General features: G+C 50.1%; 1 protein-coding gene across 1 annotated transcript; it reads left to right on the top strand.

The window, feature by feature from the left end:
- Window positions 1–54,657: 54,657 nt before the first annotated feature.
- On the top strand, window positions 54,658–111,560 carry LOC122552436 (pancreatic secretory granule membrane major glycoprotein GP2-like). Its single transcript, XM_087983493.1, has 8 exons — window positions 54,658–54,730; window positions 55,274–55,311; window positions 67,807–67,951; window positions 84,789–84,865; window positions 84,960–85,124; window positions 94,774–94,845; window positions 108,306–108,388; window positions 109,986–111,560. The coding sequence occupies exons 2-8, from the start codon at window positions 55,278–55,280 to the stop codon at window positions 110,055–110,057; spliced, it is 648 nt and encodes a 215-aa protein (XP_087839619.1). The 5' UTR covers window positions 54,658–54,730; window positions 55,274–55,277; the 3' UTR covers window positions 110,058–111,560.
- Window positions 111,561–140,000: the final 28,440 nt, after the last annotated feature.

The following is a 140,000-nucleotide window of genomic DNA, read 5'->3' as shown; positions in this document are numbered from 1 at the left end:
ACATCCCTGGACACTATGGGACAATTTCCAATTGCCAATCCACCCTAACCTGCACATCCCTGAACACCATGGGGCAATTTCCCATGGCCAATCCACCCTAACCTGCACATCCCTCGACACTATGGGACAATTTCCAATTGCCAATCCACCCTAACCTGCACATCCCTGAACACCATGGGGCAATTTCCCATGGCCAATCCACCCTAACCTGCATATCCCTGAACGCTATGGGACAATTTCCCATGGCTAATCCATCCTAACCTGCACACCCCTGGACACTATGGGTCAATTTCCAATGGCCAATCCACCCTAACCTGCACATCCCTGAACACGATGGGACAATTTCCCACGGCCAATCCACCCTGACCTGCACATCCCTGGACACTATGGGACAATTTCCAATTGCCAATCAACCCTAACCTGCACACCCCTGGGCGCTATGGGGCAATTTCCCATGGCCTATCCACCCTAACCTGCATGTCTCTCAACACTATGGGACAATTTCCAATTGCCAATCCACCCTGACCTGCACATCCCTGGACACTATGGGACAATTTCCAATTGCCAATCCACCCTAACCTGCACATCCCTGAACGCTATGGGACAATCTCCCATGGCTAATCCACCCTAACCTGCACACCCCTGGACACTAAGGGTCAATTTCCCATAGCCAATCCACCCTAACCTGCACATCTCTGAACACTATGGGGCAATATCCAATGGCCAATCCACCCTAACCCGCACATCCCTGAACCCTATGGGTCAATTTCCCATGGCCAATCCACCCTAACCTGCACATCCCTGAACACTATGGGGCAATATCCAATGGCCAATCCACCCTAACCTGCACATCCCTGAACACTATGGGACAATTTCCCATGGCCCATCCACCCTAACCTGCACATCCGTGGGCACTATGGGACAATTTCCCATGGCCAATCCACCCTAACCTGCACATCCCTGAACACTATGGGGCAATATCCAATGGCCAATCCACCCTAACCTGCACATCCGTGGGCACTATGGGACAATTTCCCATGGCCAATCCACCCTAACCTGCACATCCCTGAACACTATGTGGCAATTTCCAATTGCCAATCAACCCTAACCTGCACATCCCTGAACACTATGGGACAATTTCCCATGGCTAATCCACCCTAACCTGCACATCCCTGGGCACTATGGGGCAATTTCCCATGGCTAATCCACCCTAACCTGCACATCCCTGAACACTATGGTGCAATTTCCCATGGCCAATCCACCCTAAACTGCACATCACTAAACATTATGCGGCAATTTCCCATGGCCAATCCACCCGAACCTGCACATCCCTGAACACTATGGGACAATTCCCCATGGCCAATCCACCCTAACCTGCACATCCGTGGGCACTATGGGACAATTTCCCATGGCCAATCCACCCTAACCTGCAAATCCCTGAACGCTATGTGGCAATTTCCAATTGCCAATCAACCCTAACCTGCACATCCCTGAACACTATGGGACAATTTTCCATGGCCAATCCACCCTAACCTGCACATCCGTGGGCACTATGGGACAATTTCCCATGGCCAATCCACCCTAACCTGCACATCCCTGAACACTATGGGGCAATATCCAATGGCCAATCCACCCGAACCTGCACATCCCTGAACACTATGTGGCAATTTCCAATTGCCAATCCACCCTAACCTGCACATTCCTGAACACTATGGGACAATTTCCCATGGCCAATCCACCCTAACCTGCACATCCCTGGACACTATGGGACAATTTTCCATGGCCAATCCACCCTAACCTGCACATCCGTGGGCACTATGGGACAATTTCCCATGGCCAATCCACCCTAACCTGCACATCCCTGAACACTATGGGGCAATATCCAATGGCCAATCCACCCGAACCTGCACATCCCTGAACACTATGGGACAATTTCCCATGGCCAATCGACCCTAACCTGCACTTCCGTGGGCACTATGGGACAATTTCCCATGGCCAATCCACCCTAACCTGCACATCCCTGAACACTATGTGGCAATTTCCAATTGCCAATCCACCCTAACCTGCACATTCCTGAACACTATGGGACAATTTCCCATGGCCAATCCACCCTAACCTGCACATCCCTGGACACGATGGGACAATTTCCCATGGCTAATCCACCCTAATCTGCACATCCCTGAACACTATGGGCAATTTCCCATAGCCAATCCACACTAACCTGCACATCCCTGAACACTATGGGACAATTTCCCACGGCCAATCCACCCTAACCTGCACACCCCTGGGCACTATGGGGCAATTTCCCATGGCCAATCCACCCTAACCTGCATGTCTCTCAACACTATGGGGCAATATCCAATGGCCAATCAACCCTAACCCGCACATCCCTGAACCCTATGGGTCAATTTACCATGGCCAATCCACCCTAACCTGCACATCCCTGAACACTATGAAGCAATATCCAATTGCCAATCCACCCTAACCTGCACATCCCTGAACACTATGGGACAATTTCCCATGGCCAATCCACCCTAACCTGCACATCCGTGGGCACTATGGGACAATTTCCCATGGCCAATCCACCCGAACCTGCACATCCGTGGGCACTATGGGACAATTTCCCATGGCCAATCCACCCGAACCTGCACATCCGTGGGCACTATGGGACAATTTCCCATGGCCAATCCACCCTAACCTGCACATCCCTGAACACTATGTGGCAATTTCCAATTGCCAATCCACCCTAACCTGCACATCCCTGAACACTATGGGACAATTTCCCATGGCCAATCCACCCTAACCTTCACATCCCTGGACACGATGGGACAATTTCCCATGGCTAATCCACCCTAATCTGCACATCCCTGAACACTATGGCCAATTTCCCATGGCCAACCCACGCTAACCTGCACATCCCTGAACACTATGGGACAATTTCCCACAGCCAATCCACCCTAACCTGCACATCCCTGAACACTATGGGACAATTTCCCACGGCCTATCCACCCTAACCTGCACATCCCTGAAGACTATGGGACAATTTCCCACGGCCAATCCACCCTAACCTGCACATCCCTGAACACTATGGGATAATTTCCCATGGCCAATCCACCCTAACCTGCACACCCCTGGGCACTATGGGGCAATTTCCCATGGCCAATCCACCCTAACCTGCACATCCCTGAACACTATGGGGCAATTTCCAATTGCCAATCCACCCTAACCTGCACATCCCTGGACACTATGGGACAATTTCCTATTGCCAATCCACCCTAACCTGCACATCCCTGAACACTATGGGGCAATTTCCCATGGCCAACCCACCCTAACATGCACATCCCTGGACACTATGGGGCAATTCCCCATGGCCAATCCACCCTAACCTGCACATCCCTGGACACTATGGTACAATTTCCCATTGCCCATCCACACAAACCTGCACATCACTAAACATTATACGGCAATTTCCCATAGCCAATCCATCCTAACCTGCACATCGCTGGACACTCTATGACAATTTCCCATTGCCGATCCACCAGAAACTGCACATCCCTGAACACTATGGGACAATTTCCCATGGCCAATCCACCCTAACCTGCACATCCCTGAACACTATGGGACAATTTCCCATGACCAATCCACCCTAACCTGCACATCCCTGGGCACTATTGGGCAATTTCCCATGGCCAATCCAACCTAACCTGCACATCCCTGAACACTATGGGGCAATTCCCCATGGCCAATCTACCCTAACCTGCACATCCCTGGACACTATGGGGCAATTTCCCATGGCCAATCCACCCTAACCTGCACATCCCTGGCCACTATTGGTCAATTTCCCATGGCCAATCCACCCTAACCTGCATATCCCTGAACACTATGGGGCAATTCCCCATGGCCAATCTACCCTAACCTGCACATCCCTGGACTCTATGGGGCAATTTCCCATGGCCAATCCACCCTAACCTGCACATCCCTGAACACTGTGGGGTAAGTTCCCATGGTCAATCCACCCTAACCTGCACATCCCTGAACACCATAGGGCAATTTCCAATTGACAATCCACCCTATCCTGCACATCCCTGGACACTATGGGGCAATATCCAATGGCCAATCCACCCTAACCCGCACATCCCTGAACCCTATGGGTCAATTTACCATGGCCAATCCACCCTAACCTGCACATCCCTGAACACTATGGGGCAATATCCAATGGCCAATCCACCCTAACCTGCACATCCCTGAACACTATGGGACAATTTCCCATGGCCAATCCACCCTAACCTGCACACCCCTGGACACTATGGGTCAATTTCCCATAGCCAATCCACCCTAACCTGCACATCCCTGAACATTATGGGGCAATATCCAATGGGCAATCCACCCTAACCCGCACATCCCTGAACCCTATGGGTCAATTTACCATGGCCAATCCACCCTAACCTGCACATCCCTGAACACTATGGGGCAATATCCAATGTCCAATCCACCCTAACCTGCACATCCCTGAACACTATGGGACAATTTCCCATGGCCAATCCACCCTAACCTGCACATCCCTGAACACTATGGGGCAATATCCAATGGCCAATCCACCCGAACCTGCACATCCCTGAACACTATGGGACAATTTCCCATGGCCAATCGACCCTAACCTGCACATCCGTGGGCACTATGGGACAATTTCCCATGGCCAATCCACCCGAACCTGCACATCCCTGAACACTGTGTGGCAATTTCCAATTGCCAATCCACCCTAACCTGCACATTCCTGAACACTATGGGACAATTTCCCATGGCCAATCCACCCTAACCTGCACATCCCTGGACACGATGGGACAATTTCCCATGGCTAATCCACCCTAATCTGCACATTCCTGAACACTATGGGCAATTTCCCATGGCCAATCCACACTAACCTGCACATCCCTGAACACTATGGGACAATTTCCCACGGCCAATCCACCCTAACCTGCACACCCCTGGGCACTATGGGGCAATTTCCCATGGCCAATCCACCCTAACCTGCATGTCTCTCAACACTATGGGACAATTTCCAATTGCCAATCCACCCTGACCTGCACATCCCTGGACACTATGGGACAATTTCCCATGGCTAATCCACCCTAACCTGCACACCCCTGGACACTATGGGTCAACTTCCCATAGCCAATCCACCCTATCCTGCACATCCCTGAACACTATGGGGCAATATCCAATGGCCAATCCACCCTAACCTGCACATCCCTGAACACTATGGGACAATTCCCCATGGCCAATCCACCCTAACCTGCACATCCGTGGGCACTATGGGACAATTTCCCATGGCCAATCCACCCGAACCTGCACATCCGTGGGCACTATGGGACAATTTCCCATGGCCAATCCACCCTAACCTGCACATCCCTGAACACTGTGTGGCAATTTCCAATTGCCAATCCACCCTAACCTGCACATCCCTGAACACTATGGGACAATTTCCCATGGCCAATCCACCCTAACCTGCACATCCCTGGACACGATGGGACAATTTCCCATGGCTAATCCACCCTAATCTGCACATCCCTGAACACTATGGGCAATTTCCCATGGCCAACCCACACTAACCTGCACATCCCTGAACACTATGGGACAATTTCCCACAGCCAATCCACCCTAACCTGCACATCCCTGAACACTATGGGACAATTTCCCACGGCCAATCCACCCTAACCTGCACGTCCCTGAACACTATGGGACAATTTCCCACGGCCAATCCACCCTAACCTGCACATCCCAGAACACTATGGGATAATTTCCCATGGCCAATTCCACCCTAACCTGCACACCCCTGGGCACTATGGGGCAATTTCCCATGGCCAATCCACCCTAACCTGCATGTCTCTCAACACTATTGGACAATTTCCAATTGCCAATCCACCCTAACCTGCACATCCCTGAACATTATGGGGCAATTTCCCATGGCCAATCCACCCTAACCTGCACATCCCTGGACACTATGTGGCAATTTCCAATTGCCAATCCACCCTAACCTGCACATTCCTGAACACTATGGGACAATTTCCCATGGCCAATCCACCCTAACCTGCACATCCCTGGACACGATGGGACAATTTCCCATGGCTAATCCACCCTAATCTGCACATCCCTGAACACTATGGGCAATTTCCCATGGCCAATCCACACTAACCTGCACATCCCTGAACACTATGGGACAATTTCCCACGGCCAATCCACCCTAACCTGCACACCCCTGGGCACTATGGGGCAATTTCCCATGGCCAATCCACCCTAACCTGCATGTCTCTCAACACTATGGGGCAATATCCAATGGCCAATCCACCCTAACCCGCACATCCCTGAACCCTATGGGGCAATATCCAATGGCCAATCCACCCTAACCTGCAGATCCCTGAACACTATGGGACAATTTCCCATGGCCAATCCACCCTAACCTGCACATCCGTGGGCACTATGGGACAATTACCCATGGCCAATCCACCCGAACCTGCACATCCGTGGGCACTATGGGACAATTTCCCATGGCCAATCCACCCAAACCTGCACATCCCTGAACACTATGTGGCAATTTCCAATTGCCAATCCACCCTAACCTGCACATCACTGAACACTATGGGACAATTTCCCACGGCCAATCCACCCTAACCTGCACATCCCTGAACACTATGGGACAATTTCCCACGGCCTATCCACCCTAACCTGCACGTCCCTGAAGACTATGGGTCAATTTCCCACGGCCAATCCACCCTAACCTGCACATCCCTGAACACTATGGGATAATTTCCCATGGCCAATCCACCCTAACCTGCATGTCTCTCAACACTATGGGACAATTTCCAATTGCCAATCCACCCTAACCTGCACATCCCTGAACATTATGGGGAGATTTCCCATGGCCAATCCACCCTAACCTGCACATCCCTGAACACTATGGGGCAATTTCCAATTGCCAATCCACCCTAACCTGCACATCCCTGGACACTATGGGACAATTTCCAATTGCCAATCCACCCTAACCTGTACATCCCTGAACACTATGGGGCAATTTCCCATGGCCAACCCACCCTAACATGCACCTCCCTGGACACTATGGGGCAATTCCCCATGGCCAATCCACCCTAACCTGCACATCCCTGGACACTATGGGACAATTTCCCATGGCCAATCCACCCTAACCTGCACATCCCTGAACACTATGGGACAATTTCCCATGACCAATCCACCCTAACCTGCACATCCCTGGGCACTATTGGGCAATTTCCCATGGCCAATCCACCCTAACCTGCACATCCCTGAACACTATGGGGCAATTTCCCATGGCCAATCCCCCATAACCTGCACATCCCTGAACACTGTGGGGTAAGTTCCCATGGTCAATCCACCCTAACCTGCACATCCCTGAACACCATAGGGCAATTTCCAATTGCCAATCCACCCTATCCTGCACATCCCTGGACACTATGGGGCAATATCCAATGGCCAATCCACCCTAACCCGCACATCCCTGCACCCTATGGGTCAATTTACCATGGCCAATCCACCCTAACCTGCACATCCCTGAACACTATGGGGCAATATCCAATGGCCAATCCACCCTAACCTGCACATCCCTGAACACTATGGGACAATTTCCCATGGCCAATCCACCCTAACCTGCACACCCCTGGACACTATGGGTCAATTTCCCATAGCCAATCCACCCTAACCTGCACATCCCTGAACATTATGGGGCAATATCCAATGGGCAATCCACCCTAACCCGCACATCCCTGAACCCTCTGGGTCAATTTACCATGGCCAATCCACCCTAACCTGCACATCCCTGAACACTATGGGGCAATATCCAATGGCCAATCCACCCTAACCTGCACATCCCTGAACACTATGGGACAATTTCCCATGGCCAATCCACCCTAACCTGCACATCCCTGAACACTATGGGGCAATATCCAATGGCCAATCCACCCGAACCTGCACATCCCTGAACACTATGGGACAATTTCCCATGGCCAATCGACCCTAACCTGCACATCCGTGGGCACTATGGGACAATTTCCCATGGCCAATCCACCCGAACCTGCACATCCCTGAACACTGTGTGGCAATTTCCAATTGCCAATCCACCCTAACCTGCACATTCCTGAACACTATGGGACAATTTCCCATGGCCAATCCACCCTAACCTGCACATCCCTGGACACGATGGGACAATTTCCCATGGCTAATCCACCCTAATCTGCACATTCCTGAACACTATGGGCAATTTCCCATGGCCAATCCACACTAACCTGCACATCCCTGAACACTATGGGACAATTTCCCACGGCCAATCCACCCTAACCTGCACACCCCTGGGCACTATGGGGCAATTTCCCATGGCCAATCCACCCTAACCTGCATGTCTCTCAACACTATGGGACAATTTCCAATTGCCAATCCACCCTGACCTGCACATCCCTGGACACTATGGGACAATTTCCCATGGCTAATCCACCCTAACCTGCACACCCCTGGACACTATGGGTCAATTTCCCATAGCCAATCCACCCTAACCTGCACATCCCTGAACACTATGGGGCAATTCCCCATGGCCAATCTACCCTAACCTGCACATCCCTGGACTCTATGGGGCAATTTTCCATGGCCAATCCACCCTAACCTGCACATCCCTGAACACTGTGGGGTAAGTTCCCATGGTCAATCCACCCTAACCTGCACATCCCTGAACACCATAGGGCAATTTCCAATTGCCAATCCACCCTATCCTGCACATCCCTGGACACTATGGGGCAATATCCAATGGCCAATCCACCCTAACCCGCACATCCCTGAACCCTATGGGTCAATTTACCATGGCCAATCCACCCTAACCTGCACATCCCTGAACACTATGGGGCAATATCCAATGGCCAATCCACCCTAACCTGCACATCCCTGAACACTATGGGACAATTTCCCATGGCCAATCCACCCTAACCTGCACACCCCTGGACACTATGGGTCAATTTCCCATAGCCAATCCACCCTAACCTGCACATCCCTGAACATTATGGGGCAATATCCAATGGGCAATCCACCCTAACCTGCACATCCCTGAACCCTATGGGTCAATTTACCATGGCCAATCCACCCTAACCTGCACATCCCTGAACACTATGGGGCAATATCCAATGGCCAATCCACCCTAACCTGCACATCCCTGAACACTATGGGACAATTTCCCATGGCCAATCCACCCTAACCTGCACATCCCTGAACACTATGGGGCAATATCCAATGGCCAATCCACCCGAACCTGCACATCCCTGAACACTATGGGACAATTTCCCATGGCCAATCGACCCTAACCTGCACATCCGTGGGCACTATGGGACAATTTCCCATGGCCAATCCACCCGAACCTGCACATCCCTGAACACTGTGTGGCAATTTCCAATTGCCAATCCACCCTAACCTGCACATTCCTGAACACTATGGGACAATTTCCCATGGCCAATCCACCCTAACCTGCACATCCCTGGACACGATGGGACAATTTCCCATGGCTAATCCACCCTAATCTGCACATTCCTGAACACTATGGGCAATTTCCCATGGCCAATCCACACTAACCTGCACATCCCTGAACACTATGGGACAATTTCCCACGGCCAATCCACCCTAACCTGCACACCCCTGGGCACTATGGGGCAATTTCCCATGGCCAATCCACCCTAACCTGCATGTCTCTCAACACTATGGGACAATTTCCAATTGCCAATCCACCCTGACCTGCACATCCCTGGACACTATGGGACAATTTCCCATGGCTAATCCACCCTAACCTGCACACCCCTGGACACTATGGGTCAATTTCCCATAGCCAATCCACCCTATCCTGCACATCCCTGAACACTATGGGGCAATATCCAATGGCCAATCCACCCTAACCTGCACATCCCTGAACACTATGGGACAATTCCCCATGGCCAATCCACCCTAACCTGCACATCCGTGGGCACTATGGGACAATTTCCCATGGCCAATCCACCCGAACCTGCACATCCGTGGGCACTATGGGACAATTTCCCATGGCCAATCCACCCTAACCTGCACATCCCTGAACACTGTGTGGCAATTTCCAATTGCCAATCCACCCTAACCTGCACATCCCTGAACACTATGGGACAATTTCCCATGGCCAATCCACCCTAACCTGCACATCCCTGGACACGATGGGACAATTTCCCATGGCTAATCCACCCTAATCTGCACATCCCTGAACACTATGGGCAATTTCCCATGGCCAACCCACACTAACCTGCACATCCCTGAACACTATGGGACAATTTCCCACAGCCAATCCACCCTAACCTGCACATCCCTGAACACTATGGGACAATTTCCCACGGCCAATCCACCCTAACCTGCACGTCCCTGAACACTATGGGACAATTTCCCACGGCCAATCCACCCTAACCTGCACATCCCAGAACACTATGGGATAATTTCCCATGGCCAATCCACCCTAACCTGCACACCCCTGGGCACTATGGGGCAATTTCCCATGGCCAATCCACCCTAACCTGCATGTCTCTCAACACTATTGGACAATTTCCAATTGCCAATCCACCCTAACCTGCACATTCCTGAACATTATGGGGCAATTTCCCATGGCCAATCCACCCTAACCTGCACATCCCTGGACACTATGTGGCAATTTCCAATTGCCAATCCACCCTAACCTGCACATTCCTGAACACTATGGGACAATTTCCCATGGCCAATCCACCCTAACCTGCACATCCCTGGACACGATGGGACAATTTCCCATGGCTAATCCACCCTAATCTGCACATCCCTGAACACTATGGGCAATTTCCCATGGCCAATCCACACTAACCTGCACATCCCTGAACACTATGGGACAATTTCCCACGGCCAATCCACCCTAACCTGCACACCCCTGGGCACTATGGGGCAATTTCCCATGGCCAATCCACCCTAACCTGCATGTCTCTCAACACTATGGGGCAATATCCAATGGCCAATCCACCCTAACCCGCACATCCCTGAACCCTATGAGGCAATATCCAATGGCCAATCCACCCTAACCTGCACATCCCTGAACACTATGGGACAATTTCCCATGGCCAATCCACCCTAACCTGCACATCCCTGAACACTATGGGACAATTTTCCATGGCCAATCCACCCGAACCTGCACATCCGTGGGCACTATGGGACAATTTCCCATGGCCAATCCACCCAAACCTGCACATCCCTGAACACTATGTGGCAATTTCCAATTGCCAATCCACCCTAACCTGCACATCACTGAACACTATGGGACAATTTCCCACGGCCAATCCACCCTAACCTGCACATCCCTGAACACTATGGGACAATTTCCCACGGCCTATCCACCCTAACCTGCACGTCCCTGAAGACTATGGGACAATTTCCCACGGCCAATCCACCCTAACCTGCACATCCCTGAACACTATGGGATAATTTCCCATGGCCAATCCACCCTAACCTGCATGTCTCTCAACACTATGGGACAATTTCCAATTGCCAATCCACCCTAACCTGCACATCCCTGAACATTATGGGGAGATTTCCCATGGCCAATCCACCCTAACCTGCACATCCCTGAACACTATGGGGCAATTTCCAATTGCCAATCCACCCTAACCTGCACATCCCTGGACACTATGGGACAATTTCCAATTGCCAATCCACCCTAACCTGTACATCCCTGAACACTATGGGGCAATTTCCCATGGCCAACCCACCCTAACATGCACCTCCCTGGACACTATGGGGCAATTCCCCATGGCCAATCCACCCTAACCTGCACATCCCTGGACACTATGGTACAATTTCCCATTGCCCATCCACACAAACCTGCACATCACTAAACATTATACGGCAATTTCCCATAGCCAATCCATCCTAACCTGCACATTGCTGGACACGATATGACAATTTCCCATTGCCGATCCACCAGAAACTGCACATCCCTGAACACTATGGGACAATTTCCCATGGCCAATCCACCCTAACCTGCACATCCCTGAACACTATGGGACAATTTCCCATGACCAATCCACCCTAACCTGCACATCCCTGAACACTATGGGGCAATTTCCCATGGCCAATCCCCCATAACCTGCACATCCCTGAACACTGTGGGGTAAGTTCCCATGGTCAATCCACCCTAACCTGCACATCCCTGAACACCATAGGGCAATTTCCAATTGCCAATCCACCCTATCCTGCACATCCCTGGACACTATGGGGCAATATCCAATGGCCAATCCACCCTAACCCGCACATCCCTGCACCCTATGGGTCAATTTACCATGGCCAATCCACCCTAACCTGCACATCCCTGAACACTATGGGGCAATATCCAATGGCCAATCCACCCTAACCTGCACATCCCTGAACACTATGGGACAATTTCCCATGGCCAATCCACCCTAACCTGCACACCCCTGGACACTATGGGTCAATTTCCCATAGCCAATCCACCCTAACCTGCACATCCCTGAACATTATGGGGCAATATCCAATGGGCAATCTACCCTAACCCGCACATCCCTGAACCCTCTGGGTCAATTTACCATGGCCAATCCACCCTAACCTGCACATCCCTGAACACTATGGGGCAATATCCAATGGCCAATCCACCCTAACCTGCACATCCCTGAACACTATGGGACAATTTCCCATGGCCAATCCACCCTAACCTGCACATCCCTGAACACTATGGGGCAATATCCAATGGCCAATCCACCCGAACCTGCACATCCCTGAACACTATGGGACAATTTCCCATGGCCAATCGACCCTAACCTGCACATCCGTGGGCACTATGGGACAATTTCCCATGGCCAATCCACCCGAACCTGCACATCCCTGAACACTGTGTGGCAATTTCCAATTGCCAATCCACCCTAACCTGCACATTCCTGAACACTATGGGACAATTTCCCATGGCCAATCCACCCTAACCTGCACATCCCTGGACACGATGGGACAATTTCCCATGGCTAATCCACCCTAATCTGCACATTCCTGAACACTATGGGCAATTTCCCATGGCCAATCCACACTAACCTGCACATCCCTGAACACTATGGGACAATTTCCCACGGCCAATCCACCCTAACCTGCACACCCCTGGGCACTATGGGGCAATTTCCCATGGCCAATCCACCCTAACCTGCATGTCTCTCAACACTATGGGACAATTTCCAATTGCCAATCCACCCTGACCTGCACATCCCTGGACACTATGGGACAATTTCCCATGGCTAATCCACCCTAACCTGCACACCCCTGGACACTATGGGTCAATTTCCCATAGCCATTCCACCCTATCCTGCACATCCCTGAACACTATGGGGCAATATCCAATGGCCAATCCACCCTAACCTGCACATCCCTGAACACTATGGGACAATTCCCCATGGCCAATCCACCCTAACCTGCACATCCGTGGGCACTATGGGACAATTTCCCATGGCCAATCCACCCGAACCTGCACATCCGTGGGCACTGTGGGACAATTTCCCATGGCCAATCCACCCTAACCTGCACATCCCTGAACACTGTGTGGCAATTTCCAATTGCCAATCCACCCTAACCTGCACATCCCTGAACACTATGGGACAATTTCCCATGGCCAATCCACCCTAACCTGCATATCCCTGGACACGATGGGACAATTTCCCATGGCTAATCCACCCTAATCTGCACATCCCTGAACACTATAGGCAATTTCCCATGGCCAACCCACACTAACCTGCACATCCCTGAACACTATGGGACAATTTCCCACAGCCAATCCACCCTAACCTGCACATCCCTGAACACTATGGGACAATTTCCCACGGCCAATCCATTCTAACCTGCACGTTCCTGAACACTATGGGACAATTTCCCACGGCCAATCCACCCTAACCTGCACATCCCAGAACACTATGGGATAATTTCCCATGGCCAATCCACCCTAACCTGCACACCTCTGGGCACTATGGGGCAATTTCCCATGGCCAATTCACCCTAACCTGCATGTCTCTCAACACTATTGGACAATTTCCAATTGCCAATCCACCCTAACCTGCACATCCCTGAACATTATGGGGCAATTTCCCATGGCCAATCCACCCTAACCTGCACATCCCTGAACACTATGGGGCAATTTCCAATTGCCAATCCACCCTAACCTGCACATCCCTGGACATTATGGGACAATTTCCAATTGCCAATCCACCCTAACCTGCACATCCCTGTACACTATGGGGCAATTTCCCATGGCCAACCCACCCTAACCTGCACATCCCTGGACACTATGGGGCAATTCCCCATGGCCAATCCACACTAACCTGCACATCCCTGAACACTATGGGACAATTACCCACGGCCAATCCACCCTAACCTGCACACCCCTGGGAACTATGGGGCAATTTCCCATGGCCAATCCACCCTAACCTGCATGTCTCTCAACACTATGGGACAATTTCCAATTGCCAATCCACCCTGACCTGCACATCCCTGGACACTATGGGACAATTTCCCATGGCTAATCCACCCTAACCTGCACATCCCTGAACACTATGGGTCAATTTCCAATTGCCAATCCACCCTAACCTGCACATCCCTGTACACTATGGGGCAATTTCCTATGGCCACTCCACCCTAACCTGCATGTCTCTCAACACTATGGGACAATTTCCAATTGCCAATCCACCCTGACCTGCATATCCCTGGACACTATGGGGCAATTTCCCATGGCCAATCCACCCTAACCTGCACGTCCCTGAACACTATGGGGCAATTTCCAATTGCCAATCCACCCTAACCTGCACATCCCTGGACACTATGGCTCAATTTCCAATTGCCAATCCACCCTAACCTGCTCATCCCAGAACACTATGGGACAATTTCCCATGGCCAATACACCCGAACCAGCACATCCCTGGACAGTATGTGGCAATTTCCCATGGCCAATCCACCGTAACCTGCACATCCCTTAACACTATGGGGCAGTTTCCCATGGCCAATCCTCCCTAACCTGCACATCCCTGAACAATGTGAGACAATTTCCCATGGCCAATCCACCCTAACCTGCACATTCCTGGACACTATGGGGCAATTTCCAATGGCCAATCCACCCTAACCTGCACATCCCTGAACACTGTGGGACAATTTCCCATGGCCAATCCACCCTAACCTGCACATTCCTGGACACTATGTGGTAATTTCCCATGAACAATCCACCCGAACCTGCACGTCCCTGAACACTATGGGGCAATTTCCCATGGTAAATCCACTCTAACCTGCACATCCCTGGGCACTATGGGGCAATTTCTCATGGCCAATCCACCCTAACCTGCACATCGCTGGACGCTATGGGGCAGTTTCCCATGGCCAATCCACCCTAACCTACGCAGCCCTGAACACTATGGTGCAAAGTCCTGTTGCCAATCTACCCTAACCTGCACTTCCCTGGACACTATGGGGCAATTTCTCATGGTCAATCCACCCTAACCTGAACATCCCTGAACACTATGGGACAATTTCCCATGGTCAATCCACCCTAACCTGCACACCCCTGAACACGATGTGGCAATTTCCCATGGTCAATCCACCCTAACCTGAACATCCCTGAACACTATGGGACAATTTCCCATGGTCAATCCACCCTAACCTGCACACCCCTGAACACTATGGGGCAATTTCCCATGGCCAATCCACCCTAACCTGCACATCTCTGAACACTCTGGGGCAATTTCCTATGGCCAATCCACCCTAACCTGCACATCCCTGGACACTATATGGCAATTTCCTGTCGCCGATCCATCCTGACCTGCACATCCCTGAACACTATGGGGCAATTTCCCACTGCCAATCCACCCTAACCTGCACATCCCTGAACACTATGGGGCAATTTCCCATGGCCAATCCACCCTAACGTGCACACCCCTGAACACTATGGGGCAATTTCCCACGGCCAATCCACCCTAACCTGCACATCCCTGAACACTATGGGGCAGTTTCCCATGGCCAATCCACCCTAACCTGCACATCCCCTGAACACTATGGGACAATTTCCCATGGCCAACCCACCCTAACCTGCACATCCCTGGACATTATGGGCCAATTTCCCATGGCTAATCCACCCTAACCTGCACATCCCTGAACACTATGGGCAATTTCCGATGGCCAATCCACACTGACCTGCACATTCCTGAACACTATGGGGCTATTTCCTGTTGCCAATCCACCCTAACCTACACATCCCTGAACACTCTGGGACAATTTCCCTTGGCCAATCCACCCTAACCTACACATCCTTGAATGCTATGGGACAAATTGCCACGGCCAATCCACCCTAACCTGCACATCCCTGGCCACTATGGGGCAATTTCCCATGGCTAATCCACCCTAACCTGCACATCCCTGGCCACTATGGGGCAATTTCCCATGGCTAATCCACCCTAACCTTCACATCCCTGGACACTATGGGGCAATTTCCCATGGCCAATCCACCCTAACCTGCACATCACTAAACATTATGCGGCAATTTCCCATGGCCAATCCACCCTGACCTGCACATCCCTGAACACTATGGTACAATTTCCCATGGCCAATCCACACTAACCTGCACATCACTAAACATTATGGGGCAGTTTCCCATGCCCAATCCATCCTAACCTGCACATCCCTGGACACTATATGACAATTTCCCATTGCCGATACACCAGAAACTGCACATCCCTGAACACTATGGGACAATTCCCCATGGCCAATCCACCCTAACCTGCACATCCCTGAACACTATGGGACAATTTCCCATGGCTAATCCACCCTAACCTGCATATCCCTGAACACTATGGGCAATTTCCCATGGCCAATCCACCCTAACCTGCACATCCCTGAACACTATGGGGTTATTTCCTGTTGCCAATCCACCCCAACCTACACATCCCTGAACACTATGGGGCAATTTCCCATGGCCAATCCACCCGAACCTGCACATTCCTGAACCCTATGGGACAATTTCCCATGTCCAATCCACCCTAACCTGCACATCCCTCGGCACTATGGGACAATTTCCCATGGCTAATCCACCCTAACCTGCACATCACGAACATTATGGGGCAATTTCCCATGGCCAATCCACCCTAACCTGCACATCACTAAACATTATGGGACAATTTCCCATGGGCAATCCACCCTAACCTGCACATCCCTGGGCACTATGGGGCAATTTCCCATGGCTAATCCACCAGAAACTGCCCATCCCTGAACACTATGGGACAATTTCCCATGGCCAATCCACCCTAACCGACACATCGCTGGACACTATGTGGCAATTTCGCATGGCCAATACACCTGAACCTGCACGTCTCTGCACACAATGGGGCAATTTCCCATGGCTAATCCACCCTTACCTGCTCATCCCTGGGCACTATGGGGCAATTTCCCATGGCTAATCCACCCTAACCTTCACATTCCTGGACACTATATAACAATTTCCCATTGCCACTTCACCCTAAACTGCACATCCCTGAACAGTATGGGGCAATTTCCCATGGCTAATCCACCCTAACCTGCACATCACTAAACATTATTGGGCAATTTCCCATGGCCCATCCATACTAACCTGCACATCACTAAACATTATGGGGCAATTTCCCATGGATAATCCACCCTAACCTGCTCATCCTGTGGCATTATGGGCAATTTCCCATGCCCAATCCATCCTAACCTGCACATCCCTGGACACTATATGACAATTTCCCATTGCAGATCCACCAGAAACTGCACATCCCTGAACACTCTGGGGCAATTTCCCATGGCCAACCCACCCTAACCTGCACATCCCTGGACACTATGGGACAATTTCCCATGGCTAATCCACCCTAACCTGCACATCCCTGAACACTATGGGCAATTTCCGATGGCCAATCCACACTGACCTGCACATTCCTGAACACTATGGGGCTATTTCCTGTTGCCAATCCACCCTAACCTACACATCCCTGAACACTGTGGGACAATTTCCCTTGGCCAATCCACCCTAACCTACACATCCTTGAATGCTATGGGACAAATTCCCACGGCCAATCCACCCTAACCTGCACATCCCTGGCCACTCTGGGGCAATTTCCCATGGCTAATCCACCCTAACCTTCACATCCCTGGACACTATGGGGCAATTTCCCATGGCCAATCCACCCTAACCTGCACATCACTAAACATTATGCGGCAATTTCCCATGGCCAATCCACCCTGACCTGCACATCCCTGAACACTATGGTACAATTTCCCATGGCCAATCCACACTAACCTGCACATCACTAAACATTATGGGGCAGTTTCCCATGCCCAATCCATCCTAACCTGCACATCCCTGGACACTATATGACAATTTCCCATTGCCGATACACCAGAAACTGCACATCCCTGAACACTATGGGACAATTTCCCATGGCCAATCCACCCTAACCTGCACATCCCTGAACACTATGGGACAATTTCCCATGGCTAATCCACCCTAACCTGCATATCCCTGAACACTATGGGCAATTTCCCATGGCCAATCCACCCTAACCTGCACATCCCTGAACACTATGGGGCTATTACCTGTTGCCAATCCACCCTAACCTGCACATTCCTGAACACTATGGGACAATTTCCCATGGCCAATCCACCCTAACCTGCACATCCCTCGGCACTATGGGACAATTTCCCATGGCTAATCCACCCTAACCTGCACATCACGAACATTATGGGGCAATTTCCCATGGCCAATCCACCCTAACCTGCACATCCCTGGGCACTATGGGGCAATTTCCCATGGCTAATCCACCAGAAACTGCACATCCCTGGGCACTATGGGGCAATTTCCCATGGCTAATCCACCAGAAACTGCACATCCCTGAACACTATGGGACAATTTCCAATTGCCAATCCACCCTAACCTGCACATCCCTGAACCCTATGGGACAATTTCCCATGGCCAATCCATCCAAACCTGCACATCCCTGGACACTATGGGGCAATTTCCTATGGCCAATCTACCCTCACCTGCACATCCCTGAACACTTGGCCATTTCCTGTTGCCAATCCAGTCTAACCTGCACATGCCAGAACTTTATGGGCAATTTGCCATTGACAATCCACCCTAACCTACACATCCCTGAATGCAATGAGACAATTTCCCTTGGCCAATCCGCCCTAACCTGCACATCCCTGAACAATATGGGCAATTTCCCATTGCCAATCCACCCTAACCTAGACATCCCTGAACACAATGAGACAATTTCCCATGGCCAATACACCCGAACCTTTGTGCCTCTGGACACAACGGGGCAATTTCCCATGGCCAAAACACCCGAACCTGCACATCCCTGGACAGTATGTGGCAATTTCCCATGGCCAATCCACCCTAACCTGCACATCCCTTAACACTATGGGGCAGTTTCCCATGGCCAATCCACCCTAACCTGCACATCCCTGAACATTATGGGACAATTTCCCATGGCCAATCCACCCTAACCTGCACATCCCTGGGCACTATGGGGCAATTTCCCATGGCCAATCCACCCTAACCTGCACATCCCTGGGCACTATGGGACAATTTCCCATGGCCAATACACCCGAACCTGTACATCCCTGGTCAGTATGTGGCAATTTCCCATGGCCAATCCACTCTAACCTGCACATCCCTGGACAGTATGTGGCAATTTCCCATGGCCAATCCACCCTAACCTGCACATCCCAGAACACTATGGGGCAATTTCCCATGGCCAATCCACCCGAACCTGCACATCCCTGGACAGTATGTGGCAATTTCCCATGGCCAATCCACCCTAACCTGCACATCCCTTAACACTATGGGGCAATTTCCCATGGTCAATACACACGAACCTGCACATCCCTGGACAGTATGTGGCAATTTCCCATGGCCAATCCACCCAAACCTACACATCCCTGAACACAATGAGACAATTTCCCATGGCCAATACACCCGAACCTTTGTGCCTCTGGACACAACGGGGCAATTTCCCATGGCCAAAACACCCGAACCTGCACATCCCTGGACAGTATGTGGCAATTTCCCATGGCCAATCCACCCTAACCTGCACATCCCTTAACACTATGGGGCAGTTTCCCATGGCCAATCCACCCTAACCTGCACATCCCTGAACATTATGGGGCAATTTCCCATAGCCAATCCACCCTAACCTGCACATCCCTGAACATTATGGGGCAATTTCCCATGGCCAATCCACCCTAACCTGCACATCCCTGGGCACTATGGGGCAATTTCCCATGGCCAATCCACCCTAAACTGCACATCCCTGGGCACTATGGGACAATTTCCCATGGCCAATACACCCAAACCTGTACATCCCTGGACAGTATGTGGCAATTTCCCATGGCCAATCCACTCTAACCTGCACATCCCTGGACAGTATGTGGCAATTTCCCATGGCCAATCCACCCTAACCTGCACATCCCTGAACACTATGGGGCAGTTTCCCATGGCCAATCCTCCCTAACCTGCACATCCCTGAACAATGTGAGACAATTTCCCATGGCCAATCCACCCTAACCTGCACATTCCTGGACACTATGGGGCAATTTCCAATGGCCAATCCACCCTAACCTGCACATCCCTGAACACTGTGGGACAATTTCCCATGGCCAATCCACCCTAACCTGCACATTCCTGGACACTATGTGGTAATTTCCCATGAACAATCCACCCGAACCTGCACGTCCCTGAACACTATGGGACAATATCCCGTGGCCAATCCACCCTAACCTGCACATCCCTGGACACTATGGGGCAATTTCCCATGGTAAATCCACTCTAACCTGCACATCCCTGGGCACTATGGGGCAATTTCTCATGGCCAATCCACCCTAACCTGCACATCGCTGGACGCTATGGGGCAGTTTCCCATAGCCAACACACCCTGATCTGCACATCCCTGAACAATTTGAGACAATTTCCCATGACCAATCCACCCTAACCTACGCAGCCCTGAACACTATGGTGCAAAGTCCTGTTGCCAATCTACCCTAACCTGCACTTCCCTGGACACTATGGGGCAATTTCTCATGGTCAATCCACCCTAACCTGAACATCCCTGAACACTATGGGACAATTTCCCATGGTCAATCCACCCTAACCTGCACACCCTTGAACACTATGGGGCAATTACCCATGGTCAATCCACCCTAACCTGCACATCCCTGAACACTATGGGACAATTTCCCATGGCCAATCCACCCTAACCTGAACATCCCTGAACACTATGGGACAATTTCCCATGGCCAATCCACCCTAACCTGCACATCCCTGAACACTATGGGGCAATTTCCCATGACCAATCCACCCTAACCTGCACATCTCTGAACACTCTGGGGCAATTTCCCATGGCCAATCCACCCTAACCTGCACATCCCTGGACACTATATGGCAATTTCCTGTCGCCGATCCATCCTGACCTGCACATCCCTGAACACTATGGGGCAATTTCCCACTGCCAATCCACCCTAACCTGCACATCCCTGAACGCTATGGGGCAATTTCCCATGACCAATCCACCCTAACCTGAACATCCCTGAACACTCTGGGTCAATTTCCCATGGCCAATACACCCTAAACCTGCACATCACTGAACACTATGGGGCAATTTCCCATGGCCAATCCACCCTAACCTGCACATCCCTGAACACTATGGGGCAATTTCCAATTGCCAATCCACACTAACCTGCACATCACTGGACACTATATGGCAATTTCCTGTCGCCGATCCATCCTGACCTGCACATCCCTGAACACTATGGGGCAATTTCCCACTGCCAATCCACCCTAACCTGCACATCCCTGAACACTATGGGGCAATTTCCAATTGCCAATCCACACTAACCTGCACATCACTGGACACTATATGGCAATTTCCTGTCGCCGATCCATCCTGACCTGCACATCCCTGAACACTATGGGGCAATTTCCCACTGCCAATCCAGCCTAACCTGCACACCCCTGAACACTATGGGGCAATTTCTCATGGCCAACCCACCCTAACCTGCACATCCCTGGACACTATGGGCCAATTTCCCATGGCTAATCCACCCTAACCTGCACATCCCTGAACACTATGGGGCAGTTTCCCATGGCCAATCCACCCTAACCTGCACATCCCCTGAACACTATGGGACAATTTCCCATGGCCAACCCACCCTAACCTGCACATCCCTGGACACTATGGGCCAATTTCCCATGGCTAATCCACCCTAACCTGCACATCCCTGAACACTATGGGCAATTTCCGATGGCCAATCCACACTGACCTGCACATCCCTGAACACTATGGGGCTATTTCCTGTTGCCAATCCACCCTAACCTACACATCCCTGAACACTGTGGGACAATTTCCCTTGGCCAATCCACCCTAACCTACACATCATTGAATTCTATGAGACAAATTCCCACGGCCAATTCACCCTAACCTGCACATCCCTGGCCACTATGGGGCAATTTCCCATGGCTAATCCACACTAACCTGCACATCCCTGGGCACTATGGGGCAATTTCCCATGGCTAATCCACCCTAACCTTCACATCCCTGGACACTATGGGGCAATTTCCCATGGCCAATCCACCCTAACCTGCACATCACTAAACATTATGCGGCAATTTCCCATGGCCAATCCACCCTGACCTGCACATCCCTGAACACTATGGTACAATTTCCCATGGCCAATCCACACTAACCTGCACATCACTAAACATTATGGGGCAGTTTCCCATGCCCAATCCATCCTAACCTGCACATCCCTGGACACTATATGACAATTTCCCATTGCCGATACACCAGAAACGGCACATCCCTGAACACTATGGGAAAATTTCCCATGGCCAATCCACCCTAACCTGCACATCCCTGAACACTATGGGACAATTTCCCATGGCTAATCCACACTAACCTGCACATCCCTGGGCACTATGGGGCAATTTCCCATGGCTAATCCACCCTAACCTTCACATCCCTGGACACTATGGGGCAATTTCCCATGGCCAATCCACCCTAACCTGCACATCACTAAATATTATGCGGCAATTTCCCATGGCCAATCCACCCTGACCTGCACATCCCTGAACACGATGGTACAATTTCCCATGGCCAATCCACCCTAACCTGCACATCACTAAACATTATGGGGGAATTTCCCATGGCTAATCCACACTAACCTGCACATCCCTGGGCACTATGGGGCAATTTCCCATGGCTAATCCACCCTAACCTTCACATCCCTGGACACTATGGGGCAATTTCCCATGGCCAATCCACCCTAACCTGCACATCACTAAACATTATGGGGCAATTTCCCATGCCCAATCCATCCTAACCTGCAAATCCTTGGACACTATATGACAATTTCCCATTGCCGATACACCAGAAACGGCACATCCCTGAACACTATGGGACAATTTCCCATGGCCAATCCACCCTAACCTGCACATCCCTGAACACTATGGGACAATTTCCCATGGCTAATCCACCCTAACCTGCATATCCCTGAACACTATGGGCAATTTCCCATGGCCAATCCACCCTAACCTGCACATCCCTGAACACTATGGGGCTATTTCCTGTTGCCAATCCACCCCAACCTACACATCCCTGAACACTATGGGGCAATTTCCCATGGCCAATCCACCCTAACCTGCACATCCCTGAACACTGTGGGACAATTTCCCATGGCCAATCCACCCTAACCTGCACATTCCTGAACCCTATGGGACAATTTCCCATGGCCAATCCACCCTAACCTGCACATCCCTCGGCACTATGGGACAATTTCCCATGGCTAATCCACCCTAACCTGCACATCACGAACATTATGGGGCAATTTCCCATGGCCAATCCACCCTAACCTGCACATCACTAAACATTATGGGACAATTTCCCATGGGCAATCCACCCTAAATGCACATCCCTGGGCACTATGGGGCAATTTCCCATGGCTAATCCACCAGAAACTGCACATCCCTGAACACTATGGGACAATTTCCCATGGCCAATCCACCCTAACCTGCACATCCCTGAACACTATGGGGCAATTTAGCATGGCCAATCCACCCTAACCTGCACATCCCTGGACACTATGGGGCAATTTAGCATGGCCAATCCACCCTAACCTGCACATCACTGAACATTATGGGGCAATTTCCGATGGCCAATCCACCCTGATCTGCACAACCCTGAACAATGTGAGACAATTTCCCATGGCCAATTCACCCTAATCTGCACATCCCTGAACCCTATGGGACAATTTCCCATGGCCAATCCACCCAAACCTGCACATCCCTGAACACTATGGGGCAATTTCCTATGGCCAATCTACCCTAACCTGCACATCCCTGAACACTTGGCCATTTCCTGTTGCCAATCCAGTCTAACCTGCACATGCCAGAACTTTATGGGCAATTTGCCATTGACAATCCACCCTAACCTACACATCCCTGAATGCAATGAGACAATTTCCCTTGGCCAATCCACCCTAACCTGCACATCCCTGAACAATATGGGCAATTTCCCATTGCCAATCCACCCTAACCTAGACATCCCTGAACACAATGAGACAATTTCCCATGGCCAATACACCCGAACCTTTGTGCCTCTGGACACAACGGGGCAATTTCCCATGGCCAAAACACCCGAACCTGCACATCCCTGGACAGTATGTGGCAATTTCCCATGGCCAATCCACCCTAACCTGCACATCCCTGGGCACTATGGGACAATTTCCCATGGCCAATACACCCGAACCTGTACATCCCTGGACAGTATGTGGCAATTTCCCATGACCAATCCACCCTAACCTGCACATCCCTGAACACTATGGGGCAATATCCCATGGCCAATCCACCCTAACCTGCACATCCCTTAACACTATGGGGCAGTTTCCCATGGCCAATCCTCCCTAACCTGCACATCCCTGAACAATGTGAGACAATTTCCCATGGCCAATCCACCCTAACCTGCACATCCCTGGACACTATGGGGCAATTTCCAATGGCCAATCCACCCTAACCTGCACGTCCCTGAACACTGTGGGACAATTTCCCATGGCCAATCCACCCTAACCTGCACATTCCTGGACACTATGTGGTAATTTCCCATGAACAATCCACCCGAACATGCACGTCCCTGAACACTATGGGACAATATCCCGTGGCCAATCCACCCTAACCTGCACATTCCTGAACACTATGGGACAATTTCCCATGGCTAATCCACCCTAACCTGCACATCACGAACATTATGGGGCAATTTCCCATGGCCAATCCACCCGAACCTGCACATCACTAAACATTATGGGACAATTTCCCATGGGCAATCCACCCTAACCTGCACATCCCTGGGCACTATGGGGCAATTTCCCATGGCTAATCCACCAGAAACTGCACATCCCTGAACACTATGGGACAATTTCCAATTGCCAATCCACCCTAACCTGCACATCCCTGAACCCTATGGGACAATTTCCCATGGCCAATCCACCCAAACCTGCACATCCCTGGACACTATGGGGCAATTTCCTATGGCCAATCTACCCTCACCTGCACATCCCTGAACACCTGGCCATTTCCTGTTGCCAATCCAGTCTAACCTGCACATGCCAGAACTTTATGGGCAATTTGCCATTGACAATCCACCCTAACCTACACATCCCTGAATGCAATGAGATAATTTCCCTTGGCCAATCCACCCTAACCTGCACATCCCTGAACAATATGGGCAATTTCCCATTGCCAATCCACCCTAACCTAGACATCCCTGAACACAATGAGACAATTTCCCATGGCCAATACACCCGAACCTTTGTGCCTCTGGACACAACGGGGCAATTTCCCATGGCCAAAACACCCGAACCTGCACATCCCTGGACAGTATGTGGCAATTTCCCATGGCCAATCCACCCTAACCTGTACATCCCTGGACAGTATGTGGCAATTTCCCATGGCCAATCCACTCTAACCTGCACATCCCTGGACAGTATGTGGCAATTTCCCATGGCCAATCCACCCTAACCTGCACATCCCAGAACACTATGGGGCAATTTCCCATGGCCAATACACCCGAACCTGCACATCCCTGGACAGTATGTGGCAATTTCCCATGGCCAATCCACCCTAACCTACACATCCCTGAACACAATGAGACAATTTCCCATGGCCAATACACCCGAACCTTTGTGCCTCTGGACACAACGGGGCAATTTCCCATGGCCAAAACACCCGAACCTGCACATCCCTGGACAGTATGTGGCAATTTCCCATGGCCAATCCACCCTAACCTGCACATCCCTTAACACTATGGGGCAGTTTCCCATGGCCAATCCACCCTAACCTGCACATCCCTGAACATTATGGGGCAATTTCCCATGGCCAATTCACCCTAACCTGCACATCCCTGGGCACTATGGGGCAATTTCCCATGGCCAATCCACCCTAAACTGCACATCCCTGGGCACTATGGGACAATTTCCCATGGCCAATACACCCAAACCTGTACATCCCTGGACAGTATGTGGCAATTTCCCATGGCCAATCCACTCTAACCTGCACATCCCTGGACAGTATGTGGCAATTTCCCATGGCCAATCCACCCTAACCTGCACATCCCTGAACACTATGGGGCAGTTTCCCATGGCCAATCCTCCCTAACCTGCACATCCCTGAACAATGTGAGACAATTTCCCATGGCCAATCCACCCTAACCTGCACATTCCTGGACACTATGGGGCAATTTCCAATGGCCAATCCACCCTAACCTGCACATCCCTGAACACTGTGGGACAATTTCCCATGGCCAATCCACCCTAACCTGCACATTCCTGGACACTATGTGGTAATTTCCCATGAACAATCCACCCGAACCTGCACGTCCCTGAACACTATGGGACAATATCCCGTGGCCAATCCACCCTAACCTGCACATCCCTGGACACTATGGGGCAATTTCCCATGGTAAATCCACTCTAACCTGCACATCCCTGGGCACTATGGGGCAATTTCTCATGGCCAATCCACCCTAACCTGCACATCGCTGGACGCTATGGGGCAGTTTCCCATAGCCAACACACCCTGATCTGCACATCCCTGAACAATTTGAGACAATTTCCCATGGCCAATCCACCCTAACCTACGCAGCCCTGAACACTATGGTGCAAAGTCCTGTTGCCAATCTACCCTAACCTGCACTTCCCTGGACACTATGGGGCAATTTCTCATGGTCAATCCACCCTAACCTGAACATCCCTGAACACTATGGGACAATTTCCCATGGTCAATCCACCCTAACCTGCACACCCCTGAACACTATGGGGCAATTTCCCATGGCCAATCCACCCTAACCTGCACATCCCTGAACACTATGGGGCAATTTCCCATGACCAATCCACCCTAACCTGCACATCTCTGAACACTCTGGGGCAATTTCCCATGGCCAATCCACCCTAACCTGCACATCCCTGGACACTATATGGCAATTTCCTGTCGCCGATCCATCCTGACCTGCACATCCCTGAACACTATGGGGCAATTTCCCACTGCCAATCCACCCTAACCTGCACATCCCTGAACGCTATGGGACAATTTCCCATGACCAATCCACCCTAACCTGCACATCTCTGAACACTCTGGGTCAATTTCCCATGGCCAATACACCCTAAACCTGCACATCCCTGAACACTATGGGGCAATTTCCCATGGCCAATCCACCCTAACCTGCACATCCCTGAACACTATGGGGCAATTTCCAATTGCCAATCCACACTAACCTGCACATCCCTGAACACTATAGGGCAATTTCCCATGGCCAATCCACCCTAACCTGCACATCCCTGAACACTATGGGGCAATTTCCCATGGCCAATCCACCCTAAACCTGCACATCCCTGAACACTATGGGGCAATTTCCCATGGCCAATCCACCCTAACCTGCACATCTCTGAACACTATGGGGCAATTTCCAATTGCCAATCCACACTAACCTGCACATCACTGGACACTATATGGCAATTTCCTGTCGCCGATCCATCCTGACCTGCACATCCCTGAACACTATGGGGCAATTTCCCATGGCCAACCCACCCTAACCTGCACATCCCTGGACACTATGGACCAATTTCCCATGGCTAATCCACCCTAACCTGCACATCCCTGAACACTATGGGGCAGTTTCCCATGGCCAATCCACCCTAACCTGCACATCCCCTGAACACTATGGGACAATTTCCCATGGCCAACCCACCCTAACCTGCACATCCCTGGACACTATGGGCCAATTTCCCATGGCTAATCCACCCTAACCTGCACATCCCTGAACACTATGGGCAATTTCCGATGGCCAATCCACACTGACCTGCACATCCCTGAACACTATGGGGCTATTTCCTGTTGCCAATCCACCCTAACCTACACATCCCTGAACACTGTGGGACAATTTCCCTTGGCCAATCCACCCTAACCTACACATCATTGAATTCTATGGGACAAATTCCCACGGCCAATCCACCCTAACCTGCACATCCCTGGCCACTATGGGGCAATTTCCCATGGCTAATCCACACTAACCTGCACATCCCTGGGCACTATGGGGCAATTTCCCATGGCTAATCCACCCTAACCTTCACATCCCTGGACACTATGGGGCAATTTCCCATGGCCAATCCACCCTAACCTGCACATCACTAAACATTATGCGGCAATTTCCCATTGCCAATCCACCCTGACCTGCACATCCCTTAACACTATGGGACAATTTCCCATGGCCAATCCACCCTGACCTGCACATCCCTGAACACTATGGTACAATTTCCCATGGCCAATCCACACTAACCTGCACATCACTAAACATTATGGGGCAGTTTCCCATGCCCAATCCATCCTAACCTGCACATCCCTGGACACTATATGACAATTTCCCATTGCCGATACACCAGAAACGGCACATCCCTGAACACTATGGGAAAATTTCCCATGGCCAATCCACCCTAACCTGCACATCCCTGAACACTATGGGACAATTTCCCATGGCTAATCCACCCTAACCTGCATATCCCTGAACACTATGGGCAATTTCCCATGGCCAATCCACCCTAACCTGCACATCCCTGAACACTATGGGGCGATTTCCTGTTGCCAATCCACCCCAACCTACACATCCCTGAACACTATGGGGCAATTTCCCATGGCCAATCCACCCTAACCTGCACATCCCTGAACACCGTGGGACAATTTCCCATGGCCAATCCACCCTAACCTGCACATTCCTGAACCCTATGGGACAATTTCCCATGGCCAATCCACCCTAACCTGCACATCCCTGAACACTATGGGACAATTTCCCATGGCGAATCCACACTAACCTGCACATCCCTGGGCACTATGGGGCAATTTCCCATGGCTAATCCACCCTAACCTTCACATCCCTGGACACTATGGGGCAATTTCCCATGGCCAATCCACCCTAACCTGCACATCACTAAATATTATGCGGCAATTTCCCATGGCCAATCCACCCTGACCTGCACATCCCTGAACACGATGGTACAATTTCCCATGGCTAATCCACCCTAACCTGCACAACCCTGGCCACTATGGGGGAATTTCCCATGGCTAATCCACACTAACCTGCACATCCCTGGGCACTATGGGGCAATTTCCCATGGCTAATCCACCCTAACCTTCACATCCCTGGACACTATGGGGCAATTTCCCATGGCCAATCCACCCTAACCTGCACATCACTAAACATTATGGGGCAATTTCCCATGCCCAATCCATCCTAACCTGCACATCCCTGGACACTATATGACAATTTCCCATTGCCGATACACCAGAAACGGCACATCCCTGAACACTATGGGACAATTTCCCATGGCCAATCCACCCTAACCTGCACATCCCTGAACACTATGGGACAATTTCCCATGGCTAATCCACCCTAACCTGCATATCCCTGAACACTATGGGCAATTTCCCATGGCCAATCCACCCTAACCTGCACATCCCTGAACACTATGGGGCTATTTCCTGTTGCCAATCCACCCCAACCTACACATCCCTGAACATTATGGGGCAATTTCCCATGGCCAATCCACCCTAACCTGCACATCCCTGAACACTGTGGGACAATTTCCCATGGCCAATCCACCCTAACCTGCACATTCCTGAACCCTATGGGACAATTTCCCATGGCCAATCCACCCTAACCTGCACATCCCTCGGCACTATGGGACAATTTCCCATGGCTAATCCACCCTAACCTGCACATCACGAACATTATGGGGCAAATTCCCATGGCCAATCCACCCTAACCTGCACATCACTAAACATTATGGGACAATTTCCCATGGGCAATCCACCCTAACCTGCACATCCCTGGGCACTATGGGGCAATTTCCCATGGCTAATGCACCAGAAATTGCACATCCCTGAACACTATGGGACAATTTCCCATGGCCAATCCACCCTAACCTGCACATCCCTGAACACTATGGGGCAATTTAGCATGGCCAATCCACCCTAACCTGCACATCCCTGGACACTATGGGGCAATTTAGCATGGCCAATCCACCCTAACCTGCACATCACTGAACATTATGGGGCAATTTCCGATGGCCAATCCACCCTGATCTGCACAACCCTGAACAATGTGAGACAATTTCCCATGGCCAATTCACCCTAATCTGCACATCCCTGAACCCTATGGGACAATTTCCCATGGCCAATCCACCCAAACCTGCACATCCCTGAACACTATGGGGCAATTTCCTATGGCCAATCTACCCTAACCTGCACATCCCTGAACACTTGGCCATTTCCTGTTGCCAATCCAGTCTAACCTGCACATGCCAGAACTTTATGGGCAATTTGCCATTGACAATCCACCCTAACCTACACATCCCTGAATGCAATGAGACAATTTCCCTTGGCCAATCCACCCTAACCTGCACATCCCTGAACAATATGGGCAATTTCCCATTGCCAATCCACCCTAACCTACACATCCCTGAACACAATGAGACAAGTTCCCATGGCCAATACACCCGAACCTTTGTGCCTCTGGACACAACGGGGCAATTTCCCATGGCCAAAACACCCGAACCTGCACATCCCTGGACAGTATGTGGCAATTTCCCATGGCCAATCCACCCTAACCTGCACATCCCTGGGCACTATGGGACAATTTCCCATGGCCAATACACCCTAACCTGTACATCCCTGGACAGTATGTGGCAATTTCCCATGGCCAATCCACCCTAACCTGCACATCCCTGGGCACTATGGGACAATTTCCCATGGCCAATACACCCGAACCTGTACATCCCTGGACAGTATGTGGCAATTTCCCATGGCCAATCCACTCTAACCTGCACATCCCTGGACAGTATGTGGCAATTTCCCATAGCCAATCCACCCTAACCTGCACATCCCTGAACACTATGGGGCAATATCCCATGGCCAATCCACCCTAACCTGCACATCCCTTAACACTATGGGGCAGTTTCCCATGGCCAATCCTCCCTAACCTGCACATCCCTGAACAATGTGAGACAATTTCCCATGGCCAATCCACCCTAACCTGCACATCCCTGGACACTATGGGGCAATTTCCAATGGCCAAACCACCCTAACCTGCACGTCCCTGAACACTGTGGGACAATTTCCCATGGCCAATCCACCCTAACCTGCACATTCCTGGACACTATGTGGTAATTTCCCATGAACAATCCACCCGAACATGCACGTCCCTGAACACTATGGGACAATATCCCGTGGCCAATCCACCCTAACCTGCACATCCCTGGACACTATGGGGCAATTTCCCATGGCAAATCCACCCTAACCTGCACATCCCTGGGCACTATGGGGCAATTTCTCATGGCCAATCCACCCTATCCTGCACATCGCTGGACGCTATGGGTCAGTTTCCCATACCCAACCCACCCTGATCTGCACATCCCTGAACAATATGAGACAATTTCCCATGGCCAATCCACCCTAACCTACGCAGCCCTGAACACTATGGTGCAAAGTCCTGTTGCCAATCCACCCTAACCTGCACTTCCCTGGACACTATGGGGCAATTTCTCATGGTCAATCCACCCTAACCTGAACATCCCTGAACACTATGGGACAATTTCCCATGGTCAATCCACCCTAACCTGCACACCCCTGAACACTATGGGGCAATTTCCCATGGCCAATCCACCCTAACCTGCACATCCCTGAACACTATGGGGCAATTTCCCATGACCAATCCACCCTTACCTGCACATCTCTGAACACTCTGGGGCAATTTCCCATGGCCAATCCACCCTAACCTGCACATCACTGGACACTATATGGCAATTTCCTGTCGCCGATCCATCCTGACCTGCACATCTCTGAACACTATGGGGCAATATCCCATGGCCAATCCACCCTAACCTGCACACCCCTGAACACTATGGGGCAATTTCCCACGGCCAATCCACCCTAACCTGCACATCCCTGAACTCTATGGGGCAGTTTCCCATGGCCAATCCACCCTGATCTGCACATCACTGAACATTATGGGGCAATTTCCGATGGCCAATCCACCCTAACCTGCACATCCCTGGGCACTATGGGGCAGTTTCCCATGGCCAATCCACCCTAACCTGCACATCCCTGGGCACTATGGGGCAGTTTCCCATGGCCAATCCACCCTGATCTGCACAACCCTGAACAATGTGACACAATTTCCCTTGGCCAATCCACCCTAACCTGCACGTCCCTGAACACTATGGGGCAATATCCAATGGCCAATCCACCCTAACCTGCACATCCCTGAACACTTGGCCATTTCCTGTTGCCAATCCAGCCTCACCTGCACATGCCAGAAAAATTATTGGCAATTTGCCATTGACAATCCACCCTAACCTACACATCCCTGAACACAATGAGACAATTTCCCTTGGCCAATCCACCCAAACCTGCACATCCCTGGGCACTATGTGGCAATTTCCTATGGCCAATCTACCATAACCTGCACATCCCTGAACACTTTGCCATTTCCTGTTGCCAATCCAGCCTAACCTGCACATCCCAGAACATTATGGGCAATTTGCCATTGACAATCCACCCTAACCTACACATCCCTGAACACTATGGGCAATTTTCCATGGGCAATCCACCCTAACCTGCACACCCCTGGGCACTATGGGGCAATTTCTCATGGCCAATCCACCCTAACCTGCACATCCCTGGACGCTATGGGGCAGTTTCCCATAGCCAACCCACCCTGATCTGCACATCCCTGAACAATATGAGACAATTTCCCATGACCAATCCACCCTAACCTACGCAGCCCTGAACACTATGGTGCAAAGTCCTGTTGCCAATCTACCCTAACCTGCACTTCCCTGGACACTATGGGGCAATTTCTCATGGTCAATCCACCCTAACCTGAACATCCCTGAACACTATGGGACAATTTCCCATGGTCAATCCACCCTAACCTGCACACCCCTGAACACTATGGGGCAATTTCCCATGGCCAATCCACCCTAACCTGCACATCCCTGAACACTATGGGGCAATTTCCCATGACCAATCCACCCTAACCTGCACATCTCTGAACACTCTGGGGCAATTTCCCATGGCCAATCCACCCTAACGTACACACCTTTGGAGAGTGTGAGGAGACCCACACTCTGTGAGACCCAGAGCCAGATGGGGAAGTGACAGTGTTCAAATAAATTCCTTCCTATCTTTTGCTCAGTAATATTGACCTGTTTGAGGTGAATGTATAGAGTGTATTCTATTGTTAACCCTGAGGAATGTACACAAACAGGTTGTAACAAGGAAATGTGTTTCCAAATGAGTTTTTTGCTTCTGACTTTACGAAATAAACAAACTTTGTAGTGTATGAAACCTTTGAAGAGCAGGTGTGCATGCTGGAATGGATAGAGATAGAGGAAGCTGACATGCTGAAAATTTTGTCAAACATTAAGATTGACAAGTCACCAGGCCCGGACCAGATTTGCCCTCGGCTGCTATGGGAAACAAGAAATGCAATTGCTTCACCACTAGCGAAGATCTTTGCATCCTCGCTCTCCACTTGAGTCGTACCTGAGGACTGGAGAGAGGCAAATGTAATTCCTCTCTTCAAGAAAGGAAATAGGGAAATCCCCTGCAATTACAGACCAGTAAGTCTCACGTCTGTCGTCTGCACGGTGTTAGAAAGGATTCTGAGGGATAGGATTTATGACCATCTGGAAGAGCATGGCTTGATTAAATGCAGTCAACACGGCTTTGTGAGGGGCAGGTCATGCCTCACAAACCTTATCGAGTTCTTTGAGCATGTGACTAGAAAAGTTGATGAGGGTCGAGTTGTGGATGTGGTGTATATGGACTTCAGCAAGGCATTTGATAAGGGTCCCCATGGTAGGCTCATTCAGAAGGTCAGGAGGAATGGGATACAGGGGAACTTAGCTTTCTGGATACAGAATTGGCTGGCCAACAGAAGACAGCAAGTGGTAGTAGAAGGAAAATATTCTGCCTGGAAGTCAGTGGTGAGTGGTGTTCCACAGGGCTCTGTCCTTGGGCCTCTATTGTTTGTAATTTTTATTAATGACATGGATGAGGGGATTGAACGATGGGTCAGCACAAAGGTTGGAGGTGTCTTTGACAGTATAGAGGGCTGCTGTAGGCTGCAGTGGGACATTGACAGGATGCAGAGATGGGCTGAGAGGTGGCAGATGGAGTTCAACCTGAATAAATGCGAGGTGATGCATTTTGGAAGGTCGAATTTGAAAGCTGAGTACAGGATTAAGGATAGGATTCTTAGCAGTGTGGAGGAACAGAGGGATCTTGGTGTGCAGGTACATAGATCCCTTAAAATGGCCACCCAAGTGGACAGGGTTGTTAAGAAAGCATATGGTGTTTTGGCTTTCATTAACAGGGGGATTGAGTTTAAGAGTCGTGAGATCTTGTTGCAGCTCTATAAAACTTTGGTTAGATCGCACTTGGAATATTGCATCCAGTTCTGGTCGCCCTATTATAGGAAAGATGTGGATGCTTTGGAGAGGGTTCAGAGGAGGTTTACCAGGATGCTGCCTGGACTGGAGGGCTTAATTTATGAAGAGAGGTTGACTGAGTTCAGACTTTTTTCATTGGAGAAAAGGAGGAGAAGAGGGGACCTAATTGAGGTATACAAGGTAATGAGAGGCATAGATAGAGTCGATAGCCAGACACTATATCCCAGGGCAGAAATGACTAACACGAGAGGTCATAGTTTTAAGCTGGTTGGAGGAAAGTATAGAGGGGATGTCAGAGGCGGGTTCTTTACACAGAGAGTTGTGAGAGCATGGGATGCGTTGCCAGCAGCAGTTGTGGAGGCAGGGTCATTGGGGACATTTAAGAGACTGCTGGACATGAATATGGTCCCAGAAATTTGAGGGTGCATACATGAGGATCAATGGTCGGCACAACATTGTGGGCTGAAGGGCCTGTTCTGTGCTGTACTGTTCTATGTTCTATGTCTCCAAGCCCTCCGTTTCTTCCTCTCCCGACGTCCCCAACAGTACCCTTCCACCGACACTCTCAGTCGTTTGGCCGAACTGGTCCTCCCCCTGAACAATTTCTCCTTCGAATCCTCCCACTTCCTCCAGACCAAAGGGGTAGCCATGGGCACAGTATGGGTCCCAGCTATGCCTGTCTCTTTGTTGGCTCCGTAGAGCAGTTGATCTTCCGTAATTACACTGACACCACTCCCCACGTCTTCCTCCGCTACATTGATGACTGCATTGGCGCCATCTCGTGCTCCTGCGAGGAGGTTGAGCAATTCATCAACTTCACCAACACATTCCACCCTGACCTTAAATTTACCTGGACCATCTCTGACACCTCCCTCCCCTTCCTGGACCTCTCCATCTCCATTAATGACGACCGACTTGACACTGACAGTTTTTACAAACCCACCGACTCCCACAGCTACCTGGATTACACCTCTTCCCACCCTACCTCCTGCAAAAATGCCATCCCGTATTCCCAATTCCTCCGCCTCCGCCATATCGGCTCCCAGGAGGACCAGTTCCACCACAGAACACACCAGATGGCCTCCTTCTTTAGAGACCGCAATTTCCCTTCCCACGTGGTTGAAGATGCCCTCCAACGCATCTCATCCACATCCCACACCTCCACCCTCAAACCCCACCCCTCCAACCGTAACAAGGACAGAACGCCCCTGGTGCTCACCTTCCACCCTACCAACCTTCGCATAAACCAAATCATCCACCGACATTTCCGCCACCTCCAAACGGACCCCACCACCAGGGATATATTTCCCTCCCCACCCCTCTCCGCCTTCCGCAAAGACCGTTCCCTCCGTGACTACCTGGTCAGGTCCACGCCCCCCTACGACCCACCCTCCCATCCTGGCACCTTCCACTGCCACCGCAGGAACTGTAAAACCTGCGCCCACACCTCCTCCCTCACCTCCATCCAAGGCCCTAAAGGAGCCTTCCACATCCATCAAAGTTTTACCTGCACATCCACTAATATCATTTATTGTATCCGTTGCTCCCGATGCGGTCTCCTCTACATTGGGGAGACTGGGCGCCTCCTAGCAAAGCGCTTTAGGGAACATCTCCGGGACACCCGCACCAATCAACCACACCGCCCTGTGGCCCAACATTTCAACTCCCCCTCCCACTCTGCCGAGGACATGGAGGTCCTGGGCCTCCTTCACCGCCACTCCCTCACCACCAGACGCCTGGAGGAAGAACGCCTCATCTTCCCCCTCGGAACACTTCAACCCCAGGGCATCAATGTGGACTTCAACAGCTTCCTCATTTCCCCTTCCCCCACCTCATCCTAGTTTCAAACTTCCAGCTCAACACTGTCCCCATGACTTGTCCGGACTTGTCCGACCTGCCTAGCTCCTTTTCCACCTATCCACTCCACCCTCTCCTCCCTGACCTATCACCTTCATCCCCTCCCCCACTCACCTATTGTACTCTATGCTACTTCCTCCCCACCCCCACCCTCCTCTAGCTTATCTCTCCACCCTTCAGGCTCTCTGCCTTTATTCCTGGTGAAGGGCTTTTGCCCGAAACATCGATTTTACTGCTCCTCGGATGTTGCCTGAACTGCTGTGCTCTTCCAGCACTGCACTCTTTGGCCCTTAATACCACACTCGGTTAAATGCAGCCTTGATGATAAGGGCTTGTCCCTCTTCCCTCCCCCTCAGGAATTCAGCTCTTTTGTCCATGTTTGACCCCAAGGCTGTGATGAGGTCAGGAGCTGAGTGACCCTGGGGGAGCCCAAAACTGTGTGTCACTGAGCAGGTTATTGCTGAGCAAGTGCTGCTTGATAGTGCTGTTGATGTCCCCTTCTGTCACTTTCCTGATGATGGAGAGTAGACTGATGGGGCGGTAATTAGCCAGTTTGGATTTGTCCTCCTTTTTCTGTCCAGGACATTTCTGGACAATTCTCCACATTGTCGGGTAGATGCCAGTCTTGTAACTGTACTGGAACAGCTTGGCCAGGGGAGCGGCAAGTTCTGGAGCACACATCTTCAGTCCTATTGCCGGAATGTTGTCAGAGCCTGGAGCCTTTGCAGTATTCCGTGTCTCCAACCCTGTTTCTTGGTATCACATGGAGTGAATCGAATTGGCTGGAGACTGTTGGGGACCACTGGAGGATCATCCACTCAGTACTCCTGGCTGAAGATTGCTGTGAAAGCTTCAGCCTTATCTTTGACCTTGATGTGCTGGGATCTTCCATCATTGAGGATGGGGATATGTGTGGAGCTGCCTCCTCCCAGTGAATTGTTTAATCATCCACCACCATTCCCGACTGGATATGAGAGGATTGCAAAGCTTCGATCTGATCTGTTGGTTGTGGGATCGCTTAGCTCTGTCTATCACATGCTGCTTATTTTGTTTGATGTACAAGTAGCTGAAAATATGTTGCTGGAAAAGCGCAGCAGGTCAGGCAGCATCCAGGGAACAGGAGAATCGACGTTTCGGGCATAAGCCCTTCTTCAGGAATTGATGTAGAAGTTAGTCCTGTTCAGTAGCTTCACTGGGTCGACACCTCATCTTCAGGGTGCTGCTCCTGGCATACCCTCCTGCACTCCCCATTCAACCAGGGTTGATCCCCTGGTGTGATGGGAATGGTTGAGTGGGGGATATGCCGGGCCACGAGGTTACAGATTGTGCTGGAGTACAGCTCTGCTGCTGTTGGTGGCCCACAGTGCCTCATGGCCGCCCAGTGCTCGATCTGTGTGAAGTCTGTCCCATTTAACGTGGTGATAGTGTCACACAACATGATGGAGGTTATTCTCAATGTGAAGGCAGGACTTTGTCTCCACACGGATAGTGTTCTGGTCACTTTTACTGAGACTGTCATGGACAGATGTATCTGCAGCTGGCAGATTGGTAAGGGTGAGGTCAGGGATGTTTTTCCCTCTTGTTGGTTCCCTCCCCACCTGCTGCAGACCCAGTCTAGCGGCGATGCCCTTTAGGACCTGACCAGCTCGGTCAGTAGTCCTGCTGCTGACCCACTCTTTGGTGGTGAACATTGAAATCCCCCACCCAGGGTACATAATGTGCCCTTACCATCCGCACTGCTTCCTCCAAATGTTGTTCAACATGGAGCAGTACTGATTCATGAAACTAATCCCAACATTCCTTGCATATTCATGTGCTTATCTAAAAGCCCCTTCAATGACCCTTCTGTATCTGCTCCCATCACCTTGGCAGTGTGTTCCACACTCATACCACTCTCTGGGTTTAAAAACCTTGCCCCTCACACTTCCTTTGAACTTTCCCCCTCTGACCTTGACTGCACACCTCCTAATATTAGACATTCCATAGAACGTAGAACGTCAAACAGTCCAGCGCAGTACAGATGTTGTGCTGAGGGTTTATCAGAATCGAAGACCAACCTAATCTACACAGCCCACAATTTACTGCTGTTCATGTGCGTGTCCAGCAGTCGCTTAAATCTCCCTAAAGTCTCTGACTCCACCACTGCTGGCAGTGCGTTCCACACACCCACCACTCTCTGTGTAAGGAACCTACCTCTGACATCTCCCCTAAACCTTCCTCCCATCACCTTGAAATTATAATTCCTCATGACAGCCATTTCTGCCTTGGGGAAAAGTCACTGGCGATCTCCTCTATCTCTGCTTCTCATTACCTTGTACACCTCTCTTTCTCCTTCTCTCCAGTGTGCAAAGCCCCCTGTTAATGAAAGCCAACACACCATACGCCTTCTTAATAACCCTATCAACTTGGTTAGCAACATTGTGGGATCTGTATACGTGGACCCCAAGATCCCACTGTTCCTCCACACTGCCAAGAATCCTGCCTTTAGTCCTGTATTCAGTATTAGACCTTCCAAAATGAATCACTTCACTTTTATCCAGGTTGAACTCCATCTCAGCCCAGCTCTACATCCTGTCAATGCCTTGTTGTAGCTTGCAGCAGCCCTCGACACTGTCTACAACCCCACCGAGCTTTGTGTCATCGGTTAACCTACTAACCCACCCTTCCACTTCTTCATCCAAGTCGTTTATAAAAACTACAAAGAGCAGAGACCCAAGAACAGATTCCTGTGGGGCACCACTGGTCACCGACCTCCAGGCAGAATACTTTCCATCCACTACCACTCGCTGTCGTCTTTTGGCCAGCCAATTCTGTATCCAGACAGACACGTTTCCCTGGATCCCATGCCTTCTAACTTTCTGACTCAGCCTACCATGGAGAACATTATCAAAAGCCTTACTGAAATCCAGATACTCCACATCCACTGCTCGACTTTCGTCACATCCTCAAAGAACTCAGTAAGGCTTGTGAGGCATGACCTGCCCCTCACAAAGCCATGCTAACGATCTTTAATCTAATATGTTTTTCCAAATAGTCATAAATTCATTCTCATGGAATCTTTTCCAGTACCATGCTTACCACAGACGTAAGACTGACTGGTCTGTAATTCCCAGGGATTTCCCTATTCCCTTTCTTGAATAGAGGAACTACATTCACCTCCCTCCATCCATCTGGTACTACTCCTGTGCAGAGTGAGGATGTAACGATCATCACCAGAGGCGCAGCGATCTCCTTCCTCACTTCCCGTAGTAACCTTCGATATACCTGGTCCAGCCCTGGGCACTTACCTATCTTAATACCTTCCAAAATTTTCATCACATCCAATTCCTTAATCTCAGTCTGTTCAAGCCTATTAACCTGGTCCACGGTGTTCTCGCTATCAACATCTCTAGTTAAAAATCACACAACACCAGGTTACAGTCGAACAGACCCTTACCCTCATGTCGACCCTCTGTCAAACGCTCACATGTACACTCCCACACTCGCACACTCACAGACTTATACCCCTTTACACTCACACACACACACACACAGAAGTTTGTGGGTGAATTTGTACCTGCAGAATTATATTTTACTTTGCTCAAAAATCGCATGAATCTATGTAAGTTTCTGTAATCTGTTTTATTTTAGCTTAGAATCAGTCTGAACCTTGTGGGACAGACAGCCTCACACAGAGCAGCTCACACCTTCAATGCATTCTCTGGGCCGACATGGCACCAATTGTTAAAGTTCACTTGAGAATGTAACTTTTAAAAAAAGTTTTGTGATTTACATTTGAAAGAACTGAAACCAACGTGGTTATTTTAAGAGGTGGGAGACTTAACAAGCAATCAGTGACATCACACTGTAAACGTTTGCTAGAAATTCTGTGAATTATGATCTTATTCTCCACTACCACCTGATGAAGGAGCGGCGCTCCGAAAGCTAGTGTACTTCCAATTAAACCTGTTGGACTATAACCTGGTGTTGTGTGATTTTTAACTTTGTCCAGCCCAGTCCAACACCGGCATCTCCGAATCTTGGTGACCTCTCTCTAGTGAATACTGAGGCAAGCAAACTCGTGGAGGGCCTCCCCAATCTCTTCAGAATCTAGACACAAGTTCCCTCCACTATCCCTGATCGGCCCTACCCCCTCCCTGATCATTCTCTTATTCCTCACATGTGTAGAACACCTTTGGGTTTTCCCTGATCCTTCCCACCAAGGCTTTTTCGTGCCCCCTCCTAGCTCTGCTCAGTCCATTTTTTGAGTTCTTTCCTAGCTACCCTGTAATCCTCTAAAGCTGTGCCAGATCCTTGCTTCCTCAGCCTTAAGTAAGTTGCCTTCTTCCTTTTGATGAGAAGCTTCTCTTCTCTTGTCATCCAAGGCTCCTTCACCTGACCATTCCTTGCCTGTCTCAGTTGGACAACGTTATCCAACACCCACAGCAAACAGTTTCTGTTGTGCGTTTTCTGTAGAACAACTGTTCCCATTTTACATTCCCCAGCTCCTGTCTAATAGCAGTATAATTTCCCCTCTCCCAATTAAATACCTTCCCATACTGTCTGTTACTATCCCCCTCCATGCCAATGGTAAAGGTGAGGCAGTTGTGATCACTAGCGCACCCAGAGATCCGACACCTGACCTAGTTTGTTGCCAAGCACCAAATCCAATATGGCCTCCCCCCTCCCAGTCGGCCTATCTACATATTGAGTCAGGAATCCCTCCTGGACACACCTGACAAAATCAGCTCCATCCAGACCATCTGTACTAAGGAGGTTCCTATCAATGTTGGGGAAGTTGAAATCACCCATAACAACGACTCATTTCAACTGTGAGAAGAACATTCTGATTGTCAGCCTGACTGACATATCTCATAATTTTATAGGCTTCTATCAAGTCTTCCCTCAGCCTCCACTGCTCCAGAGAAAACACCCGGAGTTTTTCTAGTCCCTCCTTGTAGCTCATTGCCCTCTGATCCAGGCAGCATCCTGGGAAACCCCTTGTGCGCCCTCTCCAAATCCTCCACATCCTTCCTGTCATGTGGCGAGCAGCACTGAACTCAATACTCTGAGCATGGCCTAGCCAAAGTCTTCTAACATTCCAAGAGGTCATCCTGACTCTTGTACTCAGTTCCCCACCCAATAGAAGGCGAGCATGTCAAAGGCCTTCTTTCCCACCTTATCTACTTGTTGGCTGCTTTCAGGGAGCTATGGGCTTGGACCCCAAGATCCCCCTGTACGTCAGCGCTGTTCAGGGTCCTGCCATAAACTGGATACTTTTCCTTAACATGTGATCTCCCAAAGTGCAACATCTCACACTTGCCTGGATTAAATTCCACCTGCTCTTTCTCTGCCCATATCTGCAACAGATCCACATCCCACTGTATCCTTTGACAACCTCCTACACTCTCCACAACTCCACCAATCTTTGTGTTGTCTGCAAATGTACTGAGGCATCCATCTACATTTTCATTCACGCTATGTTTATATATACATATGTCTCACAAATACAGATCCCTGCGGAACACCACTAGCCTGAAAAACACCGTTTCACCACAACCCTTGGCCTTCTATGGGCAAGTCAATTCTGAATCCATGCAGGCGAAAGTGAGGGCTGCAGATGCTGGAAACCAGAGTCTAGATCAGAGTGGCGCTGGAAAAGCACAGCAGGTCCGGCAGCATCCGAGGAGCAGGAAAATCGACGTATTTTCCTGATGAAGGGCTTTTTGCCCGGAACATCGATTTTCCTGCTCCTCGGATTCTGCCGGAATTGCTGTGCTTTTCCAGCACCACTCTAATCTAAACTCTGAATCCAAGTCACCGTGGATCCCATGTACCTTAGTCTTCTGGATGAGCCAGCATGAGGGACTTTGTTGAAAGCCTGACTAAAATCTATGTAAATAAAACCCACTGCTCCACCCTCATGAATCACCATCATCAACTCCTTGAAAAATTCAATCAAGTTAGTAAGACATGAGCTGCCCTGCACAAAGCCATACTGACTGTCCCTGATTAGACCATACTTTTCCAAATGCACACAAATCCGATCCCTAAGAATTATCTCCAACAGCTTCTATAAATGTGAGACTCACTGGTTTATGGTTTCCTGGATTATCCCTACTTCCCTTCTTGAATACAGGAACAACATTGTCAGTTCCCTGGGACCTCTCCATTGGCTAATGAGGATACAAAGATCTTAGTCAAAGCCCCAGAACATTTCCTCTCTCGCCTCTCTCGATAACCTGGGGTAGATACCATCGGGCCCTGGGGACTTATCCACCTTAATGCTCTTAAAGAGACCCAACATCAATTGCTTCTTGATCTCAATATGCTGTAGCATATTAGCCTGCTCCACACAAATCTCACTATCCTCCATAGCCCTTTTCTGGATGAATACCAATACTCATTTAGGATCTCACCCACATCTTCTGCCTCCAAACACAATTTCTCTACCTAATCCTTGAGTAGTCCTATCCTCTCCCTAGTTATCCTCTTGTTTGTAACATATGTACACTTTAACCCTAATTGCTGGTCATTTCCTAGCCTTTCTCTTGCTCCCTTAATTCCCTGTTTGAGTACTTTCCTGCTTTCCTTTCTATCCCTCATGGACGCTTCATTTCAGACTTTTTCGTAATTAATTCAAATTCTACCGTCTGCCCCGGCAGGATTTGAACTTGGGTCCCCAGAATATTAGCTGAGTTAGACTAGCAAGAATACCAGAATCCACCCCCTGCCTTACTCCTATTCATAATACTCTCTCCTGATTACAGTGTGTTCCTGCATATCTGTGTTTGAATTCACAGTGTGTTCAATACACCGTCACTCCCCACTCTGCCTGGGGCATTCACGGGTGTGTTAGATTCTCTGTGCTTTCTCTCTCTAGGTCTGGATATCTCAGTGATGTAGACACGCTGTCATTTCCTGCCGAGTTGTTGGTTATCACGGTGTGAGATGAACTGTAACTTCCCTGGCAGGGTCTCTGTGTCACAATATGTTACATTCATTCTCATCTCTCCACACCAAATAGCAGTAGGAGGTCACTCAGCCCCTCGAGGCTGCCTAGCACTTGGCAGTTGATGGCTCTAATTTTGAGTTCTACTTTCCCATCTAGCCCCAATAATTCTCGATTCTTCTGCCTCTGTTCCACTACACCTCCAATTTCGGTGTCATCTGCAAACTTACTAACAGTACCTCTTATGCTCGCATCCAAATCATTTATGTAAATGATGAAAAGTAGAGGACCCAGCACCGATCCTTGTGGCACTCCATTGGTCACAGGCCTCCAGTCTGAAAACCAACCCTCCACCACCACCCTCGGTCTTCTACCTTTGAGCCAGTTCTGTATCCAAATGGCTAGTTCTCCCTGTATTCCATGAGATCTAACCTTGCTAACCAGTCTCCCATGGGGAACCTTGTCGAACGCCTTACTGAAGTCCATATCGATTACATCCACTGCTCTGCCCTTATCAATCTTCTTTGTTACTTCTTCAAAAAACTCAATCAAGTTTGTGAGACATGATTTCCCACGCACAAAGCCAAGTTGACTATCCCGAATCAGTCCTTGCCTTTCCAAATACATGTACATCCTGTCCCTCAGGATTCCCTCCAACAACTTGCCCACCACCAAGGTCAGGCTCACCGGTCTATAGTTCCCTGGTTTGTCTTTACCCACCCTTCTTAAACAGTGGCACCACGTTTGCCAACCTCCAATCTTCTGGCACCTCACCTGTGACCATCTATGGTACAAATATCTCAGCAAGAGGCCCAGCAATCACTTCTCTAGCTTCCCACAAAGTTCTTGGGTATACCTGATCAGGTCCTGGGGATTTATCCACCTTTAACCGTTTCAAGACATCCAGCACTTCCTCCTCTGTAATCTGGACATTTTGCAAGATGTCACCATCTATTTCCCTACAGTCTATATCTTCCATCTTCTTTTCCACAGTAAATACTGATGCAAATATTCATTTAGTATCTTCCCCATTTTCTGCAGCTCCACACAAAGGCCGCCTTGCTGATCTTTGAGGGGCCCTATTCTCTCCCTAGTTATCCTTTTGTCCTTAATATATTTGTAAAAACCCTCTGGATTCCCCTTAATTCTATTTGCCAAAGCTATCTCATGTCCCCGTTTTGCCCTCCTGATTTCCCTCTTAAGTATACTCCTACTGCCTTTATATTCTTTTAAGGATTCACTCGATCTATCCTGTCTATACTTGACATATACTTCCTTCTTTTTCTTAACTAAACCCTCAATTTCTTCCTCTGGAGAGTCGGAAACTGAGGGGTGACCTTGCAGAGGTTTATAAAATCATGAGGGGCATGGATAGGGTCTTTTCCCTGGGGTCGGGGAGTCCAGAACTAGAGGACATAGGTTTAGGGTGAGAGGGGAAAGATATAAAAGAGACCTAAGGGGCGACTTTTTCACGCAGAGGGTGGTACGTGTATGGAATGAGCTGCCAGAGGAAGAGGTGGAGGCTGGTACAATTGCAACATTTAAGAGGCATTTGGATGGGTATATGAATAGGAAGGGTTTGGAGGGATATGGGCCAGGTGCTGGCAGGTGGGACTAGATTGGGTTGGGATATCTGGTCGGGTTGGACTGAAGGGTCCGTTTCCATGCTGTACATCTCTATGACTCTATGACCAACCCTCTGTGATTCATGTACAAGGACTCCCAGGTCTCTCTGCACAGCAGCAAACTGCAACTTTTTACCCTTCAAGTAATAATCCTTTTTCCTGTTACTCCTACCAAGATGGATGATGAGTTCACGTTTATTCACATTGTATTCCATCTGCCAGACCTTCGCCCCCTCACTCAATGTATCTGTGTGTTCCTCTGTAAAGTTTCACAGTCCTCTGCACACTTTGCTCTGCCTCTCATCTTCGTGTCATCTGGAAACTTTGACACTGTGTACACATGGTCCCCAACTCCAACCCATCGACACTGCCGTTACTGAAATTACTGTACAGGAGCCAGGATCGTGTCACCAAGTACCCCTTTATTAATAGGTGCCAGGCCCTTGATACTGATGCAGCTGCCTCAGAGCCTGCTCTCAGAGTGAACAGGATATTTGTTCACATCTGTCAGCCCCAGCTCCCCCATTGCGCCTGGTTCACAGGGAGCCCATAACCTATGAGGGCCACCTGCCTGACCTCATTACAATCACTACAGGTCTGTCTGTGGGTTTCAGTAACATCCCAGTTAGCTTCCTGGCTACGTGCTGTCCCCGAATACTCACATTTGGAGTGTCGGTGTGTTTGACAGACTGTCATTTCCCTCTCTGAGTTCGTGTATCTGTCTGTATACAACGTGCACACAAACCTGGACCCTGCAGATCTCGTTTAGGCACATTTTGTACCTGTCAGTTGTTACTGGCATTAATTTTGAACCATGTTTCCTTGTTACAACCTGTTTGTGTGCATTCCCCGGGATTTTCGGAACATACTCCATGAATTCTGCTCCATAACTGGGACAATCGTTGATGAGAACAACACAGTCAGTTATTATTTACTGAAGGAGCTGATTATCGTTGGTTCATTAAACTCATTATCTATCTTTAATTGTATCAGTTGACAGGTCACAACTTCCTACTCAAATTTCCTTAAACATGGAAAGAATGGAGTAGAATATTCTTTTGGTTTAAATTTGAATGGATTAGAAATTTACTGTCATGTACTTTTACATGAGAATTACAGGGAAATGTTTAAGAAGTCACCTCACCTACGACAATGACAGAAGTAAGACATAAAAAAAAGGTTAAATTATGACAAAGTTCATCACAATTTGGTTAATGGCTCCTGGGCTTGGGGAAAGCTGATTAAAGAACGATGGAATACCCTGACGGTGCAGTCGTGGTGAGACTCCACTTCAGGTCTCCACCAAAGAGACCAGCCACGCCAAGCTGAGACTTCCACTCCTGGATGAGGCCACCTGCCAGGCTGCAGGAACACCAAGGAAACCTTCGCACTGTGCTGAGACCACCACTTCTCCTCAGGCCTAGCTGTGGAGCCAGAGCCTCTGTCTAGCCAGGCCAAAGCCTGCTCCTTGCTTGCCGTGAGGCCCCGGGCCTAGCTGTGGAGCCAGAGCCTCTGTCTAGCCAGGCCAAAGCCTGCTCCTTGCTTGCCGTGATGCCCCGGGCCTAGCTGTGGAGCCGGAGCCTCTGTCTAGCCAGGCCAAAGCCTGCTCCTTACTTGCCGTGAGGCTCCGGGCCTAGGGTAGAGCCAAATCCAGCTCCTCTTTCACCCGCCACTCTCCAGACTTAAAAGAAAACAAAGTCTAAATGAAAAAAAAAGAGAAAGAGCTAAAGGAAGACAGAAAGAGAAAAGAGAAGGAAAGCTGACAGTAGCAGACAAGTCCCCGGTTCAGGGCCTCCCTCCTCCCCCCTCCTCTGCTGTCATCTTCTACATTATCTCCATCGGACACAGAGTAAAACTCCCTTCACAATCTTTCCCTTAAACACTCTCAGACACTTTCTGGATCATGCACAGGTTTAGGTACTGAGTAAACGGTGGCACAGTGGTTAGCACTGCTGCCTCACAGCGCCAGAGACCCGGGTTCAACTCCTGCCTCAGGCGACTGATTGTGTAGAGTTTGCACATTCTCCCCGTGTCTGCATGGGTTTCCTCCGGGTGCTCCGGTTTCCTCCCACAGTCCAAAAGATGTGCAGATCAGGTGAATTGGCCATGGGAAATTGCCCGTAGTGTTAGGTAAGGGGTAAATGTAGGGGTATGGGTGGGTTACGCTTCGGCGGGGCGGTGTGGACTTGTTGGGCCGAAGGGCCTGTTTCCACACTGTAAGTAATCTAATCTAAACGTTCCCCCTGCACTGTTCCAATATACAGAGCCAATCCAGGTACTGCCAGCGTTATTTATTGAGTAAAAATCATCATCATTTCCAGGCCATGGAGACAGATACAGGGCAATCTCCCTTAAACTAGCTGCAAACAAACAACATGGCCAGCTCCACCTGGCCTACCCTGGGACAGTGTTCCAAGCTTCAAACAGAAACCGAAATTTCCAGCAACGCCCGGCAGGTTTGGTAGAATCTAACAAGAAAGCAAAGGTTTCATTATGCTTGAAATGCTTGCTTTCTCTCCGCAGATGCTGCCAGACCTGCTGAGTTTCTCCAGCAGTGATTTGTTTTTGTTTGGGATCTTCAGCATCTGTGGTTCCTCGTTTCAATCCTCAGTTTGATACAGCAGGAGATTACTGACAGAGTCAACTCTTTCTGGACTAACTCCATTAAACACGGTGGGCACAGTGGTTAGCACTGCTGCCTCGCAGCGCCAGAGACCCCGGTTCAATTCCCGCCTCAGGCGACTGACTGTGTGGAGTTTGCACGTTCTCCCCGTGTCCGCGTGGGTTTCCTCCGGGTGCTCCGGTTTCCTCCCACAGTCCAAAAAAATGTGCAGGTTAGGTGAATTGGCCAAGATAAAGTGTTCAGGGATGTGTAGGTTAGGTGCATTAGTCAGGGGGAAATGTAGACTAGTATGGGAATGGGCCTGGGTGGGTTACTCTTTGGAGAGTCAGTGTTGACTTGTTGGGCCGAATGGTCTGTTTCCCTATAGTGGGGATTCTATGAATATCTGCCCCTACACCAGCACTGGCATCCAGACGCTGCCGTCCCTGGTTAAGGACAGAGTTTGAACGTGTCAGAGAAACAGACGATGGCATTGGCATTGTCCAGCAGGTTGAAAGGACAGGCTTCCTTTTTCTGGAATACCATCAGGGGAGATCACTCCAGCGGATCCTGCCAACTCTAAGGTTGGCACCAGACTGTTATGCCATCTCCAGGGTGAGGAGAATACAGAGTAAAAACCTCCTCAACAAACCCTCCCAGGATAACTATTGCAAGAGATTACACACAGAGGAAAGTTCCTTTGATGCAGGACCCATAACATCGTCCCAGGGAAGATAAGACACGAGCTGAGAGTCAGAGGAAACCTCCCTGGTCACTGGACCCATGACACAGTCGCAGAGTACACAGACACAGCCTCCATCAAACCCTCACTGGCAGGTAAAACATGGGGTTAGATACAGAAGGAAACATTCCTCAACCGTCTCCCCATCAAATCGACCCAATCCAGCTTCCAGAGCAAAGCTAGGTCTACACTCTCCCCGTCAACACAGACACGATGGTGGGAAAACTGAAAGGGTTCAGATAAGATTTACAAGGATGTTGCCAGGGTTGGAGGATCTGAGCTACAGGGAGAGGCTGGACAGGCTGGGGCTGTTTTCCCTGGAGCGTCGGAGGCTGAGGGGTGACCTTGTAGAGGTTTACAAAATTATGAGGGGCGTGGATAGGATAAATAGGCAAAGTCTTTTCCCTGGGGTCGGGGAGTCCAGAACTAGAGGACATAGGTTTAGGGTGAATGGGGAAAGATATAAAAGAGACCTAAGGGGCAACTTTTTCACGCAGAGGGTGGTACGTGTATGGAATGAGCTGCCAGAGGAAGTGGTGGAGGCTGGTACAATTGCAACATTTAAGAGGCATCTGGATGGGTATATGAATAGGAAGGGTTTGGAGGGATATGGGCTGGGTGCTGGCAGGTGGGACTAGATTGGGTTGGGATATCTGGTGAAAGTGGAGAGGAACAATTGATGGGTCGGGTTAGCATCCTCGATAACAGAATGACTTTCTGAAGAGAATCGCAGCCCAAAACATAGCCCTCTACTCTGTTTCCACATTGACCATGGCTGATGGACCGAATAAGGATCAGGAATCGAACCGGGCTGTCTGGGTGCATGAGACAGGACCAGGAATCGAACCCGTTTCTTTTTTTCTAAGGCCTTCCCACAGGCCCTGTCCTTCCCCACGCCCTGTCCTTCCCCACGCCCTGTCCTTCCCCCGGATCCTGTCTATCCCCAGGCCCTGTCTATCCCCAGGCCCTGTCCTTCCACAGGCCCTGTCTGTCCCCAGGCCCTGTCCTTCCCCCGGACCGTGTCTATCCCCAGGCCCTGTAGTCCCCACACCCTGTCCTCCCCAGGCCCTGTAGTCCCCACACCCTGTCCTTCCCAGGCCACATCCTTCCCCCGGCACTGTCCTTCCCCGGGCCCTTTCCATCCCAGACCCTCATCCTTCCCCGGGGCCTGTCTGACTCCAGGCCCTGTCCTTCCCTCGGCCCTGTCCTTCCCCCGGCTCTGACCGTCCCCAGGCCCAGACTGTCCCCTGGCCCTGTCCATCCCCAGGCCCTGTCCTTCCCCCGGCCCTGTCCATCCCCAGGCCCTGTCTGTCCCCTGGCCCTGTGCTTCCCCTATCCGTCCCCGGGCCCTGTCCTTCCCCAGGCCCTGTCCTTCCCCAGGACATTTCCGTCCCCTGGCTCTGTCCACCACCGGGCCCTGTCCGTCCCCATGCCCTGTCTGTCCCAAGGCCGTGTCCGTCCCCAGGCCTTTCCGTTCCCCGGCCCTGTCCGTCCCCAGGCCCTGTCTTTCCCCAGGACCTGTCCGTCCCCTGGCCCTGTCCGTCCCCTAACCCTGTCCATCCCCAGGTCCTGTTCTTCCCCAGGCCCTGTCCGTCCCCTGGCCCTGTCCATCCCCAGGCCCTGTCCTTCCCCTGGCCCTGTCCTTCCCTGGGCCCTGTCTGTCCCCAGGCCCTGTCCTTCCCCAGGCCCTGCCGTCCCATTGCCATGTCCGTCCACCGGCCCTGTCCATCCCCAGGCACTGTGCTTCCCCAGGCCCTGTCCTTCCCCACGCCCTGTCCGTCCACCGGCCCTGTCCTTCCCCACGCCCTGTCCGTCCCCAGGCCTTGTCCGTCCCCCGTCCCTGTCCGTCCCCAGGCCCTGTCCATCCCCAGGCCCTGTCCGTGCTCAGGCCCTGTCCGTCCCTCGGCCCTGTCCGTCCCCACGCCCTGTCCGTGCCCAGGCTCTGTCCGTCCCCCGGCCCTGTCCTTCCTCATGCCCTGACCTTCCCCAGGCCCTGTCCTTCTCCAGGCCTTGTCCGTCCCCAGACCCTGTGTATGTGTGTGTGTGTCTGTGTGAGTGCGCATGTCTGTGTGTGTCTGTGTGCGTGCCTGTGTGTATGCGTGTCTTTGTGTGTGTGTGTGTGTGTCTCTGTGTGTGTGTGTGCCTGTGTGTGTGTGTGTCTGTGTTTGCCTGTGCCTGTATGTCTGTGTGTGTGTGTCTGTGTGTGTGTGCCTGTGTTTGTGTGTGTGTGTGTGCATGTCTCTGTGTGTCTGTGTTTGTGTGTGTGTGTATGTATGTGTCTGTGCCTGTGTCTGTATGTGTGTGCCTGTGCCTGTGTATGTGTGTGTGTCTGTGTCTGTGTGTGTGTCTGTGTGTGTGCCTGTGCCTGTGTGCGTGTGTCTGTGTGTGTGTGTGTGTCTGTGTGTGTGCCTGTGTCTGTGTGTGTCTGTGTCTGTGTGCCTAGTCTGTGCCTGTGTGTGTGCCTGTGTGTGTGCCTGTGCCTGTGTGTGTGTGTGCCTGTGTCTGTGTGTGTGTATGTGTGTGTGTGTCTGTGTGAGTGCGCGTGTCTGTGTGTCTGTGTGCGTGCCTGTGTGTATGCGTGTCTGTGTGTGTGAGTGTGTGTGCCTGTGTGTGTATCTGTGTGTGTGTATGCCAGTGTGTGTGTGTCTGTGTGTGTGCCTGTGTCAATGTCTGTGTGTATGTATGTGTGCGTCTGTGTGTGTGTGTGTACGTCTTTGTATGTGTGTCTGTGTGTATGTCTGTGTGTGTGTCTGCGCCTGTGTGTGTCTCTGTATGTGTGTGTTTGTGTCTGTGTGTCTGTGTGTGTGTGTGTGTGTCTGTGTGTGTCTCTGTCTGTGTGCCTGTGTCTGTGTGTGCCTGTGTCTGTGTGTGTGTCTGTGTGTGTGTGTGTCTGTGTGTGTGTGTGTGTCTGTGTCTGTGTGTCTGTGTCTGTGTGTACGTGTGTGTGTCTGTACGTGTGTGTGTCTGTGTGTGTGTATGTGTCTGTGTGTGTGTGCCTGTGTATGTGTGCGTGTGTGTTTGCCTGTGTCTGTGTGTATGTGTGTGTCTGTGTGTGTGTATGTGTGTGTGTGTATGTCTGTGTATGTGTGTCTGCGTCTGTGTATGTGTGGGTCTGTGTCTATGTGTGTCTGTGTGTTTATGTGTGTGTGTGTCTGTGTATGTGTGTCTGTGTGTGTCTGTGTGTGTGTGTGAGTGTGTGTGTGTTCTGTCTGTGTGTCTGTGTGTGTGTCTGTGTTTGCCTGTGACTGTATGTCTGTGTGTGTGCCTGTGTCTGTGCGTGTGTCTGTGTGTGTGTGCCTGTGTTTGTGTGTGTGTGCGCATGTCTCTGTGTGTCTGTGTGTGTCTGTGTCTGTGCTTGTGTCTGTATGTGTGTGTCTGTGCCTGTGTGTGTGTGTATATGTGTGTGTGCCTGTGTCTGTGTGTGTCTGTGTCTGTGTGTGCCTGGTCTGTGTCTGTGTGTGTGCCTGTGTGTGCCTGTGCCTGTGTGTGTGTGCCTGTGTCTGTGTGTGTCTGTGTCTGTGTGTGCCTGGTCTGTGTCTGTGTGTGTGCCTGAGTGTGTCTGTGTGTGTCTGTGTTTGTCTCTGTCTATGTGCCTGTGTCTGTGTGTGTCTGTGTGCCTGTGTGTATGTGTGTGTGTGTGTCTGTGTGTGTGATTCTGTGTGTGTCTGTGTCTGTGTGTGTGTGTGTCTGTGTGTACGTGTGTGTGTCTGTGTGTGTGTATGTGTGTGTGTGCCTGTGTCTGTGTGTGTTTGTATGTCTGTGTGTGTGTGCCTGTGTCCGTGTGTGTATGTGTGTGTCTGTGTCTATGTGTGTGTGTGTCTGTGCGTATGTCTGTGTGTGTGTCTGTGCGTATGTCTGTGTGTGTCTGTGTATGTGTGTGTGTATCTGTGTGTGTGTGTGTTCTGTGTGTATGTCTGTGCGTGTGTGTATGTGTGTGTGTGTGTGTCTGTGTATGTGTGTGTGTGCCTGTGTGTGTGTGTCTGTGTTTGCCTGTGCCTGTATGTCTGTGTGTGTGTGTGCCTGTGTGTGTGTGTGTGCCTGTGTCTGTGTGTGTCTGTGTCTGTGTGTGCCTGGTCTGTGTCTGTGTGTGTGCCTGTGTGTGTCTGTGTGTGTCTGTGTTTGTCTCTGTCTATGTGCCTGTGTCTGTGTGTGCCTGTGTCTGTGTGCCTGTGTGTATGTGTGTGTGTGTGTCTGTGTCTGTGTGTGTGTGTGTCTGTGTGTACGTGTGTGTGTACGTGTGTGTGTCTGTGTGTGTGTATGTGTGTGTGTGCCTGTGTCTGTGTGTGTTTGTATGTCTGTGTGTGTGTGCCTGTGTGTGTCTGTGTCTATGTGTGTGTATGTGTGTCTGTGCGTATGTCTGTGTGTGTGTCTGTGCGTATGTCTGTGTGTGTCTGTGTATGTGTGTGTGTATCTGTGTGTGTGTGTTCTGTGTGTATGTCTGTGCGTGTGTGTATGTGTGTGTGTCTGTGTATGTGTGTGTGTGCCTGTGTGTGTCTGTGTTTGCCTGTGCCTGTATGTCTGTGTGTGTGTGTGTCTGTGTGTGTGTGCCTGTGTCTGTGTGTGTGTGCCTGTGTTTGTGTGTGTGTGTGTGCATGTCTCTGTGTGTCTGTGTTTGTGTGTGTGTGTCTGTGTGTGTGTGCCTGTGCCTGTGTCTGCATGTGTGTGTCTATGCCTGCGTGTGTGTGTGTGTCTGGTCTGTGCCTGTGTGTGTGCCTGTGTGTGTATCTGTGTGTGTGCCTGTGCCTGTGTGTGTGCGTGTGTCTGTGTGTGTCTGTGTGTGTCTGTGTGTGTGTGTCTGTGTGCCTGTGTACGTGTGTGTGTCTGTGTGTGTGTATGTGTGTGTGTGCCTGTGTGTGTGTGTATGCCTGTGTGTGTGCCTGTGTCCGTGTGTGTATGTGCGTATCTGTGTCTGTGTGTCTGTGTGTCTGTGCATATGTCTGTGTGTGTCTGTGTATGTGTGTGTGTATCTGTGTGAGTGTGTGTATGTCTGTGCGTGTGTGTATGTGTGTGTGTGTGTGTCTGTGTGTGTCTGTGTATGTGTGTGTGTGCCTGTGTGTGTGTGTGTCTGTGTGTGTGTGCCTGTGTCTGTGTGTGTGTGTGCATGTCTCTGTGTCTGTGTGTGTGTGTCTGTGCCTGTGTGTGTGTGTGTGTGTGTATATGTGTGTGTCTGTGTCTGTGTGTGCCTGGTCTGTGTCTGTGTGTGTGTGTGCCTGTGTGTGTGCCTGTGTGTGTATGTGTCTGTCTCTGTGTCTGTGTGCGTGTGTGTGTGTGTATGTGTGTGTGCCTGTGTCTGTGTGTGTGTGTGTGCCTGTGTCTGTGAGTGCGTGCGTGTGTGTCTGTGTCTATGTGTGTGTGTCTGTGTCTATGTGTGTGTGTGTGTCTGTGTGTTTATGTGTGTGTGTGTGTCTGTGCCTATGTCTGTGAGTGTGTGTACGTCTGTGTGTGTGTGTCTGTGTGTGTGCCTGTGTCTATGTGCCTGTGTGTGTCAGGATGTTCACCTGAAGGTCCAAGGCTGAATGTCGTGCCCCGGTGAAGTGTTCTCTGACTGGGAGGGAGCACTGCTGCCTGGTGATTGTTGTGTGGTGTCCATCCATCCGTTACTCTGCTCACTCTCTCCAAACTATTATGACATTGTCAGTTTAGTAAAACCAGGATGTGGAAGGTTGTCTGCCATTGCAATGATTGGATCAAATTACTGAAGAGAGTTCTAATCTTGCAGGGAAAGGATCATGCTGCACCAATCAGGGTTCTGCCTTCAGCCTGTGGGTTATAAAAAGCAGAGTTGCCCAGCGCAGGTTAGAGTGAACACTGACGGTGAAGCAGTTTTCCTGGAAATACTGTGGCTCCAGGTAAGTAACCAGATACTGGTTAGAATTTGGAGCAAGTTCAGAGATTTGTCACTTGATTATTATGAGCTCGGGGATAAACCTGGTCCTGACTGACCAGTGAAGGGAGATCACACAGAGATCTGGAGGAGATAGACAGTGGTGGACACACTAGTGTTTTGACAATACATTTGCCAAAGGGTCACGGGATTTGAAGTTTAACTTGGCTCCCTCTCCACAGTTGTTGCCCAACCTGCAGAGTTTCTCCAGCATTTTCTGTCCCTGTTTGTTCCAGATGTCCAGCATCTGCAGTTCTTGGTTTTATTATGCCGAGGCGCGGTGGGTCAGGATCACATACGCGTTAATAATTTGGGAAGTTGGAGATTGGACCAAGAAACATGAGCAGATTGGAATGAAGGAATAATGTTTATCAAAGGCAGATGGTTGAGTGTGGTCTCATGGAAATAGAGCTCACTCGCTGCAGATGGGTTTGCAATTCCACTCACAAGTTAAACTTTTCTCTAACTCTCCCAGCCTCTCATTCCAACTGTCTATTCTCCCTCACAGGAAGATGCGGACTCTGTTGCTGATACTGGGCTACCTGAGTAAGTAATTTCATTTATCAGTGATGCCACCTATTAGTGCAAGAATAATTGTGTGAATTTGATGCTGTCACAATCTAACTCCATATCCTGGTAAAAGTGGGAACACAGCTGGGCAAGCTGGTGAACAGGGGATTACATTAGATTAGATTCCCCACAGTGTGGAGACAGTGTGGGATGAGGTGTGTGAGGGGTGTGTTGAGTTGTGTGTTGTGGTGGGTGATGGGGTGTGTGTGATGGGGTGTGTGTGATGGGGTGTGTGTGAGGGGGTGGGTGAGGGGGTGGGTGAGGCTGTTTTGGGGAGGGTGTGTGTGTGAGCAGTTGTGTGAGGGGTTGTGTTGAGGGGCTGGGTGAGGGTGTTTGTGAGGGGGTGGGTGAGGGTGTGTGTGTGTGAGGGTGTGTGTGTGTGGGTGTGTATGAGGGTGTGTGTGTGTGTGAGTGTGTGTGTGAGGGGCTGTTTGAGGGTGTGGGTGAGGGGATGTGTGAGGGTGTGTGTGTGAGGGGCTGTTGGAGGTGGTGTGTTGAGGGGACGTGTTGAGGGTGTGTGCGTGAGAGGGGGTGGGTGAGGGTGTGTGTGTGAGGGGGTGGATGAGGGTGTGTGTGAGGGGGTGGGTGAGGGTGTGTGTGTGTGAGGGGGTGTGTGTGTGAGGGGGTGTGTGAGGGTGTGTGTGTGAGGGTGTGTGTGTGTGTGAGGGGGTGTGTGAGGGTGTGTGTGTGTGAGGGGGTGTGTGTGTGTGAGGGGGTGTGTGAGGGTGTGTGTGTGTGAGGGGGTGTGTGAGGGTGGGTGTGTGAGGGTGTGGGTGAGGATGTGTGTGTGAGGGTGTGGGTGAGGATGTGTGTGTGAGGGTGTGTGTGCGAGGGGGTGGGTGAGGGTGTTTGTGAGGAGGTGTGGGTGAGGGTGTGTGTATGTGTGGGTGAGGGTGTGTGTGTGTGACGGGCTGTTTGAGGGTGTGTGTGAGGGGGTGTGTGAGGGGGTGAATGGGGGTGTGTGGGTAAGGGGGTCTGTTGAGGGTGTGTGGGTGAGGGGGTCTGTTGAGGGTGTGTGTGAGGGTGTGTGTGAGGGTGTGTGTGAGGGCTGTTGGAGGGTGTGCGCGTGAGGGTGTGTGTGAGGGGGTGGTGAGAGGGTATGTGTGTGAGGGGCTGTTTTTGAGTGTGGGTGAGGGGGTGTGGGGGTGTGTGTGCATGGGTGTGTGTGTGTGAGGGGATGGGGGTGTGGGTGTGAGGGGGTGGGTGGGGGGTGTGTGTGAGGGTGTGAGGGTGTGTGTGTGATGGGGTGTGGGTGTGAGTGTGAGGGTGTGGGTGTGAGGGGGTGTGGGTATGAGGGGGTGGGTGGGGGGTGTGTGTGAGGGTGTGAGGGTGTGTGTGTGATGGGGTGTGGGTGTGAGTGTGAGGGGGTGGGTGTGAGGGGGTATGTGTGAGTGTGAGGGTGTGGGTGTGAGGGGGTGTGGGTGTGAGGGGGTGGGTGTGAGGGGGTGTGTGTGGGGGTGTGGATGTGAGGGTATGAGTATGAGGGGGTATATTTGAGTGTGAGGGGGTGAGTGTGAGGGGGTGTGGGTGTGAGGGTGTGTGTGTGAGGGGGTGTGGGTGAGGGTGTGAGGGGGTGTGGGTGTGAGGGGGTGTGGGTGTGGGTGTGTGTGTGTGAGGGGGTGTGTGAGGGTGTGTGTGCGAGGCGATGGGTGAGGGTGTTTGTGAGGAGGTGTGGGTGAGGGTGTGTGTATGTGTGGGTGAGGGTGTGTGTGTGTGACGGGCTGTTTGAGGGTGTGTGTGAGGGGGTGTGTGAGGGGGTGAGTGGGGGTGCGTGGGTGAGGGGGTCTGTTGAGGGTGTGTGGGTGAGGGGGTCTGTTGAGGGTGTGTGTGAGGGTGTGTGTGAGGGTGTGTGTGAGAGCTGTTGGAGGGTGTGCGCGTGAGGGTGTGTGTGTGAGGGGGTGGTGTGAGGGTGTGTGTGTGAGGGGCTGTTTTTGAGTGTGGGTGAGGGGGTGTGGGGGTGTGTGTGCATGGGTGTGTGTGTGAGGGGGTGGGGGTGTGGGTGTGAGGGGGTGTGGGTGTGAGGGGGTGGGTGGGGGTTGTGTGTGAGGGTGTGTGTGTGATGGGGTGTGGGTGTGAGTGTGAGGGGGTGGGTGTGAGGGGGTATGTGTGAGTGTGAGGGTGTGGGTGTGAGGGGGTGTGGGTGTGAGGGGGTGGGTGTGAGGGGGTGTGTGTGGGGGTGTGGATGTGAGGGTATGAGTGTGAGGGGGTATATTTGAGTGTGAGGGGGTGAGTGTGAGGGGGTGTGTGTGGGGGTGTGGGTGTGAGGGGGTGTGGGTGTAAGGGGGTGTGTGTGAGGGGGTGTGGGTGTGGGTGTGAGGGGGTGTGTGTGAGGGGGTGTGGGTGTGGGTGTGAGGGGGTGTGGGTGTGTGGGGGTGGGTGCGAGGGTGTGTGTGGGGGGGTGTGGATGTGAGGGTATGAGTGTGAGGGGGTATATTTGAGTGTGAGGGGGTGGGTGTGAGGGGGTGTGGGTGTGAGGGTGTGTGTGTGAGGGGGTGTGGGTGAGGGTGTGAGGGGGTGTGGGTGTGAGGGGGTGGGTGTGAGGGGGTGTGGGTGTGAGGGGGTGTGGGTGTTGGTGTGAGGGGGTGTAGGTATAAGGGTGTGTGTGTGAGGGGGTGTGGGTGTGAGGGGGTGTGTGTGAGGGGGTGTGGGTGAGGTGGTGAGGGTGAGGGGGTGAGGGTGTGTGTGTGTGAGGGGGTGTGGGTGTGAGGGGGTGGGTGTGAGGGGGTGTGGTGTGAGGGGGTGTGGATGTGAGGGTGTGAGGGTGTGTGGGTGTGAGGGGGTGTGTGTGAGGGGGTGTGGGTGTGGGTGTGAGGGGGTGTGGGTGTAAGGGTGTGTGTGTGAGGGGGTGTGGGTGAGGGGGTGTGGGTGAGGGGGTGACTGTCCCTCTCAGTCTCCAGATTCCCATTGGATGGTGGGGTATGTATTGCTCAGGGTCAGACTGGGATGACCAATGTGTGACGGTGTTTGGTGTTTAATTGGGGGAGCAGTGATGTCCCATTGACCACGTTATGGGGCTCAGAGCTGCCAGATAGACACAGGAATGGTGTGCTGCCTGTCTGGTACCACGTTCACCACTGTCTCTGAGTGGACAGCAAACCTTGCGAAGGGGAGGGCTGAGCTCCCAGAGGTTGTCTCTGTATTGGTACAAACAGCAAGAGAGAGGGGGCCTTCCCAGAGTGTGGGAGGAAGTGGAAAAGCAGGGCGTTTATGTTTTAAGCCCCTGTGCCAGATGCCAGTGAGGTGCGGAATGGGACACTAATCCAGTTAAATCCATGTTAACGTGCTGGGAGCGGAGCGAGGGCACGCGGGGATGTGGACCAGGACAAGTCAGAACTGCACATGAAGGATTGGGGCAGCAATATCCTGGCAGAGGGGTTTACTGGTGTCATTCCGAAGGGTTTAAACAAGTAGGGGCTGGGGTCATGATCTGGACAAGGGGGCGTCAGAAAGTAAAATCACCCGGGGGTGGGGGGGAGTCCGAGAGTAGGACCCGTCAAACGCAGGGGAACAACAGACAGGGGGAGCTCACTGAACATGGTGGGCCTGTTGGTCTGAAGTGTTTTAATGACAGGTAAGGCAGCTGAACATCGTGCTGATGTCCCTATTTATAATTACAATGATGTCGCTGTTCCAGAGAGAAGGAAACAACAGGCAGCTTAATGTCCCAGGGAGGATAGGGATGGATGGAGAAAGGGTGGAGAAAGGGTGGAAGAGCTCCATTCCTGATCAAGGAGAATATCACAGCCATAAGACCATAAGACATAGGAGCGGGAGTCAGGCCATTCGGCCCATCGAGTCCACTCCGCCATTCAATCGTGGCTGATGGGCATTTCAACTCCACTTACCCGCATTCTCCCCATAGCCCTTAATTCCTTGTGACATCAAGAATTTATCAATCTCTGTCTTGAAGACATTTAGCGTCCCAGCCTCCACTGCACTCTGCGGCAATGAATTCCACAGGCCCACCACTCTCTGGCTGAAGAAATGTCTCCGCATTTCTGTTCTGAATTGACCCCCTCTAATTCTAAGGCTGTGTCCACGGGTCCTAGTCTCCTCGCCTAATGGAAACAATTTCCTAGCGTCCACCCTGACCAAGCCATGTATTATCTTGTAAGTTTCTATTAGATCTCCCCTTAATCTTCTAAACTCCAATGAATACAATCCCAGGATCCTCAGCCATTCCTAGTGTGTTAGACCTACCATTCCAGGGATCATCCGTGTGAATCTCCGCTGGACACGCTCCAGTGCCAGTATGTCCTTCCTGAGGTGTGGGGCCCAAAACTGGACACAGTACTCCAAATGGGGCCTAACCAGAGCTTTATAAAGTCTCAGTAGCACAACAGTGCTTTTATATTCCAACCCTCTTGAGACTGTGGAGGGGCAGCTCAGAGTGTTCACCTCACAAGGGAATACAGGGAGAGCTCGCGGAGAGCTCGGGGAGAGCTCGGGGAGATTCAGGGAGAGCTCGGGGAGAGCTCGGGGAGAGCTCGGGGAGATTCAGGGAGAGCTCGGGGAGAGCTCGGGGAGAGCTCGGGGAGATTCAGGGAGAGCTCGGGGAGAGCTCGGGGAGAGCTCGGGGAGAGCTCGGGGAGAGCTCGGGGAGAGCTCGGGGAGATTCAGGGAGAGCTCGGGGAGATTCAGGGAGAGCTCGGGGAGAGCTCGGGGAGAGCTCGGGGAGATTCAGGGAGAGCTCGGGGAGAGCTCGGGGAGAGCTCGGGGAGATTCAGGGAGAGCTCGGGGAGAGCTCGGGGAGAGCTCGGGGAGATTCAGGGAGAGCTCGGGGAGAGCTCGGGGAGATTCAGGGAGAGCTCGGGGAGAGCTCGGGGAGATTCAGGGAGAGCTCGGGGAGAGCTCGGGGAGAGCTCGGGGAGAGCTCAGGGAGATTCAGGGAGAGCTCGGGGAGAGCTCGGGGAGAGCTCGGGGAGAGCTCGGGGAGAGCTCGGGGAGATTCAGGGAGAGCTCGGGGAGAGCTCGGGGAGATTCAGGGAGAGCTCAGGGACAGAAAGGCTGACATCATTTTGATGGGGGTATACTCCAAGTCTGAACAGCCAATGAGTCACAGAGGAACAGCGACGTGGACAGGTTCGGGAAAAATCTGAAAACAGCTGGGTTGTTCTGATGGTGATTTTAACCTGCTCCATATCGACAGGGGATTCACTTTATGTCAGGAGCTTGGAAGGGGGAGTATTGATTCCTGTGTCCGGGATGGCGTTTTCAAAACACAGTGTTAACTGTCGCACTAAAAAAGGGGCCATACTAGATCCTGGTACTGGGGACCAAGCCTGGCCAGGTGATCAATGTTTCAGGAAGCGAGTGTCAATCTGCAAGATTTAATTTAGTTATGGTTAAAGATGAGAATAGTCCATGGGTGAAAGTTGTCAGCTGGCAAGTGACTATAATGTTAGGTTGGAATTGAGGAATATAGACCGGGGAAAGCTGTTTAAATCCAATCTGGCACGTGAGGAAACTTTGACAGACCCCAGTTGGGTAGAGTGCAGGACCAGCACATTCCAGTGAAAGGGATGGCAAGAGAAATTGAAAGTTTAGACATAAAGAAAAAGGAGACATACATAAGGATTGTGAAACTCAGGACAGACAGACCCTCAAAGATACCAGGCAAGGACCCAAACAAGGCATTAGGAAAAATAAAAGGAGAAACAACTTGTCTTTGGCAAATATGATCAGGGAAAATCCCAAGGTGTTTTATTCTATCTGAAAAATACACAAGGGTAATTAGGGAAAGGGTGGGCCCACTCCAGGCCAAAGGAGGGAAGTTATACACGAGGCCAGAGACAGTGGGAAATGTTACGCTGGATGGTGAGTCAAGAGACAGGTATATCAATATAAAAAAGAAGGTGGTGTTTTCAAAAGCTTTGAGGTCGACATATCCCCAGAATCTGATGGGATCGACTCGAGATTGCTGAGGGAGGCAGGTGAGGAAGTTACTGAGGCCTTATCAGAGCTCTTAGTAACAGGAGGGCTCCATCAACATATAGCTGGGGTCTCGGTGTCCAGGTCCACTGTTCCCTGAAGGGGTGGCAGGGGTGGGGGAAGGTCACAAGCAAGACATATGGCAGGCTTGTCTTCATCAGTCAGAGAGTAGATTTGTAAACATTGGCAAGTCATGTTACAGCTGTATGGAACTCTAGTTTGGCCAATATTACGTACAGTTATAGAGTCAAAGTCATAGAGATGTACAGCATGGAAACAGACCCTTCGGTCCAACCTGTCCATGCCGATCAGATATCCCAACCCAATCCAGTCCCACCTGCCAGCACCCGACCCATATCCCTCCAAACCCTTCCTACTCATATACCCATCCAAATGCCCCTTAAATGTTGCAATTGTACCAGCCTCCACCACATCCTCTGGCAGCTCATTCTATACACGTACCACCCTCTGGGTGTGCCACTCGGATGTCCAGAGATACTTGAACTCAAACAGTAGCTGTGCAGAGCCCTCATTCCTGGTGAAGGGCTCCAGCCCGAAACGTTGATTTTCCTGCTCCTCAGATGCCGCCTTTTCCAGCACCACACTCTAACCTTGACCCAGATTCCCTGCTGTGTCAGACAGCAGGGTCAGCTTCCTTCTCAGACTGGGTACTCACTGCCTTGGTCTGTCTGCCTCCTTTCTGCAGGGCTGTTGTTTTGATCTTTTCTTCCCCCAACCGCTTATAAAACAGGAATTGCTGCTCCTGGAATTCAACACCGAAACCACCTCAACGAGGGATCAGCGTCGACATTACGGGCATAGCCCTTCATCAGGATTGAGGCTTATCCCGAAATGTTGATTCTCCTGCTCCTCGGATGCTGCCTGACCTGCTGTGCTTTTCCAGCTCCACACTCTCGACTCTAATCTCCAGCATCTGCAGTCCTCACTTTCTGCCAAGATAGAAATATCAATTACTGGGGCATAAGTTTAAGGTCAAGGGTTGGGGGTCAGGGGGGGCGGGGGGGGGGGGGGGGTAAGTTTAAAGGAGATATCAGAGGCAAGTCTTTTACACAGAGAGGTGTATCCCTGGAATACACTGCCAGTGAAAGTAGTATAGCCAGATACAACAGCAACTTTAAAGAGGTATGTTGACAGATATATGAATAGGCAGGGAATAGGGAGATAGGGAATGTGTAGCAATGAAAGGTCGTTTTGAAAAATTATTCCTGGAATCAAATAGACCCTTTGGAAGATAACTAGGCTGAAGTCTCTGTTTCGAGTGTACAGGTTTGCCATACTGGCCCAATGAGGTATCTCTGTGCTCTGTATTTCTTGTGTGGGGTTTCACATTTTCAGGCAGTTTAACCCTGGACCTTGAACAACACAGTTACAGACAGAAAGCTACAAACAGTTTGTGAGTCCTATTGCAAAGGGTTGATCAGTATTAAAAGGGAGATTTCTTTTGATTTTGGAGCTACTGAACATGAACAAAAAGAGAGGGACACAAAAAGTGGGTAACTCGAGGCCATTTAGCTTAAAAATTCTTCTTGAAGAGAATGTTGAAATTACTTCTGAAGGAAATAATCACGGAACACTTGAGAAACCATAATATAATCAAACAGAGACAGCATGGCTTCATGAAAGGGAATTTTTTCTGACTAATTTATTAGAGTTTTTCAAAGAAGTCTCAATAAGTTGGGATAGAGGGGAACTGGTAGATGTGTTATATTTGGATTTTAGATTACTTACAGTGTGGAAACAGGCCCTTCGGCCCAACAAGTCCACACCGCCCCGCCGAAGCGCAACCCACCCATACCCCTACATTTACCCCTTACCTAACACTAGGGGCAATTTAGTATGGCCAATTCACCTGACCTGCACATCTTTGGACTGTGGGAGGAAACCGGAGCACCCGGAGGAAACCCACGCAGACACGGGGAGAACGTGCAAACTCCACACAGTCAGTCGCCTGAGTCGGGAATTGAACCCGGGTCTCTGGCGCTGTGAGGCAGCAGTGCTAACCACTGTGCCACCGTGCCGCTCCCATTTCTAGAAGGTGCTTGCTTGACAGGGTACCTACAAACTGTTCAGTCCTGAGATCAGAGCCCCAAGTATTGGAGGTAATTTGTTGGCGTGGATACAGACTTGGTGAGTGGGTCGGAAACAGCGGGTGGTGAACGGGTTCTTTTTCAGGTGAGCAAACTATGACCAGTCAGCTCCAGGACAGATCAGTACTGGGACTGCCATCGTTCACAATATATATATATTAATGACTTATAACAAGCAAGTGAATGAACTGTTGCCAAATTTGCAGATGACACTAAAATAAAGTTAAAAATCACACAACACCAGGTTATAGTCCAACAGGTTTAACTGGAAGCACACTCGCTTTCGGAGCGACGCTCCTTCATCAGGTGGTAGTCACCCTGTCAGGTAAAGGAGCGTCGCTCCGAAAGCTAGTGTGCTTCCAATTAAACCTGTTGGACTATAACCTGGTGTTGTGTGATTTGTACACTCCAATCCAACACCAGCAGCTCCGAATCATGACACTAAAATAGGTGGCAAGGCAGGTTGTGAGAGGGATGCAGACAGTTTACAGAGCAGGTTAGTAAAAAGGTGGCAAACAGACTATAATGTGGTAAAATGTGAATTTGTTCATTTTGGATTGGAGAACAGAATATGATTTAAATGGAGGGATACTACAGGAAGCTGCAAACTAAAGGGACTTGTGCATGAAACACAAAGCACAGGAGCAGCAGGTAATCAGGAAAACTAATGGAGTGTGACCCTTTATTTCAAGGGGGTTGGAGTGTAAGATTAGGGACGTCTTCCTGTAACTGTCCTGGGGCCTGGGGAGACTCCATCCGGAATACTGTGAGCAGGGGTGGGGTGGCCATGTTAGTAAGGGATGATATTCAGTCCCTTGTGCAGGGGGACCTAGAATCAGGGGATGTAGAGTCAGTGTAAATAGAGCTGAGAAATTCTAAGGGTAGAAAGACCCTCTTGGGAGTCATCTACAGGCCCCCAAACAGTAGTCTGGATGTCGGATGTAAGTTGAATCAGGAGCTGAAATTGGCCTGTCGCAAAGATGTCACTACAGTTGTTATGGGGGATTTCAACATGCAGGTAGACTGGGAGAATCAGGATGGTATTGGACCTCAAGAAAGAGACTTTGTGGAGTGCCTCAGAGATGGATTCTTAGAGCAGCTGGAGCCGATGAGGGAGAAGGCAATTCTGGATCTGGTATTGTGTAACGAACCAGAATTGGTCAGGGACCTCGAAGTGAAGGAGCCATTGGGACACCCGGACCAACCAACCCAACCGCCCCGTGGCTCAACACTTCAACTCCCCCTCCCACTCCACCAAGGACATACAGGTCCTTGGACTCCTCCATCGCCAGACCATAGCAACACGACGGTTGGAGGAAGAGCGGCTCATCTTCCGCGTAGGAACCCTCCAACCACAAGGGATGAACTCAGATTTCTCCAGTTTCCTCATTTCCCCTCCCCCCACCTTGTCTCAGTCAAATCCCTCGAACTCAGCACCACCTTCCTAACCTGCAATCTTCTTCCCGACCTCTCCACCCCCACCCCCACTCCGGCCTATCACCCTCACCTTAACCTCCTTCCACCTATCGCATTTCCAACGCCCCTCCCCCAAGTCCCTCCTCCCTACCTTTTATCTTAGCCTGCTGGACACACTTTCCTCATTCCTGAAGAAAGGCTTATGCCCGAAACGTCGATTCTCCTGTTCCCTGGATGCTGCCTGACCTGCTGCGCTTTTCCAGCAACACATTTTCAGCTCTGATCTCCAGCATCTGCAGTCCTCACTTTCTCCACATATAAGATTATTAAAGGATTGGACACTCTGGAGGCAGGAAACATGTTTCCGCTGATGGGTGAGTGCCGAACCAGAGGACACAGCTTAAAAATACGGGGTAGACCATTTAGGACAGAGCTCAGGAGAAACTTCTTCACCCAGAGAGTGGTGGCTGTGTGGAATGCTCTGCCCCAGAGGGCAGTGGAGGCCCAGTCTCTGGATTCATTTAAGAAAGAGTTGGATAGAGCTCTCAAGGATAGTGGAGTCAAGGGTTATGGAGATAAGGCAGGAACAGGATACTGATTAAGGATGATCAGCCATGATCATATTGAATGGTGGTGTAGGCTCGAAGGGCAGAATGGCCTACTCCTGCTGCACCTATTGTCTATTGTCTATTGACTCATCATCGGTCCCATTATTTGAGGAAAGATATTTCATTGGAAGCAGTTCAGAAAATATTCACGAGGTTAACCCTTGGAATGGAGAGGTTGTTTAATGAGAATAGATTAAATAAATTGGGAGTCTACTCACTGGAGTTGAGAACAGTGATCAAATACAGGTGATCTTATTGAAATATATATGATTCTGAAGGGGCTGGACAGGGTCAATGCTGAGAGGATCCAGGACTAGACAGCATGGTCCCATTACAAAAGGGTGTCAATTTAAGACCGAAATGGGGAGGTCTTTCCTCTCTAGGAACCATAGACTGATACAGTCCTCCAGCGCAGAGACAGACCCTTCAGCCTAAACTGGCCTGTGCTGACCAACATGTCCATCCACACTAACCCCATTTCCCTGCACCTGGCCCATATCCATCTAAACCTTTCATATCCAGGTATTTGGCCAAATGCCTTTTAAATGTTGCTAATGTACAAGTTGCCCCTCAGGTTCCCTTTCATTCTTTCCCCTCTCACCTGAAAGGGCTGTAAGTCTTTGGCATTCCTTGGTGGAGAGAGGGCTGTGGGAGTGGAGTCCCTGTGCAGAGTTAAGGCTGAGATAGACAGAACTTTAGCCAGTTGGAAAGTTAAGGGTTCCAGGGAGATGGCCAAAACAAGAGCAGCCATGATCCTCCTGATAGGCAGGACAGGATGAAGGGGCTGAGCAGCCGACTTCAGTCCCTATTTCTTATGGTTAATGCAATGTGGCCCAGATTTGAGGGTTGGGAGGGTGAGAGGGGGAGTCCACAATTGTAAGGCTCTGAAAGACATTTGGAGGAACACCAAGTCAGATGGTTGTCTATGGGCCCTAAGAAATCTCACATCTTATTGAATCATCTGAATGCTGAGAGGAATTAAAGTCAATTCCTGGGAGCTGTGCCATGCTTGAGTTTGGTTCGAGCAGAATAAGGAGCATGCTGTGCAAATGTTGCCTCCAGTGAATATTCCATTAAGTTAGTTTTACTTGCTCAATGTTTTGTTTAAAATGTGAAACCTTGTGGTATAATTGTTTCAGTTTGTAATTGGGAATGAAATTTCTTGTTAAAAGCTAATGATAACATGTTAATGATAAACTCTGTAACTTGTGATGCAATTAGGTTGTATAATTGGGCTCCACTCGAGGTTCTCAGGTCATAGAGTCATAGAGATGTACCACATGAAAACAGACCCTTCAGTCCAACCTGTCCATGCCGACCAGATATCCCAACCCAATCTAGTCCCCCCTGTCAGCACCCGGCCCATATCCCTCCAAACCCTTCCTATTCATATACCCATCCAAATGCCTCTTAAATGTTGCAATTGTACCAGCCTCCACCACATCCTCTGGCAGCTCATTCCATACACGTACCACCCTCTGTGAGAAAACGTTGCCCCTTAGGTCTCTTTTATATCTTTCCCCTCTCACCCTAAACCTATGCCCTCTAGTTCTGCACTCCCCGACTCCAGGGAAAAGACTTTGTCTATTTATCCTATCCATGCCCCTCATAATTTTGTAAACCTCTATAAGGTCACCCCTCAGCCTCCGACTCTCCAGGGAAAACAGCCCCAGCCTGTTCAGCCTCTCCCTGTAGCTCAGATCCTCCAACCCTGGCAACATCCTTGTAAATCTTTTCTGAATCCTTTCAAGTTTCACAACATCTTTCCGATAGGAAGGAGACCAGAATTGCACGCAATATTCCAACAGTGGCCTAACCAATGTACTGTACAGCTGCAACATGACCTCCCAACTCCTGTACTCAAAACTCTGACCAATAAAGGAAAGCATACCAAACGCCTCCTTCACTATCCTATCTACCTGCGACTCCACTTTCACGGAGCTATGAACCTGCACTCCAAGGTCTCTTTGTTCAGCAACATTCCCTAGGATCTTACCATTAAGTGTTTAAGTCCTGCTAAGATTTGCTTTCCCAAAATACTGCACCTCGCATTTATCTGAATTAAACTCCATCTGCCACTTCTCAGCCCATTGGCCCATCTGGTCCAGATCTTGTTGTAATCTGAGGTAACCCTCTTCGCTGTCCACTACACCTCCAATTTTGGTGTCATCTGCAAACTTACTAACTGTATCTCACATGCTCACATCCAAATCATTTATGTGGTTGACTGAACTGGGAATTAGAGAGAAAATGGAGAGAAACAGGGTAAAGATTTGAGGTTGTACTTTAAGGATTTTATCACAAAATAGAGGCTGAAATAGCCATATTCAATCGTTCACTAGAGAATGAGTGACTGTGTAACATTAATTGATACTTACTGTAATAATATTTATCTTCCTGTCACTCAGTTGCGATCACCATATCTGCTGACCCTTGTGACCATCACACAGTGTTGAATGATCCATGGAGGAACTTGACGTGTGTGAGACCTATGTGCTCTAAAGTGATTAAATGTGACAGGCAACTTGTCACCAGATGGTACAGATTCAGCAGGTAAAAATAAAGTATTAGAATTCCTACACTTTGGAAACAGGCCCTTCAACCCCACCAAACTTTTTCCAACCAACACACGTTGCCCTACATTTCTCCTGATTAATGGACATAACCTACACAACCTAACACTATGAGACAATTTCCCATGGCCAATCCACCCTAACCTGCACATCCCTGAACACTATGAGACAATTTCCCATGGCCAATCCACCCTAACCTGCACATCCCTGAACACTATGCGACAATTTCCCATGGCTAATCCACCCTAACCTGCACATCCCTGAACACTATGCGACAATTTCCCACGGCCAATCCACCCTAACCTGCACATCCCTGAACACTATGGGACAATTTTCCAAGGCCAATCCACCCTAACCCATACATTCCTGAACACTATGAGACAATTTCCCATGGCTAATCCACCAGAAACTGCACATCCCTGAACCCTATGGGACAATTTCCCATGGCCAATCCACCCTAACCTGCACATCCCTGAACACTATGGGACAATTTTCCAAGGCCAATCCGCCCTAACCCGTACATTCCTGACCACTATGGAGTACTCTGTACACCGTAGGGAGTACCTTGTAAACCATAGGAAGTACTCGGTAAAACATAGGAAGTAAACATAGGGAGTACCGTGTAAACCATAGGGAGTATCTTGTAAACCATAGGGTGTACCATGCAAACCATAGGGAATACTCGGTAAACCATAGGGAACACTGTAAACCATAGGGAACACTGTAAACCATAGGGAGTACTCGGTAATCCATAGGGAGTACCCTGTAAACCATAGGCAATACTCTGAAAACCATAGGGAGTACCCTGTAAACCGTAGGGAGTATCTTGTAAACCATAGGGAGTACTCTGTAAACCATAGGGAGTACCTTGTAAACCATAGGGAGTACCTTGAAACCATAGGGAGTACTCTGTAAACCAGAGGGAGTACCTTGTGAACCATAGGGAGTACACTTCAAACCATAGGGAGTACCTTGAAACCATAGGGAGTACCCTGTAAACCATAGGGAGTACCCTGTAAACCATAGGGAGTACCCTGTAAACCAGAGGGAGTACCTTGTGAACCATAGGGAGTACACTTCAAACCATAGGGAGTACCTTGAAACCATAGGGAGTACCCTGTAAACTGTAGGGAGCACCGTGTAAACCATAGGGAGTACCCTGTAAACTGTAGGGAGCACCTTGTAAACCGTAGGGAGTAACTCGTAAACCATCGGGAGTACCCTGTAAACCATAGGGAGTACCTTGTGAATCATAGGGAGCACCCTGTAAACCATAGGGAATACCTTGTGAACCATATGGAGTACCCTGTAAACAGTAGGGAGCACCCTGTAAACCATATGGGAGCACCCTGTAATCCATAGGGAATATCTTGTAAATCATAGGGAGTACTCTGTAAACCATAGGGAGTACTCTGTAAACCGTAGGGAGTACCCGGTTAACCACAGGGGGTACACTGAAAACCATCGGGAGTACTCTGTAAACCATAGGGAGTGCCATGTAAACCATAGGGAGTACCCTGTAAAGCAGAGGGAGTACTCTGTAAACCATAGGGAGTACACTGTAAACCATAGGGAGTACTCTGTAAAGCAGAGGGAGTACTCTGTAAAGCATAGGGAGTACACTGTAAACCATAGGGAGTGCACTGTAAACCATAGGGAGTACACTGTAAACCATAGGGAGTACTCTGTAAACCATAGGGAGTACCTTGTAAACCATAGGGAGTACCTCGTAAACCATAGGGAGTACCCTGTAAACCATAGGGAGTACCTTGTAAACCATAGGGAGTACCTCGTAAACCATAGGGAGTACCTCGTAAACCATAGGGAGTACCTCGTAAACCATAGGGAGTACCCTGTAAACCATAGGGAGTACCTTGTAAACCATAGGGAGTACCTCGTAAACCATAGGGAGTACCTCGTAAACCATAGGGAGTACCTCGTAAACCATAGGGAGTACCCTGTAAACCATAGGGAGTACCCTGTAAACCATAGGGAGTACTCTGTACACCGTAGGGAGCACCCTGTAATCCATAGGGAGTTCCTCGTAAACCATAGGGAGTACACTGTAAACCATAGGGAGTGCACTGTAAACCATAGGGAGTACCCTGAAAACCATAGGGAGTGCACTGTAAACCATAGGGAGTGCACTGTAAACCATAGGGAGTACCCTGTAAACCATAGGGAGTGCCCTGTAAACCATAGGGAGTACCTTGTAAACCATAGGGAGTACCTCGTAAACCATAGGGAGTACCCTGTAAACCATAGGGAGTACCTCGTAAACCATAGGGAGTACCCTGTAAACCATAGGGAGTACCTCGTAAACCATAGGGAGTACCTCGTAAACCATAGGGAGTACCTCGTAAACCATAGGGAGTACCCTGTAAACCATAGGGAGTACCTTGTAAACCATAGGGAGTACCTCGTAAACCATAGGGAGTACCCTGTAAACCATAGGGAGTACCTTGTAAACCATAGGGAGTACCTCGTAAACCATAGGGAGTACCTCGTAAACCATAGGGAGTACCTCGTAAACCATAGGGAGTACCCTGTAAACCATAGGGAGTACCCTGTAAACCATAGGGAGTACCCTGTAAACCGTAGGGAGTACTCTGTAAACCGTAGGGAGTACCTTGTAAACCATAGGGAGTACCTCGTAAACCATAGGGAGTACCTTGTAAACCATAGGGAGTACCCTGTAAACCATAGGGAGTACCCTGTAAACCATAGGGAGTACCTTGTAAACCATAGGGAGTACCTCGTAAACCATAGGGAGTACTCTGTAAACCATAGGGAGTACCTCGTAAACCATAGGGAGTACCTTGTAAACCATAGGGAGTACTCTGTAAACCATAGGGAGTACCTCGTAAACCATAGGGAGTACCTTGTAAACCGTAGGGAGTACCTTGTAAACCATAGGGAGTACCTCGTAAACCATAGGGAGTACCTCGTAAACCATAGGGAGTACTCTGTAAACCATAGGGAGTACCTCGTAAACCATAGGGAGTACCTTGTAAACCGTAGGGAGTACACTGTAAACCGTAGGGAGTACCTTGTAAACCATAGGGAGTACCTTGTAAACCATAGGGAGTACCCTGTAAACCATAGGGAGTACCCTGTAAACCATAGGGAGTACTCTGTAAACCATAGGGAGTACCTTGTAAACCATAGGGAGTACCTCGTAAACCATAGGGAGTACCTTGTAAACCATAGGGAGTACCTCGTAAACCATAGGGAGTACCTCGTAAACCATAGGGAGTACCCTGTAAACCATAGGGAGTACCCTGTAAACCATAGGGAGTACCTTGTAAACCATAGGGAGTACCTTGTAAACCATAGGGAGTACCTCGTAAACCATAGGGAGTACCTTGTAAACCATAGGGAGTACCCTGTAAACCATAGGGAGTACCTTGTAAACCATAGGGAGTACCCTGTAAACCATAGGGAGTACCCTGTAAACCATAGGGAGTACCTTGTAAACCATAGGGAGTACCCTGTAAACCATAGGGAGTACCTTGTAAACCGTAGGGAGTACCTTGTAAACCGTAGGGAGTACCTTGTAAACCATAGGGAGTACCCTGTAAACCATAGGGAGTACCCTGTAAACCATAGGGAGTACTCTGTAAACCATAGGGAGTACCTTGTAAACCATAGGGAGTACCCTGTAAACCATAGGGAGTACCCTGTAAACCATAGGGAGTACTCTGTAAACCATAGGGAGTACCTTGTAAACCATAGGGAGTACTCTGTAAACCATAGGGAGTACCTTGTAAACCATAGGGAGTACCCTGTAAACCATAGGGAGTACCCTGTAAACCATAGGGAGTACACTTCAAACCATAGGGAGTACCTTGAAACCATAGGGAGTACCCTGTAAACTGTAGGGAGCACCGTGTAAACCATAGGGAGTACCTTGTAAACCATAGGGAGTGCACTGTAAACTGTAGGGAGCACCGTGTAAACCATAGGGAGTACCTTGTAAACCAGAGGGAGTACCTTGTGAACCATAGGGAGTACACTTCAAACCATAGGGAGTACCTTGAAACCATAGGGAGTACCCTGTAAACTGTAGGGAGCACCGTGTAAACCATAGGGAGTACCTTGTAAACCATAGGGAGTGCACTGTAAACCATAGGGAGTACCCTGTAAACCATAGGGAGTACACTGTAAACCATAGGGAGTACCCTGTAAACTAGGGAGTACCCTGTAAACCATAGGGAGTACACTGTAAACCATAGGGAGTGCACTGTAAACCATAGGGAGTACCCTGTAAACCATAGGGAGTGCACTGTAAACCATAGGGAGTACACTGTAAACCATAGGGAGTGCACTGTAAACCATAGGGAGTACCCTGTAAACTAGGGAGTACCTTGTAAACCATAGGGAGTACACTGTAAACCGTATGGAGTGCACTGTAAACCATAGGGAGTGCACTGTAAACCATAGGGAGTACCCTGTAAACCATAGGGAGTGCACTGTAAACCATAGGGAGTACACTGTAAACCGTATGGAGTACACTGTAAACTAGGGAGTACCCTGTAAACCATAGGGAGTACTCTGTAAGCCATCGTGAGTACCTTGTAATCCATTGGGAGTACCTCGTAAACCATAGGGAGTACCCTGTAAACCATAGGGATTACCTTGTAAACCATAGGGAGTACCCTGTAAACCATAGGGATACTCTGTAAACCATAAGGAATACCTTGTAAACCGTAGGGAGTACCTTGTAAACCATAGGGAGTACCCTGTAAACCGTAGGGAGTACCCTGTAAACCATAGGGAGTACCTCATAAACCGTAGGGAGTACCTTGTAAGCCATAGGAAGTACTCTGTAAACCATAAGGAATACCGTGTAAACCATAGGGAGTACTTTATAAACCGTACGGAGTACCGTGTAAACCGTAGGGAGTACTTTCTAAACCATAGGGAGTACCTTGTAATCCATAGGGAGTACCCTGTAAACCATAGGGAGTACTCTGTAAACCATAGAGAGTACCTTATAAACCATAGGGAGTACCTTGCAAACCGTAGGGAGTACTCTGTAAACCGTAGGGAGTACCTCGTAAACCATAGGGAGTACCTCGTAAACCGTAGGGAGTACACTGTAAACCATAGGGAGTACTCTGTAAACCGTAGGGAGTACCGTGTAAACCATAGGGAGTACCTCGTAAACCATAGGGAGTACACTGTAAACCATAGGGAGTACTCTGTAAACCATAGGGAGTACCTTGTAAACCATAGGGAGTACCCTGTAAACCGTAGGGAGTACCTTGTAAACCATAGGGAGTACCCTGTAAACCGTAGGGAGTACCTTGTAAACCGTAGGGAGTACTCTGTAAACCGTAGGGAGTACTCTGTAAACCATAGGGAGTACCTTGTAAACCGTAGGGAGTACCTTGTAAACCATAGGGAGTACCCTGTAAACCATAGGGAGTACTCTGTAAACCATAGGGAGTACCTTGTAAACCGTAGGGAGTACCTTGTAAACCATAGGGAGTACCCTGTAAACCATAGGGAGTACCCTGTAAACCATAGGGAGTACCCTGTAAACCATAGGGAGTACCCTGTAAACCGTAGGGAGTACCTTGTAAACCATAGGGAGTACCCTGTAAACCATAGGGAGTACTCTGTAAACCATAGGGAGTACCTTGTAAACCGTAGGGAGTACCTTGTAAACCATAGGGAGTACCTTGTAAACCATAGGGAGTACTCTATAAACCATAGGGAGTACCTTGTAAACCATAGGGAGTACCCTGTAAACCATAGGGAGTACCTTGTAAACCATAGGGAGTACCCTGTAAACCATAGGGAGTACCTTGTAAACCATAGGGAGTACTCTATAAACCATAGGGAGTACCTTGTAAACCATAGGGAGTACTCTATAAACCATAGGGAGTACCTTGTAAACCATAGGGAGTACTCTATAAACCATAGGGAGTACCTTGTAAACCATAGGGAGTACTCTATAAACCATAGGGAGTACCCTGTAAACCATAGGGAGTACCTTGTAAACCATAGGGAGTACTCTATAAACCATAGGGAGTACCTTGTAAACCATAGGGAGCACCCTGTAAACCATAGGGAGTACTCTGTAAACCATAGGGAGTACTCTGTAAACCATAGGGAGTACTCTGTAAACCATAGGGAGTACCTTGTAAACCGTAGGGAGTACCTTGTAAACCATAGGGAGTACTCTGTAAACCATAGGGAGTACCTTGTAAACCATAGGGAGTACTCTGTAAACCATAGGGAGTACTCTGTAAACCATAGGGAGCACCCTGTAAACCATAGGGAGTACTCTGTAAACCATAGGGAGTACTCTGTAAACCATAGGGAGTACTCTGTAAACCATAGGGAGTACTCTGTAAACCATAGGGAGTACTCTGTAAACCATAGGGAGTACCTTGTAAACCATAGGGAGTACCTTGTAAACCGTAGGGAGCACCCTGTAAACCATAGGGAGCACCCTGTAAACCATAGGGAGTACTCTGTAAACCATAGGGAGTACTCTGTAAACCATAGGGAGTACCTTGTAAACCGTAGGGAGTACCCTGTAAACCATAGGGAGTACCTTGTAAACCATAGGGAGTACTCTATAAACCATAGGGAGTACCTTGTAAACCATAGGGAGTACTCTATAAACCATAGGGAGTACCTTGTAAACCATAGGGAGTACCCTGTAAACCATAGGGAGTACCCTGTAAACCATAGGGAGTACCTTGTAAACCATAGGGAGCACTCTGTAAACCATAGGGAGTACCCTGTAAACCATAGGGAGTACCTTGTAAACCATAGGGAGTACCTTGTAAACCATAGGGAGTACCCTGTAAACCATAGGGAGTACCTTGTAAACCGTAGGGAGTACCCTGTAAACCATAGGGAGTACCCTGTAAACCATAGGGAGTACCCTGTAAACCGTAGGGAGTACCTTGTAAACCGTAGGGAGTACCCTGTAAACCATAGGGAGTACACTGTAAACCATAGGGAGTACCCTGTAAACCATAGGGAGTACCCTGTAAACCATAGGGAGTACCTTGTAAACCATAGGGAGTACCCTGTAAACCATAGGGAGTACCCTGTAAACCATAGGGAGTACCTCGTAAACCATAGGGAGTACCCTGTAAACCGTAGGGAGTACCCTGTAAACCATAGGGAGTACACTGTAAACCGTAGGGAGTACCCTGTAAACCGTAGGGAGTACCTTGTAAACCATAGGGAGTACCTTGTAAACCATAGGGAGTACCCTGTAAACCATAGGGAGTACCTTGTAAACCATAGGGAGTACTCTGTAAACCATAGGGAGTACTCTGTAAACCATAGGGAGCACCCTGTAAACCATAGGGAGTACTCTGTAAACCATAGGGAGTACTCTGTAAACCATAGGGAGTACTCTGTAAACCATAGGGAGTACTCTGTAAACCATAGGGAGTACCTTGTAAACCATAGGGAGTACCTTGTAAACCGTAGGGAGTACCTTGTAAACCATAGGGAGCACCCTGTAAACCATAGGGAGTACTCTGTAAACCATAGGGAGTACTCTGTAAACCATAGGGAGTACTCTGTAAACCATAGGGAGTACCTTGTAAACCGTAGGGAGTACCCTGTAAACCATAGGGAGTACCTTGTAAACCATAGGGAGTACTCTATAAACCATAGGGAGTACTCTGTAAACCATAGGGAGTACTCTATAAACCATAGGGAGTACTCTGTAAACCATAGGGAGTACCTTGTAAACCGTAGGGAGTACCCTGTAAACCATAGGGAGTACCTTGTAAACCATAGGGAGTACCCTGTAAACCATAGGGAGTACTCTGTAAACCATAGGGAGTACCTTGTAAACCGTAGGGAGTACCCTGTAAACCATAGGGAGTACCTTGTAAACCATAGGGAGTACTCTATAAACCATAGGGAGTACCTTGTAAACCATAGGGAGTACCCTGTAAACCATAGGGAGTACCCTGTAAACCATAGGGAGTACCCTGTAAACCGTAGGGAGTACTCTGTAAACCGTAGGGAGTACCTTGTAAACCATAGGGAGCACTCTGTAAACCATAGGGAGTACCCTGTAAACCATAGGGAGTACCTTGTAAACCATAGGGAGTACCTTGTAAACCATAGGGAGTACCCTGTAAACCATAGGGAGTACCTTGTAAACCGTAGGGAGTACCCTGTAAACCATAGGGAGTACCCTGTAAACCGTAGGGAGTACCTTGTAAACCATAGGGAGTACCTTGTAAACCATAGGGAGTACCTTGTAAACCGTAGGGAGTACCCTGTAAACCATAGGGAGTACCCTGTAAACCGTAGGGAGTACCTTGTAAACCATAGGGAGTACCTTGTAAACCATAGGGAGTACCCTGTAAACCATAGGGAGTACCCTGTAAACCGTAGGGAGTACTCTGTAAACCGTAGGGAGTACTCTGTAAACCATAGGGAGTACCCTGTAAACCATAGGGAGTACCTTGTAAACCATAGGGAGTACCTTGTAAACTGTAGGGAGTACCTTGTAAACCATAGGGAGTACCTTGTAAACCATAGGGAGTACCCTGTAAACCATAGGGAGTACCCTGTAAACCATAGGGAGTACCTTGTAAACCATAGGGAGTACCCTGTAAACCATAGGGAGTACTCTGTAAACCGTAGGGAGTACCTTGTAAACCATAGGGAGTACCCTGTAAACCATAGGGAGTACCTTGTAAACCGTAGGGAGTACCTTGTAAACCATAGGGAGTACTCTGTAAACCGTAGGGAGTACATTGTAAACCATAGGGAGTACCTTGTAAACCATAGGGAGTACCCTGTAAACCATAGGGAGTACCTTGTAAACCATAGGGAGTACCTTGTAAACCATAGGGAGTACCTTGTAAACCATAGGGAGTACTCTGTAAACCGTAGGGAGTACCTTGTAAACCATAGGGAGTACCTTGTAAACCATAGGGAGTACTCTGTAAACCGTAGGGAGTACCTTGTAAACCATAGGGAGTACTCTGTAAACCATAGGGAGTACCTTGTAAACCATAGGGAGTACCTTGTAAACCGTAGGGAGTACCCTGTAAACCATAGGGAGTACCTTGTAAACCATAGGGAGTACCCTGTAAACCATAGGGAGTACCCTGTAAACCATAGGGAGTACCCTGTAAACCGTAGGGAGTACCTTGTAAACCATAGGGAGTACCCTGTAAACCATAGGGAGTACCCTGTAAACCATAGGGAGTACCTTGTAAACCGTAGGGAGTACCTTGTAAACCATAGGGAGTACCCTGTAAACCGTAGGGAGTACCCTGTAAACCATAGGGAGTACCCTGTAAACCGTAGGGAGTACCTTGTAAACCGTAGGGAGTACCTTGTAAACCATAGGGAGTACCTTGTAAACCATAGGGAGTACCCTGTAAACCATAGGGAGTACCCTGTAAACCATAGGGAGTACCCTGTAAACCGTAGGGAGTACCCTGTAAACCATAGGGAGTACACTGTAAACCATAGGGAGTACCCTGTAAACCATAGGGAGTACACTGTAAACCATAGGGAGTACTCTGTAAACCATAGGGAGTACACTGTAAACCATAGGGAGTACCCTGTAAACCATAGGGAGTACCCTGTAAACCGTAGGGAGTACCCTGTAAACCATAGGGAGTACTCTGTAAACCATAGGGAGTACCTTGTAAACCATAGGGAGTACCCTGTAAACCATAGGGAGTACATTGTAAACCATAGGGAGTACCCTGTAAACCATAGGGAGTACACTGTAAACCATAGGGAGTACCCTGTAAACCATAGGGAGTACATTGTAAACCGTAGGGAATACCCTGTAAACCATAGGGAGTACCTTGTAAACCATAGGGAGTACACTGTAAACCAGAGGGAGTACTCTATAAACCATAGGGAATACCCTGTAAACCATAGGGAGTACCCTGTAAACCATAGGGAGTAACTTGTAAACCATAGGGAGTACTCTATAAACCATCGGGAATACCCTGTAAACCATAGGGAGTACCCTGTAAACCATAGGGAATACCCTGTAAACCATAGGGAGTACACTGTAAACCATAGGGAGTACTCTGTAAACCATAGGGAGTACCTTGTAAACCATAGGGAGTACCCTGTAAACCATAGGGAGTACATTGTAAACCATAGGGAGTACCCTGTAAACCATAGGGAGTACACTGTAAACCATAGGGAGTACCCTGTAAACCATAGGGAGTACACTGTAAACCATAGGGAGTACTCTGTAAACCATAGGGAGTACACTGTAAACCATAGGGAGTACCCTGTAAACCATAGGGAGTACACTGTAAACCATAGGGAGTACTCTGTAAACCATAGGGAGTACCTTGTAAACCATAGGGAGTACCCTGTAAACCATAGGGAGTACATTGTAAACCATAGGGAGTACCCTGTAAACCATAGGGAGTACACTGTAAACCATAGGGAGTACCCTGTAAACCATAGGGAGTACATTGTAAACCGTAGGGAATACCCTGTAAACCATAGGGAGTACCTTGTAAACCATAGGGAGTACACTGTAAACCAGAGGGAGTACTCTATAAACCATAGGGAATACCCTGTAAACCATAGGGAGTACCCTGTAAACCATAGGGAGTAACTTGTAACCATAGGGAGCACCCTGTAAACCATAGGGAGTAACTTGTAAACCATAGGGAGTACTCTATAAACCATCGGGAATACCCTGTAAACCATAGGGAGTAACTTGTAACCATAGGGAGCACCCTGTAAACCATAGGGAATACTCTGTAAACCATAGGGAGTAACTTGTAACCATAGGGAGTACTCTATAAACCATAGGGAATACCCTGTAAACCATAGGGAGTAACTTGTAAACCATAGGGAGTACTCTATAAACCATAGGGAATACTCTGTAAACCATAGGGAGTAACTTGTAACCATAGGGAGTACTCTATAAACCATAGGGAATACTCTGTAAACCATAGGGAGTAACTTACAACCATAGGGAGCACCCTGTAAACCATAGCGAGTAACTTGTAAACCATAGGGAGTACTCTATAAACCATAGGGAATACTCTGTAAACCATAGGGAGTAAATTGTAACCATAGGGAGCACCCTGTAAACCATAGGGAGTAACTTGTAAACCATAGGGAGTACTCTATAAACCATAGGGAATACCCTGTAAACCATAGGGAGTACTCTATAAACCATAGGGAATACCCTGTAAACCGTAGGGAATACCCTGTAAACCATAGGGAATACCCTGTAAACCATAGGGTGTACCCTGTAAACCATAGGGAATACCCTGTAAACCATAGGGAATACCCTGTAAACCATAGGGAGTACCCTGTAAACCCGGCACCATCAGGATAACCCTTTCCTGTGGCCTGTCTAAAGCCTTCACAACCTTCTGGTAATGTGGTGACCAGAACCGTGAACAATATCCCAAAGGTCGTCTATCCAGCCGGAACAGTCACATGCAATGTATATCATCTCTGCCTTAAGGTATTGGAAGCAACCACATCACCCCCCACCCCACCGTCACCCCACCCCACCGTCACCACACCCCACCCCACCCCACCACACCCCTCCCCATCCCACCCCATCGTCACCACACCACACCCCACCCCACCCCACCGCACCCCACCCCATCGTCAGCACCCCCCACCCCATCCCATCCCACCCCACCCCATTGTCACCACACCCCACCTCACCCCACCCCATCCCATCATCACCCCACCCCTCCCCACCACACCCCACCCAATCGTCACCACGCCCCACCCCACCCCACCCCACCCCATCCCATCATCACCCCACCCCTCCCCACCACACCCCACCCAATCGTCACCACGCCCCACCCCACCCCACCCCACCCCATCCCATCATCACCCCACCCCACCCCACCACACCACACCCCATCGTCACCACCTTATCCACTCTCGCTGCCATGTCAAGGAACTGTGGATCGACTTACTAGTTCCCTCTGATATTGATGTTTCTAAGCGTTCTGCCATTTGCTGTATACTCCCCTCCAGCAATAGCCCTTCCAAAATGATTCAGCTCACATTTGTGTTCCTTAAAGTCCATCTGCTATTTCTCTGCCCATCTGTAAGCTGCTCTTTCCTCTGATAATCCTCTGTGCTTCCTGCAGCTCTCTCAATCTTTGCTTCATCCACAAACGTACTAATCAGACCATCCATATTTCACTCCAAATCATTTATATACACATTTATATACACATATATTACAATTATTTATATACATACATATATATATATATTTCTATCCATCAATCATTTATCTTCATACACACATATTACAAACATTTATATCTATACACATATACATATACATAAAACAATCGTTTATATACACATACATATGGGGCAGCATGGTGGCCTCACAGCACAAGGGATTCCCGCCTCAGGCGACTGACTGTGTGGAGTTTGCACGTTCTCCCCGTGTCTGCGTGGGTTTCCTCTGGGTGCTCCGGTTTCCTCCCACAGTTCAAAGATGTGCAGATCAGATGAATCGGCCATGCTAAATTGCCCATAGTGTTAGGTGCATTAGCCAGAGGGGAATGGGTCTGGTTGGGTTACTCTTCGGAGGGTCGGTGTGGACTGGTTGGGCCTAAGGGCCTGTTTCCACACTGTAGGGAATCTAAAAAAATATATATTACAAACATTTATACACACTTCTATTACAATCATGTATATACATACATACATATATATTACAAACATTTAGATTAGATTAGATTAGATTACTTACAGTGTGGAAACAGGCCCTTCGGCCCAACAAGTCCACACCGACCCGCCGAAGCGTACCCACCCAGACCCATTCCCCTACATTTACCCCTGCACCTAACACTACAGGCAATTTAGCATGGCCAATTCACCTAACCTGCACATTTTTGGAGTGTGGGAGGAAACCGGAGCACCCGGAGGAAACCCACGCAGACACGGGGAGAATGTGCAAACTCCACACAGTCGGTCGCCTGAGGCGGGAATTGAACCCGGGTCTCTGGCGCTGTGAGGCAGCAGTGCTAACCACTGTGCCACCGTGCCGCCCACTATATTTATATTCATACATATACATTGCAAAATACAACAAGACATAATGCCACATGTGCTCCAGCTACTGGGGGAACTGGTTACCTGGAAACAACAAAACAGGTTCGAGTTAGACCAATCAGTTTAAATTATACCCCGAAAAATACCAAACTCCAATCCAGTTTAAATTGAGTGTATTGACAATCTTAAAAGCCAATGACACAATCCGATGCTTTGGGGTTATAAGGCCAGCAGAAAATTGAACATTTGGGAGGAGAACTGCCTCAAGACCAACAGCTATACACTGCTAGTCAGACCTCTCTGAGAGGTATCTGTCTGGAGAAGGGGTTTGCACAGAGAAAAACCTCAACAATGACCTGGAAAGCCAATCTTCCGACAAAGATAATGAGAAGATTCGACCACTGGCTGGTTTTAACATTTCAATTTTTCTGTAAATCTTAATTGGGGGTTTTATCGGACTGGTATTACAGAAGCTAAAGTAAATGATAGGTAAGAGAAAGGCATTGTAAATAGTTGTTAGTTAATTATTCTCTGTTATACTTTAAGAAATAAAGTGGTTAACTTTACTTTAAATAGGAAACCTCCATATACATCGTAACAGAACCCCACTGGTCCTCACCTACCACCCCACCAACCTCCATATACATCGTATCACCCTGTACACCTCCATCCCCCATCACGAAGGACTCAAAGCCCTCTGCTACTTCCTTTCCCGCCGTACCAACCAGTACCCTTCCACTGACACACTCCTTCGACTGACTGAACTGGTCCTCACCCTGAACAACTTATCTTTCCAATCCTCCCACTTCCTCCAAACCAAAGGAGTTGCCATGGACACCCACATGGGCCCCAGCTATGCCTGCCTCTTCGTAGGATATGTGGAACAGTCCATCTTCCGCAGCTACACTGGCACCACCCCCCACCTTTTCCTCCGCTACATCGATGACTGTATCGGCGCTGCCTCGTGCTCCCACGAGGAGGTTGAACAGTTCATCCACTTTACCAACACCTTCCACCCCGACCTCAAATTCACCTGGACCGTCTCAGATTCCTCCCTCCCCTTCCTAGACCTTTCCATTTCTATCTCGGGCGACCGAATCAACATGGACATTTACTATAAACCAACCGACTCCCACAGCTACCTAGACTACACCTCCTCCCACCCTGCCCCCTGTAAAAACGCTATCCCATTCTCCCAATTCCTTCATCTCCGCCGCATCTGCTCCCAGGAGGACCAGTTCCAATACCGTACAACCCAGATGGCCTCCTTCTTCAAGGACCGCAATTTCCCACCAGACGTGATCGACGATGCCCTCCACCACATCTCCTCCACTTCCCGCTCCTCCGCCCTTGAGCCCCGCCCCTCCAATCACCACCAGGACAGAACCCCACTGGTCGTCACCTACCACCCCACCAATCTCCATGTACAGCGCATCATCCGCCGTCATTTCCGCCACCTCCAAGCAGACCCCACCACCAGGGATATATTTCCCTCCCCTCCCCTATCAGCATTCCGAAAAGACCACTCCCTCCGTGACTCCCTTGTTAGGTCCACACCCCCCCACCAACCCAACCTCCACTCCCAGCACCTTCCCCTGCAACCGCAGGAGGTGCAAGACTTGCGACCACACCTCCCCCCTTACTTCCCTCCAAGGCCCCAAGGGATTCTTCCATATCCGCCACAAATTCACCTGCACCTCCACACACATCATCTATTGCATCCGCTGCACCCGATGTGGCCTCCTCTATATTGGGGAGACACATCTGGGACATCCGGACCAACCAACCCAACCACCCCATGGCTCAACACTTCAACTCCCCCTCCCACTCCACCAAGGACATGCAGGTCCTTGGACTCCTCCATCGCCAGACCATGGCAACACGACGGTTGGAGGAAGAGTGCCTCATCTTCCGCCTAGGAACCCTCCAACCACAAGGGATGAACTCAGATTTCTCCAGTTTCCTCATTTCCCCTCCCCCACCTTGTCTCAGTCCCAACCCTCGAACTCAGCACCTCCTTCCTAACCTGCAATCTTCTTCCTGACCTCTCCGCCCCCACCCCCCCCTCCGCCTATCATCCTCACCTTGACCTCCTTCCACCTATCGCATTTCCAACGCCCCTCCCCCAAGTCCCTCCTCCCTACCTTTTATCTTAGCCTGCTGGACACACTTTCCTCATTCCTGAAGAAGGGCTCATGCCCGAAACGTTGATTCTCCTGTTCCTTGGATGCTGCCTGACCTGCTGCGCTTTTCCAGCAACACAATTTCAGCTCTACTTTAAATAGGCCTTGGCCACTTGAATTTTCACAGATTACTGCACGGGATAAATCTTTTCTGTGTTGTTGGTTTAAATTAAGCAGGAGGGTTTACCCCGTGTTGTAACACTATCACTCTGAGATAAACTTTATTATACCCTTTCTCTGCTCTAGCAAAATTGTGTGGACAAGCATTGCTGCTGTCCAGTGTACAGACATTTGATCAGTTTGACTATTGGCTAATATCATAAGCCTATGATCCAGCATTCCTTATTTGATCAATTACTTATGAGGGTTCCTTGTTTCTCCTTGGGAAAAGGCACACCTTTTGAGTTTTACTGAATGTTGACCTCAGTTTTAGCTTGTTCATGTTGCCACCTTTATGTCAATCAACCACACAGTTCTATGATCAAGCACTGCTTTAGCTGATAAATACTCCATGTTACATCAAATTCACTGTGTCTGTTTTAAACCAAGACTCCAGCTTTTCAGAGCTGTAATCACCTCATCTTCTTCCTCTCATTCCATACACGCACCACCCTCTGTGTGAAAACGTTGTCCCTCAAATGCCTTTCAAATGTGACAGTTTAGTTCCTTTTTATTTGAGATACAGCACTTAATCCAAACAGATGCAGAAACACATTAAGACCAATGACTTTTCTAATCATCTAACCATTGACTTCATGAGTTTCAAGTGAACTCCACATGTTCTCATTCTTTATTTCATTTTGGTTAGTGTCAATGAATCCTTGGTTAATATCAGCACAACCTTTCCTGAATAAACTTGTTTGCCACTCTCCAAGCCTTTGGGAGTGAAGTGAACATAGAATGCAGACAGAGAGGGAGAAGTCTTCTCGGATATCTCAACATCAGTGGAATGAGCCTGGGGTTCGTTATTCTTTCTATCAGTTAGCAAATGCAGGCGCTGAAAACCTGCAATAAAAACGGAAAGCATGCTGAAATTACTCAGCAGGTCAAGCACCTCCCTGTGGAGACAAGGGAAGAGAATCAATATTTGGTTTTGTGATAAATCTTCAACCCTGCTGAAGGGCCATCACGACATGAAGCAAACACTCTGTCTGTCTGCCTGCCTGTCTCTCTATCTGTCTCTGTCTCTCTCTCTCTCTGTCTCTGTCTCTGTCTCTGTCTCTGTCTCTGTCTCTGTCTCTGTCTCTCTCTGTCTCTGTCTGTCTGTCTCTCTCTCTGTCTCTTTCTCTCTGTCTCTCTCTCTGTCTCTCTCTGTCTCTCTCTGTCTCTCTCTCTCTCTCTCTGTCTCTCTCTCTCTCTCTCTCTCTCTCTGTCTGTCTCTCTTTCTGTCTCTTTCTCTCTGTCTCTCTCTCTGTCTCTCTCTCTCTGTCTCTCTCTCTGTCTCTCTCTCTGTCTCTCTCTCTCTCTCTCTGTCTCTCTGTCTCTCTCTCTCTCTCTCTCTCCTAGAAATGCTGCCCGATCTGTTGAGTGTTGCCCGCGTGGATTGTTCTTGTCCTTTTTGTCTCCGTAAAGTTACCAATTCTGTGATTGTTCTTTCAGCAATGAAAAGTTGAGGATACCTGAGACCATTGTCCCAAAGAATCATTGCTCCACACATGCCTCAGGCTGGTTAAATGGTACTTTCAGATTGTATTAAATCATATTTTACATTTGATGTTCAACAATACTCATGATGGTTACAGTCTGCTCTGCTTCTCAACCTCATCTCAGGTTCTCATCCCACAGTGGAGCAGGGAGCAGTAGTGAGGACAGTGTGTTTCAACTGGAATAGCAATCCTTGCCAATGGACCCAGACAATAAGGGTGAAGAGATGCATCAATTACTTTGTTTATGAGTTGAAGCCACCTCCTGCCTGTTCTCTGGCATATTGCACAGGTACGTTGCTGTTTTTAATAGAACCCTTCGGCCCAACACCTCCATGCTGACCAGGTGTCCTCAACTGAAGTAGTCCCGTTTGCCTGTGCTTGGTCATATCCCTTGAGACCTTTCCCATTCATGGACCTGTCCAACTGTCTTTCAAATGTTAGAGCTGTAACCACCTCATCTTCTTCCTCTCATTCCACACCCGCACCACCCTCTGTGTGAAAACATTGTCCCTCAAATCCCTTTCAGATGTTTTCCCCTCTCACCTTCAGTCAATAGTGTCTGGCTTTGGCCTTTCATCTTAGTCATGGTGTGGATGGGCCGGTGTGGGACTGGGGTGGACAAAGTCAGCAGCTACACCACTCCAGGTTCCAGTCCAACAGGTTGATTGGAAATCCCAAGCTTTCGGAGCGCTGTCCCTTCCTCAGGTAACCACCTGACACCTCACTTGAGGAAGGGGTAGCGCTCTGAAAGCTTGTGATTTCCAATGAACCCTGTTGGACTATAACCTGGCGTTGTGTGGCGACTGGCTTCACCTTATCTATGACCCTCAGGACTCCCCTCAGCCTGCTACCCTCCAGGGAAAAGATTCCCGGACCTGTCCTTTAAACTCAAACCCTCCAGTCTCCGTAACAACCTTGCAAATCTCTTCTGCACCCTTTCCAGTTTAATCACATCTGTTCTGGAGCAGAGTGACGAGAATTGTTCGGAGAACTCCAACTCTGGCCTTACCAATGTCTTGTACTGCTCTAACGTGAAACCCCAAAGCAATTCTCTGACTGATGAAGGTAAGTGTACCAAACGCTTTCTTCAGCCCCTTGTCTACTTGTAACACCACTCCCAAAGATCTGTCCATGCACCCTTAGGACTCTCTCTGTCTGAAAACATTTCTCACGGTCATACCATGAAGTCCTGTCCTGGTTTGTCTGACCAAAATAACAGCACAATGTCAGCCACCCTCCAGACTTCTAGCACCTCACCTGTGGCTGTTAATCTCTGCTAGGGTCCCCTCAATATCTTCCCTAACTTCCCAAAATGTCATGAAATAAACATACACCTATACCCCATCCCATAGACCTATACCCCATCCCATACACCTTTACCCCATCCCATACACCTTTACCCCATCCCATACACCTTTACCCCATCCCATACACCTATACCCCATCCCATACACCTATACCCCATCCCATACACCTATACCCCATCCCATACACCTATACCCCATCCCATACACCTATACCCCATCCCATACACCTATACCCCATCCCATACACCTATACCCCATCCCATACACCTTTACCCCATCCCATACACCTATACCCCATCCCATACACCTTTACCCCATCCCATACACCTATACCCCATCCCATACACCTATACCCCATCCCATACACCTATACCCCATCCCATACACCTATACCCCATCCCATACACCTATACCCCATCCCATACACCTATACCCCATCCCATACACCTTTACCCCATCCCATACACCTATACCCCATCCCAAACACCTATACCCCATCCCATACACCTTTACCCCATCCCATACACCTATACCCCATCCCATACACCTATACCCCATCCCATACACCTTTACCCCATCCCATACACCTTTACCCCATCCCATACACCTTTACCCCATCCCATACACCTATACCCCATCCCATACACCTATACCCCATCCCATGCACCTATACCCCATCCCATACACCTTTACCCCATCCCATACACCTATACCCCATCCCATACACCTATACCCCATCCCATACACCTTTACCCCATCCCATACACCTATACCCCATCCCATACACCTTTACCCCATCCCATACACCTATACCCCATCCCATACACCTATACCCCATCCCATACACCTATACCCCATCCCATACACCTATACCCCATCCCATACACCTATACCCCATCCCAAACACCTATACCCCATCCCATACACCTATACCCATCCCATACACCTATACCCCATCCCATACACCTATACCCCATCCCATACACCTATACCCCATCCCAAACACCTATACCCCATCCCATACACCTATACTCCATCCCATACACCTATACCCCATCCCAAACACCTATACCCCATCCCATACACCTATACCCCATCCCATACACCTATACCCCATCCCATACACCTTTACCCCATCCCATACACCTATACCCCATCCCATACACCTATACCCCATCCCATACACCTATACCCCATCCCATACACCTTTACCCCATCCCATACACCTATACCCCATCCCATACACCTATACCCCATCCCATACACCTTTACCCCATCCCATACACCTATACCCCATCCCATACACCTATACCCCATCCCATAAAACTATACCCCATCCCATACACCTATACCCCATCCCATACACCTATACCCCATCCCATACACCTTTACCCCATCCCATACACCTATACCCCATCCCATACACCTATACCCCATCCCATACACCTATACCCCATCCCATACACCTATACCCCATCCCATACACCTATACCCCATCCCATACACCTATACCCCATCCCATACACCTATACCCCATCCCATACACCTTTACCCCATCCCATACACCTTTACCCCATCCCATACACCTTTACCCCATCCCATACACCTATACCGCATCCCAAACACCTATACCCCATCCCATACACCTATACCCCATCCCATACACCTATACCCCATCCCATACACCTATACCCCATCCCATACACCTATACCGCATCCCAAACACCTATACCCCATCCCATACACCTATACCCCATCCCATACACCTATACCCCATCCCAAACACCTATACCCCATCCCATACACCTATACCCCATCCCATACACCTATACCCCATCCCAAACACCTATACCCCATCCCATACACCTATACCCCATCCCATACACCTATACCCCATCCCATACACCTATACCCCATCCCATACACCTATACCCCATCCCATACACCTATACCCCATCCCATACACCTATACCCCATCCCATACACCTTTACCCCATCCCATACACCTTTACCCCATCCCATACACCTATACCCCATCCCATACACCTATACCCCATCCCATAAAACTATACCCCATCCCATACACCTATACCCCATCCCATACACCTATACCCCATCCCATACACCTATACCCCATCCCATACACCTTTACCCCATCCCATACACCTATACTCCATCCCATACACCTATACCCCATCCCATACACCTATACCCCATCCCATACACCTATACCCCATCCCATACACCTATACCCCATCCCAAACACCTATACCCCATCCCATACACCTATACCCCATCCCATACACCTATACCCCATCCCAAACACCTATACCCCATCCCAAACACCTATACTCCATCCCATACACCTATATTCCATCCCATACACCTTTACCCCATCCCAAACACCTATACCCCATCCCATACACCTATACCCCATCCCATACACCTATACTCCATCCCATACACCAATACTCCATCCCATACACCTTGACCCCATCCCATACACCTTGACCCCATCCCATACACCTAGGGTATAGGTGTATGGGATGGGGTATAGGTGTTTGGGATGGGGTATAGGTGTATGGGATGGGGTATTGGCGTACAGGGTGGGGTATAACTGTATGGGAGAAAGTGAGGACTGCAGATGCTGGAGATCAGAGCTGAAAATGTGTTGCTGGAAAAGCGCAGCAGGTCAGGCAGCATCCAAGGAGCAGGAGAATCGACGTTTCGGGCATGAGCCCTTCTTCAGGAATGAGGAAAGTGTGTCCAGCAGGCTAAGATAAAAGGTAGGGAGGAGGGACTTGGGGGAGCGGCATTGGAAATGCGATAGGTGGAGGGAGGTCAAGGTGAGGGTGATAGGTCAGACTGGGGTGGGGGCAGAGAGGTCAGGAAGAAGATTGCAGGTTAGGAAGGTGGTGCTGAGTTTGAGGGATTTGACTGAGACAAGGTGGGGGGAGGGGAAATGAGGAAACTGGAGAAATCTGAGTTCATCCCTTGTGGTTGGAGGGTTCCTAGGCGGAAGATGAGGCGCTCTTCCTCCAACCGTCGTGTTGCCATGGTCTGGTGATGGAGGAGTCCAAGGACCTGCATGTCCTTGGTGGAGTGGGAGGGGGAGTTGAAGTGTTGAGCCACGGGGTGGTTGGGTTGGTTGGTCCGGGTGTCCCAGAGGTGCTCTCTGAAACGTTCCGCAAGTAGGCGGCCTGTCTCCCCAATATAGAGGAGGCCACATTGGGTGCAGCGGATGCAATAAATGATGTGTGTGGAGGTGCAGATGAATTTGTGGCGGATATGGAAGGATCCCTTGGGGCCTTGGAGGGAAGTGAGGGGGGAGGTGTGGGCGCAAGTTTTGCATTTCTTGTGGTTGCAGGGGAAGGTGCCGGGAGTGGAGGTTGGGTTGGTGGGGTGTGGACCTGACGAGGGAGTCACGGAGGGAGTGGTCTTTTTGGAATGCTGATAGGGGAGGGGAATATATCACTGGTGGTGGGGTCCGTTTGGAGATGGTGGAAATGGCGGCGGATGATACGTTGTACATGGAGGTTGGTGGGGTGGTAGGTGAGGACCAGTGGAGTCCTTGGACTCCTCCATCGCCAGACCATGGCAACACGACAGTTGGAGGAAGAGTGCCTCATCTTCTGCCTGGGAACCCTCCAACCACAAGGGATGAACTCAGATTTCTCCAGTTTCCTCATTTCCCCTCCCCTCACCTTGTCTCAGTCCCAACCCTCGAACTCAGCACCACCTTCCTAACCTGCAATCTTCTTCCTGACCTCTCCGCCCCCACCCCACTCCGGCCTATCACCCTCACCTTGACCTCCTTCCACCTATCGCATTTCCAAAGCCCCTCCCCCAAGTCCCTCCTCCCTACCTTTTATCTTAGCCTGCTGGACACACTTTCCTCATTCCTGAAGAAGGGCTTATGCCCGAAACATTGATTCTCCTGTTCCCTGGATGCTGCCTGACCTGCTGCGCTTTTCCAGCAACACATTTCAGCTATAACTGTATGGGATAGTGTATAGTTGTCTTGGATGGAGTATTAGTGTATGGGATGGGGTATAGGTGTAATTTATGGTATATACGTGTATGGGATGGGGTATAGTTATCTAGGATGGGGTATAGGTGTATGGGATGGGGTATAGGTGTATGGGATGGGGTATAGGTGTATGGGATGGGGTATAGTTTTATGGGATGGGGTATAGTTTTATGGGATGGGGTATAGTTTTATGGGATGGAGTATTGGTGTATAGGATGGAGTATAACTGTATGGGATAGTGTATAGCTCTATGGGAAGGGATATAGGTCTATGGGATGGGGTATAGGTCTATGGGATGGTGGATAGTTGTATGGGATGGTGGATAGTTGTATGGGATGGGGTATAGGTTTATGGGATGGAGTATAGGTTTATGGGATGGAGTACAGATTTATGGAATGCAGTACAGGTTTATGGGATGGATTATTGGTGTATGGGATGGATTATTGGTGTATGGGATGGATTATTGGTGTATGGGATGAGGTATTGGTGTATAGGATGGTGTATAGGTGTATGGGATGGTGTATAGGTGTATGGGATGGTGTATAGGTTTTTGGGATGGGGTATAGGTTTTTGGGATGGGGTATAGGTGTATGGGATGGGGTATTGGTGTATAGGATGGGGTATAACTGTATGGGATAGTGTATAGCTGCATGGGAAGGGGTATAGGTTTATAGGATGGTGTATAGGTGTATGGGATGGGTATTGGTGTATGGGATGGGGTATAACTGTATGGGATAGTATTTAGCTGTATGGGAAGGAGTATAGGTGTATGGGATGGTGTATAGGTTTATGGGATGGGGTATTGGTGTATAGGATGGGGTATAACTGTATGGGATAGTGTACAGGTGTATGGGATGCTGTATAGTTGTCTGGGATGGGGTTTTAGTGTATGGGATGGGGTATACGTGTATTTTATGGTGTATAACTGTATGGGATGGTGTATAATTGTCTGGGATGGGATATAGGAGTATGGGATTGGGTATAGGAGTATGGGATGGGGTATAGGAGTATGGGATGGAGTACAGGCGCATGGGATAGGTATAGATGTATGGGATGGTGTATAGGTGTATTGGATGGGGTATAGATGTATGGGGTGGTGTATAGGTGTATGGATGGGTATAGTGTATGGGATGGTGTTTAGGTCTATGGGATGGTGTATAGGTGTATGGGATGGGTATTGGTGTATAGGATGGGGTATAACTGTATGGGATAGTGTATAACTGTATGGGATGGTGTATAGGTTTATGGGATGGAGTATTGATGCATGGCATGGGATATAGGTGTATGGGAAGAGGTATAGGTGTATGGGATGGTGTTTAGGTGTATGGTGTGGGGTAGAGTTGTATGGGATGGGGTATAGGTGTATGGGATGGGGTATAGGTCTATGGGATGGTGTAAAGGTGTATGGGATGGAGTATAGATGTATGCGATGGGGTAAAGGTATATGGGATGGAGAATAGGTTTATGGGATGTGGTATAAGTGTATGGGATGGGGTATAGTTGTATGGGATGGGGGTATAGGTGTACGGGATGGGGGTATAGGTGTACGGGATGGGGGTATAGGTGTATGGGATGGGGGTATAGGTATACGGGATGGGGGTATAGGTATACGGGATGGAGTATTGGCATATGGGATGTTGTATAGGTGTATGGGATGGGGTATTGGTGTATGGGATGGGGTATCGGTCTATGGGATGGGGTATAGGTCTATGGGATGGGGTATAGGTGTATCGGATGGTGTATAGGCATATGCGGTGGTGTATAGGCGTATGGGGTGGTGTACAGGCGTATGGGATGGGGTATAGGCATATGGGATGGTGGATAGTTGTATGGGATGCGATATAGATGTATGAGATGGTGTATAGGCATATAGGATAGTGGATAGTTGTATGGGATGGGGTATAGGTGTATGGGATGGGGTATAGTTGTTTGGGCTGGAATATAGGGGTAGTGTATAGCCGTTTGGGGTGGGGTATACGCGTATAGGGTGGGGTATAGATGTATGGGAAGGGGTATAGGCATATAGGATGGTGGAAAGGTGTATGGGGTGGTGTATAGGTGTATGGGATGGGGTATAGGTGTATGGGATGGGGTATAGGTGTATGGGATGGGGTATAGGTGTATGGGATGGGGTATAGGTGTATGGGATGGGGTATAGATGTATGGGATGGGGTATAGGTGTATAGGATGGGGTATAGGTGTATGGGATGGGGTATAGGTGTATGGGATGGAGTATAGGTGTATGGGATGGGGTATAGGTGTATGGGATGGGGTATAGGTGTATGGGATGGGGTATAGGTGTATGGGATGGGGTATAGGTGTATGGGATGGGGTATTGGTGTATGGGATGGGGTATAGGTGTATGGGATGGGGTACAGTTATATGGGATGGAGTATAGGTGTATCGGATATGATCTGGGTGTATGGGAAATCCAGGACCCCCTGAACCCCCTGCCCCAGCTGCTTTGCTACATCTTCATCTGTCATATTATTCTATTCCTTGCTGGACTAGCCGGTGGCTGTGGTAATAACCCAGAGATTCCTCCCCTCGCAAGTCCTGTTTTCCAGCCTCTCTCTGCAGGAGCCCATCCCTTTCCCCATCTTTATCATTGGTGCCAATGTGCACAATGCCCATCTACCTGACTGCACCTGACTGTGCCCCCCTTCCCTGTAAGTCATGTCTCCCACACTCTCTGTCCCCTGAATACTCCACTGCTCCAACCCAAGCTCAGGCTGTGAGGAGCTGGGGCCTGTCATACGTCCTGCTGACACAGACGACAGTCTGATCTCTCCCTCCTGGCAGGGGCAGTACACTGTTCCCTGAACGGACCCCCCCCCCCCCCCCCCCAGCCGTTCACTGTACGAAGGATAAGTGAATCATGCGTTGCTCAGCTTTCTCACTGAGGGATACACTCGCAACAGCCCGCAGCATTTTCACCACACAGCAGTCCCCCTCCAACGGTTCTGGTGGTAATTAACTGGTTACTTCACTGACAGCACAACCTTTAGAAACAGACTACGTCTCTTCTCAGGCCAAAACAAACTTTCTAACAGCCTCTCTCTCTGCTTCTGTATTTGGTGAGAGGAGGGGGAAGGTTGGACTAGGATTGTGACAATGTGGGTGGGATGTTTGGGATCAGCATGGTATTTAGGTGATGAGCAATATTTTGGGTGATATGATTGGCGTTTGGGTGGTATTTGTGGTGTTTTGGTGATGTGCATAGTATTTGGCAATGATTGTAATGCTTGGTTAATCTACCTGGTATTCTAGTAATGAACATGGTACTTTGGTGATGCCTGTGATGTTTTGGTCATGATCACGGTGTTTTGATTATGGATGTGGTGTTTTGGTGATGAGTGCAGTTTTTGGGTGACATTTACACAATTTTATGGATTTTCACACTATGTTTGCAGAGAATATGGTATTTTTGTGGTGAATGTGGTATGTTTGCGGTGAATGTGGTATTTTTTCAGTGAATGTGGTATTTTTGCAGTGAATGTGGTCTTTTTGCGGTGAATGTGGTATTTTTGTGGTGAACGTGGTATTTTTGTGATGAACGTGGTATTTTTACAGTGAATGTGGTATTTTTATGGTGACTGTGGTATTTTATAGTGACTGTGGTATTTTATGGTGAATGTGGTATTTTGCAGTGAATGTAGTATTTTTACGGTGAACGTGGTATTTTGTGGTGAATGTGGTATTTTTGTGGTGAATGTGGTATTTTTGTGGTGAATGTGGTATTTTTGAGGTGAATGTGGTATTGTTGTAGTGAATGTGGTATGTTTACGATGAATACGGTATTTTTGTGGTGATTGTGGTATTTTTGTGGTGAATGTGGTATTGTTGTAGTGAATGTGCTATGTTTATGATGAATACGGTATTTTTGTGGTGAATGTGGTATGTTTACGATGAATACGGTATTTTTGTGGTGACTGTGGTATTTTTGTGTTGAATGTGGTATTTCTGTGGTGAATGTGGTATTTTTGTGATGAATGTGGTATTTTTGTGGTGAATGTGGTATTTTTATGGTGAATGTGGTATTTTTGTGGTGAATGTGGTATTTTTGTGGTGAATGTGGTAATTTTACGGTGAATGTGGTATTTTTTGTGGTGAATGTGGTATTTTTGTGGTGAATGTGGTATTTTTGTGGTGAATGTGGTACTTTTACGGTGAATGTGGTATTTTTTGTGGTGAATGTGGTATTTTTATGGTGAATGTGGTATTTTTGTGGTGAATGTGGTATTTTTGTGGTGAATGTGGTAATTTTACGGTGAATGTGGTATTTTTTGTGGTGAATGTGGTATTTTATCTGTTGCAATCCTATCGGCTGAGCAATCCTCACGGTCTGAAATGAGGTTTCAGTTTGGGTAAAAATACAGGAATTTCTGGAATCACTCTGCCGTTCCGGCAGCGCCTGTGGAGAGGTGAGCCGATATAAGAACTCAATGCCCGTCATTGTAGAAAAGCAATGTTAACATTGATGTGTTTGGCAGCTGCAGGGAGCCTGTCTGGGAGGGAGCAGTCACAGGATCAGCTGCATTAGCAGCAGCACGTTGTCCCTGGCCTAGGTATTCTCTCATGTTCCTCTTTCTCCTTCACAGAGAAATTTGTATTCCCAACTCTGGCACCCTGGACAAGTACACTGGAGGACCCAAACCACAACACATCGTCAGGTAACAGGATTCACCGCTTTATTCCAAATGAACTTTGATCCAAATTCGGTCCTCAAATGTGTCGCTCAATCTCTGCTCGGGCAGATAGGTTTTACTGACTGGAGAACAGACCCTAGAATCCCTGCAATGTGGAAGGAGGCCATTCAGCCCACCGACCCTCTGATGAGCGTCCCACCCTGGCCCAACACCCTACCCGATGATTAAGGCCCTGCACATCCCATAACCAATCCCTATCCCCAAACACTATGGGCAACTTATCTTGGCCAATTCACATTGGCCTAAACATGCACATCTTTGGAGTGGGGGAGGAAACCGGAGCGCCCGGAGGAAACCCGCACAGACACGGGGAGAACGTGCAAACTCCACACACAGAGTCGCCTGAGGCTGGAATCGAACCCGGGTCCCTGGCGCTGTGAGGCAGCAGTGCTAACCACTGTGCCACCATGTCACCATGAGTGTCAGTTCATCATGAGTGACAGAAGTAGGTGGTAGCGAGGGAGTGTGGGAGGGAGGGAGTGAGGGAAGGAGTGAAGGAGGGAGGATGTGAGGAGGGAGAGAGAGTGAGGGAGTATGGTAGTGAGGGCGTAGGGAATGAGGTAGTGAGGGGATGAGGGAGTGAGGGGGTGAGGGAGGAGTGAGGTAGTGAGAGGGTGAGGAGTGAGGGAGGGGTTGAGGTAGTGAGGGGGTGAGGGAGTGAGTGAGGGGGTGATGTAGTGAGGGAGTGAAGGAGCGAGTGAGGGGGTGATGTAGTGAGGGAGTGAGTGAGAGGGTGAGGGAGTGAGTGAGAGGGTGAGGTAGTGAGGGGGTGAGATAGGGAGGGAGTGAGGGAGGAGAGAGTGAGGGAGGGAGGAGAGAGTGAGGTAGTGAGGGAGGAGTGAGGGGGTGAGGTAGGGGGTGAGGGGGTGAGGGAGGAGAGAGTGAGGTAGTGAGGGAGGAGTGAGGGGGTGAGGTAGTGAGGGGGTGAGGGAGAGAGGTAGTGAGGTACTAATGGACTGAGGGAGTAAGGGGGTGCGGGAGTGAGGTAGTGAGGGAATGAGGGGGTGAAGAGGTAAAGGAGTGAGGGGGTGACGTAGTGAGGTACCAATGGAGTGAATGAGTGAGGGGTTGAGCGAGTGAGGGGGTGATCGAGTGAGGGAGTGACGGGGTGAGGTAGTGAGGGAGTGAGGCGGTGAGGGAGTGAGGCGGTGAGGGAGTGAGGCAGTGAGGTACTAATGGACTGAGGGAGTGGGAGGGTGAGGTAGTGAGGGAGTGAGGGAATGAGGGAGTGAGGAGATAAGGGAGTGAGGGGGTGAGATAGTGAGGTACTAATGGAGTGAGGGGGTGCAAGTGAGGGGGTGAGCAAGTGAGGGGGTGAGGTAGTGAGGGAGTGAGGGGGTTAAGGGGTGAGGGGTACAGGGACTGAGGGGGTGAGGTGGTGAGGGAGTGAGGGGGTGAGGGGTGAGGGAGTTAAGGGGTGAGGGGTACAGGGACTGAGGGGGTGAGGTGGTGAGGGGGGTGAGGGGGTGAGGGAGTAAGAAAGTGAGGGGATGAGGGGGTGAAGTAGTGAGGGGGTAAGGGGGTGAGGTGGTGAGGTAGTGAGGTGTGAGGGCATAAGGGGGCGAGGGTGTGAGGAGGTGAGAGAGTGGGGGGATGAGGGAGTGGGGGGGTGAGGGAGTGGGGAATGAGGAGGTGATTAGGTAGGGAATGAGTATTTGAGGGGGTGAGGGAGTTGGAGAGTGAGGTAGTGAGGGGTGAGGGGGTAAGTGAGTGCAATAGTGAGGTGGTGAGGGGGTCAGGGGGTGAGGAGGTGAGGCGTGAGGTAGTGAGAGCGTGAGGGGTTGAGGGGGTGAGGTAGTGAGGGGGTGAGGGAGTGAGGGGGAGTGGGGGTGAGTTAGTGAGGGAGTGAGTTTGTGAGGGGTGAGGAGGTGAGTTAGTGAGGGAGAGAGTTAGTGAGGGTGTGAGGGGTGAGGAGGTGAGTTAGTGAGGGTCTGAGGGGTGAGGAGGTGGGTTAGTGAGGGTGTGAGGGGTGAGGAGGTGAGTTAGTGAGGGTGTGAGGGGTGAGGAGGTGAGTTAGTGAGGGTGTGAGGGGTGAGGAGGTGGGTTAGTGAGGGTGTGAGGGGTGAGGAGGTGAGTTAGTGAGGGTGTGAGGGGTGAGGAGGTGGGTTAGTGAGGGTGAGAGGGGTAGGAGGTGAGTTAGTGAGGGAGTGGGAGGGTGAGGTAGTGAGGGAGTGAGGGAATGAGGGAGTGAGGAGATAAGGGAGTAGGGGGTGAGGTAGTGAGGTACTAATGGAGTGAGGGGATGCAAGTGAGGGGGTGAGCAAGTGAGGGGGTGAGGTAGTGAGGGAGTGAGGGGGTTAAGGGGTGAGGGGTACAGGGACTGAGGGGGTGAGGTGGTGAGGGAGTGAGGGGGTGAGGGGTGAGGGAGTTAAGGGGTGAGGGGTACAGGGACTGAGGGGGTGAGGTGGTGAGGGGGGTGAGGGGGTGAGGGAGTAAGAAAGTGAGGGGATGAGGGGGTGAAGTAGTGAGGACTGTTTTTCAGACTGAGGCCTGTGACCAGTGGAGTGCCACAAGGATCGGTGCTGGGCCCTCTACTTTTTGTCATTTACATAAATGGATTTGGATGTGAGCATAAGAGGTACAGTTAGTAAGTTTGCAGATGACACCAAAATTGGAGGTGTAGTGGACAGCGAAGAGGGTTACCTCAGATTACAACAAGATCTTGACCAGATGGGCCAATGGGCTGAGAAGTGGCAGATGGAGTTTAATTCAGATAAATGCGAGGTGCTGCATTTTGGGAAAGCAAATCTTAGCAGGACTTATACACTTAATGGTAAGGTCCTAGGGAGTGTTGCTGAACAAAGAGACCTTGGAGTGCAGGTTCATAGCTCCTTGAAAGTGGTGTCACAGATAGGGAGGATAGTGAAGAATACGTTTGGTATGCTTTCCTTTATTGGTCAGAGTACTGAGTACTGGAGTTGAGAGGTCATGTTGCGGCTGTATAGGACATTGGGTAGGGGCTGCTGTTGGAATATTGCGTGCAATTCTGGTCTCCTTCCTATCCGAAAGATGTTGTGAAACTTGAAAAGATTCAGAAAAGATTTACAAGGATGTTGCCAGGGTTGGAGGGTGTGAGCTAGAGGGAGAGGCTGAAAAGGCTGGGGCTGTTTTCCCTGGAGTGTCGGAGGCTGAGGGGTGATCTTATAGAGGTTGACAAAATTATGAGGGGCATGGATAGGATAAATAGGCAAAGTCTTTTCCCTGGGGTTGGGGAGTCCAGAACTAGAGTGCATAGGGTTAGGGTGAGAGGGGAAAGATATAAAAGAGACCTAAGGGGCAACGTTTTCACACAGAGGGTGGTACGTGTATGGAATGAGCTGCCAGAGGATGTGGTGGAGGCTGGTACAATCTAACATTTAAGAGGCATTTGGATGGGTATATGAATAGGAAGGGTTTGGAGGGATATGGGCCGGGTGCTGGCAGGTGGGACTAGATTGGGTTGGGATATCTGGTCAGCATGGACAGGTCTCTGTCTCCCTCCCCACCCCCACCCCCACCCCCACCCCCCACTTCCCCCTCTCTCTCACCCCCCCTCCCCTCCCCCTCCCCACACCACTCTCTTTTTTCAAGAGAGAATTACAGTCATTGCGTCTCTGGGATCTGCGAGACAGAAAAAGGCTCAAATGCCGATTGAGTCCATACAGGGTGAAAGCAGACCGCTAACTGCTCCCATCCTGTTTCCCAGCTCCAATACCTTGTCTGCCTGAGCATTGAATGTGAACATTCAATCCCTTGTTCAATGTTCTCCAGCTGATACAGCCAGTGAGTTTGGGTGAAAACTTTTACCTCATTCCCCCTTCTGCAGTCACTGTGTCAAATATTTCAACTGAGTGGAATTCTTAAACAGTATCGAGGAGGGTTTTTAAAGTCAGTCCATAGAGGACCAGAAAACAGAGGGGGAATGTTCCAGATGGTAATGAAGGTGGGAAAATGCTCACGGTATCAGAGAAGGGAGCATTTTGTCATCATCATATGGCCATAGTGAAGATTGTTCTGGAAGAAGGTAAGAATGGACCTCAAATCTAACTTCTCAACTGAGGAAGGCGGATTTTAATAGGTCCAAAGACACCAGGTTTTAGTCCAACAGGCTTATGTAAAATCACAAGCTTTCAGAGCCCTGCTCCTTCATCAAATCAGACACTTTTGGGTCAATCTGTCTCAGAACAGTGGGATGCATTTCAGAAGAAAAGATGGAGAGTATAGTGCCAAAATATTCCAATAAAGAAATCCACAAAACCATTGAATTCCTACAGAGCAGGAAGAGGCCATGGAAAATCTGCTTTTTAAGCCCGAGGCTGGAATTGAACCCAGGCCCGTGGTACTCTGAGACAGCAGTACTAACCACTGAACCATCGAGATGCCCTAGCATGGGCTAGAGTGATAAAGTGAGAAGCGTATGGCAGATACAGAGACCCAAAACAGCAGAGCCCCTAGAGGAGGACAGATTGTGCACGAGGGGACCTCAAAGGGAGGTTAGGAGAGCAGAAGGGGGATACGGAAGAATAATCTTCAGTTGTTTTACCGGTACATTAGAGATGAAAGGATAATGAGGGTAAGACTTGGACCCACAAAGGCACAGTGGGATCAGAGGATGGAAATGCTAAAGGAATACTTTCGGGCTGTGTTCACTCATAAGATGCACAATATGAGCATAGAAATCAGGGAGAAAGTCTTTGATAAAATGAGAGAAAGAATAGACAGACAGACAGAAGGCAGGTTTAGAAGAGGATAAATGTCCAGGGGAAAATGAAATGGATCCCAGGATGTTGGGTGAGGCAAGCGAGTAAAGAGCAAGGACACTTGCAAAAATCCCAATTCCTCTCTGGTGACGGGAGAGATGTCGGGAGAGTGGAGGCCACTCAACGTGTTACCATTATTCAAGAAGGGACAGCAAGGGTTAAACCACGATCCTGCAGGCCAGTCCATACCAACACGATGGTGGGGAAACTATTGGAAGCAATTCAGAGGGATGGAATTAATCGGTGTTTGGAGAGGTACAGCCAGCTTAGAAGTCAGATCTAACCAACTTAACTGAATTTCTCAAAGAGGTAACCAGCAGACAGTGGGGACTGCACAGAGAGAGAGAGAGAGAGAGAGAGAATCGCTAAACTGTGGTGCTGGATAAGCACAGCAGGTCAGGCAGCATCCGAGGAGCAGGAGAGTTGGTGTTTCAGGCAGGACCCTGCCTCAGGACTGGGTAACCAGTTGTGTAGATGAGGGTATGGCTCTTAGTGTTATTGACTTGAACTTCAGCAAGGCTTTTGATCAAGTCCTGCATGGGAGGCTGAGAGTAAATGTGGAATCCAAGCAAACTTAGCAAATTGGATCCACACTTTGGCTGAGTGGCAGGAAGCAGACGGGGATAGCTGAGGGGCGTTTTACCCACTGGAAGCCTGTGTCCAGTGGGCTCTGACAGGGCCTTGCTGTTTGTGGTGGAGATAAATGATTTCGAGAGCAGAAGGATTGATCGGTAAGATCACAGACAATACTAACATTGATAGGGGCTGGTAAATCCTGAGCCTGAGACTGCAGAAGGATTTGGTGAGTGTGGGGGCTGGTGAAGGGCTCCTGCACGAAACGTCGATTCTCCTGCTCCTCGGATGATGCCTGACCGGCTGTGCTTTTCCAGCATCACTCTGATCTAGACTCTGCAAAAGAATTCAGACAGGCTTGTCAGATGAACTGACCAGCGGAGAAAGGACCGAATTCCAGGTGTATTATGTGTGATGCCATTTGGCCAATACAGACAAGACGAGGGGAGTTATGAGGAATGACAGGACTCTGGGAGGCAGTGAGGATCAATCACTACTCAGGCACAGAACGGGTGAGAAAGTGCTGAAGAAGACAAAGGATACTCTTCCCTTTATTAATAAAGGGTAAGAGTTTAACAGCAAAGAGCTTCTTCTGGAATATTATAAAATGTTGGTTAGGTCTTTCCCTCACTGACAGGGACTGGGTCCCCGTTTCACTGGAGATCACTGACTGGGACTGGGTCCCCGTTTCCCTGGGCCTGTCCCTCACTGACTGGGACTGGGTCCCCATTTGCCTGGGCCTGTCCCTCACTGACTGGGACTGGGTCCCCATTTCCCTGGGCCTGTCCCTTACTGACTGGGACTGAGTCCCTGTTTCCCTGGGCCTATCCCTCACTGACTGGGACTGTGTCCCCGTTTCCCTGGGCCTTTCCCTCACTGACTGGGACTGGGTCCCCATTTCCCTGGGCCTTTCCTTCACTGACTGGGACTAGGTCCCTGTTTCCCTGGGCCTTTCCCTCACTGACTGGGACTAGGTCCCCCTTTCCCTGGGCCTTTCCCTCACTGACTGGGACTGAGTCCCTGTTTCCCTGGGTCTTTCCCTCACTGACTGGGACTGGGTCCCTGTTTCCCTGGGCCTTTCCCTCACTGACTGGGACTGGGTCCCCGTTTCCCTGGGCCTTTCCCTCACTGACTGGGACTGGGTCCCTGTTTCCCTGGGCCTTTCCCTCACTGACTGGGACTGGGTCCCTGTTTCCCTGGGCCTTTCCCTCACTGACTGGGACTGGGTCCCCGTTTCCCTGGGCCTTTCCCTCACTGACTGGGACTAGGTCCCCGTTTCCCTGGGCCTTTCCCTCACTGACTGGGACTGGGTCCCTGTTTCCCTGGGCCTTTTCCTCACTGACTGGGACTGGGTCCCCGTTTCCCTGGGCCTTTCCCTCACTGACTGGGACTGGGTCCCCGTTTCCCTGGGCCTTTCCCTCACTGACTGGGACTGGGTCCCTGTTTCCCTGGGCCTTTCCCTCACTGACTGGGACTGGGTCCCCCTTTCCCTGGGCCTTTCCCTCACTGACTGGGACTGGGTCCCCCTTTCCCTGGGCCTTTCCCTCACTGACTGGGACTAGGTCCCTGTTTCCCTGGGCCTTTTCCTCACTGACTGGGACTGGGTCCCCCTTTCCCTGGGCCTTTCCCTCACTGACTGGGACTGAGTCCCTGTTTCCCTGGGCCTTTCCCTCACTGACTGGGACTGGGTCCCTGTTTCCCTGGGCCTTTCCCTCACTGACTGGGACTGAGTCCCTGTTTCCCTGGCCTTTCCCTCACTGACTGGGACTGGGTCCCCGTTTCCCTGGGCCGTTCCCTCACTGACTGGGACTGGGTCCCCCTTTCCCTGGGCCTTTCCCTCACTGACTGGGACTGGGTCCCCGTTTCCCTGGGCCTGTCCCTCACTGACTGGGACTGGGTCCCCCTTTCCCTGGGCCTTTCCCTCACTGACTGGGACTGAGTCCCCGTTTCCCTGGGCCTTTCCCTCACTGACTGGGACTAGGTCCCCGTTTCCCTGGGCCTTTCCCTCACTGACTGGGACTGGGTCCCCGTTTCCCTGGGCCTTTCCCTCACTGACTGGGACTGGGTCCCCGTTTCCCTGGGCCTTTTCCTCACTGACTGGGACTAGGTCCCCGTTTCCCTGGGCCTTTCCCTCACTGACTGGGACTGGGTCCCCGTTTCCCTGGGCCTTTCCCTCACTGACTGGGACTGGGTCCCCCTTTCCCTGGGCCTTTCCCTCACTGGCTGGGACTGAGTCCCTGTTTCCCTGGGCCTTTCCCTCACTGACTGGGACTGGGTCCCCCTTTCCCTGGGCCTTTCCCTCACTGACTGGGACTAGGTCCCCGTTTCCCTGGGCCTGTCCCTCACTGACTGGGACTGAGTCCCCGTTTCCCTGGGCCTTTCCCTCACTGACTGGGACTGAGTCCCCCTTTCCCTGGGCCTTTCCCTCACTGACTGGGACTGTGTCCCCCTTTTCCTGGGCCTTTCCCTCACTGACTGGGACTGAGTCCCCGTTTCCCTGGGCCTTTCCCTCACTGACTGGGACTGGGTCCCCGTTTCCCTGGGCCTTTCCCTCACTGACTGGGACTGGGTCCCCCTTTCCCTGGGCCTTTCCCTCACTGACTGGGACTGTGTCCCCCTTTTCCTGGGCCTTTCCCTCACTGACTGGGACTGAGTCCCCGTTTCCCTGGGCCTTTCCCTCACTGACTGGGACTGGGTCCCCGTTTCCCTGGGCCTTTCCCTCACTGACTGGGACTGGGTCCCTGTTTCCCTGGGCCTTTCCCTCACTGACTGGGACTGGGTCCCCCTTTCCCTGGGCCTTTCCCTCACTGACTGGGACTGGGTCCCCGTTTCCCTGGGCCTTTCCCTCACTGACTGGGACTGGGTCCCCGTTTCCCTGGGCCTTTCCCTCACTGACTGGGACTGGGTCCCTGTTTCCCTGGGCCTTTCCCTCACTGACTGGGACTGGGTCCCCCTTTCCCTGGGCCTTTCCCTCACTGACTGGGACTGGGTCCCCGTTTCCCTGGGCCTTTCCCTCACTGGCTGGGTCTGGTTCTATGCAGCAATGGTGCCTTTGACTTGTTTTCTCCTTATTAGTGAAAAGTATTTGAGATGTGCAGTGAGAATCATCTTTCCTCCTTTTTAACACCTCACTAGATTCACTGACGGATACTGAAGCGACTCTTTTGATCTTCTCTGACTGAAACCGAAATTGCCTGAAACGCTCAGCAGGCCTGGCAGCATGTGTGTAGAGAAATCAGAGTTAACGTTTCAGCTCCTGTGACTCTTCCTCAGAACCCGTCTATGATTTACAGCATCTGCCATTGTTTTCGTTTTTAGCTTCTCTCTCTCTCTCTCTCTACTTTTCTCCGTATCCCTCCCCAGTTTCTCTCTCTCTGTCTCCTGTTTCCTTGATCTTTTATCCTATTATCTCTCCCTCCCTCTGTCTTTCTCAGAGTCTCAGTGCAGGAGTCACCCATCTGTTTTGACATTCAATCAGATCATTAGGTGATCTTCTATCTCGATGCCATGTTCCTGCTCTTTGCCCATACCCCTCCATTGCTTTCAAATATTAAACTGAGTCTCCCTCTTCCTTGAATATGTTCAGTGACCCTGGCCTCCATTACCTTCTGTGGTAGTGAATTCCACAAGTTCACTATCCTCGGAATTGAATCTGATTAGTTTTATTGTCACGTATATTCAGTGAAATGTTTAAAAATCGCCATTTAGGATTCCATCTTAGGTACAGAATCTTCATCACAAGTTCTCAGGAAAGGAAATTAGGGAAGAAAGAAATAAAGAGCCCAGCACTGCAGCTTATTGGAATCAATTAGAAACCAGAAAAAATAGGGAATTCAGAACAGCAGTCCTCATCCAGTCCACATAGCCTTCCAGTCATACAGTCACACAGTACGGACACAGGCCCTTCAGCCCAACCACTCCATGGTGCCCACTCAGCTCATTCCAACTGCCTGCATTTTCCCATACTCCTCTAGACTGTTCCCATCCACGGACCTATTCAAATGTATTTTTATTAAATATTGCCATTGTACCTGCCTCAGCCAGCTTCCCTAGCCTCCCAGTCCATACACACACCACTCTCTGCAGGAAGACATTGCCCCTCAGCTCCTTCTTAAACTTTTCCCCTTTCACCTTAAACTGGTTCCCTCTGGTTTTAATTCCCTATCCCTGGGAAAAATGATGAGTTCTATTCTTTCTATCTGTGGCCCTCATGAGTTTTTACCCCTCAGTAAGGTCACCGCTCACTCTCCTACATTCCAAGGATTAAAGTCCTCTCCTGACCAGCCTCCTCCTATAACTCCGAATGACAAGTCCTGGCAATATCCTTGTCAATCTTTCCAGTTTCACAAGTCTCTCCTACAATAGGGTGACCAAAACTGTACAGTATACTCCAGTGCGGCCTCACCAACACCTTAGACAACTGTAACATAATATCCCAACTCCTATTCTCAATGTCTTGACCGATGAAGGCCAGCATATTAATGCCTTCTTCATCACCCTGTCCACCACCTACAAGGCACAGGGCAGGAGTGTGATGGAATACTCCCGACTTGCCTGGATGTGGGCACTCCAACAACACTCGATACGTTCAACATCATCCAGGAGAAAGCAGCCCCCACTTGATTGACACCACACCCACAAACATCCCCCTCCCTCCCCCACCGATGCTCAGTAGCAGCAGTGTGTACCAGCTACAAGATACACTGCAGAAACTCGCCAAAGATCCTCAGGCAGCACCTTCCAAACCCACGACCACTTCCTTCTGGAAGGACACATGGGAACACCACCCCCTGCAAGTTCCCCTTCCAGCCCCTCACCATCCCGACTTGGAAATATATCACTGTTCCTCCAGTGTCACTGGGTCAGAATCCTGGAATTCTCTCCCCCAGGACATTGTGGGTTTACCTGCAGCACAGGGACTGCAGCAGTTTAAGCAGGCAGCTCACCCCCACCTTCTCAAGGGGCAACTGTTGGATCCACGCTGGGCTTGACTTCAGACCACCCCAGACCTCACCTCCAGGCCGGGAGATCACTCTGGAACCACCTGGAGACTGGAAGTCCACACTGAACTGCAATGGGCCAAAAGACAACCATGGGCCACTGAAACACCACCTCCCAACGCTGTGAGACCACCACATACCATCAAAAGGCCACCATGCCGAGCCGAGAGACGCTGTGCTGAGCCGCTGAGAGACCACCATCCTAGACAGGAGAATACCAAGCAGGGCTGGGACACCACTGGGCCAGGCCAGGCCAGGCCAGGAAGCCACCGTGCTAAGCCGGGAGGCCACCAGGCCACCAGGCCAAACTGTAAAACTGCCACCTTTGACTTGGAGGCATGGTGCTAGGCCGGGAGAAACCTCTCTAGGCCAGGAAGCCATGGTGCTAGGCCGGGAGAAACCTCTCTAGGCCAGAAAGCCATGGTGCTAGGCCCGGCGAAACCTCTCCAGGCCAGGAAGCCATGGTGCTAGGCCGGGAGAAACCTCTCCAGGCCAGGAAGCCATGGTGCTAGGCCGGGAGAAACCTCTCCAGGTCAGGAAGCCATGGTGCTAGGCCGGAAGAAACCTCTCCAGGCCAGGAAGCCATGGTGCTAGGCCGGGCGAAACCTCTCCAGGCCAGGAAGCCATGGTGCTAGGCCAGGAGAAACCTCTCCAGGCCAGGAAGCCATGGTGCTAGGCCTGGCGAAACCTCTCTAGGCCAGGAAGCCATGGTGCTAGGCCGGGCGAAACCTCTCTAGGCCAGGAAGCCATGGTGCTAGGCCGGGAGAAACCTCTCCAGGCCAGGAAGCCTTGGTGCTAGGCTGGGAGAAACCTCCCTAGGCCCGGAAGCCATGGTTCTAGGCCGGGAGAAACCTCTCTAGGCCATGAAGCCATGGTGCTGGGCCGGAAGTCTGCCACAGCAGAGGAACCTCTCCTGTTGTCTCCCTCTTTCCCCTGCTCTTTCTCCTCTGATTTCTCTCTCTCTCACTTGTCAGGGTGATGCCCAGACTGTTAGATACTTCAATGAGGAATGGAACCTTTTCTGGTGTCTCCATATACACGGATAGATAGATCAGACAACAGCAGTAAAAAGTGGTTACCATTAAACATTGCTCACCTTTGTTCATGTTACCTCTGGAATGATGTGCCACTGACAATGAGGGAAATATACAGAAGAAGATGACTGTGGCCATTGTGAAGATATTTCAGGTTGTGATGGTGTTTTCTGGAGCTGATATCTCTGTTGCCTGGAGAACTGACTCGTGGCGGTAACTGTGAAACACAGAGCATGGCTGGAATCCTTAATTCCAGAGAGGTTCGGTGCAGAGAAGGCCATTCATGCCATTACTGGCTCGGCAAATAAACATCATCACAAAGTGCCTCTCAGCCCTTCTCCCCAGACCCTTTGCACATTGTTTCAGCGGAAGCACTATCCTCTTGAATGCCTCACTTGACTCTGTCTGTACCACAGTACGGGCAGTGCATTCAGACCCAACTACTGGTGTAAAAGGGGCATTCACAACAGCATTATCCTCCTTTCGACAGCCTGTCATCCCCGAAGCAAACTTCAGCAAATTGCTTGATCCTGATTTCTCCTTTAGAATTCCGTACTGGATACTCCTAAACAGGTTTTTTTTTCCCATATGACTATTCATTCGAATCTGAGAAACTATTTCTAGAAATCTTCATGCTGCAAAATAATCCAACTTCCAATGCAGCTGTGAGTTTGACTGGCCAGGGGAAAATCTGTCGATATTGTGGAGATAAAGCCCAGAGGCGCCGAAACAAAACAGGAACACCTGGCCGGGCATGAAAAGGAAAGATAGTGAAGGTAACACTGGCAGATGAAGCAGGTACTAAAATTGAAGACATCATGGATGTATGTTTGACATTCATGGCTGCAGCCTGGAGGAGGCGTCAGCGAGTGCAGAAGGTGTTGATGTGATTGGCTATCCAGACAGTAACAGGAAAATCATACACAGTGCACTGTGGGAGGAAGAAAAGACAAAGAAAACAAGTGCACAATGTGTCAAAAAGCTCTACCCGCACCCATTTAAAATCTATGTCAAATTATTGGGTGTGAGAATTAGGTGTTAGTGTATTTTGAAAAGATTTGTAGCTCAGGTTGAGGTTCTGGATGTAAGTTTGCTCGCTGAGATGGAAGATTTGTTTTCAGACGTTTCGTCACCATACTAGGTAACATCTTCTGTAGGCCTCTGGGTGAAGCACTGGTGATGATTCCTGCTTTCTATTTATAGGTTTGGGTTTCCTTGGGTTGGTGATGTCATTTCCTGTGGTGATGTCATGTCCTGTTCTTTTTCTCAGTGGGATGGTAAATGGGGTCTAAGTCAATGTGTTTGTTGATAGAGTTCCAGTTGGAATGCCATGCTTGGATTAGGCTTGGATGGTAGAGACAGGACTCATAGTGACGAAGGAGAGTTTGAGTATTTTTAGCAGAGTTTAAGCTTTTGGGGTTCAGATTGAAAGGAAAAGCTGTAAGATCCTCTGTGATGCTCAGAGAAGAGTTTAAACGATTTTCAGAAGCTGCCAGTGAGTTACAATTCAGTCAGCTCTGATGAAATTGCATGGCAGGGCTAACTTGAGGGAAAAATGGCTGACTTTAGCTCTTCATTCCTCTGTGTGTCTGCTTGTATGTCAGCTTTCTCTGTTGTGCTAATACCCTCATTAGCTCAGATAGCCAACCCTCCACCTTTTCGACATCTCTTGAAATTTCTAAATGTCTCTTGAGGATTCAGGTCCCAATCCATCATCCCCCAGCCATGTCTCTGTAATCAGTACCAGATCATTTTTATTCATTTCTATTTGGACTCTCAGTTCATCTCATTGCTGTGAAAGTCGATGCTGTTCAGTAGTGTTCTTTGAGGAAGGAAATCTGCTTTCCTGACCTGCCTGGCCTGCATATGATTTCAGACCCAAAGTGATGGGAGTGATCCTTTATTAGTGTCTGAAACTGCAGAGCTCGTGACTCTGTTCATGAACGGGAAGGGGAATGATTGTATTCTCTCAAAACTCAAACATTACAAACCAGATGGATGAGATTTAGATATGTCCTGTGAACTGGGTTTGCTCCTCACTTTGTTTCACCTGTTAACATTGAGATCTTTGTATCTAGATAAAGGAAACAACCAACTTACGCTGGTGATAAAGCTGACTGGAAATTCTGATAAGGAATCAATGGAAAACATCATTCTGCAGGTGAGGAAGTACACTGTGTTGAGACCAAATGCACGCAAGAACAATTCCTCGCACATACTTACTGTATGAATTCATGGCTGGGGAGTTATAACACCCCCTGCCCTCTGCTTAGTCTCGTGTCACCCAGAAAACTTCATTCCCAAAGCTCAGAGCAGAGCGACACGGGGGGACAGAATGAGCTCCTCCCATTCTCGGCTAATAGCATAGAGCAACTCAGTGGCCTCACCTTGTTCCTTTGCTGGTGCTGGAGCTGTGCTATGTTCCTGGAGGATGGGACAGTGCCAGGGCCCCAGGCCCATTGAGCTGATCTGGTTTCAGGGGGAGTAACCGGGCAGTGAGCTGGGGTCTGAATCTGCTTCTCTGTCATTCTCGTGGCATCACTGAGGGCACAAGCAGCTATCTCATCCTTTCCCTGTCACTGTTTCTCAATCTCTTTTCTCATTTCTTCACTCTCCATCCTTCCATCCCTGTCCTTACTGCTGCCTCAATCTTCTACCTGTCTGACCTCTGTCTCACTCTCTCTCTTTCTCTCCAAAGCTCCCAATTTCTTTTCCGTCTGTCTTTCTGTCTGGCTTCACCTATATGCAGTCTCTACCTTTCTTTCCCTCTGTTGCCCTGAGTTTGCTGTGCCAAGCCCATGCTCTCTTCCTGCCACAGCATAGAACAGTATAGCGCAGGAACAGGTCCTTTGGCCCACCATGATGCTGTTCTAAACTAATCCCATCTGCCTGTATCCCTCTACTCCCTGTCTGTTCATAAGTCTGTCTGAATAGACCTTAAACATTGCTAATGTGTTCAGATGGGTGCTATCTACCACCTTGTTGGGCAGCACATTCCAGACACCTGCCAGCCTCTGCGTAAAAGGCTTTCCTCCCACACCTTAAACCCATGTTCCCTAGTATCCGGCATTACAAGCCCAGAAAAGAGACTGCCTATCCATCCCTCTCATCACTTTGCACCCACTTCCATCAGATCGACACTCAGCTTTGACGGAAACAAAGCACGTTTGTGCAAACTCACCTGATCATTGTTGCAGTCCCTGCAAATACCTCGGTTGCACCTTACCTGAAGACTCCACCTGGATTGCGCACTATATTGCAGATTTGTCCTAACCTGGTCTCGGTTCTGCAGCTGCTACACGGCTTGTAAACTTTTATACTCGATGCCCTGACTGATGAAGACAAACACACCATCCTCCTTAACCACCATATCCACTTTCAGGGAGCTACGGCCCTGCACCCTAACATCCAGTATCAGTGGCTCATACAGATTCTACTCTTTCCTTCACTCAGGATTTTGTCAGTTACTTTCTCCCCTCCCAACACCCCCTTTCTATCACTCTCTCTACTTTTCTCTCTATCGAACCTGTGTTTTTATTTTGCTTCCTCTTTCCCTGCTCACTCACTGAATCCATACTTCCGTTTCCCATCACCAGCATCTCGCAATCTAGTGCAACACATCCGTCTAGTCACTACACCATACAGAGTTCTCATCAGCAACTGATCACCAGCTCAGCGGTCAGCACTTTCTCCTGAGGCTTTGGGATGTATCTCCATCCTGGCTGGATTACTAATTAATTTTCCTCTTTGTGATATAGCTGGAACTGGCAATCAAGTCTCAGTTCCCGGATATGGAGCTCCAGTTGAGTTTAGATGATGATGCACTCTAAGGTCTGGGCTTATCAGAAGAGTGAAGATGACGGACGATATCAGTGATCCCATCATTATTATTTCCATCCTCACTCACTGTGCACCATGGCTTACATGAGAAGAGAGTTAATCTCCATCTAAATATGTGCTGATTTTTCTTTCACTGTTAATTCCTCTTTATACTGTAGAATTCTATCAGGTGACAGGACTAATGAGATAAAGTTAGGGGCGCTTTGTTGGTGGAATGGGGAGTGTGGGGGGAAGGTTTCAAAGTTGGGAGATAGGAGGAGTCTTGGAGCCATGATATCAGGGCCAGGACAAGGGGCTGGTGGTGGATTTAAAATCGATTAAAATTCACAAGTTTTCATGTGGAGTTACAATATTCCCATCTCTCTCTGAGCCTGCTCAGTAACTTACTGTCCCATCTGAATTTCTCTGTAACAGGCTCCCAGTATCAATCTCTAAAACCATGGGGTGGACAGTGTCCCCTTATGCAAAACAAGAGACTTAAAGCATGAGAAAATTGGTCACCGTGAGATGAGCGACCTCTCAACATTTGTTGAGCTGTTGAACAGACATTGACCTTGTAAAGTTCTATTGAAATCCTTTGTTCAGTTTCCCAAGATTCAGGGAACTATGAGCCACGATGCTCTGTCCACCCTATCCATCCCTCTCATTATTTTACATGCCCTTCCATCAGGAGACAGTGAGGACTGCAGATGCTGGAGATCAGAGTCGAGAATGCGGTGCTGGAAAAGCAGGTCAGCAGGTCAGGCAGCATCCGAGAATCGACGTTTCAGAATTCCTGTTGGTCAGGGCTCTGCGCCTATGAGGTATATAGCTGCACATTGGCAATATGAACACAGCAGATGCTGGGCATCTAAACGATCAGCCTAAACCCAGGTACTGCTCAGCAGGTCCGCAGCATCTATGGAGAGAGAATCAGTTCACACATCAGAATGATGATGAGCTGAGTTTTGATGGAAGGTCATCAGCTTGAAAACAGTAACTCTGTTTCTCCCTTCACACCCGCTGCCTGACCTGGTGTGTAATTCAGGTATTTTCTGGTTCCACGACAAGATGAGGACAGTGATCTCCCCATGAAGGGGCACGCAGATGAGGAAACTTGCTTCACAACCAGAAGACAGTATTGAGGATGTAGATTGTAAGAGCTTGATGATCTGATCACTGTTCTCAGAACTTTAACATTTTTCACGCAGAGGGTGGTACGTGTATGGAATGAGCTGCCAGAGGATGTGGTGGAGGCTGGTACAATTGCAACATTTAAGGGGCATCCGGATGGGTGTATGAGTAGGAAGGGTTTGGAGGGATATGGGCCAGATGGGACGAGATTGGGTGTGGATAGCTGGTCGGCGTGGATGGGTTGGACCAAGACGTCGTTCTGTGCTGTACATCTCTATGACTCTATGTTCAATGTCCTCACTATCCAGAACAATTTTATTACTTTAAGATGCTGTTACATGAAATGTGTGCTTAATAAATCTATAAATGCTTGACCACAATGTTTCTAAAAGCTTATTTCTTTGGGAAGGATGTGTAGATGCTTTGGTTCAATCTATCCAGGTAAAGTTAGAGCTTAATTCCTGAAACAGAGATAGGGTTATTTTCCTGAGGTTAAAACTTGTTGAATTTGTTCAGCACATGAATGAATCTGATGCTCAATTTTTCTCTCCTCTTCACTTGAGTATGTTCCAAGTTTTCTCACATAGAATTGCTAGAGGTATGAGGACCAGGCAGCTTATCCTGTTGGCTCGTGGACAGACCGGCCCTCCCATCTTTAACCAGCATCATCCTCTGCAAGATCAAACATCAGTCAGACAGGGGAGAAGGGGAGAAATCTAACACGCTGGCATTTCCAGTCGAAATCTCACCCGATTACAACCTCATTATACTTAAAGGTGTCTGCCATGCCCATGCATAACTGCTCCAAATGTCCCGCTGGGCATTGTTTGGGTGGGGGGGTGGTAACTATAATACAGACCCATCAAGTTCCCACGAACGATTGTTTGGGGGGGGGGTGTTAACTATAATACAGTCCCATCAAGTTCCTGCTGACGATTGTTTGGGGGGGGGGGTGTTAACTATAATACAGACCCATCAAGTTCCCACTGACTATTGTTTGGGGGGGGGGTGTTAACTATAATACAGACCCATCAAGTTCCCACGAACGATTGTTTGGGGGGGGGGGTGTTAACTATAATACAGACCCATCAAGTTCCCACTGACTATTGTTTGGGGGGGGGGGTGTTAACTATAATACAGTCCCATCAAGTTCCCACTGACTATTGTTTGGGGGGGGGGGGGGTGTTAACTATAATACAGACCCATCAAGTTCCCACGAACGATTGTTTGGGGGGGGGGTGTTAACTATAATACAGACCCATCAAGTTCCCACTGACTATTGTTTGGGGGGGGGGTGTTAACTATAATACAGACCCATCAAGTTCCCACGAACGATTGTTTGGGGGGGGGGGTGTTAACTATAATACAGACCCATCAAGTTCCCACTGACTATTGTTTGGTGGGGGGGTGTTAACTATAATACAGGCCCATCAAGTTCCCACTGACTATTGTTTGGTGGGGGGGGGGGTGTTAACTATAATACAGTCCCATCAAGTTCCCACTGACTATTGTTTGGGGGGGGGGTGTTAACTATAATACAGTCCCATCAAGTTCCCACTGACTATTGTTTGGGGGGGGGGGGGGTGTTAACTATAATACAGGCCCATCAAGTTCCCACTGACTATTGTTTGGGGGGGGGGTGTTAACTATAATACAGTCCCATCAAGTTCCCACTGACTATTGTTTGGGGGGGGGGTGTTAACTATAATACAGTCCCATCAAGTTCCCACTGACTATTGTTTGGGGGGGGGGGGTGTTAACTATAATACAGTCCCATCAAGTTCCCACTGACTATTGTTTGGGGGGGGGGTGTTAACTATAATACAGGCCCATCAAGTTCCCACTGACTATTGTTTTGGGGGGGGGGGTGTTAACTATAATACAGGCCCATCAAATTCCCACTGACTATTTTTTGGGGGGGGGGGTGTTAACTATAATACAGTCCCATCAAGTTCCCACTGACTATTGTTTGGGGGGGGGGGGGGTGTTAACTATAATACAGTCCCATCAAGTTCCCACTGACTATTGTTTGGGGGGGGGGTGTTAACTATAATACAGGCCCATCAAGTTCCCACTGACTATTGTTTTGGGGGGGGGGTGTTAACTATAATACAGGCCCATCAAATTCCCACTGACTATTTTTTGGGGGGGGGGGTGTTAACTATAATACAGTCCCATCAAATTCCCACTGACTATTGTTTTGGGGGGGGGGTGTTAACTATAATACAGTCCCATCAAGTTCCCACTGACTATTGTTTGGGGGGGGGGGGGTGTTAACTATAATACAGTCCCATCAAGTTCCCACTGACTATTGTTTGGGGGGGGGGGGTGTTAACTATAATACAGTCCCATCAAATTCCCACTGACTATTGTTTGGGGGGGGGGGTGTTAACTATAATACAGTCCTATCAAGTTCCCACTGACTATTGTTTGGGGGGGGGGGGTGTTAACTATAATACAGTCCCATCAAGTTCCCACTGACTATTGTTTGGGGGGGGGGGTGTTAGCTATAATACAGTCCCATCAAGTTCCCACTGACTATTGTTTGGGGGGGGGGGTGTTAACTATAATACAGTCCCATCAAGCTCCCACTGACTATTGTTTGGGGGGGGGGGTGTTAACTATAATACAGTCCCATCAAGTTCCCACTGACTATTGTTTGGGGGGGCGGGGGGTGTTAACTATAATACAGTCCCATCAAGTTCCCACTGACTATTGTTTGGGGGGGGGTGTTAACTATAATACAGTCCCATCAAGTTCCCACTGACTATTGTTTTGGGGGGGGGGGGGTGTTAACTATAATACAGTCCCATCAAGTTCCCACTGACTATTGTTTGGGGGGGGGGGGTGTTAACTATAATACAGTCCCATCAAGTTCCCACTGACTATTGTTTGGGGGGGGGGGGTGTTAACTATAATACAGTCCCATCAAGTTCCCACTGACTATTGTTTGGGGGGGGGGGGTGTTAACTATAATACAGTCCCATCAAGTTCCCACTGACTATTGTTTGGGGGGGGGGGGTGTTAACTATAATACAGTCCCATCAAGTTCCCACTGACTATTGTTTGGGGGGGGGGGGTGTTAACTATAATACAGACCCATCAGGTTCCCACTGACTATTATTGGGGGGGGGGGGGGTGTTAACTATAATACAGACCCATCAAGTTCCAACTGACTATTGTTTGGGGGGGGGGTGTTAACTATAATACAGTCCCATCAAGTTCCCACTGACTATTGTTTGGTGGGGGGGGGGGTGTTAACTATAATACAGTCCCATCAAGTTCCCACTGACTATTGTTTGGGGGGGGGGGTGTTAACTATAATACAGACCCATCAAGTTCCCACTGACTATTGTTTGGGGGGGGGGTGTTAACTATAATACAGACCCATCAAGTTCCAACTGACTATTGTTTGGGGGGGGGGGGGGTGTTAACTATAATACAGTCCCATCAAGTTCCAACTGACTATTGTTTGGGGGGGGGGTGTTAACTGTAATACAGTCCCATCAAGTTCCCACTGACGATTGTTTGGGGGGGGGGGGGTGTTAACTGTAATACAGACCCATCAAGTTCCAACTGACTATTGTTTGGGGGGGGGGGGGGTGTTAACTATAATACAGTCCCATCAAGTTCCCACTGACTATTGTTGGGGGGGGGGGGGTGTTAACTATAATACAGACCCATCAAGTTCCAACTGACTATTGTTTGGGGGGGGGGGGGGGTGTTAACTATAATACAGTCCCATCAAGTTCCCACTGACTATTGTTTGGGGGGGGGGGGTGTTAACTATAATACAGTCCCATCAAGTTCCCACTGACTATTGTTTGGGGGGGGGGTGTTAACTATAATACAGACCCATCAAGTTCCAACTGACTATTGTTTGGGGGGGGGGGGGTGTTAACTATAATACAGACCCATCACGTTCCTACTGACTATTGTTTGGGGGGGGGGGGGTGTTAACTATAATACAGACCCATCAAGTTCCCACTGACTATTGTTTGGGGGGGGGGTGTTAACTATAATACAGTCCCATCAAGTTCCCACTGACTATTGTTGGGGGGGGGGGGTGTTAACTATAATACAGTCCCATCAAGTTCCCACTGACTATTGTTGGGGGGGGGGGGGTGTTAACTATAATACAGTCCCATCAAGTTCCCACTGACTATTATTGGGGGGGGGGGGTGTTAACTATAATACAGACCCATCAAGTTCCAACTGACTATTGTTTGGGGGGGGGGTGTTAACTATAATACAGTCCCATCAAGTTCCCACTGACTATTGTTGGGGGGGGGGGGGTGTTAACTATAATACAGACCCATCAAGTTCCAACTGACTATTGTTTGGGGGGGGTGTTAACTATAATACAGTCCCATCAAGTTCCAACTGACTATTGTTTGGGGGGGGGGGGTGTTAACTATAATACAGACCCATCAAGTTCCAACTGACGATTGTTTGGGGGGGGGGTGTTAACTATAATACAGACCCATCAAGTTCCAACTGACTATTGTTTGGGGGGGGGGGTGTTAACTATAATACAGTCCCATCAAGTTCCCACTGACTATTGTTGGGGGGGGGGGTGTTAACTATAATACAGTCCCATCAAGTTCCCACTGACTATTGTTTGGTGGGGGGGGGTGTTAACTGTAATACAGACCCATCAAGTTCCAACTGACTATTGTTTGGGGGGGGGGGTGTTAACTATAATACAGACCCATCAAGTTCCCACTGACTATTGTTTTGGGGGGGGGGGTGTTAACTATAATACAATCCCATCAAATTCCCACTGACTATTGTTTGGGGGGGGGGTGTTAACTATAATACAGTCCCATCAAGTTCCCACTGACGATTGTTTGGGGGGGGGGGGGTTTCACTATAATACAGTCCCATCAAGTTCCCACTGACTATTGTTGGGGGGGGGGGGGTGTTAACTATAATACAGTCCCATCAAGTTCCCACTGACTATTGTTTGGGGGGGGGGGGGTTTCACTATAATACAGTCCCATCAAGTTCCAACTGACTATTGTTTGGGGGGGGGGGGGTGTTAACTATAATACAGTCCCATCAAGTTCCCACTGACTATTGTTTGGGGGGGGGGGGGGGGGGTGTTAACTATAATACAGTCCCATCAAGTTCCCACTGACTATTGTTTGGGGGGGGGGGGGGGGTGTTAACTATAATACAGTCCCATCAAGTTCCCACTGACTATTGTTTGGGGGGGGGGGTGTTAACTATAATACAGTCCCATCAAGTTCCCACTGACTATTGTTTGGGGGGGGTGGGGGTTTAAACTGTAATACAGTCCCATCAAGTTCCCACTGACTATTGTTTGGGGGGGGGGGTGTTAACTATAATACAGACCCATCAAGTTCCCACTGACTATTGTTTGGGGGGGGGGGGGTGTTAACTATAATACAGTCCCATCAAGTTCCCACTGACTATTGTTTGGGGGGGGGGGTGTTAACTATAATACAGACCCATCAAGTTCCCACTGACTATTGTTTGGGGGGGGGGGTGTTAACTATAATACAGACCCATCAAGTTCCCACTGACTATTGTTTGGGGGGGGGGTGTTAACTATAATACAGACCCATCAAGTTCCCACTGACTATTGTTTGGGGGGGGGGGGGGTGTTAACTGTAATACAGTCCCATCAAGTTCCCACTGACTATTGTTTGGGGGGGGGGTGTTAACTATAATACAGACCCATCAAGTTCCCACTGACTATTGTTTGGGGGGGGGTGTTAACTATAATACAGACCCATCAAGTTCCCACTGACTATTGTTTGGGGGGGGGTGTGTTAACTATAATACAGTCCCATCAAGTTCCCACTGACTATTGTTTGGGGGGGGGGGGGGTGTTAACTATAATACAGACCCATCAAGTTCCCACTGACTATTGTTGGGGGGGGGGGGGGGGTGTTAACTATAATACAGACCCATCAAGTTCCCACTGACTATTGTTTGGGGGGGGGGTGTTAACTATAATACAGTCCCATCAAGTTCCCACTGACTATTGTTTGGGGGGGGGGGTGTTAACTGTAATACAGTCCCATCAAGTTCCCACTGACTATTGTTTGGGGGGGGGGGGGTGTTAACTATAATACAGACCCATCAAGTTCCCACTGACTATTGTTGGGGTGGGGGGGGGGGTGTTAACTATAATACAGACCCATCAAGTTCCCACTGACTATTGTTTGGGGGGGGGGTGTTAACTATAATACAGTCCCATCAAGTTCCCACTGACTATTGTTTGGGGGGGGGGTGTTAACTGTAATACAGTCCCATCAAGTTCCCACTGACTATTGTTTGGGGGGGGGGGTGTTAACTATAATACAGTCCCATCAAGTTCCCACTGACTATTGTTTGGGGGGGGGGGTGTTAACTATAATACAGTCCCATCAAGTTCCCACTGACTATTGTTTGGGGGGGGGGGTGTTAACTATAATACAGTCCCATCAAGTTCCCACTGACTATTGTTTGGGGGGGGGGGGGGTGTTAACTATAATACAGTCCCATCAAGTTCCCACTGACTATTGTTTGGGGGGGGGGGGTGTTAACTATAATACAGTCCCATCGAGTTCCCACTGAATATTGTTTGGGGGGGGGGTGGTGTTAACTATAATACAGTCCCATCAAGTTTCCACTGACTATTGTTTTGGGGGGGGGGGGTGTTAACTATAATACAGTCCCATCAAGTTCCCACTGACTATTGTTTGGGGGGGGGGTGTTAACTATAATACAGTCCCATCAAGTTCCCACTGACTATTGTTTGGGGGGGGGGTGTTAACTATAATACAGTCCCATCAAGTTCCCACTGACTATTGTTTTGGGGGGGGGGGTGTTAACTATAATACAGTCCCATCAAGTTCCCACTGACTATTGTTTTGGGGGGGGGGGGTGTTAACTATAATACAGTCCCATCAAGTTCCCACTGACTATTGTTTTGGGGGGGGGGTGTTAACTATAATACAGTCCCGTCAATTTCCCACTGACTATTGTTTGGGGCGGGGGGGTGTTAACAATAATACAGTCCCGTCAATTTCCCACTGACTATTATTGGGGGGGGGGGGGTTTAGATTTTTTTTTAGATTACTTACAGTGTGGAAACAGGCCCTTCGGCCCAACAAGTCCACACCGACCCGCCGAAGCGCAACCCACCCTACATGTACCCCTTTTTACCTAACACTATGGGCAATTTAGCATAGCCAATTCACCTGACCTGCACATCTTTTGGACTGTGGGAGGAAACCGGAGCACCCGGAGGAAACCCACGCAGACACGGGGAGAACGTGCAAACTCCACACAGTCAGTCACCTGAGTCGGGAATTGAACCCGGCCTCTGGTGCTGTGAGGCAGCAGTGCTAACCACTGTGCCACCATGCCGCCCTATAATACATCCCGTCAATTTAACTATAATACATCCCGTCAATTTCCCACTGACTATTGTTGGGGGGGGGGTGTTAACTATAATACAGTCCCATCAAGTTCCCATTGACTATTGTTTGGGGGGGGGGTGTTAACTATAATACAGGCCCATCAAGTTCCCACTGACTATTGTTTGGGGGGGTGGTGTTAACTATAATACAGTCCCATCAAGTTCCCGCGGACTATTGTTTGGGGGGGGGGGGGTGTTAACTATAATACATCCCGTCAATTTCCCACTGACTATTGTTTGGGGGGGGGTGTTAACTATAATACAGTCCCATCAAGTTCCCGCGGACTATTGTTTGGGGGGGGGGGGTGTTAACTATAATACATCCCGTCAATTTCCCACTGATGATTGTTTTGGGGGGGGGGTGTTAACTATAATACAGTCCCATCAAGTTCCCACTGATGATTGTTTTGGGGGGGGGGTGTTAACTATAATACAGTCCCATCAAGTTCCCACTGACTATTGTTTGGGGGGGGGTGTTAACTGTAATACAGTCCCATCAAGTTCCCACTTAATATTATTTGGGGGGGGGTGTTAACTATAATACAGTCCCATTAACTTCCCACATACTATTATTTGGGGGGGGGTGTTAACTATAATACAGTCCCATCAAGTTCCCACTGATGATTGTTTTGGGGGGGGGGTGTTAACTATAATACAGTCCCATCAAGTTCTCACTGACTATTGTTTGGGGCGGGGGGTGTTAACTATAATACAGTCCCATCAAGTTCCCACTGACTATTGTTGGGGGGGGGGGGTGTTAACTATAATACAGTCCCATCAAGTTCCCACTGACTATTGTTTGGGGGGGGGTGTGTTAACTATAATACAGTCCCATCAAGTTCCCACTGACTATTGTTTGGGGGGGGGGGGGTGTTAACTATAATACAGTCCCATCGAGTTCCCACTGACTATTGTTGGGGGGGGGGGGGTGTTAACTATAATACAGTCCCATCAAGTTCCCACTGACTATTGTTTGGGGGGGGGTGTTAACTATAATACAGTCCCATCAAGTTCCCACTGACTATTGTTTGGGGGGGGGGGGTGTTAACTATAATACAGTCCCATTAACTTCCCACATACTATTATTTGGGGGGGGGTGTTAACTATAATACAGTCCCATCAAGTTCCCACTGATGATTGTTTTGGGGGGGGGGTGTTAACTATAATACAGTCCCATCAAGTTCTCACTGACTATTGTTTGGGGCGGGGGGTGTTAACTATAATACAGTCCCATCAAGTTCCCACTGACTATTGTTTGGGGGGGGGGTGTGTTAACTATAATACAGTCCCATCAAGGTCCCACTGACTATTGTTTGGGGGGGGGGGGGTGTTAACTATAATACAGTCCCATCAAGTTCCCACTGACTATTGTTTGGGGGGGCGGGGGTGTTAACTATAATACAGTCCCATCAAGTTCCCACTGACTATTGTTTGGGGAGGGGTGTTAACTATAATACAGTCCCATCAAGTTCCCACTGACTATTGTTTGGGGGGGGGGGGTGTTAACTATAATACAGTCCCATCAAGTTCCCACTGACTATTGTTTGGGGGGGGGGGTGTTAACTATAATACAGTCCCATCAAGTTCCCACTGACTATTGTTTGGGGGGGGGGGTGTTAACTATAATACAGTCCCATCGAGTTCCCACTGACTATTGTTTGGGGGGGGGGGTGTTAACTATAATACAGTCCCCTCAAGTTCCCACTGACTATTGTTTGGGGGGGGGGTGTTAACTGTAATACAGTCCCATCAAGTTCCCCCTGACTATTGTTTGGGGGGGGGTATTAAGTATAATACAGTCCCATCAAGTTCCCACTGTCTATTATTTGGGGGGGGGTGTTAACTATAATACAGTCCCATCAAGTTCCCACTGACTATTGTTAGGGGGGGGGGGGTGTTAACTATAATACAGTCCCATCGAGTTCCCACTGACTATTGTTTGGGGGGGGGGGTATTAACTATAATATAGTCCCATCAAGTTCCCACTGACTATTGTTTGGGGGGGGGGTGTTAACTATAATATGGACCCATCAAGTTCCCACTGACTATTGTGTGGGGGGGGGTGTTAACTACAATACAGTCCCATCGAGTTACCACTGACTATTGTTTGGGGGTGGGGGGGTTAACTATAATACAGTCCCATCAAGTTCCCACTGACTATTGTTTGGGGGGGGGGGGGGTGTTAACTATAATACAGACCCATCAAGTTCCCACTGACTATTGTTTGGGGGGGGGGTGTTAACTATAATACAGTCCCATCAAGTTCCCACTGACTATTGTTTGGGGGGGGGTGTTAACTATAATACAGTCCCATCAAGTTCCCACTGACTATTGTTGGGGGGGGGGGGGGTGTTAACTATAATACAGTCCCATCAAGTTCCCACTGACTATTGTTTGGGGGGGGGTGTTAACTATAATACAGTCCCATCAAGTTCCCACTGACTATTGTTTGGGGGGGGGGCGGTGTTAACTATAATACAGTCCCATCAAGTTCCTACTGACTATTGTTTGGGGGGGGGGTGTTAACTATAATACAGTCCCATCAAGTTCCCACTGACTATTGTTGGGGGGGGGGGGGTGTTAACTATAATACAGTCCCATCAAGTTCCCACTGACTATTGTTTTGGGGGGGGGGGTGTTAACTATAATACAGTCCCATCAAGTTCCCACTGACTATTGTTTGGGGGGGGGGGGGTGTTAACTATAATACAGTCCCATCACGTTCCTACTGACAATTGTTTGGGGGGGGGGGGGGGGGTGTTAACTATAATACAGTCCCATCACGTTCCTACTGACAATTGTTTGGGGGCGGGGGGGGGTGTTAACTATAATACAGTCCCATCACGTTCCTACTGACAATTGTTTGGGGGGGTGTGTTAACTATAATACAGTCCCATCGAGTTCCCACTGACTATTGTTTGGGGGGGGGGGTGTTAACTATAATACAGTCCCATCAAGTTCCCACTGACTATTGTTTGGGGGGGGGGGGGGTGTTAACTATAATACAGTCCCATCACGTTCCTACTGACAATTGTTTGGGGGGGGGGGGGGGTGTTAACTATAATACAGTCCCATCACGTTCCTACTGACTATTGTTTGGGGGGGGGGGTGTTAACTATAATACAGTCCCATCGAGTTCCCACTGACTATTGTTTGGGGGGGGGGGTGTTAACTATAATACAGTCCCATCAAGTTCCCACTGACTATTGTTTGGGGGGGGGGTGTTAACTATAATACAGTCCCATCGAGTTCCCACTGACTATTGTTTGGGGGGGGGGTGTTAACTATAATACAGTCCCATCAAGTTCCCACTGACTATTGTTTGGGGGGGGGGTGTCAACTATAATACAGTCCCATCAAGTTCCCACTGACTATTGTTTGGGGGGGGGGGGTAACTATAATACAGTCCCATCAAGTTCCCACTGACTATTGTTTGGGTGGGGGGGGGGTGTTAACTATAATACAGTCCCATCAAGTTCCCACTGACTATTGTTTGGGAGGGGGGTGTTAACTATAATACTGTCTCATCAAAGTGATCACCATCTTCTTCCTTCTCAGTTCCACCCATTTCCCCTCAGGCGGTGATCCCTCGCGAACATCCTTACTGAATATTACTGTGATTTTTTCGCTCCTCTGTAGTCTCACTGCCCTTCCACCATTCCTATCGCTGCTGTATCCTGGTGCATTGAGCTGCCAATCTTGTCCCTCCTGCAGCCATCTTTCTGTAACAGCTATAATCCCAGTCCCAGGTAGGCATCCACCCACTGTGTTCATCTGCCTTTCTTGTTAGGCCTCTATTGTTGAAATAAATATAGTTTAATCCATCAGTCTTCCCTCATTCCCCACCATGATTTCACTTCTGTACTATCCTCAGCCTTCCCTGCTGTCCAGCCCCGTGCCAGACCAGTTTAAATGCATTAATGCAGTAAATCTCCCCGGCCAGGATCTTGCTCCTCTCCAGTTCAGGTGCAACCTGTCCCTCTTGTACAGGTCACCTCTACCCCAGAAGAGATCCCATGGTCCAACAATGTGAACCCTTCTCCCATACACCAGTTCCTCAGCCATGCATTTGTCTGCCCTCTCCTCTGTTCTTACTCTCACTAACACGTGGTGCTGGAGTAATCCAGAGATCACTACCTGTGAGGTACTGCTTTGTGAACTCCTTATATTCACTCTGCAAGACCCCATCCCTTTGGTTCACTATGTCATTGGTGCCAATGTGTATACTGACCTCTGGCTGCTCAGGGACCCCATTGGGAAATTGCTGGAACCACTTTGAGACCCTAACACCAAGGAGACAACACAACCCCACCCCAAGATTCCCACTTGTGACTGCAGGAATGCCTGCCTGTGTTCCAGACTAGGCAGCACCCGATCACAGTTTCTCTCTCGGAGTTTGGCACATCCTCCCTTACAGCAGAGTGAGATGTAGTGCCAAGGTCCTGGCTGCTGCTGTTACTTTCTCCTGAGATGCTGTTACCAACAGTTTCAAAAACAGTCCACAGACAAACCTCGATTATCCAAAGGACAAGGGCAGAGAGTATTTCGTTCAGTTAATCGAATGCTGGATAATTGAGGTTCCCTGTACTTGTCTGAGAGGGGGAGAGCCACAGGGGACCACAGCACTGCCTACCCAGCTCTCGGGCAGTCACCCATCTACCTGCCATGTGACCACATTCCTGAAGCTACGATCTAACTCACACTCTGCCTCCTGTTTGCCCTCAATGAGTCTAGTTGCTGATCCAATTGATCCATGTGATCTGAGAGGGGTTGCAGTCACTTCCTGAAGATATATCTACCAATGAGACTCGACAGCTCCCTGATCTCCCACATTTGGCAGGTAGAACGTAGCATTCCACTGTTGCCTCTTTGACAACTCTCAGATTAAGGAGATTGAAACTGAACTCTTACTTGCCCTGACCTTGTTGCTGCTCATTCTCCTCAACAAAGCTCAGTATTCACGTTGGCCAGCAGCCGTTCAAACACAGAGCAGCCCCTCTCCCGAAAGGACCCAAAAATAGACAGAACAAGTCGCAGCATTACCTCCCTCCCCACTTCCTAAACTCACACACATGTAGCTCGACATCCAGAGTTCCCAACCCACGCTTGGGGCTCTTTATACCTCGCTCTGATACTGTCGACCTGCTCTGCTCCAAGAACCAGGTTTAACCAGTTTTACTGAAGGAGTTGCTCTCTGTGTCCTCCAGCACTACAATATCTGGTTTTCACTTCCTTAGAGACAAAAACCCTGCAGCTGGAATCGAAGACAAACAGACAGGAGGCTGGAAAGAACACAGCAAGCGACAGCTGCAGCATAACTTCCCACCTTCTATACTCAGTGCCCTGACTGATGCAGGCCAGTGTACCAAAAGCCTCCTTCACTGCCCGGTCTACCTGGGACTCCACTTTCAGAGAGCCGTGCACCGGAACTCCAAGGTCCCACTGTTTCACTACACTCCTCCAGACCCTAACATTCACCATGAAACTCCGACCTTGATTTGACTTTCCAAAATGGAAGACCTCACACTTATCTATATTAAACTCCATTTGCCATTTCTGGGCCCACGTCCCCAGCTGATCGAGATCCTGCTGCAATTTCTGATAAGGTCCAAATTATGAGGCTTGTCGGTCAGGGCTAAGAGATAAACAGGGGAGGGGTTGCGTTGAGGGGAAATAGCTGGGAAAACGATAGGTGGATGAAGGAAGCTTGTGGGTCAGGGCTTGCTGCTGTAATTTCTGACAGCATTCCTCACTGTCCACAATATCGCCTAGTCTAGTGTCATCTGTAAACTTACTAATCACGTCCACTACATTCTCATCCAAATCATTGATATAGATAACAAACAGCAATGAGCCCAGCACCAATCCCTGAGACACTCCCCTAGTCACAGGCCTCCAGTCCCACAAGCATCCTTCCACTATTACCCTCTGCTTCCTACCATCAAATTGATTGTGTATCCAATCTGCCAGCTCCCCTTGGATTCCATGTGATCTAACCTTCCAGAGCAGCCTACCATGTGGAACCTTATCAAAGGCCTGACTGAAATCCATAGAGACTACATCCACCACCCTGCCCTCATCAACCTTCCTGGTCACTTCATCAAAGAACTCGAACACATTTGTGAGGTATGATCTCCCACCACAAAGCCATGCTGACTACTCCTAATCAAACCCTGTCTTTCCAAATGCATGTATACCTTATCCCTCAGTATCATCGCAAGTGACTTACCCACCACAGATGTTAGGCTTATTGGTCTGTGTTTCCCGAGATTTTCTTTGCAGCCCTTCTTGAATAAGGACACAACATTCGCAACCCTCCAGTCTTCCGAGTCTTCCGGCTAATGATGACGCAAAAATATCAGCCAGGGCCCCCACAATTTCTTCTTGGGCCTCTTGCAGGATTCTTGAAAATATCTGGTCAGGACCAGGAGAGTTATCCACCTTCATACGTTCTAATACATCCAACACCACCTTGACTGTGATATGGACTGTCCCCAGGATATCTCCACGAATGTCTCCCAATTCCCAAGTCTTCATGTCTTTCCCCACAGTAAACACAGAGGAGAAATATTCATTGAAACCTCGCTCATCTTCTGCAGTTCCATATGTGGATGTCCACTATGATCTTTGAGGGCTCCTATTTGCTCTCTAGTTATTTTTCCTTTAATATACCTATAGTATCGCTTTGAATTCGCCCTAACCTTCTCAGCCAAGGCTATCTCATGTCCCCTTTTCGCCCTCCTGATTTCCTCCTTCAGTAAGCTGCTGTATCCCCTGTGTACCTCTAGTCATTCCCTTCATCCCAGCTGCTTGTACCCGAGACATCACTCCTTTTCTTTCGGGTCAAAGCCTCAATATCTCTTGTCATCCAGGGTTCCCTAATCCTGATAACTTTGCCTCCCACCCTCACTCTAGCTAATTCACTTTTTAAGGCCTCCCACTTGCTGGAGGCCCCTTTGCCTGCAAACAGCCCCTGCAAGCTCCTGTCTAATTCCAGCAACATTTGCCTTGCCCCAGTTTAGAACTTGAACCCGTGGACCAGTTTTGTCCCTCTCCATGAGTGTTTTAAAATGAATAGAACTATGGTCACTGGTCCCAAAGCAGTCTCCCACTGTCACCTCAGTCACCTGTCCTGCCCTATTTCCCAAGAGTAGGCCGGGTTTTGTCCCCTTCCCAAGGAGGACCCTATATGTACTGCTTGAGGAAACTTTCCTGAACAGATTTCACAAATACCACCCCCTCTAAGCCCTTGACGCTATGGCAGACCTCGTCTCTGTTTGGAAAATTAAAATCCCCCACTGTGACAACCCTACTGCTCCTGCAAGTCCCCCTTATCTCCCTGTATATTTGTTTGTCTAATTCCTGTTGACTATTTGGGGGCCTGTGGTACAACCCCAATAACATCACCACCCCCTTCCTATGTCTTAGCTCCACCCACTTGCCCTCCACGGTTGACCCTTCAGTTATTTCATCTCTGATTACTGCTGTGTTACGCAGCTTAAACAAAAACACAACTCCCCCTTCCCCCTCCTTCCACCACCTTAATTCTGACTAAAGCATCTGTACCTTGCACATTAAGCTGCCCTCCCTCAGCCATGTTTCTGTCATGGCTATAATATCCCAGTCCCACGTGCCTATCCACGCCCTGAGTTCATCGGCCCTAGCTGTCAGCCCCCTTGCATTGAAATAAATGCAATTTAATCCAACAGACATTCCTTGCTCCCTGTCGTGTTCCATGCTGACCTGTCTCTCCAACTTACTATTTCTGATGACTGTATCTCCCTTGAGCTTTGCACTTGGCTCCCTGTTGTTGAGGATCCCATCCCCCTGCCGATCGAGGTTAAACCCTCCCATGTAGCGCGAGAGACGAGAGCAGCTTTTATTTGTTATTTCTACCACACACAACAGATACAGTAAAATTGAGACAGCGTTCCTCCAGGACTGAGGGTGCTACATGGACAGCACAAACTACACACTCGTTCACAGCATAGAGTGCATAAGAAATGCAAAACACGCAAGTTCCAGTGTAGTAGGAGAATGATGGACGATAGACATTGTTCTGGCAGCAATTCCAAGGAATTTCCGTTGGGAAAGAGTCCGATCATACTGTGTTAAGGAGCCTGATGGCTTGGGGGAAGAAACTGTTGCCCAGTCTGGCCATGAGAGACCGAATGTTCCGGTATCTTCTGCCAGGTGGCAGGAGGGAGAAGAGTTTGAGGGAGGGGTGTGTGGGGTCTCCCACAATGCTGTTATCCTTTCGGATGCAGCGTGTGGTGTAAATGTCTGTAATGGAGAGGAGAGAGACCCCAATCATCCTCTCAGCTGTCCTCACTATCCATTGTAGGGTCCTGCGATCCGAGACGGTATAATTCCCGAGCCAGGCAGTGATGCAGCAGCTCAGGGTACTTCTGTAGAATGTGGTGAGGATGGCGGGGTGGGAAGTGGCCTTTCCTCAGCCTGAGCAGAGAGTAGGGACGCTGCTGGGCTCTCTTGGCTATGGAGCTGGTGTTGAGCAAACCTTGCTGCCAGGGGATTGTTTCCCCCTTCAGTTCAGGTGCAACCCGTCCCTCTTGAACAGGTCACCTCTAACCCAGAAAAGATCCTAATGATGTAAAAATCTGAATCCATGCCCCCTGCAGCAAATCTTTAGCCACACATTCATCTGCCATATCCTCCTGTTCTTGTTCTCACGAGCACATGGCACTGGAAGGAATCTGGAGGTCTTGGATTTTAACTTTTTTCTCCTAACTCTCTCAAATCACTCCACCAGACCTCATCCCTGTGTCATCTGTGCCAATGTAGATAGTGACTTCTGGCTGCTCCCCCTCCCACTTGAGACCATTCTGCAGCTGCTCCGAGACATCCTGGACCCTGGCACCTGGGAGGTATCGCAACATCCTAGATTCCCATTTGCAGCCACGGAATCTCCTGTCTCTCCCCCTAACTTCAGGTCTCCTATCACTAAGGTCCTGTTTATCTTTACCCATTCCCCTCTGTGCCCCAGACCCAGTGGTAGCACCACCACCAGGTGTCTGCTGCCTTCCCCTGAACGGTCATCCCTCCAAAACGGTTGACTTGCTATCGAGAGGAATGGCCTCAGGGGATTCCTGCACTCTCTGCCGACTCCCTTTGCCTCTCCTGGTGGTCACTCAGCTACTCTCTGCCTGCACCTGAGGTGTGACCACCACACGAACACTTATCTATGAAGCTCTCAGCATCAGTGAACATGGTCTCCCAGGAGCTGCAGCTGGGTGCACTTCCCACATGTGTAGTCATCAGGGACGATGGACATCTCCCTGAGCTCCCACATCCTGCAGGAGGAACATGCCACTGGCCCAGCGGCCATCTTAACTGCTGTCAGACTAAAGAGGAAAGTTCAGGACTTTACTTGAGCTTACCTGCGCTCCTCGCCTGCGCTCCTCGCCTGTGCCCCTTACCTGTGCCCCTTACCTGTACCCCTTACCTTTACTCCTTACCTTTACTCCTTACCTGTGCCCCTTACCTGTACCCCTCACCTGTACCCCTCACCTGTACCCCTCACCCTGTGCCCCTCACCTGTACCCCTCACCTGTACCCCTCACCTGTGCACCTTACCTGTGCCCATTACATGTACCCCCTTACCTATAACCCTTACCTGTGCCCCTTACCTGTATCCCTTACCTTTACTCCTTACCTGTGCCCCTTAACTGTACCCCTTACCTGTGCCCCTTACCTGTACCCATTACCTGTACCACTTAACTTTACTCCTTACCTGTGCCCCTTACCTGTACCCCTTACCTATACCCCTTACCTGTACCCCTTACCTTTACTCCTTACCTGTGCCCCTTACCTGTACCCCTTACCTGTACCCCTTTCCTGTACCCATTACCTGTACCCCTTACCTGTGCCCCTTACCTGTGACCCTTACATATACCCCTTACCTGTACCCCTTACCTTTACTCCTTACCTGTAACCCTTACCTGTACCCCTTACCTGTACTCCTCACCTGTACTCCTCACCTGTAATCCTTACCTGTACACCTTACCTATTCTCCTTACCTGTACCCCTTACCTGTGCCCCTTACCTGTACCACTTACCTGTACTCCTCACCTGTACCCCTTACCTATACCCCGCACCTGTACTCCTGACCTGTACCCTTTACCTGTACCCCTTATCTATTCTCCTCACCTGTACCCCTTACCTTTACTCCTTACCTTTAACCCTTACCTATACCCCTTACCTATACCCCTTACCTATACCCCTTACCTGTGCCCCTTACCTGTACCGCATACCTGTACTCCTCATCTGTACCCCTTACCTATTCCCCTTACCTATACCCCGCACCTGTACTCCTGACCTGTACCCCTTATCTGTGCCCCTTACCTGTACTCCTCATCTGTACCCCTTACCTATACCCCTTACCTATACCCCGCACCTGTACTCCTGACCTGTACCCCTTACCTGTACTCCTCACCTGTACCACTCACCTGTACCACTCACCTGCACCCCTCATCTGTACCTCTTACCTGTACCCCTCACCTGTACCCCTCACCTGTACCCCTCACCTGTACCCCTTACCTGTACCCCTTGCCTGTACCCCTTGCCTGTACTCCTTACCTGTGCCCCTTTCCTGTACCCCTTTCCTGTACCCCTTTCCTGTACCCCTTTCCTGTACTCCTTACCTGTGCCCCTTACCTGTACTCCTTGCCAAGCTGCTGCTCTCCAAAACCTCTCGAGCTAAAGCCTTACTTCTTTCTCTCCTACCAACAAACTCTCCGTTTGCCCGTCACTCTACCCTGCATGCTCATGAAAAGCTTATTGGTAGCAGAGGACGAAGTAAGGCTTTAGCTCGAGGGGTTTAATTTTGGTGAAAGGAGGAGGGAAGGAGGGAAACCTGCAGTGATGTAGTATTTGGGTCTTAAACACTCCTTGTTACCATGATCCACTGCTCAGTCCAAGGGACTGCTTCCATGTCACTCTCAGCTTGACCATCTGCTGTGGGACAGATTTGGGTCCAGTCTTTACAGGGCACCTCGCTCAGGGCAGCAGACATGGAGTCAGAGAGATGTACAGCATGGAAACAGACCCTTCGGTCCAACCTGTCCATGCCGACTAGATATCCCAACCCAATCTAGTCCCACCTGCCAGCACCCGGCCCATATCGCTCCAAACCCTTCCTATTCATATACCCATCCAGATGCCTTTTAAATGTTGCAATTGTACCAGCCCCCACCACATCCTCTTGCAGCTAAGTCCATACCCATACCACCCCCTGGGTGAAAAAGTTGCCCCTTAGGTCTCTTTTATATCTTTCCCCTCTCACCCAAACTTATGCCCTCTAGTTCTGGACTCCAGGGAAAAGACCTTGTCTATTTTAATTAGAGTGGTGCTGGAAAAGCACAAGCAGGTCAGGCAGCATCCGAGGAGCAGGAAAATCGTGTATTTGGTAAAAGCCCTGATGAAGGGCTTTTGTCCGAAACATCGATTTTCCTGCTCCTCAGACGCTGCCTGACCTGCTGTTGCTTTTCCAGCACTACTCTAATCTAGACTCTGATCTCCAGCCCTTACTTTCACCTTGTCTATTTACCCTATCCATGCCCCTCATGATTTTATAAACCTCTATAAAGTCACCCCTCAGCCTCTGACGCTCCAGGGAAAACAGCCCAAGCCTGTTCAGCCTCTCCCTATAGCTCAAATCCTCCAACCCTGGCAACATCCTTGTAGATCTTTTCTGCATCCTTTCAAGTTTCACAACACCCTTATAAGAGGGAGAAGAGAATTGCACACAATCTTCCAAAAGTGGCCGAACCAATGTGCTGTACAGCCACAACTGGATTGTGGGTAATCCAAGATGGAGGATGGGAATGTGACAATGAAGCCTCTTTTACAAGGTTATTGTGTCCTTGGGGTTTTTTCATAAGGGGTTTTAAAGGCAGAGGTGTCGATATGTCTGTAAGTGGCTACTTTAACCATTGGCAGGGGATGGCTGGGACTCCCAGTCCAGGTTTTTTTTTCTAGCTTGGTTTGTTTTTAGCAGAAACAGCTGGTGGCAGGGAAGCTGTTTCTGTGAAAAAAGGTTCCATCCTTCAACAGATGTTTCCTGCCTGACTATTCTCTCTGTAATCTCTCCTGCCTGTAAAAAACAGAGTCTGAATTTACCATTTACCAAGGGCTGTGTTGATGTGATATTGTGGGAATTGGAACAGCTCCTTAGTGAAGTTGTGATTTCGAATCAGTTGGGTTTACAAATAGTTCAATTATTCTAAATGCTATTTTCTTTTGTTTGTGTTTCTACCGTTGTGTGTACAGCCGAACCTCGATTATCTGAACAAGATGGGTGGGGAGCATTACGTTTGGATAATAGATCGTTCAGATAATTGATCTGGTCATAAACAAGCAGTAATTTGAGAGTGCCGGTTATCGGTTATCCCGCAATGCACATCGTAATGCCATTTAACCGATAACTGAACGTTGAGTTGCCTAATCCTCTTTTCACAGGACCTTGCAATCTTGTTCAGGTAATCTGAAATTCGGATAATTGATGTTTGGATAATTGAGGTTGTACTGTAAAAAGATTCTGTTTTGTCTTCAAGCTGAGTGGTCTGACCAGCTGCATCACACCTGGAATATCCACCTCACATCTACCTTTCAAAAAAAAAATAAAAGTTAGGGTCCGGGCTACCTTCTTAGAGTGTTTTCAGGGGGTCTGGCCTGGTTCACAATCGGAGAACACTGAGACTGTAAGAGCTGCTCCCTTTCTGAGGTAATGGAGTTCATTTGCTGGCACGGTGGCTCAGTGGTTAGCACCACTGCCTCATAGCTCCAGGGACCCGGTTCGATCCCAGCCTCAGGCTGTGTGGAGTTTGCACATTCTCCCCAGTGTCTGCGAGGGTTTCCTCCGGGTGCTCCGGTTTCCTCCCACAGTCCAAAGATGTGCAGGTCAGGTGAATTGGCCATGGGAAATTGCCCGTAGTGTCAGGAATGTGTGGGTTAGGTGCATTAGTCAGGGGTAAATATCGGATAATAGGGGAGGGGAATGGGTCTGAGTGTGTTACTCATTGAAGGGTCGGTGTGGATGTGCTGGGCCGAAGGGCCTGTTCCCACACTGTAGGGATTCTAAGATGTCCTCGAATTCTAGGAGCAGTAATTACTGTTTTATGAGCTTAAAAATCACACAACACCAGGTTATAGTGTGATTTTTAACTTTGTACACCCCAGTCCAACACCAGCATCTCCGAATCATGTTTCCAGAGGTCAGTGAATCAATGAGGAAACAGCTGTAAGGCAGAGGGAGACAACCAGATCCTGGGAGAGGAACTCGTTCTGTTACAGGAACACCCCGAGGGATCTGCACAACAGCTAATGCTGGTATCATCACCTCAGGGAGTGAGGAAGGCTCCCGATTGGTGCTCTCTGGTCACCTGACAATTACTAGTTAACCCTTTTCATGTCCCAACAAGATTTAGAGCAGTGGGATTGAGTTAACTCTTTCACAACCTTAGTGATAAGAAAATCTACTGTCTGCTAAGGATTAACACAGTTAGTAAAGCTAAAGGTACCTAATTAACTGAGACCTTGTAATGTTCAAACTCTCTAAGGTTAGAATAATGGGAACGTAGTTTACAGAAACTCATGGTAGAACATAGAACAGTACAGCACAGTACAGGCCCTTCAGCCCTCGATGTTGTGCTGGCCTTTTATAGTACTAATAAGATCAGACTTAACTACATACCCTTCATTTTACTATCACCCATGTGTCCATCCAAGATTTGCTGAAATGTCCCTAATGTCTCTGACTCTACTTTCCACCCCCCCCACAACTAGCAGTACATTCCACACACCCACCACTCTCTGTGGAAAGAACCGACCTCTGACATCTCCCCTAAACCTTCCTCCAATCACCTTAAAATTATGCCCCCCTCATGATAGCCATTCCCACCCTGGGGGAAAAGTCTCTGACCATCCACTCCATTTATGCCTCATCATCTTTACACCCCTATCAAGTCACCTCTCATCCTTCTTCGCTCCAATGAGAAAAGCCCTAGCTCCCTCAACCTTTCTTCATAAGACATGCCCTCCAGTCCGGGCAGCATCCTGGGAAATCTCCTCTGAACTCTCAGTAAAGCTTCCACATCCTTCCTATAATGAGGCAACCAGAACTGAACACAACGTTCCAAGTTTGGTCTAACCAGGGCTTTATAGGGCTGCAGCAATACCTTGTGGTTCTTAAACTCAATCCCTCACTAATGAAAGCCAGCACTCCGTATGCCTTCTTAATATTTCTTTGTCAGGAGATACTATCTGTATCAAGAGAGTGGCGCTGGAAGAGCACAGCAGGTCAGGCAGCATCTGAGGGGCAGGAGCGGGAGCAGGATACTCTCTCTGTGTGTAGTGTTTAGTGAAACATTCGTCTAATTCAGTAAAACCAAATAAAATGGTGGTTTGGCGGGGGTGGTGGTGGGGGAAGGTTAAAATATATACTTTCCTTAACTAAACCGTGATGAGAAGGTGAAAATGGTGGTTGGGGTGAGATAGCTCCATCGAGGACTGCAATCCTGTGACGAAATCCCCCTTTAATAGGACATGGAGAGTCCCTGACACTGAGCCAGCTCCCTCACAGTTAACTCTTAGAGTGAACAGAAACTCCGACACTCCTGTTTATTATTATTTTTCTTTTTTGTGCAGGTGTGAGACACAGTGAGAGACAACAGGTCTCCAAATCTTTATTCAGTTTCCACCACCAGGAAGACAGGAAAACACCCGGGTGGCCAGTGACAAACACGGCCCTTCACATCAAAGGGCAGTGCTGTGTGATCAAAACAGTGAAGGGGAGGGTAGGGACTAAATCAAAATAGAGTTGGAGAGAGAAATGATGCACTCCACTCCCTGCGGCGCCCACCTCTCCCTGAACAACTCCAGGGTGTTGGTCGACAACGCGTGCTCCTTCTCCAAGGACACCCGGGCTCTAACGTAACCGCGGAAGAGGGGCAGGCAGTCGGCCCTAACAACCCCCTCCACGGCCCGCTGCCTGGATCTGTTGATGGCCAGCTTGGCCAGGCCCAGGAGCAGACCCACGAGGAGGTCTTCAGACCTGCCCTCCCTCCTCCGTACCGGGTGCCCGAAGATCAGGAGCGTGGGACTGAAGTGCAACCAAAAGCAGAGGAGGAGGTTTTTAAAAAAGTCAAAAAGGAAGTACAAACGCCCACACCCAATATACACGTGGTCCACGGACTCCAAAGCGCCACAGAACAAGCAGTTGGGCTGGGAGTCGAACCCCCGCAATCTGTGGTTGCAGGGGACTGCTGCGTGCAGCGCCCTCACCCCAGATCCCCGAGAGAAAGGGGGAGGACTCCCGCGTAGAGAGCCCTCCACTGGGGATCCCCACTGCCCGGTAGCAAGTGGGCACACAAGGCGTGTCCGGACGGTGGATGAGGGAGAAGAGGTGGACGGTGTGCAGCAGCAGTCTATACAGGGCCTGCCTTTTTACCCCCTGAAAGGGAACAAGATTAAAATTCCAGAGGTGGCTCAGGTTGTGGTGCATAGGCTCCCGCGGGAAGTACGGGACCTTGGGGCCAATGTGAAATTCCGTCCGGGCTGCGGTGAGCGTGGACGGGATCCCATCGCACACCTGAGCGTCCTCCAACTGGTGCACTACGTCGGGTCCGAGCACCGTCGTTTTAAGGCGTCGGATGGCGGTGGCCACGTACCGGACATCTACCGCTGCCCTGCTCGCTATGTCCTGCACCCAGCACGTCCCCGACCTGGTCACCCTCGCCGACACGGCCCTCCCCTCCGACAGCCATTCGAACCCGCGAGTACAGAGGTGCGGATTCCTGAGCAACGGCTCCCTGACGACAGCCGCTACTCCTGCCGGAGGGTAGGCATGGCGCAATTCGACCATGTTCCAGACAGTGACCAGGTCCTGGTAAAAGACAGGCAGCGTCCTGAGGGAGACCTCCAAACCGTCACGGTTGACGAACAGGAGCTGCGTGTCGTAGTTGAGGTTACGCACCTGGCGGAAAAAAATGTCCCTAGGGCGCACCACCGAGGAGGAGGCTCGACGTTAAGGAATCGCTGCAAGGTCTGAAGGCGGAACGTCGCGACCTGGGTGCAGACGCACACCAGTGACTGACCACCCTCCTCAATAGGGAGACTCAGAACCTGCGCGGCGACCCAGTGCATCTTTTTGTCCCAGAAGAAGTTGACCAACGTTCTCTGGATGTCAGCGACAAAGCCAGGAGGAGGGACCAAAGTGACCAGCCGGTACCACATCATGGCGGCCACCAGCTGGTTTATGACCAGCACTCGACTCCTATAAGATAGCACTCGGAGCAGTCCTGTCCAGCGGCCTAGGCCAGCCGAGACTTTGGCCTCCAGCTCCTGCCAGTTGGCCGGCAGGGTTCCTCAGCCGGGCTGAGGTAGACCCCCAGGTAGAGGAGATGGGTGGTACTCCAGCTGAACCCCCGTAACTCCTCCGGCAGAGAGTCCACCCGCCACGGACCGACCAGTAGTCCGGAACATTTGGCCCAGTTGATCCTGGCGGAAGACGCTGCCGAGTACACGGCCTGGCACTCGCGCATCCTCCCCAGGTCAGCCGGGTCGGTGAAAGTGAGGAGCACGTCGTCGGCGTAGGCCGAGAGGACCACCCCCGTGCCCGCGCCGCGCAGAACCAGCCCCGACAACCTCCTCCGCAAGAGGCGCAGGAAAGGCTCCACGCACAGGGAATACAGCTGGCCGGACAGGGGGCAGCCTTGACGCACTCTTCTCCCGAAGCGAAGGGGCGCCGTCAGGGACCCGTTAACTTTAACCAGACACTCTGCGGCGGCGTACAAAAGTCAGATCCGGGCGACGAACTCGAATGCCCGCAGAGCCCCGAGCAGGTACTCGTGATCGACCCTGTCGAACGCCTTCTCCTGGTCGAGAGACAGGAAGGCGCTCGGCAGACCAGTCCGTCGACAGAAATGGATCAGGTCCCGGACCAGGTGGACGTTATCGTGTATCCTCCGGCCCGGGACCGTGTAGGACTGGTCCGGGTGAATCATGTGGGCCAGCACGGAGGCCAGGCGAGAAGACAACACCTTGGCGAAGATTTTGTAATCCGTGCTGAGGAGGGAGACCGGACGCCAGTTCTTTAGGGAACGAAGGCCCCCCTTCTTTGGCAGCAGGACGATGACTGCCCTGCGCCAAGAAAGGGGCAGCTGTCCAGCATCTAGACACTCCCCCAGGACCTGTGCGTAGTCACACCCCAGGATGTCCCAGAACGCCCTGAAGAACTCCACAGTCAGCCCGTCCAGCCCCGGGGGTTTTGCCCCTCTAGAGCCGGCCGAGGGCGCCGGTCAGCTCCTCTAAGGTGACGGGAGCGTCGAGCCTTCCGGCGTCCTCCGGGCTGAGCTACGGCAGGTCCTCCCACAGAACTCTGCGAGCATCCTCGCTGGACGGGTCCGGAGAGAACAGAGCCGTGTAATAGTTCCGGACGTGGGCCCTGATGCCCTCCGGATCCGAGACGAGGGACCCGTCGTCGGCCAGCAGCACAAGGAGCTGCTGACGGGTGCCACGCCTTTTTTTCCAGCGAGTAGAAGAAGGGGGAGCCGCGGTCCAGGTCCTGGAGGAGCTGGATCCGCGACCTCACGTACGTGCCCCGAGCCCCGACGAGCTGCAGGTCCCGGAGCGCGGCCTTCTTCTCTTCGTACGCCCCGCGCAGGGCCGGGTCCGCGTCGGGCTGACCGAGGCGTGACTCCAGGTTGAGCAACTCCCTCTCCAACTCCCCGATCCTGGATTTCCGCCTCTTCGTCGACCCCTAGCGTACTCCTGACAGACGACGCGGACGTGAGCCTTGCCCACGTCCCACCTTAGCCTCGGAGGGGAAGCTTCCCCGCTTCCTTCTCCAGCCGGCCCAGAAACGACGAAACGAGTCCTGGAACCGCTCGTCCTCCAGCAGCAGGTTGTTAAAGTGCCAGTACGCGGAGCTGAGCCTGGCGCCGAACGGAAGGAGTTCCGCCCACACCAGGCGATGGTCCGTGCACGATACCTGCCGCGTGGAGGCCTTCGGAAAACAGGAGGCGTATGCCCGCGAAACGTACAAGCGGTCAATTCTGGACGCTCCGGCCCCAGGCCTCACGAAGGTGAAAGCGATGGAGTCGGGATGGAGATTCCGCCAGACGTCCACCAGGTCGAAGGACTTGACCAAGTCCCCCAACCTCTTCCCCGACGCCCAGCCAGTGCGGGCACCGCCGCGGTCCCTGCCCTCGAGGACGCAGTTAAAATCTCCCCCGAGGACGACGCACTGGTTCTCGTCGATGGAAGCGAGATGAGCGGACACTTCTTCGAAGAAGCTCGCTTGCCTCGGCCCGGCCAGGGGAGCGTAGACGTTCACCAAGTGAAGCACCGCGCCCCCCCCAGCCGAACCGTCAGGTGAAGCAAACGGCTTGGCACGGGCTCCCTGACCCCCAAGATCTCCGGCTGATAAATGCGGGGCCAACAGGATAGCCACCCTGCCAGATCTGCGGGTGAGGCGACTCATGTAGACCCCCCCTCGCCACTCCAGGAGCCAGGTGGCTTCGTCTCCCGAGGTAGTGTGGGTTTCCTGCAGGAAGCACACTGCATACCTCCCGTCCCGGAGGACCGAGAGGGTCTGGAATCTGCGCTGTGACTCCCTACTGCCGTTGATGTTGAGGCTGGCTATAGTTGTCTCCATGTCGGAAGCTTTGTGCAACCACCACCAGTACAGATAACAAACCTATATACATATTTACTGGGAGGACGGGGGAGGGGCACAGAAGTCCCTCGCCCTCACCAGGAGCGCCCCCAGGAAGTTCCTGACTTGCTTTCGCTCATTGACATCGAGCCCAGGCGCCTGGCGAGCTGTGTGGGCCGACCAATAAACTCTCTCAAAGGAGCTCCAGGGGTCGAGCGCCAGTTGGGCTCTATCCCGGCGACTCCGAGTTTCCTCGACAAATTCCCGGAGTTCCTCGAGGGGGATGAGGGGGAGATCGGTGGAGGGGGGGGCACCTGGGACTCAAACACCTCACTGGAGACAGACTCTGCATTGTCCCCAGTGTCCACCACCGATCCCATACCCGTCTCTGGGAAGTCTCCCTTGGTCACCGTCCCCTCCATGACCCAGTGGTGACTTCAGCATTACCACCCGCACCACGGCCCATGTGGTTTTTAAAGTCCTCCCCAGGGGCTGGTGGGACGATGGCAGCGGAAGATGCAGATGCAGCTACAGCTACAGCCCCTGGGGGTTTGGGCAGGCCTGGCCATGGCATGGGACAGGCAGGAGACACCATGGGCTCACCCCCTGGAGAGGGACAGTGCTGCTGGGATGTCTCTCCCCTCCAAGGACTGGCACCTCTTCCCCAGAGAGAGGGGGGAGAGTTTATGGGCCTTCCCCTCCCCGCCTGCCTTGGGAGTCATGGGGCCTGAGGTTCCCCCCCCAGCTTCTCCTGGAATACTATTGGCTGGGGGAAAGCAAGGGGCCTGGCCAGGGTGGGAGAGCCAGCTGTGTCACTTCCTGCCCTGCCCCTGGTTTATCAGGTGATGGTGGGCGAGGTAGGGGCTCAGTTACCCGTCCAGGGCCCAGAGACACAGCTGCTGCTGGATGGAGCTCAGCGGTGGGTTCCCCCAGGTCAGTGCAGGGGTGTGGCTGGGTGGGGCAGGGACTCCCTCTGGAGCAGGAGCAGTTTCTGTAACGGGGTGGGGGTCGGGGTCAGCAGGGTAGGCATTGATTCTGGGGGGGTGGGGGGGGGGTTCAGGGTTCCTGTGCTGGGAGGCGACGCTGGTATGGCTGCAGGGGCATTGTCATGCTGGGGTGAGGCAGGCCGAGGGTCCATTTTGGGGGAAGGTGACAGGGTGGTCTCCATGGGGGTGGGCTTCGCGTGTTGGGTCTGTCCAGCCGGATGCTCACTCCCCTCCCTGCCAGGGACTGAGGCTCTAGGAGCCAATGGTTTAGCCCCCACTGCCAGGGCTTGTGGTGGTGACTTCGGGGGAGGGGGAGTGGGTGCGGCGGCACCACCCTCAGCCATTGGTGTGGGCTAGGCAGCCTTCCAGGTGGGGCAGATATTTCTCATGTGCCCCACCTCGCGGCACAGGTGACACCGCACGCTGTCCACCGTCCAGAAGAGGTGGTAGGCCGCGCCCTGGTGGATGAGGGTGAATGAGCCCTCGGTGACCTCCTCCCGGGCCAGGCAAATAAACACCAGGCGTCGGAGGGAGTAAATGTGTCAGAGGGCAGGGTCCTTCAGACCGAGCAGGAGCAGCTGGACACCTGAGCGGATCTCCCCTGGAGTTTGGTGATGAGGAGAAGGAGCTCGCTAGGAATGAAGGGCGGGACATTGGAAATCACGACCCTCTGGGCCGTAACCTCCAGAGGGTCGACAGGCAGATGTGTCCCGCCCACAGTGAGCCTCCTCTCCACGGCCGGGTGGACCACCTGCTCGATCCTGAGGAACAACACGGCCTTCCCGTACATCCGGGCCGCAGCGACGATGGCCAGTGGGCCGACCACACTAGCCATGGCCTTACTGCAAATCTCGATGGTCATGGTGGGGTGGGGATAGGCCTTAACCCCCAGGCGTTTAGACAGGAGTCTGAAGGGGGTCAGGGTTGTGGCTGGGGCTGGAGCGGTCATGCCTAAGGCAGCAGCTACCGCAGCGTAGGTGCGGCTCGGGGCCTGCTGCTTTTGGGCTTGCCATGGTGTGCTGCTGGGTGGCACCGGTGTGCCTTCCTCTGTGTGGGCCTCAGGCGAAAGTGGTCATGACAAGGAGGCCGGGGCTGCAGCAACAGCCGACCTGGCCCTGGTGACAGCAGAGGGGTTAGACCCAGGCCCCAGGCAGCAGTGACAGTCTTCAGTTTGGGGTGGGGCTCTCAGCAAGTCCCAGGCTGCAGTGGTGAAGGCAGGCCCCAGGTATAGGTGGTGTTCAGGCAGCAGCAGTGCTGAGGTATAGGCAAGTCCCAGGCGGTGGCAGCGGGCGCAGGCCCAGGCGGTGGCAGCGGGCGCAGGCCCAGGCTCTGGCAGCAGGCGCAGGCCCAGGCTCTGGCAGCAGCAGCGATGGTGACTGCCTGTGCAACTGAGCACAGCTCAAACGGCAAAGGAAAAAACAAACAAACAAAGCAAAACCAATAAAGAAAACGGAAAGATAAAATATCTTCTCAAAACAAGGGGGAAGAATAACTCTACTCCTCCAAAAAAATCAGAAACCAACAGCTGCACTAACGCACAGACCGTAGCACCAGGCAGCACAGAGTCAGTACTCTAAACTGAGGAGACTCGAAATCTGCTGGGTTCTGTTTTGCAGACCCACAAGGAGGTCGCCTCCTGGTTATATTTTCTCCCCTTTAGCCCTCACTATCACTGCAGTGATGCTTACTTAAATGTGCGGTTTGTGTTTTTTTCATGTTTTCTCCC

Source organism: Chiloscyllium plagiosum, unplaced genomic scaffold, assembly GCF_037043375.1.
Source record: "Chiloscyllium plagiosum isolate Xiang-an unplaced genomic scaffold, Cpla_swu_hap1 HiC_scaffold_45, whole genome shotgun sequence".
NCBI classification, from domain to species: domain Eukaryota; kingdom Metazoa; phylum Chordata; class Chondrichthyes; order Orectolobiformes; family Hemiscylliidae; genus Chiloscyllium; species Chiloscyllium plagiosum.
Note: the sequence above shows the minus strand (reverse complement) of the source record. Positions and strands in the feature narration are given on the sequence as shown.

Bases quoted from the DNA above. Each gene is read 5' to 3' on its own strand.
- LOC122552436 (XM_087983493.1), top strand. From the start codon at position 55,278: ATGCGGACTCTGTTGCTGATACTGGGCTACCTGA. The intron at 67,952-84,788 runs GTAAAAATAAAG...TTGTTCTTTCAG, and splicing joins AGATGGTACAGATTCAGCAG to CAATGAAAAGTTGAGGATAC. The intron at 94,846-108,305 runs GTAACAGGATTC...CTTTGTATCTAG, and splicing joins AAACCACAACACATCGTCAG to ATAAAGGAAACAACCAACTT.